This window comes from Calypte anna, chromosome 15, assembly GCF_003957555.1.
Source record: "Calypte anna isolate BGI_N300 chromosome 15, bCalAnn1_v1.p, whole genome shotgun sequence".
NCBI classification, from domain to species: Eukaryota; Metazoa; Chordata; class Aves; order Apodiformes; family Trochilidae; genus Calypte; species Calypte anna.
In genome coordinates this window covers 11883477-11991337 of record NC_044261.1, presented here as the reverse complement: position 1 = coordinate 11991337, position 107861 = coordinate 11883477, and the positions used below count along the sequence as shown (strand labels likewise).

At 50.1% G+C, this 107861-nt stretch overlaps 2 protein-coding genes across 2 annotated transcripts; both read left to right on the top strand.

Annotated features, from left to right (window-relative positions):
* The first annotated feature begins 37403 nt into the window (after window positions 1–37403).
* Window positions 37404–79929, top strand: SRRM4 (serine/arginine repetitive matrix 4). Its single transcript, XM_030460522.1, has 13 exons — window positions 37404–37534; window positions 55652–55795; window positions 57815–57898; window positions 58241–58312; window positions 58687–58713; window positions 59427–59477; window positions 63124–63216; window positions 64184–64346; window positions 74598–74935; window positions 76425–76637; window positions 76906–77016; window positions 78594–78737; window positions 79393–79929. The coding sequence occupies exons 1-13, from the start codon at window positions 37404–37406 to the stop codon at window positions 79658–79660; spliced, it is 1839 nt and encodes a 612-aa protein (XP_030316382.1). The 3' UTR covers window positions 79661–79929.
* Window positions 79930–87262: 7333 nt separating this feature from the next.
* Window positions 87263–90954, top strand: HSPB8 (heat shock protein family B (small) member 8). Its single transcript, XM_008497491.2, has 3 exons — window positions 87263–88118; window positions 89210–89273; window positions 90261–90954. The coding sequence occupies exons 1-3, from the start codon at window positions 87740–87742 to the stop codon at window positions 90418–90420; spliced, it is 603 nt and encodes a 200-aa protein (XP_008495713.1). The 5' UTR covers window positions 87263–87739; the 3' UTR covers window positions 90421–90954.
* The last annotated feature ends 16907 nt before the right edge of the window (window positions 90955–107861 follow it).

The window sequence follows — 107861 nt, the reverse complement described above, 5'->3', positions numbered from 1 at the left end:
GGAAACACAAGCACAACTATCTTCTTCTCTGTGAACCATCATGCAGGTTTATGGGACCATGGAAGTGAATAATGAAAAAAAATGTCAGGAGACTTCTTGCAGCTTCCAAATTTGTCAGGGTGCAAGTCAGCACAGTCTCTCCTCTCTGAGAAAACACTTGCTGAGAAAAATGCCTCCTTGCAGAACCTGAAAGTGAATCCTTTACACCATGCATGTATTTTATATATATATATAGATATGTGTATATATATTTTTTTTCTTTGCAGGGATAGGGTATTTGGATGAAGATGTGTTTCCTGGGCATGGAATTCCTCACTAACTTCATTTTGGTATTAAAATGATTTTCCAGACAAAGCTTTTTCTCTTCTGAAGGCTTTAACAAAAGTGATTATTCTACTGATGAGGAAGTTGAGGCAGGGGTCTGTAGTTGCCACAGCCCGTGGTCAGAACTGCTTGCAGAACCTTACTCCATGCCCCAGTGTTCCAATAAGGAAGTAAAACAAGTTAATCACCCTTTCTTCACAAAATCCATTTATTTCACAAGCACCAATGCTGAGTTGTGTAGCCATGGGCTGGGAGGGTGAGTTGATGTGGCTGGAGTTGAGGTTTGGCCCTGTAAATAGAGATTGCCTGCTGGAGACCTCTTGTGGATGTCAGGGTTGGAACAAACAATGTTTAGAGTTTGCTGCTTCAGAGGGAATTTTCTGTTGTTGCAGGGGATTTTTTTTTGACCCTGGACCCCTTCTCTTCTGCCACAAGCTTAACAAGGTCCTTTGTCATTCTCCAGGGAAGCTCTGAAACTCACCACTGGGGTTTGAATTGGCTTTAAATACAAAGTGCAGTGCCCTGCCCAAGGGCTGTGAAGCACTCACAGTCTGAGCAGCCAGCAGACAAAGCCATTAAATGTGGAGTGGAGTGTCCATGCCTGGGTACCTGGCAGAGCTGCAGGAGTGTGTGCAGCTGAATTCCACAGGAAGAGGCTTTGGAAAACCCCCTCAGCAGGTGGTAACTGCTGGGAAAAGTCCAGGTAGGTCTTGTTGATTCATCAAGGTGGGTGGTTTTTAGTCCTTCCTTTCAGAGTAAAGGAAAAGAGTTAGGAAAAAGCACAGGTTAGGGAGGTGAGAGGAAGATGTTTTATGTGGGCTGCTGTGTTTCCACCCTCTCCTGTCTCCCCTCGAGGTGGATCTAAGCCACTTGAATTTCCAGCTTGCCAAACTTAATGGCCTTGATGTCATACTCTGAAAGCAGATCCTTAGCCTTGAGAAGTCAGATCTGATTTCTTCACTTACATTTGCAAACTGAAACCCCACAAGTGTAACTTTGATGCTGCTTCTTGGCTCCTCCAGCCTCCATCTCTTGATGTTCCTCCAAGTCTGAACACGTACCTGTGTTTTACCTCTTAGTGCCACACCAGCAGGAGCAGCTTCTTCCAGGGTGGGGGAATCTTCTGTGCCTGCTTTACTCAGTGAAGAGGGTGCTTGGAGAGGTGAAGATGCAGTGTCCTTCCTGTTAAAAGGCTATATTTATATTTTTAGGTCGGTGATTTTTTTCTTCCTTCATCTTAGTGAGGTAGGAAGGGAAGATTATGGCACTTAATGATCTAATCAATATAATCTCCAGATAAAACATGCTTATGTTATACTATTGGGAGACATTAATTTATGTACTTTGCTTCTCCAAAGGTAAATTAAATCATTAGTTTTAAGGCTGGATTAGGTACACATGGTCCTCTGCCTCTTAAAAAGGCAGTTCAGGAGTTCTTAAAAGCTTCTTGGTTTGACATTTCTTGAGAGTCATAAAGTCCTTTCAGCACAGCTGTCAGGAAAAGTGGAACTGAGATGCATTGCTTGAAGGTGCAACCAGCAGCTCCATAGCAGCTAAATCCCTCCATGCTGGCAAGGGAACTGCTGATGCTCCTGGGCCTCTTCTCAGGGAGGGCAGCAGGATGTAGGAGTAAAATTTGGACACTGATGCCCGACCCTTCCTGGAACAAATGGATGCAGACCAGGTGTGCTGAGCCAAGCCTGTGCTGTGCTCCTCTGTGGTTCCTGGTAGGAATACTTGGGGTGTAGGCACTGGCTCCAGGCTCTGAGGTGTCTTGGGTGCTTGGGTGGCCAGCACTGGCCCTGCTGCCAGGATAGAGGAGAATGGCTCTTTACCACCCAGGAGAAATGACAGAGGCCCTCATAGCAGTTTCAGGGCTATTCAGGATGTGATAATGAGCCCTTGCCTGCATCATTTTTCAGCACTGATCTCCCCAGCCCATGCATTAACACTTCCCATCCCAGGAGGACAGGGAAGGCCCTGCTGGTGCTGTAACTCCATTTATTGTGCAACTGGGCACCAGCAGGGCTGGTGCAGGCATAGGTGGAGGGGCTGAGGAGCAAAGGTGCCTTCCCAGAAAGCTAGCTCAGCTCTCCATCCATGGGGAGACAATGCTTGAGATACAGATTTCATCAAAAGAGTAATTGCTGGCCCCCCAGCCCTGGGCCAAACCCTTCTTCCTGAATTAATGAGCTGGTAAAATAATACTGTTGGGTAAAGGAGGAGGCATGAGGTGGAATTCATTGCTGTGAGATACTCTCCAGCCAGCTGTGGGCATCAGGTTATGTATTTGCAGAGGATCTGATATAAGATGATCTCAATCCACCTGGGAAAGAGCCATTTTCATATGCTATTTCCTATCCTTCCCTGGTTTCCTTGGCACAGGCAGTCCTATGGTCAGATTTTGCACTGGCCATCTCTTGGATGGTGAAATCTTCCACCACTTTGCTTCCCTGGATCCTTGGGCCATCTGCTGCACCATGGTTCCTGGCTGGTGGTGAAGGTGCTGGTGGTTGCTCCTTTTTCTTGCTCTGGCACAGCCAGGCATCCACCAGTAGAAGCAGGCACACAGGCAGGGCTTTCCTAAAGGACAGAGCTGACTTGCTCCTGGGGTGGGTTAGTGGGTTAGTATCTCTGAGGAGGTCAGAACAGGGATGAATCTACAAGATTATAAATTATGTAGAAGGTGGGAAATCAGTGCATGGAGGTGTCCTGTGGCAGCTCATTCTTGTAGTATAGCTCACCCCATTATGCTGCTGGATGGCAGTGTCTGTGCAAAAAGCAGGTCCTTTTTCTCCCTGATTTAGTTTTCTCTGTTTGAATATATAGAGGCATTTTTCTGCTTGAATATTTAGAGGCAAGTGTCTGTTTCTCTGTGTGGAACATGTGCGGCTGATTTATTGCGTGATGCTCTAGCACTGGGATTAAATGTTAATGCAGCCTGCTTCAAACTAGGCAGCTCCTGGAGATCTGTGGGCACTTGGGGAATAAACCCAGCTGTGTAACATGGCCCTTTTCCACCCCAGAGATATAGCTGTTGGTGCATTCAGCCTGTTCTGCATCCCCAGCTGGCCCCAGCTCGTGAGCAGCATCCTCAGGGCTGAGCTCTTGACCTTCAACTACCTGTGATGGGTGAGCCCGCTGCTCCTCTGTGGTTCTGTATGGGTCCAGCCTCTCATGGGCTTAGTTCTGGGTGCTGTACATTTCCCTGAGGTGATCATAGAATCATAGAATTAGCCGGGTTGGAAGGGACCTCAGAGATCATCTAGTCCAACCCTTGACCCACCGGAGCAGTTGCTAGACCATGGCACTGAGTGCCACATCCAGTCTTTTTTTAAATGTCTCCAGGGACGGAGAATCTACCACCTCACCGGGCAGTCCATTCCATAGCCTGATCACCCTCTCCGTGAAGAAATTCTTTCTAATATCTAACCTAAACCTCCCCTGGCACAACTTAAGACTGTGTCCTCTTGTCTTGTTGAAGGTCGTCTGTGAAAAGAGTCCAGTTCCCACCTCGCTACAGCCTCCTTTCAGGGAGTTGTAGACAGCAATGAGGTCTCCCCTGAGCCTCCTCTTCTTCAGGCTGAACAGCCCCAGCTCTCTCAGCCTCTCCTCATAGGGCCTGTGATGCCAGGCACAGGGGATGCTTTGCACAAGGCAGAGTCTGCCTCCCCACTGCCATGCTGTGGGTTGGAGGGGCAGGTGGCTGTGTTACACTGACAGAGCAAAAGGAGAAAAATACTACTTTTGTGTTTGATCAGGTTGTTTTATCTCTCCAAGTACCACAGGCTGCAGGGGGCTGGCTAGACATGAAGTGCTACCGAGCACTCATTCTAGTTTTCCTTTGCCTTTGTGCAGGTTTGTGCAAGAAGAGAAGTGCTTGTTCAGTTACAGTGGAAGCATCTGTAGTTCTTCACTCTCTGGCAGAGACTTGGGGGGGCAAAGCTGATACACAAAACACAGTTTGGTTTGCTTCAGTGTCTCTTTCAGGCTGCTCTCTCTCCTGTACCCTCCTGCCAGCCAGCCATCCAGGGTTCGTCCCACAGAGGACCAGGCAGGTCTGTGTTTGGGGGACCTCAGTGTCACAGAGGGGTACCACGAGATCTCCAGACTCTAATACTTGGTCTGCAGCTCAGAGGACAGAGCCAAAGCAGGAGGGTTTTAAAGCCTCAGCAGGAGAGGAAGGAATCCTTCCCTTCCAGGAGGGCAGGCACGCTGGGAGCAGTGCTTGGATATGGCAGATCCCACCCTTGCTGAGCCATTCCCCCTTTCTCCATCCATGCTGCTTCCTAACAGGGAGTGTTATCAAATCAAACAGAGCAGGATTATTTGTCGAGTTGTTTGTTTGAAGTTGAATGGACAGGAACTGTGTTTCTAAACTGTAAGAGAACAAGCTGTTTAGCTCTCTCCCTTTCTCCAAAATAGCAACTGCATCCCTGCGTACCACGAGGATGTCAGGGTGAATCTGTCTCACTGACAACAAGATTGTTCTGTCTAGACAGGAAAGCACTGCTGAACTGTGTGAGTCTGTGGAATAATTTAAAGCCAAAATACTCTACAGGCTTTAAATTTAAAATAAAAACTGGCTCGGCACAGATGATGCTTGATGGATGGTTTGTGTGTGGGTGGGGTGGCAGCTGGCTCTGAGACAGAACAGGATGATGGTGACTGACAGAGGGACCTCAGGGTGACCTGGTAGCTACTGACCTGTCCCCTTTCCCAAACAAGTCCTTTCACCATGGGGGTCCATTGAGGCATCCACGGGGCCCTGCATAGCTAGGTGCTGGGCTCCTCTGCAGCCTGCCCAGCCCTCCCCAGCCCCTTGGGTGCTTTGTCCCCACTCTGCTGTTTCTGTGGCCCCCCCACTGCCTGACCACTGCTGAGGGATGGGGGAGTGGAAGGGGTTGTGTGCAGGAGATATGAGCCTTGCATTTGCCATCTGCCTTGGGGGCCTGGCAGCCAGGGCTGGCTGAGGCAGAGATGTGGTGGTGAGATTGCAGCCCAGCTGGCATTAGAAATTTACTTCCTTCTGGCAGAAGGGATAAAATATTAAAAGCATGGCTCACAGGCTGGATTGTTATTTATTTTTCCCCAATATCTGAGAAGAGAGCTTCTGCTCAGCAGTGCTTCAGTGTTGCTCAGAGAGGCAGCAGCTGTGCAGAGCAGGAGGGATGGCAGGGAGGGAGCAGAGAGAGGGGCTGAAGGAAGGGAGGAAAAAGGGGAAGGCCTTAGTGGAAACACTGAGTCTATAACTCCACCATAGCCTTTAGAACTTGTGGTATATTTTTGTTTGGAACTTCTTTGATTGCAAGAAAACAAAACCTATGTTTCTCTAGGTGAGGGCAGTTCCCCTCTGGAGCAGGAGGACACATTTGTGTTAAGCCATTTCCTTGGATAAGGGAGGATGCAAGACAGGACGAGCAGAGGGCTCAGCCAAGGCATCTCTTGGCTCCCTCCAGAGCATTCCTGCTGCCTTCCAACGTGCCATTTCCAGCATCCTGGTGATTCCAAGTGCCCCCAAGAATCCCTGTTGACTTTCTGAAGTGGAGGTAGTGTGGAGCTCCTTTTGGGGAAAAGCTCTTTCATTTGCTTCTGCTGAGGGGGAACCTCACTGTCAGGCAGCAAGGTATCCTGACACAGGGATGGGCTCTCTCTCAAACTCAGTAGAATTTTGCACCTCTTACTTTTCCCCTAAGCAGTCATCAGGCTCTGTGCCTCCACACAGCAGCTGAGCCATTGGGTGGGCAGCAGGAACCAGTCCCATTTGCAGGGAGTGGGAACAGGCAGCAGAGAGATGTCCTGGTGCCTTCCCATCCCACAGCCTTGCCTTCTGTGCTACCCTGCTTGCCTACCTGCTGCTGCCTTCTGAAGGACCCTGTGATTAATTATACTGCTCTGCAGTCTCTGAAAATTTATTTAGGGTTTTATGTTTGCTGCTGCTTACAAAATGGCAAATCTGCCATGGCTGAGGCCCAAGCAGGTGGCAGCTAATAGATCAATAAAGTGAATCACACCATTAGCTGCTGAGCTGGGCTGCCAGGGCCCAGGCAGGTAGAGGGGAGAGCTGTGGAGAAGTCAAGACAGATTTGCTTTAGCAGAAAAGTACCTGGCTATGCTGGTTTACAGGAATTGCTCAATTCCCTGATAGCATCCCCTGCTTTAATCGATCAGAGTTTTTTCACTATAGTTTGTCTAACTTAAGCTTTTCTTCTCCCTGCATCCTGTGCTCTCTCTAAAGATTTTAATTGCCTTTTCCTTGGGGTGTACAAAAATGGAGGGTTGGAGGGGGACTGTGAGCTAAGGAGAGCTTTGAACCAGAAGAAAACCTCCCAGAAAATGCTGCCAAAAGGCACAGACAAAACACAGCCCAACTTGAAATAGCTAGCAAGCACTCAAAGAGGTTCAGAAGTCTCCTCTGCCTCTGAGCATCCTGCTCCTCAGTGCTGCTGCCCAAGGATCAGGGATGGGAAGCCTCGAGCAGACAAAGCACAGGCATACCTGCTTTTCAGAAGAGGAGGGGAAGGCAGGTGTGGCCTCAGCCCCCCTGTCCTGGGCAAGGTCTCTGCCCCTGCCTGGAATGGAGAGGAGGCTTCTTTGTTCTGCTGCTGATTCATATGCTGTGGGAATCTGTTCCTGCGAGCCTTGAGCAGAGCTGCCTGCTATGTACAGTGCCTCCTGGCTGAAAAGGCAACCCTAGTATCCTGGCTCCTCCTGGTTCCTCTCTGTTAGTGCTGTCCTGTTAGATTTTAATGTTTCTGCAGAGATAGTTTGTTTAAATTGGAGGTTGTGTTTATTTTATTAAAACATCATAGGAATCTTGCTCTGGATGTCAACTCCCAGTGCATGGTGAGGACCCATCACCAGTGCCTTTATCTTCATTGCCAGTCCTGCTTGATAAAAATGCTCTCTCCAGGATGGCCGAGCCTGGGAGGTAAAACCCAGAGCTCACTACATGTTGTGCTGGGTGTGCTGCTCAGGAGAGAGCAGAGTCTTGTGCTCAGGACCTGCTTGCAGGGCTCTCAACAACTGGGCTGGAAACAAACCCAAGAGTTGCTTAAAAACCAGGAAAGTGGCAGAGGTCTCATAGACCCAACCCTTGGGAGTCTCTAGGCTTTTTCAGCACTTTAGGGACTGAGGTTCATGTTCTTCTCCCCAGTTTGGAGATTTTGTGAGCTAAGAGTTCTGTTGTCCTTGCTCTTAACTGAGGCTTGGCCGGTGAACTGCATGTCAAGAGCTGCAAAACCTGACACTGAAACAGTGACTTTAGTTGAACTGAACTTCACTGAGCACAAGGTTGCTTTGCTGTGAGCTGTGAGCAAGATCACCTGATATTTTGCACCTTCTGGGATATTCTAGTGGTGCATATTCCCAGCATGTGTTGCTCCCATGTCTTGTCACTCATGGGGCAGTGGCTTTGGTTCAGAATTTTATCAGTGGCAGCATCTTCCCTGGAGCTCAGATGATCTTCCCTGGAGCTCAGATGGCTCTGGGAGTCAGGAGCTCTGGTCTCACCCAATATGCTGGATTGCTGGATTTTTTTTTTTTATTTTATTTTTTTTCCAGGAGTGGTTCAAGGGGACACTGCTGCTTCTCTATGAGCTGAGGCAACTCATTCTCCCCAAGCCCCAGCTCTGCTGCAGGTTTCTGTCTGGTAAGACAGATGGCACTGCCCAGCTGCCCAAAATCACCTATGGTCTTGTCCTTGGTGTCTCTCTGTGAAAGGAAACTCAATTTTGGCTTCGAGCACCTGATGAGAAAAAAAAAGTCTTACACAAACTATTGCATCGGCTCTTGATGAAGGGCAGAAACAGTTGGAGAAAGGTGCCCCCCTTGCCCCACATCTCCAGGCAGCAGAGGCTTGTGGAGCCTGGCAGGGGCAGAGGAACCCTCTAGGGAGCAGAGAGGTCCTGGCTCCAGGGTCTGCTGCCAAAGCAGGGCTGGCTTCATCCCCATCAGTGCCCCCTGCCCTCTTCAGGGCAGCAGTGGGGCTGACGGAGCACAGCGTGGGCATCACCCACTGCCACAGGCAGGAGAAAGGCTCTGAGCAGGAACAGCAAGTCCAAAAATCTCCTTTCTATGGCTATGGGACTTTGGTAGAGAAAGTGACTTTAATAGGAAAAAAAAAAAAATTGCTTCCTTTTGGGTCAAGTGCTCTGGAAACGAATGATTTTGAGTTGAAAGCCTTTTTGCTTGGGTAATACAGATTCACATTGCCTAAAGGGATGTCTGCCTTGTGCTGGGGTATTTTTCCCTCTGGGGACACTGTGATTGCTCTTGAAGATGAATTTTCAACATACAAAGGAGAAGAAAGCTGAGAGAAAGGGCTTTAAAAATATATCAGGGGTTCTTGACGTCTGTTTTAATTTGTCAGCATGTCTCTCTTGCTTGTTACACCCCTTGGTGGGTGCAGGGCTTTTCCTCCTCTTCCCATTGTGATTTGCTCCTTCCCTCTGGCATCTTCATCCATCCCAGTCTCAGGATTTTTTTTTCCCTTCTTTCCCTTCCTAGGCCAAGCATTTTGCACCCAGGGACAGTCAAGAGAGGCAGAAGTAGCTCCTGTGATCACCTTCTGAGGGGTGGCTGGGAGAGATGGCTGAGCCCCTGAGGCTCTCAGCTGTCTGGGGCAAAGAGACAAACAGACCCTGGACCTGAAGCTCTGGCACCAATATGCTGGAAATAAAACTCCAAACCTGCTCTGGCTGGCCCCCACGTAGCCAAGAGGCAGTGGGTGACTGGTGGGATGATATGTGCATCCCTCCCACCCCTTCTGGTGTCTGGGTTTGCCAGTGGGTTGGGCTCTTTACTGGGGTACATGTGGGTGCTGTGCTCAGGGACTCCCCAGCCTGGACACAGCCAGCCCAGAGGTCACTTGATGTGCTTGAGCTGTACCCAGGGCAGAGGCAGGGGAACAGCCAAGTGAAGCCTTCTCTGGATGAGGTCTGGAATATGGACCCTTCTCCTGTCAGCTTATATTCTGAGGGATTTTTCTCTTGAAAACATAGACCCTGAGAAATGAAGGTCCCCAGAGCCTGTTCTGGCTTTGGTAAGGCTATGAGAAGCATCCCACGATCTAAGTTTTCTGCTTTTTGCTGGTTTCTCCCTTGCCTGGGGTTTTAATAGGTATACACAGTACTCTGCTTCTGCATAGTGTGAAATGCTGTAAAACCCAAGCATTGATTTCTCTATCAAAGGTGTCTGTTTGCTCCTTGGTCTGTGGCTTTACTGCCTGCAAATCCATCTTTCACTCCCCAGGGGTTTGCTTTAAGATTTTGAAACTGAATGTTGTGCTTCAGAGCTTTGGGAAGGGAATGGATTCAGTGAAGCCAGAGTTGCTTGTGCTGCCTCACAGGTGGGGTTTGAACCCAACAGAGCCCAGGTGAGACTTTTGATCATGCTGTGGTGTGGGACAGTGTTGGTCTATTGGGCTTTGGGACCCAGGGGGTTGTCTCTCCTGTTCCAACACAGAACCTGGTTCAGCAGGTCTGTGGATTGTAGGCTGTAATAGTGGTATGTCTTGGCTACAGATGCTAGAAAGCAGAGGCAGAAAGGATTGCTGCTGCTCTTCTGAAGGGGCTGCTGGTGGTGGTGCCCCTTTCATCATCTCAGGTCAATTGTTGCTACTGTTTAAACTCAGATTTCCCCACTAAAGGAGGGAGAATGACATGGAAAGCTCTGCCCAAGAACTGGAGGTGGGGTTGCTTTGCAGTTACTTTGCAGTCTGGGGAGGTGTAGAATCCTGAAAAGAATATTTGTCTCAGAACAGCTGCCCTGACAAAGTGGAACTGTGCTGGGGGGAGGCCTCATTCACCAGCCAGCTGGACTCTGTTGTCTCCAGGAGAGACCCTCATTTGGGTACCACTCTGATAAACAGGGCCCTATGCTGGCAGGAGCAGGCCCTTCTTTAGTGCCCATCCCTAAAAGCTGAACACTGGTCTGGCAAGGGGAGCTCTGCCTGATGCCACTGAGGAGCAGGACACTCTCCTTATTCCATAATGGACAGGGACAGACACCCTGCACCCTGCAGAGGCAGAGGGACAACTTGTGTGTGCCCCAGGTAAAGCCACTGGAGAGGGGGCATGTGCAGAAATCAGGGTTATTGCTGTGTCAGCCCATCTGGAGGGGCCCAAGTGAACACCTGGCTGTGCAAGATATGCCAAAGCCCCCCCAAAAATCGGGGGGTCAGGAGGCACAAAAGAGGAAGACTGGAAATGCTGGATGTGAGCCCAGCAGCCAAGGACCTGAACTTCCTACCCAGAGCACTGCTGGATCCAAGGGTGGGGAGATCTTCTCTATCTCTTCTTTATCTTTACCTCTCTCTCTGTGTCTCTGTTTCTAGCCTTATCTCAGCACAAGAAGACAACACAGTTTCTAGTTTTGTTAAGTTTTACTCCCCGTTCCTTTGTGAAATTTTGTTAGTTATAAACTGCTCTGTTGACAATTTTCTTAGGTTTTGCTAAATTGTAATCCCTCCCTTTGAAAGTACCTTCCTTTATAACCCTTCTGCTTGTAATCTCACATGCTTTATAATCTTACTCACTTTTAAGTGTTTTGTACAATCCTCCTGGGTAACAACCTTACTGGTGGAGCAATAATAACCTTACTCAGGAGTACCACGCAGAGAATTCCCAAACTTAATCTTGCTGAACTGGTCATTAAAAGAGATTAATCAGAGGAGGAGGAGGATTGGGACCAGCTGCACCCAGGCTCCTCTCTGAAGGACTTTGGAAAGCAAGGGGGTCCAGTCCCAATCCCCCTGGCTCGACCCACACTCTGGGGAACCGTCTCCGTGCCCACTCCCTGGGATGTGAGATTTGGTTTGGCCACATCTGGGGAGCTGTGGTCACTTTGCTGAACCCACCTTGTGGGGAGAGACAGGAGGGGCAGGTGGAAGTTAGGGTGAAGAGAAAGGGAGGGCTGGTGACTCCTGGTGTGGTTGTATGCAGCAGATTTATCTGGAAGCAGCTGAAGGAAGCGTATCAAGGATGTCTCAGCTATTCAAGTGAGAAATCAAATTAAACTTTGCATCAAATAGTGGAGCTTTTTTGTGCTAGGAGTTATGTCAAATTTATTAAAGGTCTCTACACACCAGCCTTCCAGGGGTTAGTGGAGAGAAAAAAAACGTGCTCTGTGTCAGGAGGCTCTGTCTGCCTGCTCACCTGGCTGTGTTAATGGTGTGGGCAGAGGGAGAGGGGATCATTGCCTTAACTGTGTAAAGCAGGAAGGAGGACACTGGGTCCACAGCAGCACCAGTTCTGTGTTCCACTGACCAGCAACCTGGGGTGCCTGTCCATCAGCCTGCACCAAGGATGAGAGGTGAGGGCTGGTGAGCAAGCTGGAGGTCTGGAAATGCTCTTGGAATAGTTAAGGTTGGAAAGCACCTCTGAGATCATCAAGTTGAACCATCCAACTTCTCAGTTGCCTGTTTACTGATCTGCCAGTAACAGGTTGGGAGATGGAGTCCCTTGTAATCTGAAGGAAACAAAAATACCCCCCTGTTCCACAGCAGCATTCAGACTTGCTTTGCATTGGGCACAAGCCTATGATGCTCCAGGCAAGGAAAAGATCTGGACACCACATTGCTCCCTCAGTGAGGACAGATTGCTTGGAGGCTGGATGGAGCACATGTTTGGCAGGAGAGAACGTGGAGGAAGCTGCCAGCATGGTGGCAGGGGAGTCATCTGCTGGGAATCTGTGATGCCACAGGAGTTTTGCTGCAAAATTGCTGTACACAGGAGGCTCTGAGAGCTCCCAGGCAACCAAAGCATGTCCATCCTGGTTTCTCACCAGTGGTGGGGCATGTCCAAGAGCTGGCAGCCATCAGGAAAAGGAGGAGAGGAACACTGAGCTTCATCCCCTGCAAACACTGAATGCCTAAGTTTTCTCTGGCTCATGGTGTAAGGCCAAGGCTTGACTAATGCTATCTGATTTTTTTTTTTTTCCCATCCCTGGTATATGTTGTGCATTGCCTTAGAAGCACTCAGGCGCTCACTTGATATTTAAAAGCCATTTGCTGTACTGCTGTTCTACTGGCAGGAGAAATCAGTCTGACCTCGGGATGTACATCTCCTGGGCTGGAGCAGTGCAACCCAGTAACAGGTCTCCCCAGGCATCCTGCCTACTGCTAGGTCTGGATTAGGGCTCTCCAACCAAGAAAATGTCCTTCCTGCCTTCTTTTCTATTGACTTATAAGAACTTTTAGGAATTTAGGGTGCTAAGCCTCAATTAGGCAACGCTTACTCGTTTCCAGGATGTAATTTATTTACAGAGTGTTCCCATTCACAGAAGCAAGTGCTGTAAATTGCTGTAGTTTGCTTTCCAGCCTCAGATTTGAGACTCAGAAAGCCTGTGAACGTGACTGGCAGGCAGACAGGGCTGGCTCGGGGGGATCCTGATACCCAGGGCTGTGAGGAGCTCATTGAGGGGCTGACTCTGACCCAGGCTCATTAGGTTTTGCTCAAAGCAGTCCTTGTCTTAGAGCCTGGGAAGAGGACAAGGAGCAGGAATGCCTGTCCACTCTTCATGGCTGTATTAACCCAACTTTCCCAGGATGCCTTTTCTTGACTGTCCTTTGGCTTGTTTTTTGGTTTTTTTGTTCTGTTGTGGGTTTTTTTGCCCCCAGTGTGATGCAGATATCCTCATCCTACACCGGTGTTGCCACGGGACTAAATGAGCAGTCTCTGGGTAGAGCTGGAGGCAGAGCTGTAGGAAATCAGTGGGACTGAGGAAAAATCAGGTTCTCCATGCTTGTCTTTCAAGCTGCAAGCACCGGGGGATGGCATCTTTGCAGCATGATGGCTCAAGGCTGGTTTGTTTTTCTTCTCTCTCTAGCATGGACTGCTGCTCAGAGGTGCTGTGCTGAAGGTTTGCTGATGTGCAAAGCCCTGTGATGAATCTTCCAAAGCAGCATGTGCTGTTTACCTGTGAGACACTCAGGATGTGAGGGGCTGTAAGGCAGAGCTGCCCTCCAGACCTGTGCTCAGAATGTGAGACAGAGACAGAGGAGACTTGAGCAGATGCCATCCCCCATTCTGTCCTGCTCAGTTTCTGTGGAGGGGCTGCTGGGCATGGGAGAGGGGAACAGCCTCCTCTCTTTTGGGGATGGGAAACTCTCCTTTCTTCTGGACACAGGACCTTTCACCACTTAGACCAGTAACATCTTTAGGAGAGACTCCCAGGTGGCTCTTGGGAGAAAGGAGTTGAAGATTCACCCAGGTACATGATCTGGAGTCAAATCCACCCTGTGCTTCCCAAGGACCATTTGCAAAGTGCAAGATAAAACCACTCCCAAGCCCCCTGTGTGGGGCTGGGGGTGTGAGTTTGATGGTGAGATCCCTCTCTTGGTTCAGTTCCAGAGGCAGTGCTGTAACCCTGATGTTTCATATAGACTTAGACAAATCAGTGCTAAATAGCCTTGTCTTATCTTCTAGCATCTCCCTGACCACTTCCCCAGCTCAGTCTCCCAGTGAAGCAGTTGTTCTCCAAGGATGGATGTAGGTTCAGCTTGATTTTATCATCTGTGGGCACAGGAAGCATTCAGCACTTGCAGGAGCAGGTGGTGTGTGTGGCCTGGGTTTATCATCCATCTGGCATGTTGCCGGGCCATTTGTCACTGAGGATCTTGCAGGAAGAGCCCCTGATGCTGCAGTGAACTCTGTGTTGTAGGAAGAGTCAGGATAATTCCTGGCTTCTCAAGTGCCTAAAAACAGTGAGTTCAGGCAACTGCCTGCTAGCTGTGATGTTTCTCTTGACCATCTTGGTCCAGGCATCCGTGGAGAAGTGTGACCTGCTTCTTAGGCTGAGCATGCCAGAATGCTGCCAGAGGGGCTTTTGGTTCTGTTTCTTAAGCCTGACCTCTTTCTCCTATGTTTGATGATGCCTTGTGATGCAGTGAGCAGGGAATCTGACTTCTCTCTCCATGGCTGACCTATGGAGCAGGAATCTGCCCCTGGAGTATTGCCTGGCCTCGGCAGGGCTTGTGTTCAGGTAATGAGCTGGGCAGCTCCAGAAAATGAAATGCAAATGAAATGGAAAGCTGAGGGGCAGAAAGGGGCTGTGGACGACTTCCCTGCTGAACTCCTGTCTGGAGGAGGATTGTGTTATGGCTATTGCTTGTGTTGTTCTTCCCTGGTCAGCCTGGGCAATGCACTGGCAAGATTAAGGAAGGCAATTTCCTCAGCTCGTGCTGAGATCTTATTATGCATTTCCATGAAACAAAAGGGGAGGAGGGAGCAGGCCAAGCCATCCAGAGCTGAGGTCTACTGCAGAGCTGTACAGCACAGTGACCCTACCATCCCTGAGGGAAGCAGGACTGGCCTTCAGCAGGAAGGGTGGGCTTAGGAAGCTACTAAAAAGCTGAGTTAATGACTTGGAGCAGGGGGTCCTCATTTTTCTACCACCTGGACCACACAGGCAGCTGAGGAGGAAGGGCTGTGGATGCAGATGTGTCTAGCAGGCAGGTTGGAGAGCCAGGTGTTGGCCTCTTTTTCCCTGGTTTGGGTGCTTTGTGTGGTTACCTGCACACACCAACAGTGCAGAGCCTGCTCAGCTCTGGCTCAGTGGCAGGAGGTGGTGAGCAGGGCCTCCCAGCCTGGGGAAGGCGGCTGAGGCTGAGGATGTGCTGGCTGCTCCAGGTTTTCTAGGCAAATGGATGCTCATTGGCTGTTGTCTTGCTGCTTCTTAACATAAAACACAGGGAGCCCAGCTTTAAATGTGAGTAGCTAATGAAAAGGCACCTCTGAAGATCATTGTACTTTGTTAGGAGTAACTGCCTGGGCTGTTAGGGTTGCTTTGAAAAATCTCTTAGCACTGTGTTCTCCAGCAGCTTAAGCTATGTGTGTCATAAACCCCTGAAACGGAGTTGAGCTCTTATGATAACAGGAAAGAGTGAGGCTGCAGTATGGTGAAATGAGAGGTTCAAGGGGGTTGGTTCCTGACAGTGCTGAGATGTCCCAGGTCACAGTGGAAGTCCTTCCCTGGGAACTGGGCTGGTGGGGGGTCTGGACTTAACTAAGGAGGGAGGGCTGGGTGTGTGATTAGTGTTTTGCAGCCACCTCCCTGTGGCCTTGCTAATTGTGAATATCAGCCTGATCAGAAATGATTACTACTGCCCAGGAGTCTACTACTCCTACTGCCACGCCACCAGGATCAGTCCATCTCTTGTGGGTTTGTTTGCTGCTGGACAGGTGGGTACAGGGGGAGGCAGATCTGGTGCTGAGATGATCCCTGTGGGGCCCAGGCAGTGGAGAAGCCTGGGTTGGTGACAGAAGCACGCTTTAGGTAAATTGCTTTTGTTAACTTGTTAGATATATAATGCATCTTCTTGTACACATCAGGGGTGCAGAAAGCCAGAGCTGAATCGTTTATTCATCACTGGTGCTCAGTTCCCCCGTGCTCTGCCCTCCCCATGGCACATCTCTGCAGCAAGATGGAAGCAAGGGGAGAGGATGTGTCTTGGCTTTGCTGGCTGGCTCTGGTGCTTGTCTTCCTCCTCATTGTGCTGGGAAATCAGAAGGGATGCGAGGCTGAAGATGCATTTCCTCCCCTGCCAGACCCAGGAGACACCCTCGGCTCTCAGCATCCCAGGGACAGCCAAGGCAGACCCTTCCCCAGGCAGCAGCCAAGGCACAGCCCCGAACATCCCTTCTCATGCCATTCAGACTTTGTCCTCTTGTTCCTGGCGCGGCTACTTCGTTCCGGGCTGCACAGCGGAGCTCAGGCCCTGGGGAGCCGCTCCCGCTCCCGGTTTGAGCGCAAATAAGCGGGGCCGGCTCCTGCCTCCTCCTGTCGGGCTCCTCGGCAGCTGGAGGAGCTGTGATTAGGATTAGCCTCAGTTTATGTGCTAAATTGATTAGGATTAGCCTCAATGTATGCAGGCTGTTAAACAAACACCAGAAAGGTTTAGGGACAGGGAAGCCAAGCCTTCAAGTCTTTTTTTTTTTTTTTTCTTCTTCAAGCATTAGTCATGTTGCATTAAATTGAGAGCTTGAGAACTCTGCTTTATTTTTCTGCTTCTTTTTCTGCTTTTATTTCTGCTTTTTCTTTTTTTTCCTGCTTTTTTTTCCTGCTTTTTTTTTTCCTGCTTTTTTTCTTGCTTTTTTCCTTTTTCTGTTTTTGGTGTTTTTTTGTTTTTTGTAAATCTTTTGTGTGGTGCCTTTTAGAGCACCTCAAGCTATCTCAAGTCCCTCTGAAATTTGTAGGGTTATGAGCCAGAGAGATTGCAGCTGGGAGGCTCTAATACTGTGTGATGCTCTTGCAGTGCTGGGCTGACTGCTGTGGGCAGGAGCACGGGGGTGACTTCTGGGACTGCTGCTAGAGCTGACAGTTTCCAAGCTTGTTCTGCTCTTTCTGCTTTCTCTCCTGTTCCCAGCTCTCTGTAGCTCCCCCCTGCTCTCCCACAACAGACAGACCCTCACTGCGGTGAGCAGCATCCTGGGACATGGCCATGTCGAGATCTATAGGTGAGTTAATACCAGGGTTCAGTGCAGGGAAAAGGAAGTCCTGCTCCTCTGAGAGGCCTGGCTGAAGAATCTCATCTAATTAACCTGGCAGGTAATTGCTTACATCAGTGTTGTGTACTAGCAAAGAGCCTAAAAATAGCCTGAATCCAGCTGCAGCTCCTTGGAAAGCCCCAGCAGAGCTGCAGCTGAGAAAAGCTGGAGCAGGGCAAAGATGCAGTAGCATTGCCCATCCATAAGTTTGACTCAAATTGGAGCTGTGCTGGTCCATACGTGTGCCCCCACCAGTTTTCCCTTTGCACCTGCCCCAGGGCAGCTTCTGCAGGGAAATGCTTTGAGTTTTAATCTTGTTTGTCCAGATCAAAAGCTGAGGACAAATAGCTGTTTGCTGCTCTGAGGCTGAGGACCAGACCCTGTCCCTCCTTGGAGAAGGTCATGGAGGCATCTCCAGACCATGTCCCTGAAGCTTGGGTGAGCAGGAAGGGATGGTGAAAGGCCAGCTTCACCCTCAGGATCCTTGTGTGGCTTGTCCTGGAGAGCAGGATCTGGCCCTGTGCATGCTGGTTCTGCAGGGAGGGAGTGTTCCCAGGCTTCTGCTCTGCTCTGCAGGAGGAAAGGCTTCAAACAGCTATTAGCTAACATTGCCTTTTCCAGAGAAACAGCTCTTGCTGCCCTGCACAATGGCCTGCAGGAGGCAAACAGGTTAAAAGCTGTAATTCTGGTAAGATATATTTAGATGGGATTTTTTTTTTTCCTTTCCTAGCAAGGTAGGTTAAAAAAACTCTGAGTTCTCTAAATAGAAATCTCATTCCTTATCCAGCTAGGATGGCTGCCCTGGTGCTTGTGATACAGGCTGAGCACCAGGGGTACCTGGAAAAACTTGCCCTTGTGTCAGCAGCAGAGGGGCCAAAATAAAAAGGTCTGCTTTCCCTTGACAACTATTGAAACTGTCAAAAGGAAGATCTTACCTGCTGCTGCTTGCCAGTTAAATTATTTACACTACTAGCTGAAGCAGAGCACCACAAAAGACAATTTAGTCTGTGTTAATGCAGCACGATGCAAAACTCAGTACCAAGTCAGAACCATGTCCTGCTCCCACCCCTGGGTGCCTGAATGTCCCCAGTTCCCTTTGAGAGCATGGGCTGGGGCACTGGGGCAGCTGAAGAAGGGAAAACACAGCTATGGGAAGGAAGGCAGGCAAAGGGGTGTGCAGTGAGGGATACAACTTCATCCTCCAAATTCACTGAATACATATTTCCCATACGTTGTTTTCCTGTCGACCAGGAGTGCAGACGCATGGGTTTTTCCATATGGTACCAAATCTCCTGACATCTCCTTCTCACAGCTGCTGAAGAGGCTCAGGATGGGTTGATGGGTCTGCACTATTTTTGCCTGGGTGACTCCTTTTCCTCACAAGGTCAGTATTACCAGATGGGGTCTTGCTTCACGAGGAGACCCTGGTGCCAGGTTCACACTAGATCCCTTGACTCCTGAAGACATTAGCATGGCACAGCTGGTTCAAAAAGGTTTTTAACTGGGCACAGTTATTTATAAGCATATGCAGAGTAACCTCATGTAGTGAGCTGGGACACTGGTGCTTGCCCCCTGTCTGGGGACTCCTAGACCTGCTGTAGCCAAGAGGTATTTGCTGGTTGATGATCTGCTCAACTTGCTGTGCTGACAGCCTGACCCAGCCCACCGTGGAGTAGCCCTGGCCTTCTTCCTATGATTTCATATAAATTCTACTACACTGCAGACTGACCAACACAGCAGCTCAGTGAGGAGGTTGCTCTTGACAAGTATAATTTGCCCTGGATAAATCAGGTGGCATATCTTCAGTTGCAGATAATAGGTGGTAATGTCTTCCTTCCACATCATCTGAAGGTTTCTAGGTCTCTGTTACACCGGGGGGTTTTTTTTCCCCTTATCACATCCAGCCATGGAGGAACACTTGGCACAGTTTTCCAGCTGTACCCCCTGGGCTGACAGCCCTGCAGGAGGAGATGGGACTGACCAGCCCAACTGGGAGCTGTACTGGCAGGGGAGACACTTGGCTGTCCAAGAGCTGTCCCCAAATGAATGTGGATTTGGTGGCTTGGAACCCTGCTCTTCTGGCTCTCCATGGGCTCCCAGGGTGACAGGCAGCAGGCTGGACATCTTCTCTCACCCTCCACACCAGCTTCTCTGCCTGGGGGGCCCTGCAGGAGAGCCCAACCTGACTACCATGCTCCTTCAATTTGTTTTAGTTCGTGTTACAGTGAGGAGGAAGTTGTCCATGCAGTGACAGGATCTCACCAGCCTGCTCATCTTTAATAACATCTCTGGTATCTGAGATGCCCAGTTATCTTCCCCCTGCAGACCTATGGTACACCCCTTGCTCACCAGCCTGTGAGGAAGCAGCCAAAACTCTGCTGCCCAGCCTCTGGTAAAAGCTACAACCCCTTCTTTGGGCCATAAATAAAAGGCTGGACGCTAAAGAAAGGCATGAGCACAGTATTGCCCATGTTTCTGCAGCTCTCAGGGCCTCCTGGATGGTGTCTGATGCAAAGAGGAAAGTTCCCAGCCAGAGAAGTCAGTGCCATTGCATGTGTCCTGGCCAGAGTAACCATTGTGAGCAGAAATTGTGGAAAAAATAAGTGGAAACTGGAAGGGGAAGCTAGAAATCAACAGTGCTTTGACAAGTACAGAGCCTGGAAAAGAGAAATTGTTAAAGGAAGTGAAAAGATGTGATGAGGGGCTTTGGGGGGATTTCTAGCAGTGAGGAGGAGGAAGAACTGATTTTTAGGGGGGGGGGAGTGATGGCAGAGGGAGAAAAGAGCTCTTAGCAATGTGATGGGAATTGTAGAAGCAGAGCACGTGGTGGTGTTATCTGTGGAGAAGGGATGATGGCTTCACAAGACAGTGAAGGGTCTGCGACTCTGTCCCCACCAAGGGTCCCCTTGGCAGCATCTGGGCAGCTCAGAGAAGAGAAGCTTTGGAGCTGCTCTCTGCATCACTCCCTGCTTCGGTCTGAGGCAGAGCTGCTCTCCAGACTGGGCTTTTCTGGGAAATGCTTGATGGGGGTTTTGCAGGATAATATGTTTGACCTGATATAAGTCAGTCCTATTAAAGCACAGGGCCAGCTTAGCTCACAGCCAGGTCAAGCTGGATGGCACAGGATATTGTTGCTGTTGAGAAATTTATATTTCTCTGGCCTAGGAAAGTTTTCCCCTGTGCCTCATTGCACCCTGGAGCAAAAGCAAACCTGAGTCCCAGCTCCCACAAGGCACAAGGCAGTCCCCAGCCCTGGCCAGCCTCACCTCTTATACCAGCAGGGTTTGTAACCTGGCTTCCAAAGCCCTTTTTGGGTTTAGCCAGTGCCACCACATCTCTCTCAACCAGAGGAGCTCCTTGCCTACAGCCCCCTCCTAGCAGGCTGCCTGCATCATGGGCTCTTTCTCTGAGTGATGCAGATAAACCCACCCCAACTGCTTTTTAAATCCCCTGTTGCCATGACAACTCGCCAAGCGTGATGCACTCGAGTTCTGTCTCTCTGCTCCCAGGTCTCCCATTGCCACCAGAAAGCTGTGTGTGTGCCTCTGTACATCCATGTGCTTTGTTCCAGCTTTCAAAGGTGGTTTATAATCCCCTTGGAGCGTGAGCAGAATCTCTCCTGAGATGGTAAAAGGTTTACTGAAAGGGTCTGATAATAAGGTTAAGGAGAGGCCAGCAGCCACTCACCCTGCTTGCTGAGTGCTTCTGTGACTAAATTTAGCCCCTTGAGTCATTAATGAGGCAGCAAATTGGGGCAGGAAATCTTGATTTCACTCTTCTTCCTTTTTTTTTTTTTTTTTTTTTTTTAAACAGGGCTGTACCCAGGGCAGGCTCCAGGTTGCCTTGGTGTCAGTCTTAATCCAGCACATTACCACAGGGTGCTTTTCCTCGAGCCTGTCCATTTCTGGCACCTGCCTGTTCATGGGCAGGAAGAATTGTTTCCCATGCTGGTGGTCTGAGGCATGGAGCAGATAACCTTTAGAGGTCCCTTCCAATCTGAATTATTGTGAGAGTCTATGACCAGTCAGGCTGGTCAGTGTTGTGTCTTGCTGGGTAAGCACCAGTTGAGGATGTGAGCAGGTAGAGCTGCTTGCTTGGAAACACAGCAGTGGGTGAAGGTCCAGAAGGTGCATGAGGGTGCAGCAGCACAGATAGTACCAACAGAGGAGCTCTGAAGAGCCCACATAAGTGTTAAAATAAGCAACATAAGGAGATCCAGATTTGCTGGACCTCTGGTGCAGTGCCCAAGCCTCCTCCAGACTGGCCTATTCCATGCAAGAACCCAGACCTCTTCAGAGGGGAGACAGACTCTGAAATCCCCAGGAGGCTGCAGGGCAGCAGGATCAGACAGAGCTTGGTGCATTCTCTCCTCGGCTGGCACAGATCAGCAAGGTCCAGGCTCCTCCTCCCAGCCCCAGGACAGAAAATCCTGGGAGTAGAGTCCCCACTGCCAGTTGATTTTTATCACTTTGTATTAGATCCCACTGAGTATGTTTTACATAATTTGCATCCCAGAATGAAGTGTTTTACAAATGCAGCATTTAATCACCTTGTAAAAGCAGATAGAAAACTACTCTTTCCCCCTGGGGCCTCCAAAAAAGAGGCTGCCAGCTAGCACTGTACTAGCTGGGCTGGAGAGCCCAGAAGATCTGGCATTTGTGCTTGCAAACAGCCAGGGTTTGGACAGAAGAACTCTGAGTCTGAAAAAAACCAAGCATGGAGATGTTCAAGTGGAGCTTAGCAAGGGTCATGCCACGAGCTGGAGCTGCTCCTCATTTCCCTGTGCTTATCCTCCCAGGGACTATGATTCTGAGCAAGGGAGGAGGTGGAGTGGATGCTGCATGGCCAAAGCCTCTGCAAGCCAGCTCTAGCAGCTCCCAAGAAACTACTCTTCCCTTGGGCCCTGGTGGTCCCCTTGGTTTATTTTTTTTTTTTTTTTTTAGCAGAGACACTCCAGAACTTGGCAATAGAAATATCTTCCAAGCAGAGGGTGTGTGTCAATGAAATTCATCTAAACAAACCTGACTCAGAAGCAACAGATGACATCTGAGTCAAGAACAGCTCCTGACCTCTCTGCAGAGGGAGCACCACTGGGCTCTGCACAGGACCTGGCCTTTTCTTGGGGGAGATGTTCCTCTGGTTTGCTTAACGATGGTTGGGCAAGGTACATTTCTTTCTTCCATTTTCCTGGAGATAAATCAGTGCCTTGTTGGTCACTGAAGGGACCGCTGAAGGCAAGGTGAGCCATGGGTGCTCCTCACATTGTCCCAGATGTTTGTGTGGAGATGATGGAGGCTGGGCTGGGGGCTGCTGTTCTCTGCCATTTTTTTTATTTTTTTTAATTCACAGTGAGTGAAGGATGCAAAATCAGAGTAATGGCCAAGGAGACCGCCCCTGCTTGGCTTCTTTTGCGATTAACCTACCTGAGGCAATGCGATAGGACAAGGTTATGCAGCCCGAGTGCTCCAGGAGCTGAGGATGATGCTGGGTCTGGCAGCTTCAAGGTGTGTTCCCTCCTCCCTGCCTTGTCTTTGATCTGCTGCCCCCGGGGGGGCAATGAGCCCATCCAAGCCAGGCTGGAAGAGCAGCAGGAGCTTCACCATCACTAATGAGATGTTGCTGCTGCCTGAGCCCTGCTCTGATAACCTGAGCCCCGGGGTGGAGTGGCTTCCCTCTGCTCAGGGCCTGTGTCTGCTCCTCCTGTCTAATAAGATCTCACCTCCAAGTGCTGCTGAAGCCTCCTCTGCAGCCTGACAAGTGGCTGAGGTCTGAGCCTGCTGCCCAGGGGTGTGCAGCAAGAGAAGATCTGAGCATTAAGTGACCTCTGCTCCGAGGTGGTAGTGGGGCTGGGGGCTGCAGGAAGCTGCTGGGCATCTGGATTGCAGAAGGCATGGCTGTCACCTTCACAGAGAGCCTTGCACCATGGCTCTTGCAAGTGTTGGAGCAGAAGCACCCAGCACCCAGACAATGTTCTCATTTTGCTGTGCCAAAGGACGTGGAGGCTGATGAGACCTATTTGCTAAAGGCTGCTGAACAAGGGCTTGGCCTCCCCATCTGGGAGCAAAACCTTCTGTCCTTCAGACCTGTGTTGCTGGTGGGTGTCTGATAACATCATCCCGAGGATGATGCTGTTTGTAGCCCTGGATGTCAGAAGCCCCAGAGGGTGGGTGGGGTGGCTCAGGCAGCAGTGAGGGGGTGGGTGTCTGCCTTTTCACTCTTATTTATTATACCATAAACCCAAAGGCAATGTACATCAGTAATTGCCACAAAGGGTTCCATGTGTGTCAGCTGTGTGTGTGTGATGGAGCAGACACTCTTTCAAGGCAAGGAGCTCTGTGGGCAGAGGCTGCTGAGAGTGATGGAGCAGCCTTGAGCTGCTGGCACCTTCTCTGGGCTGGAACACGGAGCTGTTCCTTCTGGGTGCCCTATCCAGGGGTAGGGAAGTCAGGGTCCTGCCTGCAGGGGTAGCACAGAGCTGCTCACCTGTGTGTGACAATGGCCAAGGCCACCCCCAGGGCAGAGTTTAGTGCCCAGGGAGGCTGGAAGCACTGGAAGGCTGCTTAGAGGAGATTGAGGCTCCCACTGGCTGAGATTTCCAGGGAACAAGGCATGTGCCATCACTGGTGTGTGTGTGTGTGTGTACATCTGACAGCTCCTGAAGCCCTTGGATGAGCTCAGTCACGTGTGATGAGAGCTGTCACCAACACTGATGGGAGATGTTCCTACATGGATATGTTCCTGTATGTCCTGTGGAATGTACAGCCAGGTGGGACAGGGACAGTCCCACACCCACACCTCAGGACATGAAGAAATGAGTCCTTACACATCTGGCTCACTCATGGGTGAAAGCTCTGGCAGACTGGCAACTTAGATGTCAAGCTTGGGTGAACCAGTAGTTGGGATTAGGGCAAGAAATTTTTTTAAAGACAGTCAAATCCCTTTCCTGTAGGTGCCTGCTTGTCACAGGAGGAATTCCTCATCTCTAGGAGATTTGCTGCAGTAGAACAAGCACATCCAGCTCTCTCTGGGGAAGATGCTCTCTGGAGCTGCTGATCACTAGGTCTGGGGATTTTTTCACTAACACTCGTGGGTGATGGTTTCCTCCTCCCTTTTGTCTTTCTGAAACATCATAGGCTTGGGAAAGCCTATCTGCTGGTTTGGTTAATGGCCTTTTGTTGAAAAAACAGCAGAGAAATATTCTCCTGAATGTGACAAACAGAACTGGAGAAATAGGCTGGCTAATTCTCAGCCATTATTTTGGAACCAAAACTCCTTCCCACTATCAATTTAGCTATTATTTCAAAAACTAATTAATCTTCACTCGGGCAGCTCTAAGAGACCTCTGTTAGAAAATTAACAGCCTATGGATTATGAAAAGTCTTGGTTTTGGTTCCCACTACAGTTCATGCATTCCAGAACACTCCTGTTATCATTCTGCTTACCAGCTCCTTCACCGATCTCTTTTTTTTGACTATTAAGAGCAAATAATTAGCTATGATGGATTTTGCTTGCTTCCTTCTAGCTCAGTTCCTTTTTTTTTTTTTTTTTTGGTGATGTTTTTCAGTTGGGCAATTTTATTTTGCAGTTTTGCAGCAAATTACAGACAAGGGCGAGTCACAGGTGTTACCAGGAGGATGTGCAGAAAGGTTTTATGTGGCTAAGGAAGAAGGTGAGTGAGAAGGTGTGAGAAAGGAGATCCTAGAAGGTTCAGGGGTGGGATTTCCTCACCTCCTCCTGTCTTGCATGATGAAACATGAAATTACCCCCCATAATTGTGGCTCCAGGAATGGGCTGAGCCCCAGGGAGTCTCATTCTGACCTATCTCTTGCTGTTGCAGCTTTTATTTTCTCAATTTAATCTTAACTTGGGGCCAAACTTTATTTGACTCAAGGGTTGCCTTACATGGCTGAGGGCTAGGAGACCATCAAGGACATGGTGTGGCTTGTACAGGGCTTTGGGGCACAGCACAGGGAGGGGAGAACCTGGGAGCAAATCTGCTCCATCTCCTGCCATTCTTGTTCAATCTCTCTGAGTCTGTGGCACTCAAATTGGTCTGGATACGCAGCACTGCAGAAGCAGAACTTTGAAACCCACTTGACCAACAGAGAGGGAGGAAGAGCCATGCAGAAAGGAGATGCAGGTTCCCAGTAGTCGGAGGGAATGGACCTTGGGATAAATCTGTGCAGTCCTTCCCACACAGGACATGACCTGAGCTGCACTGCAAGTGCCTGGGGGGACACTGGAGGACACACTCACAGGCAGTTTGCTGTGGAGCAGCTCTCAGCTCTCCATCAATCATACACTATGATTTTAGATCCTTAATTGTTAGTGGTTCCTTAAATACAGGCTTGACTTGCAAGCTTTAATGTTTGTGGGTGTATAAAGAGCCAAGATTTCTCTCTCCTGACAGGATTTTGAGATGTGTTCCCTGAGCTACTGATGGACCATTTTTGGTGCCCTTGTGAAAACTGATGCAGCACAGAGAGTATTCCAACCCAACCTCTCCATCTTCCATCTTCAAAGTGAGCAAAGAGGGTCTTGGACTCTCCTATCCCATGGTGCCTATAAGCCAGATGGGAGATGGAGGTGCCTGCCCACCTTTGGGCTCTCCAGAGCTGATGGTCTCCCCTGCCCAGTAGCACAAAGCTGCTCAGCCCCTGCTCCTGCACAGCCCAAGGGGACACCACCTGCAAACCAAGGGTGGTGCCTGCACATAGCTAAAAATCAAAACTGGTGGGTTTGGAGCCCCCCATCCCCTCTGCATACACTTGTGGCCCTGCAGTTATTTTGCAGTGAGCCCCCCCCTTGCCCTGCCTTTATCTCCTCCCAATTAGCTCTGTGCAGATAGCAGGGTTAATGAAGCTCTGCCTGTGAAGGGTTACTGACGATTTAATTTCCAACATCTTGTGAATTATGTGGCAAGCTGCACAACAAAGCTGAGCAGGGACAGGCTTGGCAGCTAATTACTGTCCCCATGTCCCCTGCACTGCCACCACTGCCAGCTAGGCCCCTAATTGCTCCTTAGGCCTGGTTGGGTCTTGCTTGTGGTTCTGGTCCATTCGCATCTCTTGCCAGGCACTCAGCTGTTGCAGCTTCTCTGTCCCCCCACCTTCTTCAAGTTTGTTAATGAAAACCTTATCTGTCTGTGCAGATAATGCCTGAAATAATTAGGACTCATTGAGGTCTGTCAGGCTTCTCTTCTCCCTCCCTCCCACACTGATCCCTTTTCCTTTTGCAGTTCCCAGGGTGCTTGGTTAGTCCTGTGGATTCATTTTTTATTTTTATTTATTTATTTTTTTAGATCTTTCTCACCCTGTGCAGCTTTCAGCCTTCCTGACTGCCCCAGGCTTAGGGCTGTGCTGGGAAAATCTCTGCAGGGAAGGGGACCAGCTGCATCCACATCCCTGCTTAAAATCATCTAAATTTTCCTAGCTCAGGACAAAGCTGGTGCATGTGGGGAGCTGCAGCCAGGTATGGCTGGGGGTTTGGTCTCAAGGGACCTGACTGGGGTACAAGTTCCTCCCTGGCCCCATCCCTGCTGGCAAACAAGAGGCAGCCCCCCACGTTAGCCTGGAGGAAGCTGTCCCAGCTCTTCTTGAGCTCCTTCTGTAAAATTACGTTTATATTCATTGTCTTTGGCTTAAATCTTTCTAGGCTGATAGTGGATGACAGCACTTCTCGAGTGCCTGGAATGGCATAAATAATTCCAGTGCTCAGAGAGAGGTTTACAGTGATATAAATGTCAGGAGAGAGCCCAGTTTGTATTAATGGCCTTATTAGTTATGTTGCTGTAAACACTGATTCTCCAGTTGTTAAGCAGTCATGGGTTTGCTCTCCAGTATTAATTCAATAAATTGGGGCTTTTTGATTTAAATCTGAAAGTCTACTGAACCCCGCTAGAAAATCCTTCATGACATGTCCAAGATTTTCAAATGGCTTTTGAAACTGGGATTGACCTGGGGATAAAAAAATCTGTTTCAAGTGCAAGTACAGGGCAAAGACGGTGAGTGCTGCAGCATCTCCTGTAGGATGGGGACATAGTGGAGGTCACAAAGGCAGCCCTGGTCATGCCCAAAGCCACTCCAGATCCTGTATGTCTCCTGGCCATGAAGGGACTTGGAGTGAGCTTGGAATTTTCAACCATGAGCTATGGAAACTACATCTCAAGCTGCATCCCAAAGGTCAAGTCTGGACATCTCCTGGCAGCTGGACCCTCTGGTTCTCCAAGGCTTTGAAAGCAGGTTGCAGTGGGCTCTGGTCCTCAGAGGAGAGAGAAAGCCGGTGCAGGGAGGACGAAACGAGAGAGAAGGTGCCCCCAGCACTGCTCTTCTCCCTCCCAGTGCCTGCAGTGTCCCTGTCACTGCCTTTGCTTTGCTGCTGTCACCTCCTTCAGTGCATTAGTTGTGAGCCAAGCTGACAGCCAGAACATCGCTCCTCGCCTGACCCACGGCTCCGAGGTGTCTGTCCCCACTGCCCTCCCGCGGGGCTGACAGCCTCCTCCCAGCCCTGCCTGCTCTGAGAGATGCCAGTGCTGTCCCCATCACTGTCCCCATCACCTCTGACCCCCCTGCCACAGCCACTGCTCCTGCCATGGCTCTTTTGCAGCTCTGCACTTTCCACCAGCAATCTGCCAACTGTGCAGGGAAGAAGGAGAGGGAAAGTACCAGGATAATTGAAAATAAATGATGCATTATATGAAATAAATATTCTGGTGCAGCTGGCTTGCTGTGGCTATTTATTTATTTTTCTTCCTGGTGTTTAGAGGGTTGAAAGTAAAAGAACAGCACCCCTGGGGCAGGTGGGGTTGTGAAGATTTCACAGATGGCTTTGGGGAGCATCCTGCATCCACCACTGATGGCTGCTGGAACAAGACATGGTTGCCAGGGGGAAGCCCAGAGCAAGCCAGGCAGCTCTTCTGGGCTGTGTTTGAGGTCTGTGGGCTCAGTGCCTAGCCCTGATATCCAAGAACAGGACAAGGACATCACAGGGAGCCTCCAGAGACTTTCTCAGCTTGCTGCTCTTTGCATTTGAGGATGTCCCAGGTCTGACACGATGTCCCTGCATTTAATGGGCATCCTCAGGCTACGCATATGCCTCTCTCCTAAGCCCCATGCCCCAGGACTTGCCTCTGCCACCCCTAACCTGTCCTCTCCATGGTCAGCCTTGGTGGGCACTGGGATTGGCCAATGGCAACTGGAGCTCTGCTGCTCCCCTGTCCATGCATATATCAACATAGGCAAAGTGAGTGGACCAAGGTGGGTTTTGTTTGAAATGTTTCTCTGGTGAGGATTTACTCCTGAATTACGATCCGTTTCCCCTCTCCCTCCTCTTCAGGATCAAGGGCAGCTCCGTGGAGGGCTGGTGGGTTTGTCTTCTGCTTCTGCATTGATTTGGTAAAGGCCGTGGATGAGAGCATAACCTGTAGCTGAGGCTCTAGAGGGTTATTTGTTTGACTTTCCCCAAATTCTACCCACCACAAAGTGAACATACCCCATGGGCTAGGAGTAGCTGGAAGCTGGAGATGTTTGGTAGAGGAGTTGAATATTGATTGCTTGCAGCTGGGCAAGATCTGACCAAAACCCTGCTGGTGTCAGGAGGCAGCTTCATCCCTCCCAGTTTCCCAGCATTGGGCTGGGAAGAAAAAAACAGCCTGCCTGGAAAACAATCATTTGACATCGTGCCATTAGACCTCAGACAACATCACTGCCACTATAAACCCCCAGCAGAAAGCCTGGTGGGCCTCAGCACCTTTTGGTTTTACTCTGACATGAGTTTGTGATGTTGACATCATCCATCACTGCCTGGGGAGGTTTAACTCCTCACAACCTCCCTTCCTCCCTTGTTGTCATTACTCACTGCTTTTTATCTCCAGAAGCTGCATTTGAGTACAATCCACTTTCTTATTAATTTCTTGTACCTAGAGGTTTTTAAAGTGCCTGGGAAGGGAGGCTTGTGTCACGGGGACATTTCACAGCCCAGCAGCTGTAACATTTAAGTGCTGTTTAAATAGCCAGCTCATCTATAAGTGATAGGCAAAGAGCTGAGAGCTTGCCAGAGCATCAGCCTCCTGTCTGCCGTATTTGATGGCTTTGGAGAGCAGGGCTCCCTTCCCAGTGACTGCCAGGGTCAGATCAGGGATGGGAGGAGCAGTTTACACCCCTGTGGTTGTACTCCCTTGGCCCCATGCCTGCAGTCCCCAGAGGAGTCCCTCCTGCCCCAGGCAGGGGCCACCAAGACACCTCATGTCCCTTCCTGTGTGTTTATTTTGCCAACCTAAAGTGGGTGGTGGTGGGGGTTGGGGAATTGCAATTTCTTAATGCGTGTTCAACTGATTTATTGATAGTTTGTAATGGCAGCAACAGCTCAAGTGTAAATCTCTTCTTAAGAATTTAGAGGACAAATATTCCAGCGCTGTATTAAAAGCACAAATCATAAATGCCCGTGGGCTTCGGCAGCAGGAGGTGGTTAGCAGGGAGCAGGTAGCGAGCTCAGCCCAGGGGCTTCCACCCCGAGCCTTGGAAAGGTTTGTGAAGCTGGAGGGACAGTCCCCTCCAGACAGGAGGTGTCTGTGGCCTGCTGCTCTGTCCTCTGCGGGCACCGAAGCCTGTGTGGGGCTCAGCACCCTCCCCAGGGACCCCCGCAATCTGCCACCGCCTCGTCCCCAGCCCAGGCTGACAGTATTTACGGCTGAAGTGCGCCGAGTGTAATTGCTAATCAGATACAGGCAATCAGCGCATCCCCGTCCCCCCCCCCCCGTGCCACCTCGGGAGGGGCTGCCTGTCCCTGCTGAAGGTGACTCCTGCACGAATTCAGATTTTAAAATAAAGGCTATAATCATCAGAAGTTCATTAAATTAACATCAGGCTCATTTGCACTCAGCGGGGAGGATGAGGGGGGGGGGCGGTGCTGCCCTTCCCTCCCCTCCATCCAGGCACTGCCCACAGCCCTCTCTGGTTTGCTGCTCTTGTCCCGGGCCACAGCCCTGAAACCCCAGGGGGGGATGAGTCTGATGCAAAAGCCATCACCCCTCACTGGCAGGGTTGCCATCACGCCACTGCCCAGGGAAGAGCTATCACACCATCGCTCTCCCACTGACACAGAGAGTCACCAGCAGCCCCATCTCCCCCAGCTGTTCAATGTCCCCCCACAGCTCCAACTCCTCCAACAAACCTGTGTCCCCCAGCTGCCCCGTGTCACGCACAAGGGACTCAGGGTGACTGCCAAGTGACCCCACAGCATCTCTCCTCCTTCTCAGCACTCCCAGCCCCGGGGGATCATGTTTGTTCTCCATGAGCCCCCCGGCCCTCAGGATGTGGTCCCAGCACTCCCTATAAAATCCAAGCAAGAAGTTTTGTAGACCTCTTGGTGATTCCTCATCCCAGAGTCATTCCAAGATTCTTTCTTGGAAGATTCATTCTTTCTTCTTTCACTGGAAAGAAGAATGAGGGAGGAGATGAAAGAAGATGAGGGAGGCAGAAGAGCTTCTGGAGTGGTGGGGTGTTGTTTCATAGCTCATAATTTAAGAGAAAAGAGATCAAAAGGGGATTGTATTTAAAAAAAAAAAAAATCATGCAGAGGAAGTAGAGTCCTTCCTTTAATTAGGGTGTGGATTTGTAATACGGGAGAGTCCTATCAATCACAAAAGGAAGAGAAGGAGTCGAGAGAAACTTTCCCGGGGTTAACTACTTCTTGTCAGAAAGCCAAAACCTTCCCAGTGGCTGCTCCTCTCCGGGAGACATAAGCCCCAAAACCCCCTTGACATTAAACACAGTGGTCCTGGTGGGTGCAGCAATGGTGGGCTGGGGGTTGCCGGGGTCTGGGCACAACCGTAGGGCAGTGACAGCCACCACGGCCCTGTGCTTGGGGGCTGTGCCATCGGCAGGGACCGGGGCTGGGCTGGCATCAGCCTGATCGGTGGAATAATTAATTCTCTTTTGATCATCTGCTGCGTAAATCATCAATGGCCAGGAGTTAATCATGCATATGAAATGAATCCTTCCCCTGCCTTAATGAGTACTGAATCGTGACCAGCATCTGTTTACTCCTGATACTTTCTCTTCTTGTCAGTCGGAAAAATTAATTTTTAATAATATCCTCCTTATTATATATATATAAAAAAAATAATCTAAGAGCAAGCAGCCCTCCACTATGCAATCCTCCTCCCTCTGATCTGTGTTTTTTCAGTCTTAGGCAGGGATTAGTTTTTCAGGGGCTCTGCAGGTGCTTAATGAACCCGGGGAGGAGTGAGCTCTCTGCTCTCCCAGTGAGGATGATGCTGGTGGCAGAGCTGCCTTCCTCCCCAGTCAGTTTTGAGGCTCCTAAAAACCAACAAGGCTGTTGGAACACGGGAGCATTTCCGCCTGCCATTTATCTAGAGCAAACTGCAACTAATCCACTGGTTGCTCCACCACCACGATGCTGTAATTGGATTAATTAGAGAGGAGCCAGCAGCAGCCCTGGGATCCATGCCCACCGGGTCAGCATCGCCAGGAGATGTTTTGGGAGGTGTGCACTGGGTCACCTTCCCCGTCAGCCTGGGCAGCAGCTGATGTCTGACAGCCCTCACGTTTGGGGAGAAGCAGAAGCTCTTGATCCAGCTTGCAAACCAGCTCTACTGGTGACAGCAAGGTCAGTGAGATTTGGGGCTCCTGGACACATCACTTGTCACATCAGTTCCCACGGTGTGCTGGGCTGTAATTTAGCCTGGTTTAACTGGTGCTTAAATTAGCCACAAGTCGAAGAGAGCTGCACTTTGTTAAAAATATATAGAGGATCACTGCCCAGCAAAACATCTTCAACTTTTATTAGCATGTCTTAATGGGAAGTGTCTGCTCCTCAAACTCTCAGTGAAAGTTTATAAATTCTCAGCTGTGCTGCTCATTATCATTGCTCCCTGTGTTCTGCAGGGCCAGCAGGGCTCCATGCAGGTGGAATGGGAATTTAAGTGGCTGGGAGCTCTCCTGAGGCACCTGGCAGAGGGAGCTAAGCAGGAGCATCCCACATCCCGGGAGGAGCACAAGACCCCCTTTCCTAGCCTGTGCTTCCTGGCCCCTGGCTTTCTCAAAGCCCAGAAGCAGGGAAATGTCTCCCATCCAAATCAGGAAGCTTTTTCAGTCAAAGCAGCTTTTTAGCAGGAGCCCATTTAAGGCTTAGGCTGATGCCCTCAATTGAGTGTTTTATTTTACAGCATTTTTCTTCCTCTCCATTATAAATAATAGTCCATGCAAGCCAGACTGAGGCACTTTGCTCCCCACTGCCTCATTCCCATATGGCTCAGGGCTGAGGAGGCAGAAGGGGATCCTCTACCTACAGCTGCTGCTGCCTCTCTGCAATAAACCAGAGAAGAGAATAAAAACCCAGAGGAAAAACCTGATGAGAGGTTGGAATCCAAACACTTGTCCCATCCTCTTATGGCTGCTTTGGTTAAACAGCTTGGGGTTTGTGATTGGCTTTGTGTTTCTTGGGCAGCATCTTCTCTGACTCTGGTGGATTCAGATGCAGGGGGGTGGGAGGTCATGCTGTGAAATGAGTTCTGAGGTTTGATCCCAAACAGAAAATTGGGGACTGTGCCTTATGCATTTCCCACCTCATCTAGGTCTTCATTCCCCCAAGGAGATGTGTTTGTGTAGCCAGGGTAGCCAAGGAAGGGTAAGGGATGTTGATTCTGGTTGGGGCTCAGGTTGCAGTCAGACCCAGTGCCAGATCCCGGGATTCAACCCAGCTGCCTCAGTTTGTTAGCTACTAATTATCCCAAGAGGGGAGGGTCCTATTTGTGCTGCTAATTGGTGGTGATGGAGAGGAGGGCAGTGATGCATTTTGCCCTCTCCCTCTCCAAGGCATCCTGGGGCACTGGGACCTGCCTGGTCTATTTGCCACTGTGCCTTGGAAGGGAAAAAAAAAGTATTTTCATCTTCATCCCCCTTCCCTTCTCTGATTGAGAAGCCCGCTGTGTCCCCCCAGGCTGGTGCAGAAAGGCAGCTCCGTGCTGCCACTGCTGGTGGCCCTTGGCGAGGGAGGACGCAGGGGCTCTGCAGGTCCCCAGGGTCTGTTTGGAGATGATGGAGGGATGGTCCGGGACAAGAAGGCAAGCCGGGGGCTGGCCAGAGGTCTTCTGTGGCCTGGGAGGGTGACACCTCGTGTGGGAAGCCAGTGTTCATGAAGGGGTGTGAGCTCTTCAAGCACTGCTGCTGCTCCATGTCCCAGTCTCTCCCTATTTCTTGCTCAGCAAGGCACGGGGTGGGGGGAAGAGGGAAGGGACACGTGGCCACTGCCACCACCCCAGGGGCCATCAGAGCCTTGCAGCCACCCCTGGGACTGTGAGTGCTCCTGGGTTCCAGGAACTCTTCCACTGGTGGAGAAAGGAAGGACAGCACAAGGACACCTCTGGTGAGTGCCTCCTCCTTGTATGTCCCCAGCTGCTGGGATGGGCAGTGAGGGGACCCCAGAACTCTGCCTGGGGCTCTGCAGGACCCAATCGGAACCTCTCAGTGGGGGGAAAAGAGCCATACAGCAGCTATTTCCCAGCAGAAAGATGATGAATGCTTTCAGTGCCAAACACCACTACCAAGCTAAGAATACACTGACATGGGGCTGCTTGGCTGCCCAGCACCCTCCGAGGGCTTTCTCCACACAGTGCTGCACATTGTCCTGTGGCCACCACCTGCTCAGTGTCACCTTTCTTGGTATGATCAGCCCGAATCCAGCCCCACCCAGCATCTTCTGACCTCTCTACCTGGGCAGCCCCATGGCAGGAACGCAGCACTTGTCTGTCTGCCAAGGCATCCGAGGTGCAGGTGTGTATCAACTTATCACCTTGCAGGTCCACATTTAGGTTGCAAATGTTATTCTAAACAGGGAATCCTTCCTCCTCCTCCTCCCTGGCTGGAGCAGGAAGGCTTTGCAGCCTTGCAGCAGGGTGGAAAACCCCCCCGGTGTAGTCAAGGGAATAATTGGTAGGTGGCTCTGAAGTGCCATGAGTGGAGGGCACTCGTAAGCCTTTGTTTACTGACTCTAGAGCAATAATGAATACTTTCAAAGATAATTATTGATTTTTCTGCATTTGCAGTAAACCTGTTTGAGGGAGGAACCGGAGGAGCATCTCTGTGCCAGAGCCACTGGGAGGTGGGAATGGGGTGTTTGGGCAAAATGAGGGTCTGGGTCTTCCTGCTGGGTGCAAGCCAAATTAGAATAAAATAAAATAAACCTCAACATTTATACAGAAATATTTGTGCAGCCCCAGGACAAACCCATTTTCTCTCTACTAAGGGGAAAAGATTAAAATTTAATCCTAGTTAAACACATTTTCTCCTTTCCCTCCCCTGAGGTACCTCTTGGTACTGGGTACACAGCTTCTTCCCTCATCCCAGGAGATGTGGACCTGGGTGTAGTGAGTGGTGCTGGGGATCAGCAGCCTTGTGCAGTCCTGTGCAGGGTTGGGGGAGCCCAGGTCAAGGCCTCGAGTTAATTTAAAAACCAAAGCAAAACATGGAACAAGTGCTCTCTAAGGAAAAGATTATTTTATTTTATTTTGTTATTTTGTTATTTTTCTTTATAAAATCAGGCTGCCTGTGCCCCATGGCACCATCCCTGAGGCTCGTGGCAGGGGCACCCACCCAAGTTCAGGGAAGCATTGTCAGTGCCATGGGTGATAGATACACAAGAAATGTAAAGTACCACTTCTGCTCAGTGATATGGTGCTTTTTTTTTTTTTTTTTTTTCTGGGTATCTTGTGATATTTTTTCAAGCTGTTTATTTATGAGACAATTTATTACAGCCCAGTTATTCTATAGCAGGAGAGTCTATTCCTAGGAGCCTCTGTTAACTGAGCCAATCACTTAATTGGCTCGCTGATGTCTCCATAAGGTATGCCAGGAGAGAGGGTTCTCCTTGTAATGATTCTTCCTCCTGCTCACACACCACCCAGGCTGATAATTTAATAGTGCAAACATTTATTATTCCTTTATTTGGTAGTTAATTTGGGGACATTTAGAGCTGTTTCAGGATTGCTGGTGGAAGGAGGTCAAATGCTCTGGGGTGCAGTGAGGACCTGGACCCCAGCTGGGGGTGGTTGGACTTATTCTGTAAAGTCCAGGGGGATTCAGGGGCTGATACCTTGCAGGGTGTTTGGTTAATAAGTTGCACTTGGAGCATTGGGGATGAACCCCATCTGGATTTTGGGTCGTTTATAAAAAAAGCAGACTGAGACCAGGACATGTATGTACTTATACCTGATCTCTCTCTGAGTTCAGTGTGCTCTGGGCTCCTGAGGATTACCTGTGTGATACAGGAATGGATGGAAGGGACAGAGGAAACCTGGGCTTGGATTTGCTTGGGCAATGAGTGCCTGTCCCTGCCTATCTGCAGAAGAAGATAGTGATGGGTGCCTGTCAGGGGGCTGGTGGCTGTCTGATCTGCCTGCCAGAGTGCTGCTTGTGCTCCCCCCCATCCCTTCACCCCCCCTCACCCCCCTTTCATCCCCCTTCCCAGCCCTGCTTTTGCAGCTTGCCTTCTCTAGACCTCTTGACCTCTTTCCTTTGCTGCTTCTGCTCTGCCCCACAATTTGCTAGCCCTAGCAGCCCCTGGAGGGGCCATCCTATGACATCCCTGGCATGTGTGCTGTGCCCTGGGCCTTCACCATCTCCATCACCTCTGGGAGGTGTCCTGGGGAAGGGGGGGGGGGGGGCAGCCCCGAAGCCAGCATCTCTCTGTCGTGCATGAATGTCAATCTTCCGTGTCGGGCTTTTTCGGCAGCGTCTGGCTGAGCTCTCTGTTTTTCTCTAAAGCCTTGCTGGATCCGTGCCCGTTCCCCCAGCACCCCCCCTGCCCCAGCTCATGGTCTGGCAGCACAAAAGCCGGGACCGCCCGCCGGCACGTGCCGCCCGGGCCCCCCCTTTGTGGCTCTTGGCGTGGGGACACGGCTCAGGGCCACCTGTCCCCTGGTTCTAACCGGGCAGAGAGCTCTGGTACTGGGGAGCAGAAAGCAAAATGAGCAGGGGAGGAATGAGCCTCCTGATAATTTCGTTTTTACGGGAAAAACAACAACAACAACAACAAAACACACACACACACAAAAATCCCAATAACAAACAAAAACTAAAAAAAAAAAAAAAAAAAACCAAAACCAAACCGAACAAGATTCTCTGTGATTTTCGTTCTTTCCCGGCTCCCACCACCCATTGTTCCTGGCTCCATTATGCCCCCGCCGCTTACATAAAGGCATCGTGAGGGTTTCCAAGGCACAATAGAGGGAGTCTCATTCATCCAAGGTCACCAGCTTTTACCAGTGCTTCAAAGCGTCTGGGAGAGGAAACGTTTTTTTCCAAAAGATGTTTTTATTGTCCTCGATGCAGAGGCTGAGAGGGACAGCACTGCTGTCCTTGTGCTGCTCCAGCCCTTCCCTCCCCCACCCCATAAGCCCAGCAGCCTCAATGGGTCAAATCCTGCCCTGCATGGTGAGGTCTTTGTTTTCTGAGCTGGGGCCAAGAAGCAGCATGCCCTGTCCTTGCCTCTCCACTGGCCACCTATTAAGTGGGAAGGAATGGGGAGGGGGGAAAAAAAGGGAGTTTCATTCAAAATCTCCTCACCGTATAGGGCCCAGTACAGACCAGATATGGAGTGGTCTCCATGGCCTCATGCTCCCTTGGCCATCCAAGCTGGTGGCTCTGCGCTCTCCCTCTCTCTTCATCCATGTCTGGTAAACAACTAAGAGTGTGAAACACAAAGGCTATTGGTAGCCCATGACAGGGGGATGGATTTGTGGGGGATTTTGTTCTGGCCTGGAGCGTTTGTGCCCCGAGAAGGCGCCCTAGGCGTGGGGGTGCCCCTGATCCATCTGCGAGCTGGAAGCAGTTCTTGGGGAGGGAATGATGGGGATGGAGCAGGGAGGATTGGGGACTACAAAGACAGTGAGGGAATAAGGGAATATAATTCCTGACAACTGGTTTCTGATGTGGGAGCTGTTTCAGCCATCTATTCAGTTTAGATCCCCTGCTTTGCAGAACATCCTTAGGAAGCGAGGGGAAGGCAGTTTCCCAAAGGCACTGCTGAACTCTTGGAACACTGTTTCACGTAGGAGAGAACAACGAGACAATATTCACATCAAATGCTTCCTCAGTGAGGGCTGAGTAAGGGTATTAAACCAGCCTGTGCAATGGAAGCCCCTTGAGTCATCCGGGCCCCTCGGAGCCCCCCAGATTCTCTGAGCCCCCCCAGAGCCTCCCGGCAGCCCTAACACCTCCCCCCCCCCCAATCCCACCCCGAGCCGCCCAGGGTGGTCAGCGAGGCAGCCGTGCTTTCCGTGGGGGAAAAGGGTGAACCCAGCCCAAGGAACCGCTGGGACCTCTACGGAGCCGCCGTCCAGCGCCGGCAGCGGCTCCCCCGGAGGCGGCTCCGGGTGGGGAAGGCGGTACCGGGGAGGAGACTGGGCTGAGCGCGGCCCCTCTCCCCGCCTCGCCGGCACAAAACGGGAGGCGGGGGAGGCTTCGACCCTATAGATCCCCGCCAGCCGGGTCAGAGCCGGGGTGGGCTCCCGGGCCGTAGTGGGGGGGGGGGGGTGGGATGCAGCGCTGAGTACGGCGCGGGGCTGGGGGAGCCATGGCTAACGTGCAGCAGGGCGAGAAGCAGCTCTTCGAGAAGTTCTGGCGAGGGACTTTTAAAGCTGTGGCCACGCCGCGACCCGAGAGCATCATCGTGGCCAGCATCACGGCCCGCAAGCCGGTGTCCAGGTAAGGGTTGGTGGAGGCAGCTCGGCTCAGGGACATCCTCCCCCTCCGCCCCATTTACACCCCCGGTTGGAGGCTGCACTTCTCCGAGTCTCCTATCCGTCCCAAATTTCTGCTCCCCCATCAGGGGGCACTAAAGTGTCCCCTCTTTACAGTCCCAGTTAGGGGGTTCTCTCCCATGCCTGGGGCAGGAGGATTTTGTCTGGCTGGGCCCCCTCCCCAGGTAGGTGCTGCTCTCTGGAGGGCAACAGGCTTCGGAAAATTCAGTTCGGTGGTGGTTGGAGCCCAGGAACTGGCCTGGGCAGGGGGGTGTGTGTGTGTGTCTGGAAAGCTCTAGCTGGACTAAAGAGGATGGACAGTGTTTGGGGTTATCAGCCAGAAAAGGTGGTCCCCTCCACCTCTGCCTTGCATCCGCTTGAGATGTGTCCTGTTGGCTGTCTTGTCTCAGCATCACTCCTGCATCACCCGGAAAGGCGATGATGCCTGCGGAGGGGAGCAGCCTCCCTCCAGCTGGACCCTCCCTTGGTGTAGGGGGGAGGCTAATGCACCCCAGAGGCTACAGCAGCAGGTTGGCTGCGGGTCTGGGTTCCCCAGGTCTCAGCTCTGCAGGTCTGGTGCCTGCCTGCCCTGTCTCTCCTGCTCCCAGGGAGGCCGGTGCCTCCCGTGTTTCTCAGAGGCTGAGTAGGGATCAAAACCTATGGAATGAGATGAGATGAGATGAAGGGGGTGCTTGTACTCCCTGAGCCACTCAGCAGGGCTATCTTGTGAACAAGGATCTTCGTGGTTTTCTAACAGCATTGCGCTCTCTAATTTAGACCAGTTTTATCTCAGTGTTGGTTAAAAATATCCCCTTTGTGCTGTTTTTGTAAGAAAAGGATGATTTTGCTGGTTCTTCCCTATTTGCTCTGCATTTCCATGGCTGGCTGCTCCCCACTGGTATGGAGGACACCCCAAAGTTTCATGCAGGTGATGGGTGGATAGAGGAGAGGGGCTCAGTCTGCAGGGCTAGGTGTCAGGGGCTCAGCTCGTACTGAAGAGCAGAGAGCTCGGGGGGGGGGGGGGGAGGGGGAGGTGAGCCCTTTCGGATGCCTCCTGTGCCAGTGGTCCTGCTGCTCATACAATGGGCTGGGAGGGGGGGAGGGGAAAGGGCACTTCTGCCCCAGCCGCCCAGGTGCCCAAGCATCCATCATTGCCATTAATCAGGGAAGGCACGGGTGAGGCTTCCAGAGGAGAAGAGCAAATCCCGGTTTCCATGGGCAGCGTTTGCAGGGCTTCAGTCTTCCTAGGAGAGAGGAAACAGTGGCTTTCTCCTCCCCTGTATCGGGCTACAGTCGGTACCTCAGGGTGCAGGGTGGGTGCTAGTTTAAACACACACACATGCTCTCTCCTGCCTGAGCCAGCCATGCTGTTAAATATCTTGTGGTCAGGGATGTAACACAGCAACAAATTAAGGCACTGAGGAACTAGAGAAAGCCCAAGTACCAGGAACAATGCGTGGCTCTATGCAGCAATCCGGATTGCTGCGGGCATCCCGGTTGGGCTGAGGACCACGCTGAGAGCATTTGCAGCTCTGTTAAAAAGTTAATAAATGCGTGTGCCTTTCTGTTTCACTGGCACTGCCTGCTCTGGCAAGAGGGGAGCTCTGTGCAGGGATCAGGAGTGCTCAGCACAATGCAGAATGGACCTGCCAACTCAGCTTGGCTCTGTTTGACACCTTGGCACTGGCTGATGCTGCACGATGGGGTCCCTCACAGCCACCAAGATGCCACTAGGACACCCTGGCTGTGCAGCCTGTCTCCTTTTGTCTCCTAGCAGTGTGTGCCATGGGCCAGCCCTGGGATATTCCCCATGGAGCAGCCATCTGTGCCCTGCCCTGGCTACAGGTGTTGAGTGGGATCAGCCCTGGTGAGGCTCTCCATGGGGTCTGCAGGGGGTTTGTGCTCACCCCTGTCCCCGTGTCATAGGGGGGCTTTGCTGCACTGTGGGGCTGCAGCTGAAGGCTGGGGAGCAGGAGGGCTGCAGTCCCTGGAGCTCTTAAAGGGCTGCCAGCTTGGGTCCCACCTCTCTGCCTGTAGCCCAAGGACTTTGTCTGGTCAGGATCATGCCCATGACATGCCAAATCTCTCATCCCCAGGGCCCTTTCAGAGTCCCCATTGGAGTACCCAGCAGTGTCCCCAGCACCCTGAGATGGTGCCATGATTGTAAGCCAGCAATAGCCAGAGCCCAGCTCCTGCTGCCCATCCACCTGGAGAAGGGTCCCAAGGCTTGCAGCAGCTCCTCTCACATCCAGCTTTGCTCTGGGTTTGTTTTTCCTGAAGGTTTTATTCTGTCTCTGCTCAGATGGGTCTCTTCCCTGATGGTGCTCCCAGCTCATTTAAGAGCAAATAACTGTGGTGCCAGAGAGCAGCAGAGAGGAGACAGGGAGACCAGTTTGCCAAATGAAAAATGAAGATGACCATCTGGATTCCTGTTTTCTCCTTCACTTGACAGCTGCTCCTCTGCATATACCGTGGATCTCTGCCCTGGATCCAGCCCCACGCTTCCCGCAGCGGTGGAGGCCACGCTGTGGTTTCTAGCCCAGCTTTGCTCCTCTCCCCAGTGGTTTTGTTGGCTGAGCCTGTGGGGTGCTGAGGGGCTCAGCTGCAGCATGAGGATCCTATCAGGAGCCCCCGCAGTGGGTAGAGCCCAAATCCATCCCTATAGAGTTCCCTGGGCATGGGTGGAGGCACAGTCCAGCATCCTTGGTGGGGCAGCAGTGGGCTTCCTAGGTGCAACCCTAACCCTGACCCCCACCTTGCTGCTGGTCCCAGAGATAAAGCATCTTCCATCAAAATTCCCTGGGATGTTTGGAGGTGTAAAGCTTTTTTAACCTGGGGGTTCATCCTGGAACAAAAGGATACATTATTCTCTTCCCCCCCGGTCCTGCTGGGGCCGGTGGCTGGGGGGGCAGTGGGCTCCAGCCTCCTGATGCAGCTCTGTGTCCAGAGCAGGGCTCTGCCAAAGTAAATGGATTATTGACCAGTTTGCAGCATGAAAGGAAAAAACGAGGTGATGGTGAAAGGTTCCAATTAACCTCTCCCCACACAGGGCCTGAGGGGCTTGGCCAGGCTTTCCTGGCTTGGGGTAAGGAGCTGTGGGGAGGCTGGGCAGGGCTGGGGCTTCCCTTTGCTTCTCTATGCTGGGGGGGGGTTTGCTCCAGCACAGAGAAATCATGGGGTGGTTTGAGGGACTTCTGTGGTGGGACCGATGGGGTCAGGGACCCCCTACCAGACCCCAAGCCCCTCTGCTGAGCCTGGGTGCCCTCGTTCCTTCTTCCTGGTCTGTAAGGATGCTGCAATCTCTACCTGATGTCAACTGCGAGGGGCTTTGGTTCTTGTGAACTGAAAATCTCTTTAAATCTCCCTCAGTCTTGGGACAGGTATTGTGGCTGTCCCATGGTGAGGCAGCTGGAAGCTCTTTTGCTTTTAGACTTCTCCCAGCACTGCTGATTTCCCACCTACCTCTCTGCTGGATGCCAGGGGATGCTCCAAGGTGCCTTGGGACCCAGGGCTGATGGCATTCTGGGGTTTTGTGGGATTTCTTTGGAGTTGTTTGTGTTCCCTCCTCCCACACTGCCCTGTCCCAGTACCCCCAAGCTCAGCTGAAATCTGTTTCTACATGGAAAGTCAGGGCATTGCTGAGTCTTTGGGATCTGGGTGCTGGTATCTGCTCCTGGGGCAGCCGGTGATGCCAGGTGAGCTCCAGCCTGAGCCAGGAGAAAGGAGGCTCTTGAATCCCTCCCTGCCAGATGGCCTAAGTGGGTCACATCAGGGCAGTGCATGGGATTTGTGCTTTAACCCTTAATCCCCCAGGATGTGCTGTGCAAGGGGGAGGAGGAGGGAAGAAGAAGGGGGAAGAGAGAAAGAGAGATGTGTTGCTGGAGTGGGATTAATCCCAGTTTCACTGCCCTGGTTTGCCATTGTGTCTGATCTCAGTGATGGGTCTGGGCACTGCTGCAAATCTGCCGGGAGAAGGGTGGCAGTGGGTCACCCCTGGCTGTGCTGGGACCGGGCAGGAGCAGCCATGGCACTGAGATGCCAGGGGGCCACAGTACCCCCAGCAAGGGCAGAAGGTCCCTGCAACCCCCCTGAGGACTTTGCAGTGACATTTGGTGCAGCAGAGACCTCCTGGAGGCTGGAGACCAGCTCTATCCCCCCTTCTCCCCCCCCTCTATCCTCCGAGCCATGTTTTGGTGATTCTGATCACTCATTTGTCCCCAGCAGGCTGGCAGCCCTTGGGCACTGGTGCTGGGATGTGCTGCTGGGGAGGAAGCCCCCATGGCAGCCCCGCTGTGCCCATGGCCCCCCACACCTCTTAATCCTCCCCCTCGTGTGTTGGGCATCTGCTCTGTGGGGAGAGGCAGCAGCAGGGCTGGCTGCCATCTGCTCCCTCCTGCTCCCCAAGCGCTAATGAGCCCATGGCCCTGGCCCAAGAGGGGGGAGAGGGGCTGGAAAAGAAAAGTGGAGGGGGAGAAGAAAAGCCCTGTCCTTGGAGGGGCTGTCAATAGGGAGGCTTTTGTTTGCCCCTGCCCTCTGGCTCCAGCTGGAGGGTGATGGGAGCTGGGAGAGCTAATTAGGCAGCTTGGGAGCTGCTGGGAGGCTGGGGGCAGCCAACCGAGGGTTGAGCTGGGGATGCCCACAGGACCCCATCCCTGCTGTTCATACAGCCTTCATCATCCTCCTGCCCCCTGGATCTGCCCATCTGCCTCTGGACTGATGCTGGGGTCCATATTCCTGCTGGCCTCTCTGGTGGGGTGGGGGAGACCTCTGTCCCCAGAGTGCCCCTGCCAGTGTGTCAGGGAGATGGGAGTAAGTTTTCTGCCCGGGCTGAGTGGGATGCAGCAAGAGCCAGGTAGCACAGCTGGGCTCAGCACCCTTTGCTAGGTGTGTTGGGCCCCAGCACAAGAGGGTGTACAAGCACTTAAGGATTCAGGGAAAAAGGGCCTTTGGAAACCCCTTTAGGAACCCCAAGCTCATGGATGGGGCTTCCTTAGAACCACTCGGGTATTCCCACAAGCGCTGTTTCTCCCTGCTGTGCCCTTGCTAGTGCCACATGGGGCTTTGTCACCTTTACCTAAAAGCTCCCACAAGCAAATGTAGGGCTGAGGGTTATCCCCAGACCAGCACTGCAAGGACTGGAATACAGAAGGGGAGTAGGAAAAACTGTTTTTTTAGACAAGTAATTTCTGATCTGTAATGGTTCATTTGAGAGCTTTGCTGAGGCTAAATCTGTTCCCTTGGCTCCAGTTCCCAGCAGACACTGACATAACCTGGCCCTGCCATTGAGAGCAAAATCCACAACCCCTCGTGTGTCCCTGCACACACCTTCACATCCCTCCCCCAGGTCTAACTAATAGCTATTTAGGGTCTCATAGCCCTGATAGCAATGATGACCCTGATGCCAGGGGGTGCAAAGGAGCTGTTTGCTGCTGATGGATCCTCTTGTCCCTGTACTGTCACCATCCTGCCTCCACTGTCCAGGATAGCTGCTCCTGCTGTGACTTGGACTGTCCCCAGAAAAGAGCTCTGCACACCCCACATCTTGCTGCTTGAATGGGTCCTCACTCTCTCCTGGGATCCCCAGATGTAGAGAAACAGGATAAACCAGGTGCCTCGAATTGCCAGTGAGTGGGTGTGAGTCCACCTGTGCCTGATTAGGACAGGCCCCTATTGGGCATGAGCAAGACCAGGGGGCCAATAAAGGTGGGACACACACCCACAGAAGGCACCTCAGCTCACTCTGGTGTGAGGCATGGAGAGGCCAGCAGCTTGTTGAGCCTCTGGAGCAAGAAAGGCTCCTCCTGCTACACTTCTACCCTGGAAGTGCTGTGTGGTGGCTGGAGTCCTGGAAGAGACCAGCAGCTCGTCGAGCTTCAGGAGCAAGAATGGCTCCTCCCGCTACACCCAGACATAGTGGGTTTCTTGTTCCAGAGGGCCATGGCTAGAGCTGAGCCCTTCTCTGAATGGCCTCATCCAACCCCTTCCTACATCTGTGTCTGGCAGCTGGAATTTTCTACAGGTACATTTATCTCTAAGATGAACCTATCAAATGTGAACCCCTTGTCATTGAAATGAAATTATTTCATGCATGACTGTCATTTTCCTTTCTTTCTTTCTTTTTTTCATTTTTCACCCTCTCCTTTTCTCCTCGGTGGCCACTGAAACCTCTTCATCATGGCAAAGCCCACCTGGGTTTCAGATGTGGGTGGTGCCAGGACTTTGCCATAGCCTCTGGTCCAGCTCAAGCCCCTGCTGGCTCTATGCTGTTAGGAGAGCAAGGGGCCACTGTCCCATGGTCATCCCTGCCCCATTGGGTCTCCAAGCCCCTGGATCCTCCTCTGGCCCTGATCCCAAGCAATGCCATCATCTGGAAAAAAAAAGTGCTGGGCTTGATGCCTGGATGGGAGCCTTTTGGCATCTCCCTGCCAGCAAAGGGCAGGGAGAAACACCAAACCCCAGAGCTGATTTGCAGCCCCTCTTGATCATTTTTATGCGTGCACGTACAGGTGCAGAGCTTGGGGTGCCTGAGATCCAGTAGGAGGGGTGCATCCCAGTGGCACAGCACCCATCTCAGGGCTTTGCCACAGGGTGGATTGGGCCCATGCCAGGGGCAGCATGGCCGGGCACATTGCCCGTGTCTTGGTGCCACCATCACCTGGCAAAGGCCACACAACCCTCTGCGGGACACTGGGTGCTGTGAAACTGGCTTCTCCTTCAGCCACTTGAGCTGAAAGCGCTGACAAACATTGTGAGTTTAAAAATAGAAGTTTTTTTCACAGTCGGCAGGAGTGCTTTCCCTGCCAGTGCAGAGGGGACTGCAGGAAAGGCTTCAAATAAAATAAAAGTAGGAGGGGGGAAAAATATTAAAAACTCTGTTGCTTCAGGCTGGCTGAGCTGGGTCTCCCAGCCTGTGACCGAGGCAGGAAGCCGTGAGGTTGGGGCTAACTGCTTCACTGATGACCTGCTTAACAATTTATTTATTTTATGTCATCATTAATGAAAGGAGAAACTGCTGCTGCTGCTCACCCCGGATGGGGTTTTGTGGGGGCAGAGGTGGGATCAGGGGCACTGGAAAGAGTATTTCTTATTTTTCCTCCAAGTGGGTGCCTGGGCAGGCAGAGGGGCTGGGGGCAGCATGGGCAGAGTCCTGCTGCTGCAGGGATGCTCTGGTCTCTTGTCCTGGTTCCTCCCTCCTCTGTGGGACAAGGGCTGCTGTAATGGGATGGGATGACATGCATGCTGGTGGATCCTGGATCTGGGGTCAGATGCCCACCTCACATGCAGGTGGCTGAAAATGCCCTGAGATCTCCAGGCTGCAATGGGAAAATGAGTTTTCTCTGCTGCTGCCACCAAATCCCAGCAGCACATTATCCTGGTGGGTGTTGATAGCACTTTGGCAGTGGGCTGGTTATACTGAATTGGTCTTTATACCTGTTGGGGTATGACTGGAGGACAGCGGGGTAGGAGAATTTTAGCTACACTACTGTAGGGATGAAGAAGTAGCTATTTCCCAGCAAGAGAAATATTTTTTTCCATTAAGAGAAACTTTGTGGTTGAAGACCACCTGATGAATTAATCTGAATTCATCTCCAGCTGTGGGTCAGCTGGAGCTGCTGTATAACCAACCATTGGCTAAAGCAGTGCATATAGAACAGTGTATAATAGCATGTAAATATATCACAACTGAATCACTGCTTCATCATCTGCAGCTGGCAGAGCAGCCCTTGGTGGCAGGGTGGCTGTGGAACTTGGAGCACAGGAGGGTGGTTGGGGCTCTGGTCTGATTTCTCTGTGGCTGGTGGTTTAACTCAGGGAGCCTGTGAAGTATTTGGCCTCTTCAATTCCCCTCTGCTTCAACCAGAGCACAGACAGATTTGTTACCACGGGCAGAAGCAAGACAAGTGAGGTCAGCACTGCCTTGTGCCTCCTAATTGAGGGTGGATGCCATCTCCTGGTCATCTCCTCTGTCCCTGTGTGGGGCTGAGCTCTGCAGGCCACAGGAGATGTTGAGTGCATCTCCTGAAGGATCCTGGGGAATCCCTGGACACAGGGACTCTGGTGCCAATTCTCTGGATGTCTGGAGAAGTCACTGGCACAGTTTTTGACTGGTCCTTGTACTCTCCTAAAGACTTTTCAGATGTGGTTCAGGGCCCAGTGCATGTGAAGAGTTTCTTTCAGATGTTTTGGAGTTGTTTGTTTGTGGGTTTTGTTTTGTTTTATTTTATTTTATTTTGGAGAGCCCAGGCTGGCAGTTCCAGCCAATGTCATGCTCCAGACACTTCCCTGCTCTCCCATATTCTGGCTGTGCCCCCAGTCCTGCCCTCACCCTCTAGCTTGAGCATCTCAGCACCACCAGATACAGAGCTAAAGGCACAACACCAGCAGCATGTGGTAGTGGCAGGTTTGATTCTTGCTGTTTGCTGCCTTGTGGCAGTAGTTACTACCCCATTGCCCTTGAGGGCTCCCCAGAAGTGTTTTTTCCACTCACAGCCAGTTTCCCCATATTCATCCCTCCAACCAAAGCTTGGATGCCCAAGGGCAGGTACTCAGCATGGCCAGGTTAATTCTGATGAGAAGTCTTGCAGGCCAAAGAGCTGGCTGCTGGCTCTGCTGGCTGCAAATGCCACCAAATTCATCCCTGGTTAATGTAAGCTGGAAAGCAGGATTCCAAAGACCCAAAGCTCCCTTGACCCTCCTCACCACATGGGCTGCTGCCAACTCTCTGTGCTGCCCCTAGGTTTGTCCTGCATGGAGCATGGGACACCAGGTCTCACCTCTCCTTTCCCATAGGGAAGAGCAGCAGAGCCCACAGCCTGCACTCTGCCCTCAGACACATCCAGGGGCCTGCTCATCCTCCCTCCCATGTCAGTATTGATTTGACCTGAACTCCCTTTAATGTGCTGTGATTTCTTTCAATTAGGCTTTGAGAGAAGCCTCTTTGGTGGTCGATAGAGCCAGCCCTAGCACGGTGCCTGGACCAGGATGGTCCAGAAGGGGACGCTTAGACATGCTCCCGCATCCCTGACAAGAGCACTCCTCTGTGTCTTATGTTTCCCCATAGCCCATGAGGATAATCCCACTGTTTAAAGTTCACTTCTTATAACCTCTCCTTTTCCTAGCTCTTTCCACCCTGTAGACTGGTGGCTTTGCTACCTCAGCCTACAGGACAGGCTTGCCAAATCCTTTGCTGGTTTACCTGCTGTAAAGGTGTAAGGTGTGCAGCCCCACACCAGCCAGAGCTGAACTGAAGCTGAACAACCCTCATCTTCCCATCTGTGGCACAGCTGCCTTGCTTTTCCCTTTCTCCTTGGTGCCTTTCACCTCCCTGGGGATGTGTTTAGCCAAGCCAGGGCTTGGTGTCATATTATTTCCAGCAAACCAATGGGCAGAGTGCTTGTTTTCAGAGACTGCATGGAGCAGAAATCCCTGCACTTCATCTCCAGCTGCAATTACCGAAGCCAAGTCGATGCAGTTGATGGTAATAGGACGGTAACACTGTCTGAATTTGTATTTAATGCTGATTCCAAAGGTCTGCAATTTTCATCAGCACCACACGACTTTTTATAGAACAGAAAGATGTGAGAGCGGTTAATGAGCTGTAATTCTGGAGAGCTTCTGCCTTGATTGGGACTAATTATTGTCTTTATAAAAATAATTAACAATCCACACAACATGTAGTGTGAGAGGCATGTGGCATTAATTAAACCATGAGGTATTTTCAATGTACCTTTATCTCCCCTTTCCCAGAACACACCAAACAAGCCGTGGTATTGCACTGCAGAAAGCCAAGTGTGAGCTGGCATCAGGGTGAGGGCTTGTGCAGTACAAAAAGGGTAGGTCCTGAGCAAGGACCTGCATCCAGATCACACCTCCACAGCCTCCTGGCTCTGTGTGTACTGTAAAAATCCTCCTTTGGGTAGGAAAGACTGTTTTGGCTAGAAGATGATGATGGTTTTCATGTGTGGGCTGTCCCTGATGGGTGCAGAGGGTGTGCTGGGGATGTTTCTGTGTTTTAGCTGAAGACCAGGTGGTGGGCCCTTGGTGAGGGGCACAGGGGGTCTGCACTGGGTGCTGTAGCACCCCAAAATTTAGACAGTCACTTTGTGAAGGCTGAGCTCTTTTTCTCCAGTGCTCTGAGATCCTGGGGTGAATCCCAGGAGAATGTGCCCCACCACTGACAGTGAGTGGGTGTGTGAGCTAAGACACACTTACATAATGTCTAATTGTTAATGAGACTAATTTCTCTATTTTCCTGGAGGTATTATGAGAACTAAGGAATATGTTTGCATAATCTTGATTTTGTTTATAAATAATTCTGGATTATCTAAACATGCATAATACCAGGGCTCTGCTGTTCTCCATTGCCTTTCAGCTGAGGATCACAATGAATTTTACAAATATTAGTTCAGCCTCACAAATCTCAGCAAGCAGTAAAATTATTATTACACTTGATTAAACATAGATGTGCTGAAAAGTGAAATGATTCTCTCCAGCCCTTCCTGGCAGGGTCTGCATGGTGCCCAGGAGCCCAGGGAGCCTGCCTGCCTCCTCCAAACCTTTCCCCTAAGGAACAGCAAGCCAATAAATACCCTTTCCTTTTTTCAGGGTAATGATTTAAAACAATGTTCAGGGTGGTGTGGATGGCTAAGGACAAAGCCTGGGAGCAGAGAGAGAGGTTTCTTTCTAGCTCTGAGCCCCAAAAAGCCCTGGGTTCTGCAGCACTGAGCACCTTGGTGCTGGCCATGTAGCACGGAGGGCATAGCCACACCAACCTCTGCCTCTTTGGAGTGCAGTGGAAGGTGGGAAGGACCTATCTTCTGTCCCAGAAACCCTCCTTAACTTAACCCCTCCACGCCAGTCCTTCCTGGGCAGCTGGCAAGACCACCAACAGGTTTCTCACAGGCTCAGGGGCTGCTATGAGGAAGAACAACTTCTGTCCAACCAAAACCTCCCACCCATGAAGCTGCGATTTGAGAATTTCCCAGCTCAACTGACATAGGCGATGTGATACAGGGAGGCAAAGGGCCCTTATGGCCATAAAAAGCCTCTGGAAGAATGCAACAGAGGGGTTAAACCCTGCTTGCCACCTCTCTTCCTGGGTTCTTAATGTTGTAGGCTTCTCTCTCCTGCAGCAGTGGTTTCAAGCTGAGCCCAGGGGCTTGCTGTTCATTAGCTGCAGGCAGGCAGGTATGCCCATGCCCTGGCATATGGGGTGGTTTGTTAATGGGTTTCAGTGACCTGAGTGTCCCTGTCCCCAACCTGGATGGATGGGATGGCCATATTTTCTGTTTTCCTCTGTCAGCCAGTCATTCCAGCTCTGCAACAGCTGAGTGCTCAGGTTGGTTTTTTGGAGTTATCTGAGTGCTGAGAACTACAGTGTGTTTCCACCTCTTCTCCCTGTGGTAATTTAAAACCAAAATACATTAACAGAGAAGGGGGAAAAAGCTTCATGTGAGTGGAAAAGGGAGCATTCCTGCTCCAAGTAGGTCTTCTCCCTCTGTCTTTTCCTTGCTGTTTCCAATGTGCCTTATTACTAATTCATTTTTAAAGTGAACTCTCAGAGCTCCCAGGAGCTCCTGGTAACTGTGTGCTTACAGTTCCTCATTTGGTTAAAATTTAACGAGCTATGTTATTGGCAAAGACTATTTCACTGCCATTCACCATGCCAAATAGCATGGGATTTTGGACAAAGGAGGGAACCAGCACATTGCAGAGTGTCCGTGGTGACCAGCTGGCTGTGTCCTGGCCCTGCCATTGTGTGGTAGCACGTGGAGTGGCTTCCTTGTTAAAGAGTGAGCTGAGATCTGCCAGGAGGGTAGCACAGGAGGATGCTGGATTAACTGGTGCAAGGGACTGAAATCTTGTGTGGAAGCACAGACCTGCTGGCAGCAGCCACTGGCAAAGCAAGACACTGCTGTGGGGGCTTGGCTGGAGCTGGGGTGCTGTGGTGGCGTAGGAGATGCTCCCTGGGGGCTGGCTCTGTGTGGCCCATCAGGCACGAGGATGTCCTCCAGCCTGACCACTGTGGAGTAGCAAAAGTTGCAGAGAGTAGCAAATTGCTTCTGTTTGGGAACATCCTTCAGTTTGCTTTTTGTTAAAACCCTCTTAAGAGGTTAACCATCATCTCCCAGTGCTCCCCAGCTTGCAGCATTGTGTTGGGAAGTGCCTGACCACAGCTGCTGGGCTCCCTCCCAGCCCCTGGTCCTGCCTTTCCTCTGACTTGGGTTTGCCCTGTGCCACTCGTGAGACAGAGATTAATGAGAAATTTGAGTTCACATCCAGGCTTTTCCTAATCACCAGCTCTATGAGAGCCGCTTAGAAGAGATCAGTGGGGAGCTGACTCCTCCCCAGACCAGTCCCTACCGTGCCAGGGTCACTCAGTCCGGAGTCCCCCAGACCATGGGTCAGGGACGTGCAGGATTGCTGTGCCAAGGTGCAGCATGGTAATGTCAGTGCTTTCGGCTGCATTTGTGAGCACTGGGGATACCCAAGGCTCCTCCTTTCCTATTCCCTGATTGAAGAAAAAGCTGTCTCCTTCACAGGCATGGGAACGCACAGAGTACTTGTTTAAGGAGCGAGATTTGAGGATCGGGGAGGCACAGGACTGTCCCCCCCTGAGGGCAAGCCTGTCCCGGCAGTGTGCAGGTGCTGCCGGGCACCAAGCACCGCAGGGACCTCTGATCCAGCAGCGTGGGAGGCGCACAAGATGCCATAGAAACCACTCGAGACGGGGCAGCGGTCCAGGTTTCCTTTAGAAATGATACAGCCACATGCCATGTTCCTCGGGTTTCTCTCTGCTGTCGCTGGCAGGCAGCCGGCAGAGCCCTGCAAGGTGGCCAGGTCGGGAGGTGGCTTAGACGGGAAGTGTCCCTAGCAAGAAGGGGACCCAACCGTGAAGAGCAGGGAAAGGCTGTGCTCACCCTCATGCCTGACCTTACCTAAGAAAGATGGTCCCTGGGAGCATCTCTTTCCCTCCGTGGAGTTTTAGGGAGCCGCCGCCAGATGGTGTCGGGGACGGAGCCGTGGCTCCGGGCTGCAGCCACACAGCATCCCCCGAAGCATCTGGTACTGACCCTGTGCTGCTGCCGGGGGCCTCTTCCAGCAGGGAAGTTCCTCTGTTCTGATTCAGCCATGCATAGCAAATCAACTGCTGGAAAATAAAGAGCCAAGCTGCTTTTTTGGCCTGGGATATACAAAGAGTGATCATTAAATGTTTCTGGAGTCTCAGAAGCAAAAAGAGCTGTGGGTGCATTTGGGCTTGCAGAAGGACACAGGGTTCCTAGGGGGACCAGGAGGGGGGAGGCTGGCAAAAAAAAATGGGTGAAAAAACGTATATTATGGAATTGTGTTCCTCTCCTGTGTTTAAACTGCCTGAAGTAAACCACACACTTTTCTGCAGCTGGTGCTTCTGCTGATGCACAGGAAAAAAATAGCAAGGAGAAGATTAAAATTGAACTGGCTTAGAGTCTGTGTAATCAGGGAAAATATCTCTGTGATTTGCTATTATAATTTTCAATAACAAACTGCAGGGCTCCTGCCACACTAATAATAATGGTTTGAATGAGGTGAGGAAAGAACCTGCCGTGGGGCCTTTGTGTATGTGTTTGTGGGAAGCACTTAGAATTTTTCCCATCTCTTAATTTTGAAGAGATATTTTTAGTGCATATTTCACACAGTTTATGTAAACACATCTGCTGGAGTTTTAGCTAGGAAATGTCTTTAAAATCTCCTTTTCTGTGCCCTCCCTCTCCTGAGACAAAGAAACAGTTAGACCGTTTTCTTTTTCAATCAGATGAGCAAGAGAGAAAATGAAAGGGTTGTTTTGTCAGCACCAAAGAGCTTCTCAGCCCCAAATCTCAGGTGGATTTTAGAAATGCTGCAAGCAGCTCAGCCCACCCTCAGCAGGGCCAAGGTCCCAGGGCAGAGAGATGCTCATTGGAGGTGTCTGTGGCACAGAGCTGGAGTACAGCAGGGACACCAGCCCACTGCTTGCCCTCTCCTGCACCACCAAACCCTTCAGGTGAGGAAAAGAAAGATGAGATATTCAGTCATGTGTCCATGCACTTATACATTAGTTAGGGGGGCCATCAAGAGCATCTGTGGGTGCAAGGGGCTGTGGGGGCAGGAGTTTCTCCTGCTTCCCTCTGAAGCATTCACAACTAATAGGCTCATCAGAGATGCTTTAACCTTTTTCAGTTTAGGGGCTCTGACTGGCTGGAGCTGCTCCTACCTTTTTGTCATAGGGATGATGGGAATGTGAGGCCAGCCAGGGCTGAAAAAGGGCAAAGTAGTAGCTTCCATATTGCCTTTTCCACATACTCTGTCCTGAGTTTGGAAATGCTGTTTGCTGGGAGAGTTTTGGAGAAAAACAGACAAGTGAGCAATCCTGACTATTTAGCATCAGCCAGAGTGAGCTAAGGGCCTTGAGGCCCGGCTGCAAGGTTACTGAAAGATCAGCTATGGACAAAAGATGAGGGAGTTGGCAGGAGAAAAGAAGAATAACAGGATGGGAAAGCATCTTATAGACAGCAAATCAGCAGTTGTATTTAACCAGTTAGATAGTGCCCTGCAATAGAATGTGTTGTACACAGCAGTATGCTTATATTATGTTATCAGCTTGACTGTGTATAAAAGGGCTACTGCTACTCTCAATAAACAGCAATACTTTGATTGTAAAAGCTGTTGATGCAGGTTTACCCTGCCTGGGGTCTCCAACATGCTTGTGTGTGCAGCCAGAAGCCCCACCACCACCAGCACCAACCCAGCTGCTTGTGCAAAGGAAAATATATTTAAAAAAAAAAAAAAAAAAAGGTTATCATGATCCAGCCCTGGTGTGCTTATGCTGCTGCTTGCCAAGCAACTGACAAGGGCAGAAGGGCTGCAGGCAAGGTCACAGAGAGCTGGGACTTCTGGACCCCCCCCTGTGGATGTGAGGAACGATGCTGCTGCAGGTGGGGAGATAGCCTGGTGGCAGGGTCTGGCACCTGAAAGGGTACTAGCAAGGCAGTTTTCCTGCTTTTCTGTCCTTCTGAGATGTCACTGAGTTACTCTGGAGGAAAAGGATGATTGATGAAAGGTTTTTGGCAGGAGACTGCTGCAGGGCCAGGGCAGAGGAGCTGGGCTGGGATGTGGAAGCTTGTGGGTAGGGGAGGGCAGCTGCCCAGCCCTGGCAGCACTGGGTGCCAGCATGGCAAGGAGCTCATATGCACATCCAGCCCCCGCTGACTGTGTGTCACTGCAGGGCTGGAGGGGACAGGTGTCACTGGGCTCAGCTCCTAGTGGAGCATGCATCACCAAGTGCCACATTTCATGGCCTGATGAGATGGCACTTGGCCATGGCACTGAGCATGGCAGCTCTGGGATGGAGGAACAGGGATGGTTTATGAGTTAACTCTGCTCACTGAGACAGCAAATACCCTGTGCTGTTGTACCATCCTCTATGAAAGGTGCCAGCATCTGCCCAGGAAGGGCAGTGCAATCCCACAGGGGATAAGAGGGAATATTTCCTCACAGCTGGGTTGGTTCAAGGCTGCAGGACTCACTCATGTGGTTGACCCATTGCTCTGAAGGCCATGGAATTGGAGAAAGTCAGAGCAAAGCATACAGGCATGCTCCATGGCCAGGAGTATGTCCTTAGGGACAAAACCATGACCCCCGTGTTGGCAGAGGTGCTGTGGTCTTCATTCTGAGCCTGAAGCAGCTGCCCTTCAGCAGAGCAGACCCTGGGCATTCTTCCTGCCTCCTTTTCCTCTTGCCTGCTCTGGCACACGTCCCTGTGGGCAGCACATCCCCTGTGCTGAGCAAGCCCCCACGCTTCCAGCTGCATGGTCCTCCTTGCCCTTCTGGGGATGGCCCCAGCACATCACCCTCGAGGCTTTCTCCTTTCTGCTGCAGGCAGGAACTGGCAGGGGAAGGTGTAATAATCCTGTCCTTTGAGGCCACAGTAATTGTTCACACCAAACTCCAAGCCCTCAAACACATGAAAGACCACAACAAAATGTACATTTTTATATATATATCTAATCAGTGTCTGTGGAGCTTAACACAAGGAGATTAGCAGCCAGTTTAGAGTGCTAGTGACTCTCTGCATTCATCAGAGGGAACATTTGGTTGAACTGGAGCCAACCTTTGATGGAATTGGAGAATAATTATTTCCATCAATAATTACTCCCAAGCCCAGAAGAAATGTTTTGTAGCGTGTTGCAGGACAGGAATACTTGGTTGCCTAAAGGCCAATGTGTTTTAACTCCTGAAAATCCCATCAGTGGGAGCAGGAGTGGGGTGAGAGAGACATTGCCTGCCATGCCCAGGTCCCTCCTGGTGCTGCCAGCCAGGAGGAACCCTGCTGCTGGAGCTGATACAGCCCAGTCTTTGCACAGGTCATTAATGTGGGGACGTTTTATAATGGATTCTAATGATTGAACATCGGAAGATTGTTCTTAAAAGGGGCTCAGAAAAGGCCACAAGCTAATTATCTTGAACAAAGAAAGCAATTAACCATGTAGCTTCCTGGATAACTAAATATAATGTATATGTTGGGAAGCGACTGGGGAATTTTATTACAATCGTTTTTTAGATTTTTAAAGGCAGAGGGACCATCACCTCCTGCATGTCCTGAGTCATAAATCTACATGTCCTGAGTCATAAATATTTCAGCTTCCCGTCGTTGACCTCTGATGCTTGTATTTGGCTGATGCACACCCCTAAATGGTCAGGCATGGCAAAATGGGCTCCAAGAAGGAGACAGCTACTGGAGAAAGTGGGATTTCGTTGAGGGAGAAAACACAGGTGGAAAGAGTGGAGTGACCCTTCTTCTGCAGGTGTTCCTGTGCCAACTCCAGCCCTGGAAGTGTTGCTCATGACTGGGGCAGGCAGCAGGATGTTCCCTGGGGCATGCAAGCCTCTGGCTTTGCCCAGCCAGGGCTAAGATGCTATTTTAGTATGACATTGCTCCTTAAGCACTCTCTTGTTCCAATTGAATATCCAAAGTGTACAACACATACCTTGCTCTATTCCCTTGTTATACCCCTATACCCCCAGCCCATGTGTGATGGTTGTGACAGTCTCTGCAGCCAGGCCAAGCTTTATTTATTTATATAATTGCTTTATTTACTCAAATAATACTCAGGATGACACAAACCCCACAGTGGTCTTGCCCCCTCTGCTGCTGGCCATGGTTTATGGCTTTCTGTTAATATTTGTGTTGTTTGAAATAAACATCTGCAGGGCCTGGAAACCTATTTACTTTCCTCCCAAGTGCCTGAGCTTAGGTTTCTTTTCTCCATTTGGCTTCTTTCCTCAATTTCAGCTTGTCCTGTCCAAACTCCAGTGTATCTTGGTGACCCCTCACCTCAGGCTTGCCCTGCCCTGGCTCTGCACCTCTCCAACTCTAATGATCTCAGGGCTCTTGCAGGCACCTGTGTAGCTCAGGTGGTTCCTCTTAGGTCTGCTGGGCTCTACTAGGTTCTCCAGTTTGGGCTTTCAGCAGGATCAGATGCATTTACTGGACCAATACCCTATTTGTAGGAGCAGGGATGGAGGGCTGTCCCCTGGATGCTGAAGCCCTGCTTCCCCGCAAGTGCTGGCAAGGGGATGGGATGAGGCAAGGTATTGGTGACACAATGGCAGGTTTGGAGACCTGAAATGCAAAATATTTTAATTTTTTTTTAATCTACCATTGTATAAGATCAGTGCTGTCTCTGCTGAGTTAAAAGCCACACGTCAAAGGAAGGTGACCAGGGGTGCTGTGCTGATCAGCTGAGATTGCCCCTTGTATTGGATCTGGATCCTGTGCTGTTCCCATAGCCCAGGGCCATCCAGTGGCTTCTCAGCTCTACCATGCTTGTGACATCTCTGCCTAAAAGCTGAGCATGTCTGGGCCATGGCTTGCCCTGGGAATGAGGGCTTTCTGGAGCACTGTGGGCTCAGGAGGCTGAGGGGGCAACCTGCAAGTCTCCTGCAGAGCAGCACAGGTCCTGTCTGTGGACAGGAAAGGGGATTCCTCACAGAAATCTTCCAACAGAGGAGCCCTGCTATAAGGACAGCTCTTTATTGCTGTGTCCCTCTCTTCTCCCTCCTGCAGTGGGACACTCAGATGCTTGCCATGCCCTGCAGAGGACAGATGTCCAGAAAAACTGAGCAGCCATGGGGTCAAGGAGACTTCCACTACCAATGGCTGTGCTAAAGGGAAGGGGAGACGGGACTATGCTGACTACAGATCACGCAGGTAGGAGCCAGGGCTGTGAGTGGGTCACCTTGGAGCCAGGGGATGACACAGGAGGCATTTGGGACTGTTTACCCAGCTCCTCTCAGGATCTGTGAGAGCTGGGATGGACGGGTTTAATAATGGTGTGAGTGTACGACATGAAACTCTGGTGCATGTTGGCACCTGTAGGTCACTTCCCCTCTGTTTCTTGCTCTTACCACCCCCTTGCAAGTAATCCTGGTGGAAGACAGGCAGCCTGCCAGCATCCCCATGTGCTACCAGGTCCATGGGGCACCTTGAGCTGAGCATCGCTATCAGAAATTGCCCTCTCCCCATGCCTGGATTGGCTTCCTTAGGGATACAGCTCCATTATCAGTTCATCATTACCCCCTGACAACTTGAGAGGGAAAAAAATGAATCAGACACTGTAAATGAAGCAGCTAGGGCCTCTGAACCCCTGCCTGCTTGCTAAACTGTCTCTGGGATTAAAGCCTCTCCATTTGGTTAAAGATGCTGGAAAGAAAGAGCAAGAAAGCACATTTCATATCTTCAGATTTCAGGCTAACCGAAACAGTAATCTGAAGTGTATTTTTAATTAGTCTTTGATTACCATCATGGAGAAACAATTAAAATTGGATCAGTGCAGGGAGAAAGCTTCCACATCAAAGACAAACGAGCTTTATCTTGTGAAAGGGAGAAGAGCTCTGCAGAAACTGCTCGTGTGTTTTCTCCCTGCTCTCCCCTGGCCACGGGGACTGAGATGCACCCAGAACTGTTTGCTGGGGAGCACAGATCCATCCCAGACACCTGTGGGAGCTGGGGCTGAGCACCCTGATAACTGAGGGGCTGAGATGGGTGATTAGGTCCCTGGCCTGGGGCAGCCCCTTAGGGTGTCCTTGGGCAGATGTTTTGAAAGCATGGAGCAATTGGCTTTTTCTGAAAGTGTAATTTTGGCAACAATTCAAGTTTTGGTGAGCAAGTGTCAGGAGGTACATAGCCTCCCTGTCACCTTGCTGTGCTGATTGCTCTGTGTTTAGGGCTCTTTGTAACAACCATATTTGTTCTTCCTGCAGAAAATGATGAGTTTTTGGTCATTTTCTGCAGTAAAGATCCCACAGTCTTGCAAACAAGGGGCTGTCATTGTACGTTCCCTGCCAGCAGCTCCTCCGACTGGCAGAATGAGCAGTGGGGAAACTGAGGCACAAGCCCAGTGCCCTGGTTTCCAACAGTAATTTTGCAGAGGTCTTGGGAAGCTGGCTCCCCATAAACCTCACCTGTGGATCAGTTAGGGGACCCACAGGCAGATTTCCTCGGGCTGCCACCATCTTAATGAGTGTTTGCTTTGGTTAATGAGTAGCCACAGAGTATCTTTTGTATTTTAAGCCCAGTCGCCTAAATTAATTTATCTATGATACTTGATTTTCATTGAAACGTAACACAATTCAGTGTTTTATGTTTTAAAAACAGAATTAATTTACAGGAGGGTTTTTTTCAGGATTTAACAACTGTGTCAAGAGGTGCATATGTCATTAAATTACTACAGCATCTCAATAAATATATACATTTCTATTCAATTGCTATTTAACATATGCCAAGTCTTTTATTACAGTTAGATGCAGCTGGCTGCAATAATTATTGTATGCAAATTAAATGCCAATTAGTTATTTAAAGGATATTTACCAAGACCAACAAAAACCTATAAATCTGTTAGGTTGTTAACCTCAGCAAACAATTAAAATAATCAGCCAGTACCACCACAGCCTATCGTCTTGTTATATCTGTCTTGTTATATCTTGTTATATGCTGTCTTGTTATATCATAGCCATGGAGGAAACACTTCATTTGAGCTGAGCCCCAGGTCTTCATTAGAGGGTAATTAGGTGCTCACCCACACCCTGGGTCCTGATCCCTGCCCTGGATGCCCCTGAGGTGGGGAAAGCAGCCCTGCTTGAGACAATACACACAGTGCCCTTGCTTTTTTTGTTATGATGATGATTTTATCATTTTAATTTTGTTTTTTTGTTGTTGTTGCTTCTCCAGCCCCTCCTGCAACGAGGAGTGCGTGGTGCTGCCAGCCCGGGGGAAGAAGAAGAAGAAGAAATTGGGCCACAAGAAGCGAAGGAGGTGAGGGCGGCCATGATGTTGTGTGTGGTGTGAGGGGACCGGCAGCCCCTCAGGGGTGTGAGGGGGCAGAAAACACGAGGAGTGAAATGGAGGCTGCGGATGGGGAGCTGGGAGAGGCCAGGGCCTTCCACAGGCTGAGGGAGGTGCTGCCATTTTCTCTCCCTCTCCTCAGGGTGGCAGAGGCTGGGCTGGCACTGACCTCCCTGTTCCTTCTGGGTTTCCTGGGGGCCCCCGGCCCCTCTCTTCCCCGAGAGGAAGCCGCAGGTGCTGGGGAAAGGGCTGGGGTGGCTGGGGAGGGCTGTGGGGAGCCCTGCAGTCCCTAATGCCCCTCTGTTTCCTCAGGTCCCCCTCCTATAGCCCTACTCCTGTGAGGAAGAAGAAGAAGAAAAGCTCCAAGAAGCGAAAGAGAAACAGGTATTTTTCCCTTGAAAAATGTAATTGTGGGTCGACGGTAGCTGTGAGGGGGTTTGGGCAAGGGGTGGAAGACATTACTGCCTTTGGGCAGCTGGCTGAACCCAGCACCAGGAGGGAGAGGTGTCAGACTCCTGATCAGAGCTGCAGTGGACCCCATGGGGAGGTGAAAACTCTTCTACAGATGCCACCTCCTGACAAGAGCCCTGGGTCAAATGCTTCTTGAATTTTAATCTCCTGCCCAGGAGTTCTCAGCAAACCAGGAGATCTATGAGGTCTTCTCGCAGTGCTCAGTCTAATGCTGGGCCTAGACATACTGATTCAAATTTCCAGTTTTGTGAGACCTTATTTCCAGTGTATGTATTTGTTTCTCGCAGGTTATCTTCAAAGAAGAGAAGACACAGGTAAGAGTTGAGCAAGTGTGGGCGCTCCCTTAGAGACAGGAGTGTAGTGGTCTCTTCAAGATGTCACAAGGTTTATGTTCACTGGGTGGGGTCAGAAAACTCTTTTCTTCTGTGACTTCTTGAGGAATCCCCTTGGCTCCCTTAATTCCCTGTGGGTCTGGGGCTACCCTCTCCATTTTCACACTCATTCATTCCTCACAACCCACAGGAATCAGGTCTCCATCCCAGCCTGTGCAATCAAACACATCAGTGGGAAAAGACCTCTTGGTATAAGCTGGCCTCTGGCAACCCCATCTATGGTGTACCTATCCTGTGTCTTGAGTCTTCATTTCTCTTACAGTTTTATCTGTAACGTATAGCATCCCCCAGCAGTTCCCACTGTTGCAACACCGAGTCAGTGTCTTTCCAGGTGTGCACTGGAAGATCTCTTTTGATTCCAGTATGTGTTTGTACAGTATCAAGAAGTATTCATCATCTCTATGGGAAAATGCAAAGCCACCAGGATGGCTGATCCCTTTGAGCATCTTTTATTTGCAAAGTCCACAAGCCAGATTGTCAGCAGGCACTCAGACCCCCTGTGCTGCAACAGAATCATTAATTCCTTTCGTTTTTAATGCACGCTCTTGGGTGATCTAGCAGTAATATTGATGTGTGATTGTACAGGTTTTTTTCAGAACAGAAATCTCCAAATTAATTAGCCATTTCTCATTTAGTTCCTCAAGCCCCAAAAGTAAGAGAAAGGAAGAAAGAAAACACAAAAAACAGTAAGTAGCAATTCATGGTGTTCCCTGCCCTGCCTGCATAGAGATGTGGGGGCTATGAAGTGCTTGATGTGGTGGGTTCCCTGGAGCTAACACTGGTTGCACAGCCCTAAGCAGTTCTAGGGATTATTTCTCAGCTAAAACCAGCAATTCTGATTTTGCTGGAATGGAAAAGGGTTTGTAGAAGCTGGAGATCTTTTCCCCTCTTTTGTGCCACCTCATTTGGTGCTTTCTTTGTATCTCGCAAGTTCACTGAGTCCTGAGCAGAGACTCTATCTTTTCTGATGAGGGCAGCATGAGAAGATGAACTCAAATCTGTGGCACATGCAGCCCCACAGCCCCCACTGTGCAAAGGGCACCCTGGCACACTTTTGCTGAGAAGGGCTCTAGCTCCTTGTTTGCTACTCTTGGTTGTTGTGGTAGGGGCTACTCGTGATACACAGGACAACCAGATATCCCAATGAGATGGGCAGTGGGAACTAGGGAAGAGAAGAGATTGTCTGGAGGAGATAGAGGTTGCAAAAATATTGGGTTGAGGTTCCTATCTACTCTGGAGTGTTGGTAGAGCACAATCCTTATCCTTCGGAGCAGACACTTAAGGGGTATGGTATAAAATGTGGCTCCTTGAGACTGGAAGGCAGGCCTGTAAGCCTTCTGTTTTTTCATTTCTGTCTTCCCCTGGTATCATGGTTTAACACTGGCACAGCAATTAAACCAAATAACAGATGGTCTCTATTAATCCCCCTCCCCACCCTGATAAAGGAAGGAGAGAGAATAAGGGAGAGAGACTGATTGGTTGGAAACTAAACTGCACAACTTCAATGAAACAGTAATGATAAATAGGAAAAAATACTAAATATCTACAAATATACAGGAAAATTGCTCCTACATTCCTCCTCCTTTCCCCCAATAACTCTCACATCACCACTGAGGCTGCAGAGCAGCCCTGGGAAAGTCCAGGCTGGACTCCTGGAGTCAGCAGCAGCTGGGAGCTGGAGGCAGGAACACACAGATTCACGCTGGCATGGATCAGGACCACAGGCAGAGGAAGGGATGGAATCCTCCCAGGATGCTGAAGCAAGCAGGGACAGGTAAAGAAGGGGAAGCAGGAAGGGGTTTGACCCTTGTGATCCCTCAAATTTATACTGAGTATGATGTGTGGGATGGAATACTCTGTTTGGTCAATTTTGGCATCTATCTTGTCCATTCCTCTGTAAGGAAGGGTTGCAGGTGTGACCTTTTTACTCCTTTTCTCCTTCTGGAGGGCAAAATGTTCCTCAGAACTGAGCAGTGTTGGTTCTGCACATCAATCTCCAGCTGCAACTATAAACGTTCAGCATTATCAGTCCCAGTAGCAGACACTGACCGAGTAACTTGCTTTTAATTTCAGCAAGTGCAGCTACTTACAAGAGACTTAGCTGAAAGCAAAATTACAAGACAGAAAATTACCTTTATCCTGGCCCAAACCAGGACACCTGGGTATTCCAACTTGTGTCTTCCCTGCTTTCAGAGCAGGGAAACTATTCTGTGGCTTAATCCTGGGCACCAAACCCCTGGTTTGCTGAGACTCAGAGTACCCTGTTAGAGACAGAAACTGAGATGGAAGATGGGAATTTTATGGTTCTGGTATTAATAGGAACTGCCCTTCGATTCTTCCCAACACTTTCAGCCAGTAGGCAGAAAAGGAGACAGAGGGACAACAACTCTTGATTGGGACCCCATGAGGTGCAGAGCATGTTGTGCAGCCTGCACAATTGCTATTGTATGCAGAGAGCCCATCTCCTTTTCTCTGACTTCTGTGTGTTCAGTAGTAGCACATCCACCTTCTTTTTTTTTTCCTCCTCAAACAGGGAAGGCTGCACCCTGAAGCCTCAGTGGTAAAACTGAAGCTTCCCATGTTACCAGTAACAGCAGGCACCTCCCCAAACCAGCCTAGCACTGTCCAGTATGTGTAAGCCTGACAGGGTGGTTAAAACAAAGATCAGATGCCTAGCTGGAGTGCACTGACCTAGGGGAATGAGGGCTGCTAGGAATGATCTTTAGGGATGCACCAGCCAGGGTGTTTTAGCCTTTATCTTTCAGCTCACAAATCAGTTATGCCACTCCCAGTGTCTGCAAACATTCTTATTGCTCCTGGGTGTAGATCAGATAGATCCCATGAGTCAGCTCAGATCAGGATTTCTGTATAATCACATAGCTTTGTCTTCTCTTTATGCTGAGCAACTGGTTATCTAAATCACACAGGACCAGTTTTCTCCTGCGAAAAGGGAAAACTCTTAAACTGGAGAGACTGATGCAGAGGGTGAAGAGCAAACATGGGAATTTTCACACACAACCTCCCTGTGAGGGAGAGGTGTTCAGTGTTGCTGATTTCTGCTGTATGAAAATAAGGAAGATCTGAAAATGGGAAGTTTTTAATCATAGAGAAAATAACAAGGTGGAGCTGAAGTTACCCTGGCAGTGGCCCTTTTGTCTTAAAGGAGATGCTGTTCTCAGGCAATTAATTTCTTGAGGTTTTTATAGTGGCAAATTGCTAAATGCTGCCCAGGCAGAATGTATTAGTGCTGCCAGTGGCTGGCATAACGTGACCATGAAACCAGAGTGTTCCCAGCAGCTAACCCATCATGACCTTTGCTTGCTGGCACAGGCTGAGGAGACAGTTATCCTATCAGATCTAAAATAACTCCTGTGGTGGGCAAAAATTGGAGAGAATGGGACAAGAGGTGACAGGTAGCTTGCATCACCCTGCTATCTCTGTGCAGGATTCCAGCTGTTGGTGTGGGCAGCAATGGCCCATCAGTAACAGCCTGGATGGAACAAAGGGAGGAGTAGCAGGGCACTGAACATGGGTCCCTGTGAGCAGTTTGCTGGTAAATGTCCTGTGGCTCTGTCAGAAAAGGGAGCAGCAGTGACTGGGCACCTATAAGAAGCCAGGTAGAATAGTCCTGCCCAAACAGGAACCCTGCACAGGGCAGGCAGCAGCTGGGGAAGATGAACTTCATGGTTCTATGGCAACCATAAGGGCTGCCCATCAGCCTGGATTGACCTTGCCACCTGGAGAGCATGGGGTAGGCTGGCTGTTACTGAGGTTCCTGTGTCGTTTGCAGCCTTCTTCCTTCTGCACCTGCTTTTTTTTTACAAGGAGCCTGCACTACAGAGAGGGCTGGAGCAAGAAATGGGAGGGCTGCAGCTTTGCCATGGGTTGCCCAGAGGAATGGTGCTCCCCCAAAGAGGCTCAGCCATGGGAAGGTCGCAGGCTGTTTCCTGGCTGTCTTAGGGTAGGCTGCAGGATGATGGGGAAGCACATAGCTCTTTAAGGACCTGAAAGCAGAAAGGATTGGTGCTGCCTGTCGCTCAATGCTAGCCCATAGATCTTCCCCAGCAGTCTACAGAGCCAAGCTAATAGCCTGTAGTTAAGATGCTGGCATTGATCTCAGTAGGATGGCTTGCTGTCAGTGTAGACACAAAGAGATGGAGACTTTCTCAGGTGTTAGTGTTGTGCACAATGTTTCATGCACCAATCTCAGGTTTAAAACACAGATCTTCCTCCTGATGTGAATGTTACTGCTTTCAGCCTCCAGCTGCTGGCTCTTGCACAGTCTGCTCATCTAAGAGCGTTTTGGTTTTTTTTTCTCTCTGCTTCTTAAAGCTCTCGTGGGCGCACCAGGAAGTCTCATCGCCACCGTCACTGCCACTCTTGCTCTGAGAGCTCTGACTACCACTCCCCCAGCTGCAGAAGCAGGTAATGTCACTGCTCTCTGTGTAATGTCCTTCAACACATCTCGGTGGGCTCAAGTATGCAATTGCAATAGCCTGTGTGACCCACAAAGCCTCTGTGCAGAGCCACATCCAGTTCTGGTAGCAGCTATGGCACATATGGGGCTCTGAGCTTTGTGTGGTCTTGGCTCTAGGAGCAGTGTCTGCAGATTTTCGGTCCAGCAGTCACTTCTAATCCCCCTGTCTGATGATCAGCCCATGACAGCTGATTCCAACCTAGTCTGTCTTCCTTACCCCTGGGGCTCTGTACTGCTGATGTCCCAGGAAACCCTTAAGCTTGGTCTTAGCAATGGAAATATATTTGCCCATGGCAATCTATAGCTGCTGTCTTTGACCTGATTAAAAATCTCAGTCCTGTGGATGACAGATGCATCCTGAGGCCACCTAAGTGGATGCTGGTACTAGAGCCTGCTCCACTGCAATAGCAAGTCACAGTTTACACACATCATGACTTCATGTTTCGCATTTTCTGAAAGCACTTCATAAGGAAACACCCCTTACTCTCCCACTTTATTCCTCCTAACTACTGGGGATTTTCTTATGAAAAGCTGATAATCAGTGGAGGGAGGAATGCAGTCAGTCCTTTGAGGGGTGTTCCTACACAAGCAGAGTGTGTTTTCTCTGGGGGGTGTAGTACTGTAGGGACATTCTAGGCTGTGTGAGCCTTGAGCCACCATAAAATCATAAATTGGTGCTGAAATTTAAGGTTAAAATCCAAAGTTTGGATGCAAAATATTGAAAAAAAAACCCCACAAAAAAACAACAAAGCAAAACACCCCTTTTCTCTCCACCACGACTCCAAAGAGAAGTCATGTGGAAGATCTCCCACACACAATGACCTAGCAAAGAGCTGCTGAGGGTTTGTATGGAGCTGGTAAGGGGCATGCTGCAATAGCAAGGAATAATGCTTTGGGTATTCATGTCTCCTGGAGGCACAGAGCCAGGTCTCGGGAGGAAAGGCACAAAACACGGCAAAGATGCTCCTGGCACCATTCAAAGAGCACGGCAAAGACAAGCTTCTCTGCAGAGGTTCAGGCCAGCCAAAAATCCAGCCAATCCCTCCTGTTCTACAGCTTCCTGTCTCCTAAGGAAGTAGTAAGTATTACACACTGTGCTTCTTTGCTTGAGCTAGCCCTGGGAATCTGGACAAGTAATGTCATATGAAATTTTTATACCTCGATTATAGCAATGTTAGACAAAGTTGGTCAAAACTGTGTTATTTATTAATGGTGCTGTTCTCCAATATATTTAAAGTGATTCCTTCCTTCAGCACTTTCAAATCAAGGGTGGGGCTGGACAGGGGAAGAATATACAAAGGCTGTAGCCTACTAATAATGAATTGAGGGCATTTAACAAAAAATAAAAACAACAAAAAAAATGTGGCCTTCAGCAGTGATACTTTACAGGGAAGTGTTTGTTATGCAGTCTTTGTTCAGATGGATGTTAACTTAATTCACTGGTCTTCCCATCCAGAAGTTTAGTCCTTCAGGGGAAAAAAGGAAATCAAACTAAAAAAGAAATATTTACATTAGAGGAGTTGGTGATTATTGGTGGGGGATGTTTTCTGACTATCAGGATCCTTCTAGGATCATGGTTGTGCTGGACTGACAAGCCCAGGAGCCAAATTCAGAATTTATGAGCAGCTCTCATTGATGCTAATGGGAACTGCATGTGCAGCTGAGGGTAAAATCAAGCTCAGTGCCTTGGGATGTTTTTCACTGTACATGGAAAGGGATGATATAATACATGCTTTAGAGATGAGAGAGCAAAGGATGGAGAGAAATATTAGATACAGCTTGATACAGAGTCTTCTTTTTACATTTTGCAATTCCTCTTTGTTGCCAGTAGCTGCAAAGCAGAGGTGTGATGCTCTTTCATCATGGTGTTAGTATCTGATAGGCATTCTGGAGAGAGAAGTTGCTACATAGGACTCAAGGTAGTTTAGCATCTGATACCTGTGTGGATGTGTAACATTAGGAGCAGAGTCCTGCAAGCCCCAAAGTGATACGTAACAGGGAACTGATTTTCTCTTTTAGGCCCAGTCATCAAATGGAAGTAGCTCAGTCATACACAGTAATTCCATCAGAAATTATATAGATAGTGCCAGCAAGAGGAGACACCCACATAGGCAGCATTCTCATCCAAATACACAGGGATTATTTGTGGGCACAGCCAGGCACAAGCTGTCTTTCACCATTATAGATATGCAGATTTGTTCTTGTTATATACATCTCCTGAGTGTGTAGTCACATGTGAGTCACAGCTTATAAATCCATATTAGGTAGAGTGTGAACAGCAGAACCTGCACACCATGTGTGGATCTGTGTGCATGCAAAGAAAGAATAAGAAATTTGTACTGTCACAAGCCTAGGGTGTTGCCCTCTTTCTATTTGAGGAGGTAGGAATGATTTAAGAGCTCCTCCCAAAAAGCAGACAGCCAAAGACTGCATCATGTCACTGTTTTGGGTTTTTGTTGATTCAAATTACATAGTTTACCTAAGTGTTTTCAAGTCTAAGCCTGTTTTGAAACTGGTACTAGATTTTCTCTCTCTGAAGCCAGGTTCTCTGAGTCCTGTGAGGCTGACTGCCAGATGTTCTGTTCCCTGAGCAAGGGTAAACTCTAATTTAAGACTGTAAAAGCTTTAAAATGAGAGAAACTCAAGCATGCTGTGCTCCCCTTTCCACTTGCTACACTTGGAGCAGATGAACTCACAAGCTGCAGGCAGGGAAAGTCAGAGCTTTACAGTTACAGATGCAGGGGATGGACACAAAGGAAAAGTTGTTCTGCTGCGTTCTTTCTTGTAAGGGTTAATAACACAGACAAATATTTTGGTGACTAAAAGGCATCAGTACCTTTGCTCTGCAACCCACTAGTGTCCTTTTGTTCTCAAAAAGGAGTATGCTCTCTTGGGACATCACTCAGGAGCACATTTAAGCACTTGTTTAAACTGAAGACCCTGGCTGAGTGCTGACCCTGAAATATTTCTGAATGAAGCAATTAAATACCATGCACTCAAAACTGTCAGTGAAAAATGGAATGGGAACTTCTAGTCTCATTAATGACTGCACACAGCTCTTTGATGCCTCTCCTTTTTGTAAGCTAAATGGTTGCTCTATAAATAAGCATAATTCTGTCAGAACCTACTTTGAGAGCAGCCTGGATATGATATGAACTGAAAACATGCTCCTGCATAAAATGTTGATCACCTAATAAAAATAAATCACTGTAAAAGAACAGATTTTGTGGGAAATTCCAAAATTTGGATGTAAAAATGCCATATTTCAATCCTCTATGAGGACTGATGTGTCACATTCCTTGCCCTTCCCCCTGGCCTGGCCTTCGAAGCCAAATTGTCCTTGTCTGGAGAGATGCTTTGTCCTATCTCCAGAGAAAAGGATTGTCCATGACAGATCCCAACGTGCTCATCTGCATGAGCCAAAGAGACAGTGCATGATCTCTGATGAGGTAATGCTACATCATTTCCAAATCAAAGACTTTGCTTTCTAAGTCTATTTTTTTTCTATATTCTTCTGAAGAGCTGAAGTATTTTGTGGTAAATTCTGCCATCTCCAGATAGTTTTCCTGTCTACTAGAAAAGCCACATTTTTCTAATCAAGTCTAACTGTAATTTATGAGGGACAAAACATCCAAAAGAATGGCCTGCCCATGTATCCACCTTGCTGCTTCTTTCCCCCTTGCCTTTAAGCATAAGTTGAAGCACGCACATGTATGCAGAAACACCCCAAAGTTCCCTGCTACTTTTCTTTTTGGCAGTGAATTTTCAAACTTTTCCTTCTCATTTTCCCTTTCAATCCCATGCAGCCACAAAAGGCACCTGCTGAGGACAGGATTGTGGCTCTGTGCCTCAGCATGCAGAGAAACTGTGGGTAATACACAGCATTTTGAACAGAATCTTCCCCAAACCTGCTGCAGACACTTTATGCCACACTGATACAGATGTATTATTACATGCCACTGCTTGCAGTTGAGCAGTGCAATATAAATACCTCCAGGCTATGAATCCCATTGGCTTTGTTGTACCTGATGAAGAGGACTGCATGCTGCAATCCACTTTCCTTGCCAGTTCCCTCACTTCTGATGAAGCTTGTTCATCCAGTGTCACAAATGAACTCGGGCTTGAGCCAGATTTTCAGTGAGGCTCAGTGGGGTACAGTTGTTCCAAGTGATGCTGTTTGTGCTTGTGTGTCTGCAGAGAGGTAGAAGTGAGGAGATGTTGTGCAGGGGCTGGGACAGCACGTGCAGGAGGAGGGAACCTTATTGAAGATCTGTGTGCTGGCTTGCTCTCTGTTTTCTAGGCTGGGCTTACATAGGAAAAGCTGTTCTTTAACTGTTAGGCAGCAATCAAGAGGGCCGTTGATGAGCAGAAAGGCAAAGCCTTCCATAAATATGGAAGGTCTCCTCTTTTTGCTTTTTCTTTTCAATCCTCACAGCTGTGGGACTGAAGTTACCTGGTTACTGTCTGGTAAGTTGGCAGCTCGGCACTGGAACCACACTGGCAGGCTGGGGTGAAGGAGGGATGCCTGCAGCTTTGGCATAGCTGTGATCTGCACCAGGTACCAAAAGAGCTGGTGGAAGGCAAAAGCCCTTGCTCCAAAGCAGTGCCAGCCTGGCATTGAGCTGAGGACACACTGGCCTGTGCAATGCAATAATGGCTGCATCCCAGGAAGCTGGAAAGATCTTTGCAAAGGAACAGAGCTTTGCCTGTCTTTTTCAGGAATTTACCCCCAGCACTGGCTCTGTGAGCCAGGCTGCTCAGCAGTGCTGTTGTCCAGCCCAAATAGCCCAGGCTCTGACCTCACAGGGAGAGTTGTGTCATCATTGCCTCCGTACTCCTGGACTTAGCCCCTGTGGTAGAGAAAACCTCACTCTGGACTCTCCACTTAGCAAACCTATGGCACTATTTTTTTCTTTTTTTCTGTTTTTTTTTCTTTTTTTTCTTTTTTTTCTTTTTTCTTTTCTGTTTTTGTTTTGTTTTGGTTTTTTTACACCTTTAGTATAAGGTTGGCTTTTCAGGTGAGGAAAATCATCAGCAAAAGTGAGCCCGTTTCCCCCAGGGAAAGGCCTCCACCCAGCCCTTGGGTCTGGAAGATGAATGTACCCTTGAGGAGCCCCTCTCAGCAGGTGCTACTCCCCACACCAGCAGCTCAGAATGACAGAATCATTCGGGTTGGAAAGGACCTGTGAGATCATCTAAGTCCAACAGATATTAAACAGAACTGGGCTCAACACTGATCCCTGGGGGACACCACAGCCACCAATTAGATCAGCACCATTCAGCACCGCTCTCTGGTGGCTCTCCAGACAGTTCCTAACCCAGCCCATAGTGCTCCTGTCTGACATGGGCTGACAGCTTCTCCAGGAGAATGCTATGGGAATGGTGTCAAAGGCTTTGCCAAAGTCCAGGCAGACTCCATCCCCAGCTTTCCCCTCATCCAGCACTGGGTCCCCTGATGATAAAAGGAGCTCAGGTTGGTCAGACAGGACCTGCTCTTCCTTACCCCGTGCTGGCTGGGTCTGATCCTCTGTCCCTCCTGACTTTGCTGTGGGATTGTCCCCAGGATGAGCTGCTCCATAACCCTGCCAAGCACTCAGGTCAGGCTGACAGGCCTGGAGTTTCCTGGGTCCTCCTTTGGTCCCTTTTTTGTGGATTGCTGTGACATTCCCCAGCTTCCCATCATCTGGGACCTCCCCAGTGAGACAGGACTGTTGGTAAATGCTGGAGACCAGCTTGGGGGAGCTCTTCCCCAGCTCCCTCATCACCCTGGGGTGGATACCCTCTGGCCCCACAGACTTGTGAGGATCCAAGTGGCTCAGCAGTCACCACCTTTTCCGTGCAGGATCACAGAGGGGCTGCTCAGCTTCCTATTTCTCTCTACAAGCCCCAGAAGCCACTGTCCTCAGGACAACCTGTTGAAAACTGAGGTAAAGAAAGTGTTAAATACCTCAGCCTTTTCCTCATCTTTGGTAAGTGTGTTTCCCTCCATGTCCAGCAAAGAATGGAAGTTTTCCCTGCCCCTCCTTTTGCCACTGATGTATCCATAGAAGCTCCTCTGCAGCTTCTCTGCCAGGCTTGAGAGCATGGCTTGCCAGGTATTGACACAAGTTTGGTTTTTTTTTAATCCCAATCATTGCAAAAATGCCCAGAAAAAGCAAGAAAAGGAGACATTATGAACTCCTGCAAAAGAAATGAACTCAACTTTGAAGTGAGTTGTAAAACAGGAGGAAAAAAAGACCCAAGAAAGAAATCCTGCAACTGTAACAGAAGCTGGGCCATGATGCTTATTGATAGGTCTTGGTCCCCTTATGGCTGAGAAAATGTATAGTCAACAGTGACCTCTGGGCTGTGTTCAGCACAGTGAAGGGACTCATTCAGTTTAATTGAAGATGAGCAGTGATTGTATTTTTGGAACCTATTAGACTGCAGTGCCTCGTTTGAACACACTCAAAACTGCAGTCAGGAGTATGAGTGAGGGCCCCATTTCTCTTCTCCCTTCATCTTGATTAAATAATGATTTGAAACAAACAAAAAAATACAATACATATAAGGTTCTCTTGAGGGTAGCAGTAGGTCCTCTGTTGAAAGCTGGAGGAATCAAAGTTGACTGATATTATTGAATTGCTTACTAGAGAAGGGGAGAAAAAATCCAAATGTTCACAGAGGGAAAATTAGATTCATAAAAGAGCAGACTCTTTTTAAGGCACCCTAGAAAAACAATAAGCCATTAGAATTCAGTTGAGCTCCAGAGTGTTTTCAGGTGGGGTGATAGTTTTTGATTTCATGGGGCTGTTGTGCCTTTCAGAAGCAGTAAAACGGGACCAGAAGAAAAGCCAAGGTTGTTGGATAGGGAATTTGTCTCTGAGCATACAGGCAATGAAGCATCTTGAGGTTTGTCCAGGTTCTTGTCCCAGAACAGAACTCTCTTCTGGAGCCTGTAGGAAGCTACTTCTGGCAACAGCTTGGTAGCTTGAGGTGGTGAGGCTGGGAAGCTGGTACCCCTCCTCTTGGCACCTGCCTTGCCCAGCCCAGACCTTCCAGTCTTCAAAAAGGTTGCAGGCACTGCATTTCACTGATATGCATGTGTTGCTTCTTCCCAGAGCTCTGCTACCACAGATGGTGAGCTACAGAGGAGCTTGTAGGTCCCTCCTGCCATTTGACAGATTTTGTGATGTGCTGACAACAGTTGCTATTTTGAAGGTAGACTTCAGCAAGGGCAAAGCCAGAGCAGACATACCAGGTCCCAGTGGCAGTCCTAAAAGCTGTTTTAGAAATGCTAAGAAACTGCTGCCTTTCCTGGAAAAAAAAAAAAAAAAGCCTTTTGGTTTTAACTGGGAAGGAACAGAACCAAAGTGTTTGTGCAATGCTGGAATCAGTGTTCCTTGGAGCAGCCCTGTGCACACTCCAGGTCTTTCCCACCTCTGTAGCCAGGGAGTACCTCAGGTGGTGTTTTTATGGTTGTAAATGAAAAGTGGTCAAAGAATGGTTAGGGTTCAGCTCTAATGCAAACCATAAGCAAGATTTAAAAAAAAAATATCTGATGCCATATTTAAAAGTGCAACCCTGTGTCTTCTGAGTTATGGCTGGGGAAAGCACAGTGGGTCACAGCAAGGAGGCCAGTTCTATCAAGGTTCCAGGAAGAATTAGTGAAAACTAGAGAAGAGCTGGATTTGTGTGTCTTTTATGCTTTTTTAACATTCCAGTTTCTTCTGGACTAAACAAGGACCTGTAGAGAAATGCTAGAGCTGAGAAGCAGCAAGGTGCAGTACCAGATGCTGAAATGAGGAGTTGTGATTTGTGTCTTCACTCATTCCTAGTTGGGAACATTTGGGAGAAGTTGCTTCCCTGTCTGGTACTTCTGCTTTGACAGTGCAAGTTGGGTAGTGATGAAGCACCCCTTTGTTTTCCGTGTCTGCTGCTGGAGCTCCTGATGCCTGCAAGTTAGGAAGGAGTATGGCTTAGCAGTTAGTATGGGGTGGGGATGGGGGAGTCTCCACCTCCAGTGTGAATTTGCTGGGATGAACTAACTCCTTATCCCAGATTCAGTAACTCCTCTTTCCTTGTCAGCATAAGAAATACTTGGAGATTGTCCAACTCCAGGTGTTTTCAGAGTGTGAGGATGTTGGCAGTCCTCACTCCATGGATGGTGTGCTGTGAGCTGCTGCTGCCTCTGCTGGTGGCTCCGCTCTGGTTTCAGGCGCTGCGGATTCAGCATGTTGTGTGAATCAGCCATCCCTGTCCTAGTTAGCACCTCCTGAATTAGACTGAGAACACCCTCCCTGCAGGGGCACAAATCAGATGCCATGGGAAGGAGGGTGGATGTGAAGGCACCATCTGATGGGATTAAGGAGCCTTCACCGCTTGTCAGGGATGATAAAGTCGCCAAAGGGACTGGCCGTGCTGTGTGACAACTGATCTAGGTCTCCTCTGCTCACTGAGATATTACCAACATTGCAATGTGGTTTTCTTGTCTCAGAGCACCCCAGATGTGTGAGGGTTGAGCCCAGGTCCTCAGAGTTGAGTGTGGGGTAGAGGGAGGACACTGCATGCCCTGGAGTGTAGCACGAGAACATATGCAGCTGCTGGGGGAGCACAGCTTGCTGGAATCCTGTTGGAGGACTACCCTGAACTGGAGGAATCAAACGTGTGTCCACACTCTGAAGACCTGGACCATAGAAGTGGGAATGAGGAGAGCAGAGCATCTCAGTGAAAGAGGAGGAGGCCACACAAGAGTGCAGATGTGCTGGGTCAGCATTTGGCCCTAATTCTTACCCCATGGCAAGGGCAGACATGAGCACTAATGTAGCCTCTCTCCCAGGGCAGTTACATTGCTGCCTGGCTCAGGCAAACGGCACTGGATTAAAACTGAATTATAAAATACTCAAATGATGCAAATGCCCTTGGTCGTCCACAGGGTACCAGACAACATCCCTGCTCAGGGCAGCTAATGTGGATTTGGGGTCCTTCCTGACCTCATGAGGTTCATGAAACCCCACGTGGAGGCTGCCAGGAGCGGGGCAGTCTTTTTCCTCCTCTATTTTTTTTTTTTTTTCACTTTTTCCCTCACTTGAGTTCTCTTTGTCACTTCCATGAAACCCAAGGGATTTAGTGCAAGCTGAAACTTTTCAGCACAAGCAAGCAGCCTCCAGGAATGGGCTGCAGGGCCTAATTTGAAGCAGAAACCAAACTGAGCAATGAACGAAACAAGCAAGCAGACAAAAAGCAGTCATGACATTTGCGTAGAGGAGGCAAGCAAACAATTGGCAGTGTGGATTGAAGAGAGGGTTTATGTTTTTTTCATGTAATTTGAGACTCTAATGATGGACTTATGTTGCCCGCTCTTCCTTTTTTCTTACACCTTACCTACTAAAGGAGGAGTTCTTGATGGGTAAGTGGATGCTATCCGCAAGACACCAGGGAATTTCTTAGAGGTCACTCGAGCACATTAACTGTATCTTCTTCAGGGGGAAAAAAAAAGCACACAAAGCAGTATCTGTATAGCTTTTATTTTCAGAGGGATTTTTCTTTTTTCCCTCCCGCTCTGTTTTTTTTTGTTTGTTTGTTTGTTTTTTGGTTTGTTTTTTTTTATTATAAGCTTGTTTATTTGCCAGTTTTTGATTTGTACAGAAGCCCTTAATTTGGTTTGGTTTGAATTTTCTTTGCTTATTTTAGTGGCATTCATTCAGCCTCTTTATTAAGGAAGCTTAAATAATTTGCCCATTTAAGATTTATTTCATTTTTGTTTTCTTTTTAAGGATTATGTAGGGGTTTTATACATATAGTCCTATTTTTATTTTTTTTCCTTCCCCTCCTTAAGGTTAAACAAGGGCTTTGTCTTCTGTTATACTTTTTTTAAATTTAGTTAGTTATTTCTTTGGTTGATAATTTATGTTGATGAATTCTTTTGTTTAAAATGAGTCGCATGCTGATACTCTTTGCATGATCTCTGAATCTTCTCGTTATCATAGCAGGGGGAAAAGAAGTTTCTTCTTACTGTGGATTTCTTTCAGGGATGTGTGATTCTGTTTTCTTCTCCTCTTTCTTTTCTTTCATTTCTTTCTTTCTTTCTCTCTTTCTCTCTTTCTCTCTTTCTCTCTTCTCTCTCTCTTTCTCTCCTTCTTTCTCTCTTTCTTTCTCTCTTTCTTTCTCTCTTTCTCTCTTTCTCTCTTTCTCTCTCTCTTTCTCTCTTTCTCTCTTTCTCTCTTTCTCTCTTTCTCTCTTTCTCTCTTTCTCTCTTTCTCTCTTTCTCTCTTTCTCTCTTTCTTTCTCTCTTTCTCTCTTCTTTCTTCTCTCTTTCTTTCTCTCTCTCTTTCTCTCTTTCTCTCTTCCTCTCTTTCTCTCTTCCTCTCTTTCTCTCTTTCTCTCTTTCTCTCTTTCTCTCTTTCTCTCTTTCTCTCTTTCTCTCTTTCTCTCTTTCTCTCTTTCTCTCTTTCTCTCTTTCTCTCTTTCTCTCTTTCTTTCTCTCTTTCTCTCTTTCTTTCTTTCTCTCTTTCTTTCTCTCTTCTTTCTCTCTCTCTTCTCTCTTTCTCTCTTTCTCTCTTTCGCTCTCTCGCTCTCTTGCTCTTTCTCTCGCTCTTTCTGTCTTTCTCTCTTTCTCTCTTTCTTTTCTTTTTTTCTTTTTCTTTTTTCTTTTTTCTTTTTTTCTTTTCTTTTTTCTTCCTTTCTTCCTTTCTTCCTTTCTTCCTTTCTTCCTTTCCTTCCTTTCTTCCTTCCTTCCTTCCTTCCTTCCTTCCTTCCTTCCTTCCTTCCTTCCTTCCTTCCTTCCTTCCTTCCTTCCTTCCTTCCTTCCTTCCTTCCTTCCTTCCTTCCTTCCTTCCTTCCTTCCTTCCTTCCTTCCTTCCTTCCTTCCTTCCTTCCTTCCTTCCTTCCTTCCTTCCTTCCTTCCTTCCTTCCTTCCTTCCTTCCTTCCTTCCTTCCTTCCTTCCTTCCTTCCTTCCTTCCTTCCTTCCTTCCTTCCTTCCTTCCTTCCTTCCTTCCTTCCTTCCTTCCTTCCTTCCTTCCTTCCTTCCTTCCTTCCTTCCTTCCTTCCTTCCTTCCTTCCTTCCTTCCTTCCTTCCTTCTTCCTTCCTTCCTTCCTTCCTTCCTTCCTTCCTTCCTTCCTTCCTTCCTTCCTTTCTTCCTTCCTTCCTTCCTTCCTTCCTTCCTTCCTTCCTTCCTTCCTTCCTTCCTTTCTTCCTTTCTTCCTCTCCTTTCCTTTCCTTTTGTTTCAGTGAATCATGACGGTAGAATTTCTGGGTTTATTAAAAAAAAATAAAAAATAAAGTAAACCCAAAAGGCAACCTCCCCCAGAAACATTCAAACAATGACAAATGGATTTTTTTGCTTTCAGATCTCTCAGTCAGGGTCTTCTGCTGACCTCTTTACCAAAACAGACAGCTCACTTGGCAACCTAGCCAGCCAGAATGGAGAGTATCATGAATATGACTCAGGAAACGATACTTCCTCCCCTCCCTCCACTCAGACAAGCTCATCCAGATCAAAGGACAGCCAGGAGAAAAGAACTGCAGTCCATGATGGCTTTGGCCATACCTTCTCCTCCAGCAAACCCAAACTGGCCAACAGTGATAACAGCTCGGATTCAGGAAATTCTTTCACCAGTTGCTTTTCCCAGACCAAGGGAACAGCTTTGGAAAATCTGTCTCCAGATGCCCAAGGACAAGAACAAAGGTCAGTGATTACCAGTAGCTCCTGCTGGCAGCCAGATACCTGGTACCTTGATGCTCTGTATCTCCTACCCACTTGCTAGGGGCAGTGGTGAGCTAGCAGGGAGGTTTTTGTGGTCTGAAGTCAGTTAGATATAAATCAGAGCCACAGTCTTGCCAGTCAGGAATCTACAACCCAGGAATGACCAATACTGTAGCCTGAGGAGGAAGATGAAAACCCAGCCATCATGCCCCTGTGGGTTTTCTGGCACTAATGTGGCTAGTGCAAGGCTTGGCTTTGGGTTGAGCCATGTCCTTACATAGCTCAGCTGCACATGACCCAGTCAAAGAAAAGAGTTGCTGGTCCTTCTGGGCAAAGGTTGCATCAGGAGCTGCTGAGCTAATTTGCCTTCTCTTACTGTATTGAAGGGGGAGCAGGGCTCCTATTCTCTAAAGCCATTATGGGCTGTTCTTTCACCTGTTCAGTGACCCAAATCCATCCTGCCCCTTCCCAACTCATTCAGGACTGATCCTGGGTGACAAACTAGCATTTTCTGCAAGTGGGGAGCACAAGGAAGGGGCAGGAGCAGGAGCAGGCCTTCCTGGCTGCAGCATAAACTGCAAGTTAACTCTGTGCTGGAGCATTGGGGCTGGGGACAGGAGTGAAATCACCATCTGGTGCCACAGGTCATCATCAGGAGAGGAGAGCAGATACCAGCCTCTGTCACCACCTCCCATTCCTGGGGATTTTCCAGGTACTGTTGGGGATGAAGGCACAGAAATACAGTGGCTTGTACCCAAGGCTGTACTCAGGCAGGGGTATTAGGGAGCTCTGCCAGCTGAGGCCGTCGGGCATTAAATACTGAGAGTTAGAGCTAGGATGGGTTCTGGGGTGGGAGCACTGAATGAGAGGGAGGATAGAGACAGGGCTGTCGGTGTTAGGGAGAACAAGCTGTCGATTTTCAGTCAAAGGGTAAAATTTTAGGGCTGTGTATACTTTTCACATTGTGATTTCCAGTGGCCTAACTCTGCCTTCCCATGGGTGGAGTAGGAATTGCAGCTGGTGGTGGCTGTTGAGAGGCTGTCTCGCAGCTGGGCTCTAACCGTGGCTCATATGCAGGGCATTTCTGGAAGCAGAGGAACTCACAGTCCTGTCCAAAGGCAATACGATGTGCCTGCTCGTGCCTTCCTCCAGCACTTTTCACCCTGCTCCCTCACCAGGTCCTGCACCGCCTGCTTGCCTGATCCAGGCTCTGCCAACCAGGCAACTCTGGTGTGTCCAGCATGGGGCAGGAGAGCTGCCTCCTCTTCTACAGCCCTTCCATGGCAGAGCCTGGAGGGTGAATTCCTGAGCTGTCCTTAGACAGCAGCCTGGGGAGCTGAGAGGTCTTTATCCCCAGGTCCGGAACGGGAGGGTGGGAGTACTTGTTGGCTGGAGTGTGGTGCTCCCCTCCACCCAAGACCAGTCCTGATTCAGCCATAACTTCAATGAGTGTCCAGATATGTATTCACAGAGGGTTCCCGTCCTTGTGTCTCAGCTTTTCAGAGAAGAAGAAGCGAAACTTCCCCCAGTCCCCCATCCCCAGCTCCCCCCTGAGGCCATGTTCCCGCAGTGAGTCCTACACCAGCACAGGCAGATCCTCCAGCCCTTCCAGCCGCTCCTGCTCCTCACACCGCAAGGCCTTTCCCAGGTACTCCAGAAGCAGGTCCTGCTCTTCAGGGAAGAGGTAAGGCAAGCTTAAAATGGCTGTCTCTGTGATCCTGGGCACTGTCTAACTCTTGCATGATGGCAGGTTCCTCGCAGGAGGAGGTGTAAGAGTTTGGGGCGTGTCTTAGGATGCCCATGGCTTGATGTGACCTGGCCATGCAGAGCTGGTCTGAGACCATGAAATAGAAGGCATCTCTTCCTCCCCCTTTGAGCCCAGATTCAGAGGTGTCTAGTACAGCCCCACCCTCCACCATCCTCATCTTTTGTGCTTCTTGTTTCATCCCAAGGTCTTCGTCACGTTCCCGCAGCTATTCCTCCAAATCCTGCAAAAAAAGTCCTGGGAGCAGGAGTTCAAGGCCTCGCCGGAGCCCAAGTTACTCCCGCTACAGCCCTAGCAGGTACAGTTGTCTTCTTGTGTGGTATCTGCTGCCTCATGCTTTCCCACTGCCTCCTTCACCTGTCTGAGGTCCAGCACACTTGCTGGCCCTGGATTGCTCCCTCAGCTTCCTCACTGGGTGCTTTAGTCCTCAGCACCAGGTGAGAGGGAGCAGGGGCACATGGAGTGAAGTAAAAGGCAGTATGCTATACTGGCACTGGGAGTTGCTCACCATTTTTTGCCCCAGAGTATGGTGCTGGCTTCTGGGGAGAGCCCAGAAATGAGCCCCTTTTACTTTCTGTGGGGAAAGTGAATTTTTTTATGGCCAAGGGCTGCCCAGCATTGATTCAGGGGAATTTCACACTTTAGGGAGTAGGTTTCTGGGAGGGGAGATCTGGTTTATCCCTGGCTCTGAAGCATCGTGGCATCTCACACTCAGAGTGTGTGGCATGTGGAGCAGCTGTTCCTCTGCTCCAAGCTGAGGGACACTATGCAGCCAAGAGTGCACAGATGGCTGCTTGATGGTGCTTGCCAGGGCCTTCTGCAAGTGGGAGATGTCTCATTGGAAAACCCAGGGAGGTCCCCTCTCTGTCAGGCTGGTGGGCAGAGCATTGACCTCCAGCTGCGTCTGCCCACAGTGTTCCTTGCCCAAGGAGTCCACACTGGCAAGCAGCCCCTGCAGCAAGGCTTCTGGCCTTGTCAGAGAGGGATCTTGTTGCAGTAGGGAAAGTACATACCATTTTTCAGAATCATGGCTCTGCCAAAGAGTGGTCAGACCCCAAGAAGTGTCCTTGCTGTGTGGGCAGATGCCAGGCACCCTTGTGCTGGCACTCAGGGGCCTCGCAGGGGGACATGCAGTCCCTCCACCCCACATGGGAAACACCCATCTCACAGCTTGACTCTAAATGTATTTGGGCAGGTTTTTTCTGGTAACATCTCTATTGCTGTCAATATTTTGCACCCTTAAAGTGTTACATTCCAGGTCTGCTTCTTGCAGTCTGTGACAATCCCTGCACTGGCCTAGGAGAATATTTCCTGCCTGCAAGTATCAGGCCCTTGACCTGTAACATGTTGCTGTGTAGATGGTATTGGGCAGGGTGGATGAAGTCATTACACTCCACGAAGGGCCTGTGCTGACATGTAAAGGAATTCAACAAAGGAGAAAACCATAGCAACACCGGCACTCCTAGCAAGCTGTGCAGAGCTGCAGAGCCCTGCAGGGATACCGAGGGCCCCCTGCTCATGTGAGTCCTGCTGGCAGGGTTGTTCTTGCCTGCTCCTGAAGCACGGCCAACAAGAGCAATTTTAGAGACCTAAATACAGAGTACAGCCACAGACACAGGTACATGGAAGCCTTCTCAGCTTGGCAGCACGGGTCCACAAAGCGACACAGTGAAACCCCCAGACATGATTTGTGGGTGTCCATCTGCCCAACCACTTCAGTGGCTGATGCCACCAGAACACTTTGCCTTAGGGTGGTTCCTTTTGGAGGTGAGTGCCCTCTGCTCATCTGTGCCTTCATGGGTCATTGTCCTCCATCTCCAAAACCCACCCCACAGAAACCCAGCAGTGACAATTTCCAATCTGTGCCTTCCCCAGAGACCGTGAGCAAGAGCACAAGCACGGCTCCAGTGAGAAGGAGTCTCACAGGGAGCGTGACCGCCGGCGGCAGCGATCGTATTCACCCCTGAGGAAACGCAGGAGAGACTCTCCCAGCCACCTTGAAGCCCGTCGCATCACGAGGTGAGGGGACACAGTCCCATTGTTTGGAGACAGGCTCAGTGAGTGCTCCCGGGGAAGGGGGGACAGGGGACGACGTGGGCTGTCCTTGGGTCCCAGCCCTCACCAGAGGGGCTTGCTCTAGGGACAGACTGGTTTCCCTGAGCCTGATCAGCAGGATCCTCCACCTCTCCTAGAGCTTAGGGATTTCCAGATAGAGGCAGAGGGTGAATGGGGAGGGTCTCATTTACAGCAAAGAAAAAAAGGCTGATGAAGTTGGAGCAGGGACTTGTCCAGCAGGCAGCAGGAGAATCCCACCCCACAAGCGTTTTGTTTCACCTTCTGTTGTGGTAGATGTCCCATGCCGTAGAAAGAGTGAAATACTGACTCTAACCTTCATGCTCTGTAGGACAATGTCAAGCAGAGCTCAGCCTCGGTGCTTGAGACATTCCTCAGGGCCCTGAGGGTGGGTGGTTTGAATCCCCAGATCTGACATTTACATGATCTCTTTCTGGTTGGCTTGTTTTGTGGGTTGTTTTTTTGTTTTTTTTTTTTCTTTTCAATAAACACGATCAAATCTGGGGGGGACGTTGTGCAGACTCAGCAGTGCTTTTTGGAGATTTTGTCAAGTAAATCCGTCCTTGTTTCGTTGCTAACACTTGTGTCTCTGTCCCCCCAGTGCCCGCAAACGCCCCATCCCTTACTACCGTCCCAGTCCCTCCTCCTCCAGCAGCGCCAGCAGCTATTCCTCCTGGTACAGCAGCTTTAGCCGCTCCCGCAGCCGGAGCTACTCCAGCTACCGGACGAGTCGGAGCCGCAGTCGGAGTCGGAGCCGGAGCTGGAGCAGCAGCGCCGAGAGCAGGAGCCGCAGCCGGAATTCGGGCCCCCGGAGCTGCAGGAGCAGGAGCTATGACTCAGGAGGCAGCTCCAACAGCCTTCGTCGCTAGGGAGTGCCGCCTCCGAATTCCTGGCATTCTCCACTTCCTTCCCACCTACCTACCTGGCCATCGATAGCAATCATCCTCGATACTGCTGTGGTGGCAGGGCCGGGTCCCCCTTCCCCGGTTCAGAATAAGAGCCCTCGTGCAGCCCCTTTGCCAACTCGTGGAGTGAATGGATCCATCTCAGCTCCCCAGGCCAGGGCTGGAAGAAGTGTTGGTGCTTTACAGAGCGTCTGTCACAGCAGACCTGCTCCATTCTGCCTGATATTCCTGTCACCCCATCGCTGCTGTTCCCAAAGCACTACCAGAAGGTCCAAAGGAAAGAATTCAGCTGCTTGCTCTTCTGCCAAACCAAAAGGCAGCAAATTAATTTGTCAGAGAGAGAGAGATCCAGTTAGGGAGGAATTTTCTGGGATACTTGGATGATGAGTGGGGATGATCTGTCCCCACCAAGGCAAATATCACATCCCTTGGGTCTCTCCTCCAGAGTTTCTGCCCACTCTGCAGCACGCCTCTTCCTTGATAGAATATTTATTTATTGTGCATCAGCCTGATATAAATAGAAGGCTAGAAATCCCCTCCTGATGTAATCCCTGGGTAAAAAAAGATCATTCCCCTTCTTTCTCCTGCTCCTTCCTACCAGGTATGCATCATCTTTCACAAGGTTTTGTTTTATACAGACACACACACACAACCCCCCCCCTCCCCAGCACTGTGACCTGCTTGGGAACAAACTGCTGATCTCAGCAGCAGCTGTGGGGCACAGGGGGGTGGGGGGCTGGTGCCAAGCTGTGCTCCAAGGGCTTGGCCATGGCCTGGGAGGTGGGGGTTGTGGAGTTCCCTTTTCACAGGAACCCTCTTGCAGTTTGGGTTTAGGTTTTTTTTAAAGGGAGTGCATTGCAGGTGGGAAAGTGAGGAGATCAGGAGCTGAAAAGCAGTGCCAGGAGGATTTCACTAACTCCTTTATTCTTGAGATTCTCAGGCTTCCCTGAGACAGGGTTAGCAGTTTCTTTGCAGGGCTCACACGCAGCTGGGACAGATAAGCTTGTGCCCCAGTTTGTCACTGGAAGGACAGAGCTGTGCAGGGGGGGCAGAAAGGGCCCCCCCAGTTGCCTGTTTCACAGGGGGCCACAGGCAGTGGTAGGAGGACTCTGCCTGCCCGGGCAGCCCTGGGGTTTTTGTCTCCTTGCTAGCCCAGCTGCCTGCCCAATTACTGTGTTTTGCAGGGTAACAAAGGCTTCTCCCAGCGCTGAGCTGGTGCCGAGGATTGTTTTTCTCTCTTACAACACCTGGGTGCTTAGAGACGCTAATTTGGGCTTAAGACTTCCCTCCCTCCCTTTTTCCATCACCTCCCCTTCCATCCTGTATGATTATTAACGACTTTGGGCTTAATGAGTCAAGGAGGTGTGTCGTGGAAGTGCCGCAGAAAAGGGGTAAGTGCAGCCAGCCATTTGCTGGAGGAGGAGAGGGGGTAGAAGGAACTGCAAGCCCCCTCCCAGCTGAAGAGTTACCTGCAGCCCCCCAGCTTTGTGGGCAGCAGGTAAAGGGTTAAAGCTGCAAGTAGAGGAAGGCCAGAGGCCATGTGGGGTTCTGGGGAGCTGGATGATTGCCTTAGAAGTGTAAGAACCTGTGATCTGCTGGGAAGTACAGCAGCAGGGTAGTACAAAGTGAAGTCTTATGCCAGGAGTCCCTTTTTCCCAGTATGCTTCCTACTGCTGGTCCCCCTTGTCCTTTGCCTTCAGCCCCTAAAGCCCCCCTTTTCCCAGTCCCTCATTTCCCACCTCACACTCTCTGTAGATGATTTGAGGATAGGGGTAGCTGAGACAGAGAGATGGGCACTGGTGTGGGCAATAGCTTGGTGGGAATGTGTCATCTACTGGGATACCACTTTCTAGGACACAGAGAAGCTACTGATAGGGCTGTGGTCAAGGGATCTAAGATCAGGTGGTGTTGTAGTGGGGCAAGAAGTTGAGTGCTGTTACTTTCCCTCCTTCCCTGGCAGCAGCCCCTTGGCCATCTTCTGCAGTGAACTCCCTTCTCTTAAACGGCTCAAAACCTCACTCTTCCCCAAACAGTGTCTCTCAGTTTGATGCTGAAACACCCTGTCCTTTTGCTCCCTGGGAAGACCTGAAGGCAGTGATAGGAGCTACCTGTGTTCCAAGGGGACTTATGCCCCTTAATACCCCTTAAAGCACACAGGCATCTACAGCAAGGAAGCAGTGAGCTCACACTAGGAAAGAAAAAAAGAGGGACTTTGTGCAACAGGTGTAAATACCAAACATAACACTGACAACTCCAGTTCCTCCTGGCTGGGGGCAGATGATCAAAGCACCACATCAGGGCAGTAACACCTGGTGACTGCAGGACAGGAGATGACTCTGAGGTTGTGTGGGGCTGACAGTGGCTCTCATACGTGTCCAGCTCATCTGTCCTTTCAGGGCTGCCTCAGCTTGTACAGCCCATGGCAGCTAAATGCTCCTGGGGTTTCCCTGAGCAGTCTTGCATTGGAGTAAACCTTTATTTATTTATTTATTTATTTATTTATTACTCTACTTTTAATTCTATGTCAGAATGGGTGCAGATGGTTGCCATTACCAGTGTTTATTTATTCTAAGATTTATTTTTTTTTTTTTTTACAACAACTTATTTTTGGATCTGTTTGTTTTTGAATGTATCCATGCCACTGTTCCACTGTTCTCCCGTGAAGGTTTACAGTGCTGTCCCCTCTCAGTGAGGTGGCTGGTGGAGGAGTGACAGTCACTCCTGCTGCCAACTTGTCCCTTTTGCTCTGCCATCCCGAGCAGGTCAGAAAGCGTGTGATGGCCAGAGGGATGCAGGACAGAGCTGTTTATTTGGTTGTTGTCATGTTGAAAGCTAGAGTTTCTCACTGGATTTGTGCAGGAAGGTGATGGATGTCACTGGAGAAATGGGTCTAGGACCTCCTGGAGGTAATGGTGGAGGGTCTGCTCACTGCTGGATGAGCCCTGGTGTGTTTGCAGTGCTGCAGGGGGAAGTCTCACCCCTGCCCGTGCTCGTGCCGGCCCGGTGCCAGCTGGCCACCACTCCTGTTTCCCTTGGCTCTGCAGCCAGCACAGAACCCAAAATGGAGCTGCTCTGCAGAGGCACTGCTGGCTTCCCTGGGAGGATGCCATCGCTAGGGCTCCCCTGCCGTGTTTATTGCTGTGCAGGGCCCCACCCATGGAAAAACTAAGGAAATGAGACCGTGAGAGAGTGATTTGTGCTGAAAATGCTTGCAAAATCCTGCCTCTGGTGACAGGACCCAATCAGGTCTGTGTGTGGATGTGTACGTGTATGTGTGTGTATATGTGTGCCTGTGCGTATACGCAGGAGTTTCCCTCAGTGGTGGTATTTATTTTTTAGTTTATTTAAATGTTTTGATTTTCTGTTCCATCAGTGTGCAAGAAGCCCATGAGCTTTTCTGTCTCTGTGCCTTTTGCCAGTGCTTTTTTTTTTTTTTTTTTTTTTTTAATATCTGTTTCATTCGTTGATTGCTTTTGCAGACTTTTGCTCTGTGTCCATCATCTCAGCTTGCTGCTGGTTCACCTGGTGGAAAGGCAGCTCAGTTGTTCCAGTGTAGGTAAACTCCCCCTTACCTGCAGCCAGCTCCACCAGGGATGTCAGTGTCCCCCTGACCCTGGAGTCATGCTGTCTGCTCTTCCCATTCCTTGGACCTGCCTTGTCTCTGGGTTTGTCACCCTGAGCAAGTCTTGCTCCTCCTAACCCCAGCGCTGGAGCCAGGCTCCAGAGCACCCAGCACAATCTCTACAAGTTTGCTGGAAAGCAAAGATAACGGATATTTCAAAGCACTGCTGTGTTCTTTCTTTTCTTCACAGGTTTATAGCACCCAGTTGAGCTTTGCTTTATGTTGACTGCAACTTTTGTCAAAGCTTTTGTTGTTTTGGGGGACTGGAGTTGTACCAAAATTGTCTGCAACAGCCAATCACTGTTATTTTGCTATGCATTGTACATAAATGGAACAGGCTGAGAGAACTTGGCCTCTATTTAATATTTATTTCTTCTATTTATTGAGCATTACTTTTGAAAAGCTATGCGAGCCTTGCTAATGGGTCCATGAAGGTAGGAGCCTTGAGGTGTTGCCACGTACACTGGAGAGAGGTTATCAGAGAGGTGAATTCCTGGTGCAGAGGCACCTGGGTGACAGATGAGGCTCAGTTGGATTGGGTTGAAGTGACTTGCTGTGATCTCCCCCAGGAAGCAAGGCTGTCCACCCAGCCCCATCCTGAGACCCTCATTCTCATGCCACATCCTGGTTTGCCCCCTTCACCAGGCTTTGTGCCAGGACCAGTAGCTTTGCCTGGATGTGAGCCTGAGAAAAAGGGCCGGGTCATGACTGAGGAGGTCTCTCCAACACGAGCTGGAGCTTCCCGCAGGCATCTTCCTCTCACTTTGAAAAAAAGCATGGGATGTGCTAATAACCACAACCTGCTCCAGTGTCACTGCATTGATGCTGCACCCATTGTTCTCTTCACCCAGAGCTGCCCAGGCTGGCAGAGGGTGGGCGTAGCTCCAGCTTCCTCAGACCCTTGGGAGCTGCAAGGTGCTCAGCCCGTGGGCTGTCAGGATATTTGTTTGAGAAAGGGATAGATTCAGGTGCCCAGTGTGAAGATTTTGCCCTTTAGTGTCCAGTGGAGTTTTGTTATCTTTTTCCCAGAGAATAAATCATTCTCATAACTTTCGCTGCTACCTGGATGTTTGCACATGGCCGGAAGGGTCTCGGTAGCACTGGTAAATCTCCTATTGTAGCAACAGTGTTCATGCTGTTCATGTCCAGCATCTCAACTTCTGGGCTATTGCCTAGAGAACAAAACCCTGAACCTCAGCAGCCCTGGGGCAGCTCTCTGTCTTTGAAACCTAGAGAATGAGAAGATGTAGAACAAAAGCCAAGATGTGAGAAAATTCTTGAGGGAAATGGTGTCTCTTTTTTCTCACTTCGTAGGTCGGTTCCTTACCAATTGACTCTGGTGCATCTGTTTATTTGACTTCGTTGTAAAATCCCCGTTGAACTCCATTGAAATGCATACTGTGTTCTTTAGTCTTCCTGAGTTTGAGGTGTTAGCCTGGTTAGAAAAAAGGATTCCAATAAAGTTTCGGACAGTGTTTCCTTCTCATCACAGCCCTGTTTGTCATGTTCCTTTTGGATCCAACTACATGTGGTGGGATATTTTGGGTTGGTTCAGCTGCTCCACAGGGAAGGGCATGTGCCTCCGTGCCCAGCTGCTGAGGATTGGCTCCTCGGGGCAGTGGCTGACGCAAAAAAAACTTGTAGGCTAGGATTTCTGGCAGCTCTCCCTTCCCTGCTGGGACAGGCTTTTGCTGCCCTTTGCCAGGTGTTGTGGTTTCCCCCCACCCCATTCAGGCACTGGTAGCCCAAGCCATAAATGCAGTGTCTCCCCATGGAGGTCACTGTCTGGGCTCACTGGTCCTCTCCTTAGGGCTGTGTCCTTCCCTCACTCCAAGCCCTGTGTGGTGCTTCTGCACCTTGGGGTCCTGCTGCAGTCACCTCAGCTGCCTCAGCAGGAGCCAGGAATGCTCACCTGTGTCCAAGGGGGTGGTGGGGGCTCTCAGGCACACCAGCTGATGCTACTTGCTCTGGGGTGCTCCCCCAGACTGGCCAGGAGCCCCCCGGGGGAGCAGCAGCACTGTAACAACTTTCCATACTCTTCTCAGTGGGCACCCACAAGGGTCTGGACACAGCACAGACAGATCCTGGGGACGTGGGTCTGTCCCCAGGTCACTCAGAGGAGAAAAAAAGCTGTGAGGTCACTTTGTGCTCCCCAGAGCTGTGCTGTGGGACTGGCTTGGTGGCAGGAGGTAGCCAGGAGATTTGGAGTGACAACAGGAGCTAAATTGGGATGGCCCAGAGAGGGCAAGAGCTGGCGGGAACGGACGTGTGACTAACTGGGATAAACAAGGCAACAGGGAGAATTCCTGGCTGGGGAGGGAGGATGGCCCAGAGCTATGCAGGGAAACACAGGACTGGAGTTATTGAGAGGCTCCTGGGAACATGGCAGGATGATGGGGCTGCCCAAAACCTCCTCAGGGTTCATCCCTCTCTCACTATGGCCCAGTGTTTGCCCAGGTGGGTGCAGAGCTGGGTGTTAGGTGATCTCATGCTCCAGCCAAGATGAGAGGTGCCCAGCTGAGCTCAGGTGTGAGGCAATGTCCCCTGGGACACCCTGCTGTCATCCCCAGGCAGCAGGAGTCCACAGCCAGGCTGGACAAGGGGAGGAAGGGAGATGCTCTGCCCCCTCCACTAGCAGTTCCCTGCACCATGGGGTGCTCAGCCAGCACCTGGGACCACCAGCCTTGGTCCCTGGGAGACCCTTGCAATGTCTGTCTGTCCTCATGCAAGGAGGGGAGCACAGGGGAGTAGCTCTGTCCCTGTGCCTCCCTCCCTCCCCTAGGGATGCTGCTTTGCTGTAGCATGATTAATGCTGCTGGACTGACCAGTGGCTGGGTTGCTGCGTGTCCTGCACCGCATTAAAGTCTTCCTGCTGTAATTAGTTCCATCAAGTCCATTAAAAAAATTGCAGATGCTGGAGAGGAGTGTGAGGCAGCATGAGGAAGTGGTCCCATATCCAGCATGACCTTCACTGGTGACATCCCATCCTCTGGCACATCGAATCACCCACCCAAGCCGTGCCTGGACCACCTCCATGGCAAGGTCCTCGTTGTTTCCATCAGGTACCCCATGCCACGCCGCTGGGGCTGTGTCCCCCAGCTGGATGCTCACCAGGAGCTCACCCACCACCTCCACCGCACCTCTTCCCACGGCGTGCTGCCCAGTCCCCACCACTGCTTTGTAATTAGTCACAGCGCCGAGCGGCTATGATTACCCCCGCCTCGCCCTGCCCACACGGCGATTGCGGCAGAGCCTGGGCACGCGGCAAGGAGAGGAGGAGGAGGAGGAGGAGGAGGAGGAGGAGGAGGGGGTTGAGGAGGGTGGGTGCTGACCAGCACCGTGAGGACCCTGCCCGGAATCCCGTGTTGGCGGACAGCAAGAGGAGCATCCCTCCTGTGTCCCGCAGCCCCCCAGCATGGCCAACCCTGGCTGGCCAACACTCTGCAGGCTGCTGGCCACAAAAGGGGTCTGTCTCTCCCCTCCCCCCTCCAGCACCCCTCGCAGGGCTGCGCCGGGGGTGCCATCAGTGACCCATTTCCTGGTACAGTGGGCTGCTTGGTGGCATGGAAACACGTGGCTTTACAGTGTGGGGAGAAACTTGGCCCGCACCACCCCGGGGGTATTTTTAATGGGTGACACTGGGGTGAAAGCAGCTGGCCCTGAGCTCGGGGGCTATTTTGGGCGGGCAGGCTGGGCACAGGGCGCCAGGATGGGGTGGTGGGGGCCGGGGCAGCTGCTGAAGCTCCGTGGCAGCCCCAATCCTCGGGGCGACGGGAGAGGTCAGCTGCCGCAGCCCAGATTCTCTGCGGCTGTTTCATCCTCTCCAAAATACTCGGCTGACAGGGCAGGAATTGCAAAACACACCCCCCTCCTCCCATATCCGTATAAATAGGGCTCACCCGGCGGCTGGAAGGTTAGAGAAGTTTCTCGGCTCCGAGCTCAGGCATTTATTGCAGCTCTTGCACGGGAGCAGCAGGGAAAGTCACCCATAAAGTGCGGGCGAGCTAGACGGGAGAGCTTTTTTCATCTCGGGATATTCGGGTTTGGGTTGGGTTTTCTTTTGTTTGTTTGTTTTTTCCTCCCTCTTCTGACAAGAAGTTTTACTTTCCTCTCCCTGGTCCCTGGGATCGCAGCCAGACAGGAAGCGTTTTCTCACGGCCAGTGAGCTCCCTCCGTCCTTCCTGCGCTCCTCCGGCTCCTGGTGATTCAGCTCTGAATCGATTTTCTCCGTCGTCCATCACCTGGGGAAGGAGGGGACCGTCCCCGCGGCCTCCACTCGCAGCCGCTCATCCCGCCCGGGGTGGATGCGTCTCCTCCGGGACGGGCTCCCCAGGGAAGTTCACAGCCAGGAGCAGCCGCGCAGAGGCTGAAGCTCCGTGGGAGAGCCCCAGGGACACTCTCGGACCCCTCCACTAGAAGCCATGGCCGACAGCCAGATGCCCTTCTCCTGCCATTACCCCGGCCGGCGCAGCGTCCGCGACCCATTCCGGGAGCCCGGCTTGACCTCACGCCTGCTGGATGATGATTTCGGCATGTCCCCCTTCCCCGCGGACCTGACGGCCGACTGGCCTGACTGGGCTCGGCCCCGGCTCACCACCACCTGGCCGGGGCCCCTGCGTGCTGGCATGGCCCGCGCCTCCGCCATGGCCCCCGGCTACGGCGCCCGCTTCGGGGGGTACCCCGAGAGCCGCAGCCCCGCGCCCTTGCCCCGCGAGCCCTGGAAGGTGTGCGTCAATGTCCACAGCTTCAAACCGGAGGAGCTGACGGTCAAAACCAAGGACGGCTACGTCGAGGTGTCAGGTGAGAGCCAAGGCACCGGGGAGGATGGGGCGTAGAAAAACAGTTTGTCCTGCCCCGCCCGTGCCATCTCAAGAAATTGCCGTAAAAATGCCAAAATCACCTTTACTTTTTAGGCAATCTCGTGTTTGGCAGCAGGGCCTGGGCTGCAGGAAGGCTTTGGGCAGCTCTGTGGGTGGTTTGGGGGTGCCATAGGGGGACCTGGCTCACAAGCCGTGGTGTTTTGTTGCAAAAAGGAAAAGGAAAAGCATCCTTTGGGGTAAATCTCCTGCTTTTGGCCCCGGCCAGCCAGGGAGGCACCACTGCGGCGGCAGCACCCTGCAGCGAGCTTCCAAGAGGGGCCCCAGCTTGGCGCGGGTAATTATAGCCGGGGTGAGACCGGCATGGAGGAAAATTCTTTTTAAAGGGGCCAGGAGAGAGGCAGCTCCGGTGCTAGGAAGTGGGGAGCAGCTCCCCCTCAGTCCCTGTCCTAGCTCTGAGAGGCCTCAGCCTGAGGGTGAGCTGGCCAGAAGATAAAAATTCCCTAAAAATTCAGTTAATGGTGGGGAGAGTGTGTGCAGGATGCACTACATCCCTTCAGCCCGGCACCGGCATCTTCCCCACAGGAGGGTCCTGGAGAGGGGGGGGAGGGGGTTGGGAGCTGCCCCACAGCACGGCCTTGGGCATTTATTTGGGGCCAAGAGCATCGCAGTGAGAAATGCACGGGTCAGGGGAATCCAGACAGCTGCTGGTTTGATTTTAACTTCAGAGATTCTCCAGGCCCAGGGACCACCAGCCTAGCACAGCTGAGAGGAGAGGGACAAGAGGGGACGCTGCCACCTCCAAAAGTTTTATTACATTTGGTGGCTTTTTCTTAAGCCCCAGCTCTTGGCAGTCTGCAAGACCCCAGGATTTCACTGGAAATATGGGAATCCTGCGTCCAGCATTTCTTTCACTAGGGAGAAGCTTCCTGAGCCCTCCCCAGATGTTTGCACTGTGGAAGGGAAATAACTCAAAACTACTCTGGAATTTTTCTTGTTAGGTTTTGTTGTTTTGGGAGAAAAAATATAACCTCCCGGTGAGGTGGTGATGTGAGGTGTTGACTTTCCCTGCAGGCAAACACGAGGAGCAGCAGGTGGAAGGAGGGATCGTCTCCAAGAACTTCACCAAGAAAATCCAGTAGGTACCAGCTCTGTCAGTCTCCCGCCGGCCCGGAGCCGCGTTCGGAGCTGGTGTGGGTGCAGGGGGCAAGGAAATCCCCCGGTGATCAGCAGGGCACGCAGGGCTAACACCACCCCCAGCCCCAAAGCCCATCCCGGTGTAGGTGTGGGTCCTCACGGCTCTCCATGGTGTCAGCGATCGCTATCGCTGTGACTCACCCCCACGGCTCCCGTGGGCAACAACACCCGTGAGAGGCAGGGAGGAAAGGCGAGCCCAAAGCGAGGAGAGACCCCCCCACCCGCAGGGTCCGTGGGGTTAAAAATGGGAGATGCAGCAACGCCCAGGGCGTGGGAAGGGTTTGCTGGGCTGGCAGCAGCTCAGCTTTGCTTTTCCACCCTGAAGGAGCCCCGTGCATCCCAAACTCCCACGGGAAAGCTGGGGCGAGCACCGCGCTGCCTCCTGCCCAGCAGCCGCCGTGGCTCCTTTTACGGGCAAGGCTTGCAGCCGGCGATGATTTACTCAGCAGGAGCCCGGACGGCACAAGTGGTGGGTGACATCCCGTCTAACACATCTGCCAGGGAGATTAACCAGAGTGCCTGCGGGGGCCAGGCTGGCCAGCAGCCTGCTTTCAAGATCCCCAGCACATTCCCCGGTGCTTCGGTAATAACACAGGCGCTGCCGGCTCCCTATCAGAAGAATCAAAGTAATTTGGGTTGGAAGAGACCTCTAAGTTAATCACTAAGTTCAAGTGTTAACCCAGCACTGCCAAGGCACTAAACCATGCCCCCTCAGCACCACATCCACACCTGTTAAATCCTTCAAGAGATGGTGACTCCACCACTCTTACATGGGCAGCCTGGGCCAGGGCCTGGGCTGGCAGTCGTGGTTCCCCACCAGGTCCTGTGTGGGGACATTCCCAAGGATCAATGTCCCCCAGGGATGGGGGATGCGACCACCCTGGTCCCCCAGCTCCTAAACCATCTCTCCTATCCTCCCCTCCTGCAGGCTGCCCTATGAGGTGGATCCCATCACGGTCTTCGCCTCCTTGTCACCAGAGGGGCTGCTGATCATCGAGGCACCCCAGATTCCCCCCTACCAGCAGTCCAGCGAGGGCAGCTGTGGCAGCGAGATCCCCGTGGAGAGCCAGGAGGCCACCTGTGCCTGACCAGCCACCTGTGTCCCTCCCATGCCCCAACACCCCTCCTCCCCTCTCCCACTGGACCCCCTGATCCCCAATCCCCTGTGATGCGGTGTCCAGCCAGCCTTTGGTGAGGGTGATGGTGCCACTCAGGGGGATGGCAGCACCCACCAACCCCCTGGGGGGACCAGCTGAGAGCTGGGACACATGTACCAGGCACCAGGCCCCCCAGGGCTTGTAGCAGTCTGAGGTGCTGGTAGAGATTTTGTGCCCATGGAGCTGAGCAGAATGGAAATCCTTCATTGTGGTGGTTTTTTTGCTCTGAGTTGCTCAAATGGGATATTTATAACAGTAGCAAAAAAGGGCCCTGTTCTCTCTAAAGTTGACATAGAATCCTGTAGCCCTGTGTCTTTTCCTCCTCTGTGGGTTGTTTTGGGTTTTTTTTTTGTCTTTTTTTTTAAAACCACATCTCTGCAAAGGAGGATGGACATCCAGATCCGGCGGTGGAGCTTGATGGCACATCCTGAGAAATACAAACTGTCCATGTGTTGTGAACATTGATTGGTTTGGGGTTTTCTTTCTTTCTCTTTCTTTCTCTCTCTCTTTTTTTTTTTTTTCCTCCCCCCTGATTTGAGCTTTATTTGTCAGACCTGAGGAATAAAACCCAGTTGATGTTCTTAGCCTCTGCTTGTCTTGGCTGAGCCCAGCAGGATGGTTGTGGGAGGGTGGCAGGAAGGAAGGGGGGATGCCATGGGCCACCTCCCAGCCTGTCATTGTGTTCTCCCCATGGGGGACAGGAGAAGAGAGAGGTGTGGGGATGTTTGCACTGGTGGCTGAAGCTTTTGCTTCCTGAGAATGCAGAGTCCCTGCTAACACCATGTCAGGGAGGCACTGAGCCAGGCGGGGATCATGGGTTCATCCTTTCCTAACCCTTCTGAGGGGTTGCAAGTGCTTTTCCTGCTTGTGGGTGCTAAATCAGCCTCTGAGCTGGGAGTCAGGTTTGTACCATCCCCCTTTCCATCTCACCATGCCAAATCCTCACTGACAGCTCCACAGGGAAGCACTTCCCAGCTAATTCCAGCAAATGGTTTCTGCTGGGCTCTGAACACAGCCTTACGCCCATTTCCAGGGGAAAGCTGTAGGACACACTGCAGTGCCTGGGGTCAGCTGAGCAGAGGTGCCAATGGGCAGCAAGAATTTTTCCATCGATCTGTGCAACACCTGGACTGGGCACACAGTTTTTCCATGTCACCACGTCCTGGAGTTAAAAATACAACCTCACATGCTCTACCCTGGCTCATTTGGGATGTGGTTACCAACAACAGCCCACCACATGCTGTACACCCCAGCCTGGTGCTTGGGGGCCACCCTGCTACCCACACTCCAGGTCACAGTGGGGAACCTGGTTGCTTTCACCATGGATTTATATATTATAATTAATTTTTAACAGTTGCCACAGCATTTGGACTCCCAGGCTGCAGGCACCACCCCAACACAGGCTCATCCTAACATTCCTCAGCAGGAGCCAGCCCCATGCTCTGCCATGACAACTGTGCCAGGCATGGCTGTGAGCACAGCAATTTTTATGAATCAAATATAACCCCTGAAATGTAATACCCCTGCCAGGAATGGAAAACAAAAATCATGAGTCACACCTCCATCCCTGTGTCCTCATGCCACTCGGAGCCATCATGTCCCATAGGTGTCACTTCTCTGGCACAAACTGACCCTCCTCTTTCTCACCCCTTAACAATTTTTTTTTTTTTTTTTTTTTTTCCCAGTTTGTTTTTTTTGTTTGTTTCGTTTTTGTTTTTTACAAAACACTCCAAGCTCTGCTGGCTCCAGCCCTCTGCTTCAGACCTGACCTTGAGGGCTGCCCAGGACAGGGGAGGGGATGCAGGGGATGAGTTTAAGCTCTGTGGGGGCTGTGGGAGGTGGGAGGGAATTGGCTTCAGCTGAGCCTCATCCCCGGGGCCCCGGACAGGTCCTCAGGCTGTAGCTGCAGCAGTGCTGGGGTGAAGGGAGCCTCAGACTCAGGTAAGAGCTGCTGTTGTGTGATGGCTCCTGGTTTTCTCTCCTGCTGATACTGCAGTTAGAGGGAAGGAAAGACTACTAGCTTTTCCTTTAATAATTTTCTCTTTTATTTGCTTCTGCTTTCTGTTGAAGTCCCTAATAGCATCTTACAAAGACTTGTAAGATGGGTTAGCAGTAATTTATTAATGGCTGGGGTTAGCATCAGCAATTAGAACTAAGGACCTCTTACCCTGGCAGTGTGCTTGGCCCTGAGCAGCCAGAGGCATCTCAAGCTCTGAGACTGTTTGGAGAATCATACACTAATGAAATCATTGTAAGTAGAGATCTGGTTTTTGTCTTCTTGCTGTTCATTGTTTTTTTTTTCTTCGTTTCTTTTTTTTCCTTTGCCCCCCCACTCCCTCCAGTAGTTTTTGATCATTGAAGGGAAGCAGGTTATAAAAGAAAGCAATGCCAGAAACTGATGTTTCTGGAGGTGGAGCAACAAGTGCATCAGCACCTGTGTCTGAGGAGGCTGGGGTAGGAAATGTACATTTCTGAGGTCCCAGGGACTGCAGAGCTGGGGCCAGCAGCCAGCAGAAGCTGTTTGCTGATCCTCAGCCTGCCTGGGAGATGGGAGTTCAAAGCCATTAGAGCTGTAACACCACTCTGTAATGGCCACTCAGCAAATTACATTGCATTTCATGGGTTTCTAGAAATTACACTGCATCAGGTACTCTCAGAACACATTATGGTTTATGGCTTAATATCTGCTCTAACTGGGAGAAGCCATGCACAGGATGTGGTTGTGGAAGAGCATCCTCTGGGCAGGGAGGAGTGGGCTCCTGTGGATTGGACCTGGGCTGGCCAGAGAAGCTTGGAAGAGACCCACATCCAGAGCTGTGAATTTTGGGACCATTCTTACCCTCAGGAGAAGGGGAAGAACTTTTATTATTTATATTTATTGTCAACTCACCTTGCAAGGGGCACCCCAGCTGCAGCAGCACCTCACTACCAGCCCCCCCGAATCACTCAGGGGGCAGCATTAAACTTATCGACATCCACATCATTCAAAGCCAAATTATTTTTACTGCTGAAGGAGGAGGAGCCACTCTAATCAAGCCTTTAAAGTCCTGCTCTCAGAGCAACACTTACAGTGCTGGCGTGGGGCAGTGTCCTGGCCAGGGAGGGGACAAGAGCAGGGGTTGGAAAATTTTCTTTCTAAGAATTCAGTTCTGATAACGTATAGAATCACACCTGAAAGGGGTTAATGTGATTAAACAGTTGTGTACAGGGCAGTTTGCATCAGACTCTTTGTTGCCAGCAGTGACAAGAGCAGCCAGAGGCAGGAGAAGTGTGGCTGCTGCAGAGGGAGGATGCTGAGACTCAGCTCGAAGCTCTGGACCATGAGCTTATAGGCTGAGCTCTAAGCTCTGTCAAAGCTCTCCTGGATAGCTGGAGGAGGATGCAGGTGATTCGTGCTGCTTTTTTTGTTCTGGGAAAGATTTTTCTAGCTTCTTAAAGATGATGACCCCTCTCACAGCACAAACTGGTGATTCCTGGTGCTGCAGACGTGGGGCTGGGCTGGGTGATGGGTAGGGCTTGGGGCTGGGAATGCAGTGCTGGGACATAATGGGGCTGTGTCATGGGAAACCAGCCTCGGGGGCCAGCAGCTGCAGAAGCGATAAGGATAAGGTCACGGAAATCCTGGGAGAACTTGCTGGCAGCTCAGTGGCAGGAGCCTTGGCTTGCAGAAGGCTGAATGAACCTTTGGGCTGTGTGCTGACATCCCTCCTGAGCTGGTGAGAAGGCCCAGGGGCTCCACTGGCACCTGTAGCCCTGGGCAGTGCAGGGACAGTCTGTGGGCATCAGCAAGGTGAGCATGTGGCTCCTCACAGGGCACCAGCTCCCAGCCTCTCTGAGAGGGTTTATTTTCCTAAAACGGAAGCAAAAGATGAATTTATTTATTTTGGTTGGCAGCATATGCCATGAGCAGGGTAAATAGTCCAGAAGAAGCTCCAGAGCTGTCCAGATAAACCAGGTACCTCTAGAGAGCTGGTTTCTTCTCCTAGAAGAACTGGGTTGGTCTTATTTTCTGAGTCCCCAGCTCCAGCTCATGCCTGGGCAGAGCTGTGGCCCATGGCCAATACAGCAGCTCCCAAAGGTGTGTCCACCCCTGCTCTGGGCAAGCAGCATGGCTCTTGCATCCACGTGTGGCTGTGGCTGAGGAGCTGGGTTTTATTCCTGCAGATCATCTGCCTGGGTTTGCACAAGGCAGCTGATACAGCACTTTTGTAGTTTCTCCTCTCTAGAGCCCGCCAGAGCATCCCCTGGTTCCCAAGGGTTTCTTGCTGTTTCTCACCCAAATCCAGCCACCCCCCTCAGTACAGAGCCATCCACTTTGACTGCTGTAATCAAGATCATTTGGGGTTTTCCCACATTTTTCATTGCAATTTTGGCCTCTACTTGCAAAGCAAATCTCAGCTGCTTCATTTTGTATGTCTCCAAAATACTTTGCACGTAATGCCTGTGGGGACAGAGAAGCTGCAAGTTTGTTTTTCTCTAATGAAAGAACACAATGTCATTGAAATAGCCTGCCCTGGCTGACCAGGTGCCCCTTCTGTCTCAAACCAAAAGTGGGGGGAGTTTAGCAGGAGCTCCTGACCATGAAGGCACAACCACCCTTGGGACCAGACCAAGAACTTCCTGAAGCTTCTCCCATTCCAGCAGAGAGAAGAGGGGGAGACACCTCCATAGACAGCAATGCTAGTGGGGCACTAGGACAGCAGGTTTTGGATCCTTCTGCCCACACCCATCTCAGAAAGGACTTTGTGAGCTTTGAGGATCAAGCTTGATGATCCCACCAGCAGCACATGCTCTCCCAGGTGGACACTGTGCTGTTAAACATCACTCACCCCTTCATGGAACCACAGCTGCTTCTGGCTACTGCAAGATCTCAGAGCCATGAATTCCTCAAATAATGACCTGTGGCCAGGAAAGGAGGGGGGAGGAATTTTTTCTCCTATTTGTTTTCTTTTCTCAGTCTTTAAGTCCATACACTGCTGGTGATCAAGGGCCATCTTTCCACTTGAGGGGCGTGCTGACCTGCAGCCTCCTGCTCCCAACCAGATGCTCCACAGCAAACCCATCCTAGAGGAGACACTAATTTAATCTTAATTTTCTTTCATATTTCAACACAAAGCTTTCCATCCAAGGCAGCATTGGAAATCTCTCCTTATTAAAAGATCTCCTTGCAATGCAGCAAGGAGGGTGGTTATGAAGCACAAAAAAGCCAGTAGGCGAGGTCATTAAAATGCTAAATTACAACTAATGAGAATAAATCAAGCTAAATCATCTCCAGAGAAGGTAAGATGAGATGTGAATAAGTGTTTTGAATAAGGCTGGTGCTAATCCCAGGCTCCTCTCTAAAGTGATGGTAAGCCCTGATGCAGGGAGGATCCTCCTCCTGGACTTCGTGTGGAAAATAGACCCAGACAAAGGGGAATGGAGATCTAATGCCATTTTTAATTGTTTCCCAATCAGAGCTGCCTGTTCCTAATTGCAGTGGATCCAGGGGTAGCACAGCACCCACAATGGGCTAGGTCAAGGCACTTGGGTTTGCTAACTTTGTGTTTCTTTCCCTCTTTAATTCTCAATGCAGAAAGTGGCTGTGGGGTTTTTGTTCTTCTCTGTCATATCGCTGCATCAGGCAAAGCCACAGCTAAATGACTTCTCTGCATAATTAACAGTGAGATCATCCTGACTGCCTTGGCTTGGAGCCACTTCTCCTCCAGGCTCCAAAGAGCTGTTAAAAACAAGGGAAAGGAGGAGAATCAGAGGGGAGAAGCAGCAGGATGGGTGTCCTGCCTGTGCCTACTCAGCCCCAGAGATGGGTGCTGGAGGGGGACACCTTGCACCCCTGCTCCTGCACCAGCTAAGGCAGGTTTGGGAAATCTTGTTGTCCTCTTCTATGGTATAAACACCCAAGCCAAGGGTCCCAGGGAGCAAAAACCAGCTGCACAACCTGATCCACACTGAGGATTGGGCTTGCTGCCAGCAGGGTGCTGGGGAAAACTTTCTTCAGCATGTTAGATACCCACACAGGACAATAATAGACCAAAGCGTGTTCAAGCTCCCAAAGGGAAACATTTTTTTCTGAAATAGGTGAATTGCTTCTGAAAGCACCTGGCAATGGTCTCAGCTGATGGGAACACATAGCCCAGAGCCAGCTCACGCCAGGAGAAGCAGCAATGCTGCTGAGACACCATGGGTTGATCCTGCCTGGTGATGCTTTCCTCCATGGGATGAGTGCTACTGCCATTAGTGAAGAAATGCATTAGTTTCATTAAGCTTAAATAATCACTTCCAGGCCTTGCTAATGATGTTTAATGGATCTATTTTTCTGTGTGGGTTGCTGCTGTATACAGTGGTGTCTATCGTTGATAACCTTTAAACCTCCTTGCTTTCACTGTCACTAATCATGCTCCTCATGCCTAAGCCCAATAAGAAACCTATAAAGAAGCTTTACCTCATGAAGAGTGCCTGGCTATGCTTGGGGTCACTGGTTAGGCAGATACTTGGTTTTGGCTGCAGCAGTCATGAGCGAGACCCTGCAGGATGGTCAGAGCAGCCATGGTGGGTGCTGCTTTCTATAGGAGGTGGTGGGAAGCCTTGGGGCAGCTGTGTTCCCCTTAAAACCCCTTTCCCAGTCCCACACTGCATTCTGTAGGGTGGTTAACAGCAGCTGGAGCTGCCCCACATCTCATGTTTTGTGCCCAAAGGGAGATGATGGGCAGTAAGTAGGGTGGGTGAAGTCAAATTTTTTTTTCTGTGGTGCAATAAAAAAATGTGTCGAGGACTCAGTGTTCTCTCTGGCAAAGTGTATCTAAGCTCAGGGCTTGCACGTTAAATTGAGATCAAACCTGGATGTAGATAGGTGGAAGAAGGCGCATTGCCACCTTCTCCAAACTCTCCCTGGAACTTGCCTGGAGGAGCAGCCCGGCTTGGCTGCTGCTCTGCTCCTCCCAGCCTCTGCCTCCTTCCCTTCCCCTTTTCGAGCTGATTAATCCATTAGGATTAACCTCTCTTTAACTCCTTGATTAGCTGCATTTTAAAATTCCATTTGTTTTCCTTATAACATCAAGCCAGAGCCAAAAAAAGAGGCCAATTTGCAGCGTTGCTGATTTACTGCAATTTCTGAAAATCAGGGTGAATGCCTGGGAGGTGTGCTGGGCATTCCAAGTCCTCCCCAGGGAGCTACCAGAGCCCGTCCTTCTGGAGCCATCCTGGGGAAGAACACCACAGCACCAGCACCCACCTGAGTTCCCAGGGTTGCTTTCTGATGGTATCAGTGCAAATTAGGAAGATGCAGCCCACATTTCAATGACTAAGTTCCTGCTCTGTACCCTGGGGAAACTGAGACAAAAGAGCAATATGTGTGGGGTAGCAAGGTTGAGCATCAATTTAGATGTCAGGTGGAAAAGCCCCTGCCTTCCCTGAGCAATACACAGCAGGAATTTCTCAAGTTGGGGCTTCTTGCTTTCAGATGGTACAGGGTGGTTTGACCTCATCTGGGCCTGATTTGCCAGGTTTCCACCTGGTGCAGAGTTTATATACCTGAGTCTTTCCCATGTCCCCTGGGCAAGCTGCCAGAGCCCTCTGGAGTTTGGGGAGTTGTTTGATGACAAAATCTTTGCCCTCCTTCACCAGTTTTACTCAGTGGCAGTTCTAGCTTTGCCCTTGATGCTGTGGCAAATGTCCACACAGGAGCCATGTGGGAAAAATCATTAATATCTTCAAAACCAGGCAAGATGACTGATTTTTTGTGTCAGAATCTCCGCTGCTTGTAAATGCCCATCTTTCCCTCCCCAGGGTTTCCAGAGCATGGGGAGCAGCAGCTGGTTTCTCTGTGTCCCATCTTTCTCTGGCCACAGAGCATCTCCTTGATGAACCAGCTGCTCCAGATTTACTCCTTTTCTACTTATGTGATCATTAAGCTTTAAAGCAATTAACACTCAGCACTGCAGAAACCCTTCAGTTCATCCTTATGTCATTTCCTCTGGCCATGAATCAATATCTGAGCTTTCTGAGGTGCTTGGTGGGCACCACACCAGGATCTCTCTATGGTTTTGAAGTAGCTCAGTGGGCTTTCCAAATCTTTTGTTGATGCATGAGTGGGGAAATACAAAACCTTGGGCACATGCTTCTCTGTGCAGCTATGTGCAATAGCTTGCAGCTTCAAGTGTTTAGGCAAGAAGGTTCAAAGCTCTGCAGAGGAATCTTTTTCCCATTACTGGAGCAAAACATGGCAAAACCAAACAGAAACTGGTACAAAAACAGGCTTTTGCCTTCTTATGGACTGCAAGACATAAAGATGGGCTCGCCTTCATGATTGGTATTGGTAACAGGAAAGTCTTTCAAGAGCCCTTTGTGAGCTCTCAAAATAAGCTGCAGCTGAGTTTTAAAAAGCTTCAGACTGATGCACAATTTAAGCAAAGCGTCTTGATTTCCATAGCTATACAACAAGAGTTTCTGAAATTGCAATGATATGAGAAAATGTCTTTTAAAGTGGCACCCAGATGGCAGGGGGAAATTGTGCTGTTCGGATTCTCTGCAAATAAATTGAAGCTAAAGGGATGTTAAACATTTTAAAGTTGTGGGTTTGGTTTTATTTTTTTTTTCTTCTTTCCAGACCCTTCCACCGCCTGCTACTGAAACGTCACAAGAGGAGTCATCAAATAGAGCAAGTGACATCCTTATGGCACAATGCTTAGGAAACAGCCTCAGCTCCATCTTGCATCTGATGACAATTAATACCCAGAGACCCCAAACCCAGCAGGGCCAGCTCTGGGCTCTTCATCTGCTCTGAGGCACAGGTTGGGATGTGTGTGGGGAGCAGGAGGGGCTGCAGGGTTCAAGTTCCTTTGTGTGACCCCGAGTGATGAGAGAAGCTGTCAGACCTGGTGGGGCAATGGCTCTGGGGGTGTGATGCTGGCTTTGAGGCCAGCCCTGGTGTAAGCCTCATCATAAAGTCACGGCCCACATAGATTGAGGCAATCTTTGTGCACAGAAACCACCCAAGAAGGTGCCTCTAAGGGCTGGGATTTCTGGGGGGCTGCCCAAGCTCATTTCTAAGTGAAGAAGAGCAGCAAATCCCAGGTGGCAGGGCTCAGTGATACCAGGGGCTTGTTTGTCCTTGGAAAGCCACCTGCCGTGGAATACAAAGACCCCCTATCCCAGAATGGAGCGATTTGCTCTATGGCACCCCAAGCTCAGCCATCCCAGGAGTTGTCCTGCTCTGGGGACAAGCTCTGTCACTCTGGGTTCAAGTCAAACCCTCTCCAGCACTGCTCTGGGGGCAGCAGGTAGTTTATATGCAGATTTGTTTTTGTTTTTTTTTTTTAGATTTCCTTCCCACCCACCTGCATCCTTGGCATTCACAAACAAGGAGCTTTTTTTTTTTTTGCTCCTGAGCTAAATCTGTCACTTTGGCTTGTAGCGGCTGCCGGGTTTTAAAACGCTGGCAGCTTGTGAAAACCGAGAGGGGACAAATGCCAATAGCTCCGTGTCCCGCCTTACCGAAGGAAGCAGGGCTGGGACTGGGCTTCGCGGCTTTCTATTTCTTTTGTTTTCAAAGTAAAACGAACGTGTTCACCCGGTTGTTTACTTAAGCTGTTTATCACAGCTTAAAGAAACGTGTGCGGGCTGGTTTGTCCCCTCTGACAGGTCTCACTTCCCCGGGGATAGGCTGGGGTGCCCAAGGGAGATGGTGAGCACCAGCAGCAAGTATTCAAACCTTGCTTCTCGGGAAGGTGAGAAAGGGATGACACGGGAGAAGCCCCGGGGCTCCCGGAAAGCCTTTCCCCACCCATACCACTCTCCTGTCTCATTCCAGCAAACCCCGATGGAGTGAGCAGCAACAATACCCTGCACCCAGGGTCCTCTGACCCTCTGCTGGGTCAGAAACAACAGCTTTAAGTCCCATGCAAACCTGCTCTGAATGGGGCAACTGAAATTTCAGCCTGCCACTGGGCAAGCTTTTCTATGTACACAATTTAAAAAAAAAAATCTTTATTATTTCCAGCGTGGTCAGATTTATCACAGCAGATGTGTCCCTCTGGCAGGGAGGGGGATGCTCCTCATGGGTGGTGAGATGTCTTTGTGCTAAACCAAAAATGGAGGTCACCGGTGAGCTGTGTCTCTGGGTTTTTCCTATTGTGGCAGAGCCCTTCCCTGTTGGAATCTGGCTTGAATCTTGGGAGAAGAGATTCTGGGCAAGATCCCAGAAGTTATTTCAATGGACTGGAACCTTCAGGGAGCACCTGCTCAGCGACAGCATGGGCTTTCTGACACCCAGAAGCGCTGCAGAAAGCCATGAGGTCTGGGGCAAGGTATTTTTAAACAACTTGAGCTGGGCAGGCTGTCAGAGCACTGCCTTTCTCCTTATCTCTTCCTGCAATTAGGGAATGATTCTGTGAGTGCAATCCTGCGGTTTAATGCAAGAAGCTTCATGCAGTCACAGTGTCTGTAACAGACAGCAATGCTTTCTGGTACAGAGTGGTGCTGCCTTGTGCTATCACAGCTACAGATATATATCAAATGATCAGAATCTTCTCTTCAAATGCCAAAGTATTTTGGAGGAATGGAGTCATATTATGTATTGCACTGGTGAAAACAGATAATCATAGTAATACCTCTTGTTGGAGCACCGTTTATGCAATGAGGCTGTCACTTGTCACTAAGAATGCTGTGTGTGCCAGCCTGTTAAAAACAGAGTCAAAGCAAAGTTGGCAGCAGACAGCCCCAGTGCTCCTGGGGTTCTGCCTGTGCCATTGCATCCCCCTGTGGCAGAACCAGTGAGGAAGTTTTGCTGCCTGGGCGGGGGCAGCCTGTGATGTGCTTCCCAGGGTGCAGGGCAGTGGTGACATCCTGGTGTGCTGTGGCTTCCAGGGACACCGATAGCACTGTGTCTGGTCTTGTGTTCGACCTGTCCTGCTTTTAGCAGAGATGCTCACCCCAAGCTGGGCTCTGCCACCTGTCAGCCTGAGCTCCCTCCCAAATCCACCCTTTTCTCACAACCCAGGCTAGTCCAGTGCATCCCAAGTTTCTCTGGGGTCAGTAGATGTCAAATCCATGCTGTGAGATGTGCAGGAGGAGCAGTGAGTATGTGAGACCCTGGGCCTTTCACCCCATGGGATGGGCAGACTCTGTATAACCCTAATGTCTGGACACAGTGTTTGCCTCTTTATTTTTTCCTTTGAGGAATTCCTGCACATTTCCCTGAGCTGTTGCCCCATCCAGTGGGGGGACTTCAGCCCATGTGCATGAATAGAGTCTGTTGGGCTGGGAGGAAGCTCAAATGCTCACGGTATCTGCAGCAAGAGCCACAGCTACCACACCCCCGAGCCTCAGCAACCTCATCTTTGTATAATGTTTGGGGAAAGGGAAATCTCTGCAGAAAAAGAAAAAATCTCTCAAATCATGAGGTTATTTTTACACAGGTTATTTTACACTCTATTTCCTTGTGTGTGTGTAAGTGCCTCCCCACACACATCCTTTTATGTCAAGGAGTAGAATAAAAATAGTTGGAGACTGAAAGGTAAAGGGGTGATGGGGCAGCTGTACTTTTGGAAGAATCTCTTCAAGGTTTGGAAGCTGCAAAGCCATGGTGATAATATTATCTGACAAAACCTTAGCTTCTCCCAGGAGTGTGAGGAACAGTGGTTGTGGGTGAGATCTTAAATTGAAACGCAGAGGGAAAGTCATTATTATAACCTGGTGTGGCCAGGGAAGCAGACCTAATGTTTCACCTGAAGAAGTTTTGGGAAGCTGTGAGCATGCCAGGAATTGCCACTCAGGGGCTTGGAAAAACAATCCCCACCCCACAGACACCAGGATGGCACAGAGGGATCCCCATCTCCCCGGGATGGCACATGGCTAGGGAGATGCTGTGTGGTGGAAGGGCATCAGGAATGCACTGCAGTTTGGAACAGATGTTGTGTAGGCTCTGATTTCATCTTTTCTCCCCATCTTAATCAGGACAGCACAAGGAGACATTTCTGAGAGCTTAAGCTCTGCAAAAGGAGAATATTTCCCTGGGGAATGCAGAACAGGGAGGGTTTTGTGAAGATGGAGCTTCACAACCCAGAGTCCTGTCTGTCCTGGCTTAGGGTCGTTTATTGCCCTCGTTATTCTTTTTTTTTTTTTTTTAATGATAGCAGGAGGATGATTATGATACACTTTGACTGTGGGAAGCTGTGTTGCTAGATGCTGGCTTCCATCGGACACAGTGACATTTGTTTGGGGCATGGGACCTCAAACTGTAGCAGCTGACCTTGGGGTGAAGCACTGGCCCCAGAAATAAATCCATCATAACTAATAATACCTGGGCTGCAACTCTTTCCCCTGGCATGAACTGGTCTCATAGGTCCCCGAGATCCTGCCAAGTCACTGTCCTCATCCCGACCAATGGAGGAGAGGTACTGCAGGACAAATCTGTTTGTCTTCTGCAAATATTTCTGCCTTCACTGCTCCCTGCATTGGCCTGTGCAGTCCATAGGAAATGGCTGTCAGAGGCACATGGCTTTCAAAACAGCTTCCGAGGGGGTTGGCAGTGTCCCACAGGCCTCTTACTAAGCAAGTTCCTGGCAGCCCCGCAGGCAAGATGAGATGGTGATGGGCAAGGTGGCCTTTGAGAACAGAGCATTGGTCTGCTCTGTGTTTTTGGGCACAGAGCTGCTCAGTCCACTAAATGCCAGAGCCACTTTTTGGTCACTTTTTGCTGGTTTTGGGGAAGGTCAGGCTGTGGCCTAGCTTCTGGATTCAGTTTTTGTGGTGGCCTCTCCCCGTTGGCAGTCAGTCATTCCCTCTGTAGCACAGGTGTTGGTATAACAAATGGAAGTCATTTGAGTGGTTTTGGGTTGGGTTTTTGTGTTTTTTGTTTTTTTTTTTTTGCAAGAACACTTGAGGGACTTTTTAAAAGGGTCTCTAGTGATAGGGCAAGAGGTAATGGCTTTAAATTGGCAGACAGGAGATTTAGGTCAGACATTAGGAAGAAACTGTATATTGTGAGGATGGTCAGCCCCTGGCCCAGGTTGCCAAGAGAAGCTGTGGCTGCCCCATCCATGGCAGCGCTGAAGACAAGGCTGGATGGGGCTTAGACCAACGAGGGCTGGTGGGACGTGTCCCTGCCCATGCAAGGAGTTGGGACCAGATTATTTTTAAGGTCTCTCCCAACCTAAACCAGCCTGGGATCCTATGAAAGCAGTCATAGGCACAGGCTGGTTTTGGCTGTTTCAGTGCCCACCAGCAGCCTCTCTCCCTTCCTTCCCCCCTGTTGCACCAGTGCCTTGAGGACATTTGTTACTTAAACTTGGGTTTATTTTTGTGGGCTTTTTGTTTTGTGGGTTTTTTGGGTTTTTTTTCTCTCAAATATGAATGTCTTTGAAAACAGGAGTTAAGTAAAACATTTGACTGTGGTCCCAACAGTGACTACATCCTGCTCCAGCATTCTTTGGCTGAGCTCACTGCTTGCTGGGGCCTAACAAAGAGCCTTCTAGGTAGAGGGGTAAAGACCTCTGCAAAACAGCCCTGGCTTTACTTGCTGCTTGTATACCAGATGAAAACACCATCTTCACTGGGGACTTTTGTAAGATGAAGTTTTTCTCCCTACCCCACCCCCACCCCCCACCCTCGATTTGCTCTTGAAAGCTTCAGGATCTGTGGAGCAGGAGGCAGTTTGTGTGTACCATCAGCCAAATGGCTGAATGAGTGGGCAAAACTAATTGGAGACTTTATAAAATAACATCTGTTTCCACAGATGGGAAGCTGCTTCCCCATTTATTTTTTTTTTGCCTTCACTTAATTATTTATCTCTGAGGTTGCGTTTCCATTCCTGGCTTTGTGAAATAGCTTTTTGTTTACTACTTTTATGTTGTTGACCACTGAAATGGGCTCAATCATCTCAGTCTGCGAGGCTTGCCCGGAGCTTCATGCCACATGCTGGGGATTATCAAATAATGTTTGGCTTGTCTGGTGTTTGGAAAGGAGAAAGAAGGTGCAGGACTGCGAGAGAAAAATCTCAGGCTGCTAAAGCAAAGGTGTGAATCTTGACAACTTCTCCAAAAATACCCAACCCGTTGCTTTTGGGCAGCTTTCAGGGGCTATAGTGGAAAGGGGTGGCTGGGCTCCTGTCACCAGCCCTGGTTTTGATATCTCCAGCGTTATCTCCTGGGATGTGCCCAGCATGGAGGGAGGGGTGCACATGTGCAAACTTCTTGACTTTTTTCTCCTGCAATCCCCCTCTGCGGGGTCTGTGTGTTCCCATATTCAGGGAGGAGTCCTGGGGACCTTTAGGACATCTTGAAGTTGCTGTTCCAGCTGAGCCTGCTCCAGCCAAGCTGGACTTTTACCTTCCATCAGTAGGAAGTGAACAACAGCAGAACTTGATTGATCACCCTCGTTATTGCTAGGAAATGTTGGCAAAATCAATGTTCTCTCTTGTTGCATAAACAACCAGGGAATTTTGCTGGTGGGCTGTATTTTTGGGGGTTATGTTTCTGCCATAAAGAGGGGAAAATTCTGGGTAACTGCAAAGCACAATGCAAACAGATTTCCTGGCCAAGAAACCTTCCCAGATCACTTCTTTGTCTCTAGTGACCATGAGAGATGGCCGTGGGCAATATTTCCATTTTTCTTCCCCTTCTGCCTCCCCTCTACGTGTGAATGTTGACAAATGCTTTAAACAGGGCAAAAGGATTGGGGATGTGCTGCTGGCAGAAGGAGATTTGTGTTTTCAGCAGATTTTGGTGCTTTATGCATTGAGGCTAACACACTGGATCTACAAAGCACTACATCATAGTTTTGGCAACCCTGAGGCATTCCCCCACCCCCCCACCCCTTCTCAGGGATCTGATGTTGATAAAAAGGAATCCTGACATGGCTGCAGCCATCCCTCTATTGTTTTTTTTTGGTGATAAAATACCATACACTTTAACTTTGAAAATTCAGTGCACACCCCAGCTCTTGGGAAGGTAATAAAGCCCAAAATACATAAATCTCTCTATTTTCTGCACTGCTGAGTTTGCATTAGCCTGTTAGCTGATGTTCCTGAAGGTATCTGCTGGGCTGAAAATATTATAAACCCAAACTGTTACAAATGGAAACGCTGCATTGACAGACAGTGGGTAATTTATTGAGAAAATGGTGTCATTTAGGTAGAAAGATCGAAGGGAGAGAGAGAGTGATGGCTGAACTGTCAGAAGAGGATACTGGATCTACTGCTAGCGAACAGCTTTGAATTTCCAGGGCTACCCTTGAGGGATAAGAAAATAAAAGCTATGGACAAATAAATAAATAAAATGAAAAGCCTCAAATACAGTGACAGCAGACACCTGAAGGATCAGAGGGAAAAAATGAGACTTTTTCCCTCTCGAACAATAACTGAGAGAAACATAGGAAGACAGTTCATAAATGCTGGTAAATTGCAAAGAAGAATTGTAAGCTGGCTGGAGAATTGTCATGGAGACAAAAAAAAGTGTACCTGCACCCACCCATTGCTACCTTCCTTCATCTGACTCTGTTTTTGAGTAAAGTCTGACAGTTATATAGCTGCCAAATTAACTTCACCATTGTCCATTAAATACCTATCTTAGCTCTACTTCTGTGCAAATAGTTTAATGTTAATGTAATGGAAAGGCCACATGATATTACAAGGAACGTAGGGACATCCCGTTATGTCCCTCACTCCATGTTTCCAGACGTCCCCCATTGTTGTGCATTTTTCTGTAGGCACTTCTTGAATAACGAGAAGCTGCTCTAGCCGTGGAAAGTGCGGGCTTCCTCTCATTGCATTTTAAGAAGCTGCATTTTCCATCCTCAAAGAAAGCAAAACATGAATCTGGTGTAGAGAAACAAGATAAACCAGGTGCCTCGAGTTGCCAAAGAGTGGGTGTGAGTCCACCTGTGCCTGGTTAGGGCAGGCCCCTATTACCAGGGAGCCAATAAAGGTGGGACACACACCCACAGAGGGCAGCTCACTCTTGTGCGAGGCAATGGAGAGGCCAGCAGCTCGTCAAGCTTCAGGAGCAAGAAAGGCTCCTCCTGCTACAAATCTGGTTTTATGTTTCTCCTCTGCAAGGTAAAAACAAGCTTTAATTATAAGGTTTTAATCTCTCATAATGCCTACATTCGCTTTGCTTGCTCAAGGAATAATCCAATTTAAGAACAGGTTTCAATTTTCTTGCATTCAGATCAACTTACCCTGCTACTGTTATTTTTGTGTGAGGATGTTTCCTCTTCTGCTCTTCCTCTACCATGCAACGTTTGGGAGCACAGGATAGCAAAGTGTCCTGACATCAACTTACTTAAACTGCTGTCTGTTTGGTTAACTTCACCTGTCCTTTATCAAGTGAATACATCATTCTTCATCACTTTCTATCTTGAACTCTCAGGTGCTGTTGCTCTGCTCTGTTGATCACAGTTAACCAGGGATGGCTAATACCACCTCTTAGATTCAGTCTGCAAAATGCTTTTGGCATCATTTGGAGTAAACCTGAGCTATAAATATACTATCCTTCCTAGAAACATAAACAAATGAACCTATATACAAAAGTCAGATAATGGAACTCATTTTAAAAATAGTCTCATAAGTAACTTGGCAAAACAATATGTTATTGAGTGGATATACATAGAATCATAGAATCATAGAATCATAGAATTAGCCGGGTTGGAAGGGACCTCAGAGATCATCGAGTCCAACCCTTGAACCACCGTTGCGGTTGCTAGACCATGGCACTGAGTACCACATCCAGTCTCTTTTTAAATATCTCCAGGGACGGAGAATCCACCACTTCCCTGGGCAGCCCATTCCAATGACGGATCACTCTTTCCGTAAAGAAATTCTTTCTAATATCTAACCTAAACTTCCCCTGGCACAACTTAAGTCCATGCCCTCTTGTCTTGTTGAAAGTTGTTTGGTAAAAGAGCCCAACCCCCACCTGGCTACACCCTCCTTTCAGGTAGTTGTAGAGAGCGATGAGGTCTCCCCTGAGCCGCCTCTTCTTTAGGCTGAACAACCCCAGTTCTCTCAGCCTCTCCTCGTAGGGTCTATGCTCGAGTCCCTTCACCAGCCTGGTTGCCCTCCTTTGGACCTGCTCCAGAACCTCGATATCCTTCCTGAACTGGGGGGCCCAGAACTGGACACAGTACTCAAGGTGTGGCCTCACGAGGGCTGAGTACAGGGGCAGAATCACTTCCTTGGACCTGCTGGCAATGCTGTTCCGGATACAGGCCAGGATGCCATTGGCTTTCTTGGCCACCTGGGCACACTGCTGGCTCATGTTCAGCTTCTTGTCAATCCAGACTCCCAGGTCCCTTTCTGCCTGGCTGCTCTCCAGCCACTCTGTCCCCAGCCTGTAGCGCTGCATGGGGTTGTTGTGGCCAAAGTGCAGGACCCGGCA

Excerpts from the sequence above, each read along its gene's own strand:
- HSPB8 (XM_008497491.2), top strand. The coding sequence starts at position 87,740 with ATGGCCGACAGCCAGATGCCCTTCTCCTGCCATTACCCCGGCCGGCGC. Across the intron at positions 88,119-89,209 it reads CGGCTACGTCGAGGTGTCAG|GCAAACACGAGGAGCAGCAG; the intron begins GTGAGAGCCAAG and ends CTTTCCCTGCAG. Across the intron at positions 89,274-90,260 it reads AACTTCACCAAGAAAATCCA|GCTGCCCTATGAGGTGGATC; the intron begins GTAGGTACCAGC and ends CCCCTCCTGCAG.
- SRRM4 (XM_030460522.1), top strand. The coding sequence starts at position 37,404 with ATGGCTAACGTGCAGCAGGGCGAGAAGCAGCTCTTCGAGAAGTTCTGG. Across the intron at positions 64,347-74,597 it reads TCCTGTCTCCTAAGGAAGTA|ATCTCTCAGTCAGGGTCTTC; the intron begins GTAAGTATTACA and ends TTTTGCTTTCAG. Across the intron at positions 74,936-76,424 it reads GCCCAAGGACAAGAACAAAG|AGGGTTCCCGTCCTTGTGTC; the intron begins GTCAGTGATTAC and ends ATGTATTCACAG.